Source organism: Gorilla gorilla, chromosome 13 (assembly GCF_029281585.2).
Source record: "Gorilla gorilla gorilla isolate KB3781 chromosome 13, NHGRI_mGorGor1-v2.1_pri, whole genome shotgun sequence".
Lineage (NCBI taxonomy): Eukaryota > Metazoa > Chordata > Mammalia > Primates > Hominidae > Gorilla > Gorilla gorilla.
The window spans coordinates 28,196,358-28,336,235 of record NC_073237.2 but is presented as its reverse complement, the minus strand read 5'-3'; the positions used below and the strand labels follow the sequence as shown (position 1 = coordinate 28,336,235).

At 45.3% G+C, this 139,878-nt stretch overlaps 6 protein-coding genes and 3 long non-coding RNA genes across 12 annotated transcripts in view; 3 read left to right on the top strand and 6 right to left on the bottom strand.

The window, feature by feature from the left end:
• Positions 1–9,664, top strand: part of IL11RA (interleukin 11 receptor subunit alpha) — an 11,206-nt gene extending 1,542 nt beyond the window's left edge. Inside the window, exons 1-13 of one of the 3 annotated variants that reach the window (XM_019033357.4) lie at positions 1–6; positions 2,982–3,081; positions 3,369–3,429; positions 4,503–4,672; positions 4,799–4,913; positions 5,067–5,099; positions 5,185–5,351; positions 6,284–6,447; positions 7,525–7,666; positions 8,040–8,159; positions 8,270–8,366; positions 8,620–8,702; positions 9,247–9,664. The exon at positions 1–6 is cut by the window's left edge and continues 147 nt beyond it. In XM_019033357.4, coding sequence (XP_018888902.4) covers positions 1–6; positions 2,982–3,081; positions 3,369–3,429; positions 4,503–4,672; positions 4,799–4,913; positions 5,067–5,099; positions 5,185–5,351; positions 6,284–6,447; positions 7,525–7,666; positions 8,040–8,159; positions 8,270–8,366; positions 8,620–8,702; positions 9,247–9,263 — 1,275 coding nt within the window. In that variant the 3' untranslated portion in view covers positions 9,264–9,664. The other 2 variants (XM_055351634.2, XM_055351635.2) reach the window with 2 other exon arrangements.
• On the bottom strand, positions 9,661–12,677 carry CCL27 (C-C motif chemokine ligand 27). The gene is made up of 3 exons (XM_055351639.2): positions 10,341–12,677; positions 10,061–10,193; positions 9,661–9,856 (listed from the first exon to the last, which is right to left on the bottom strand). The coding sequence occupies exons 1-3, from the start codon at positions 10,579–10,581 to the stop codon at positions 9,721–9,723; spliced, it is 510 nt and encodes a 169-aa protein (XP_055207614.1). The 5' UTR covers positions 10,582–12,677; the 3' UTR covers positions 9,661–9,720.
• Positions 12,678–12,802: 125 nt separating this feature from the next.
• LOC101132959 (uncharacterized) lies at positions 12,803–13,830 on the bottom strand. The gene is made up of 4 exons (XM_031014848.2): positions 13,759–13,830; positions 13,394–13,461; positions 13,090–13,149; positions 12,803–12,965 (listed from the first exon to the last, which is right to left on the bottom strand). Exons 2-4 carry the CDS (start codon positions 13,438–13,440, stop codon positions 12,809–12,811), a joined length of 264 nt encoding a protein of 87 aa, XP_030870708.2. The 5' UTR covers positions 13,441–13,461; positions 13,759–13,830; the 3' UTR covers positions 12,803–12,808.
• A 1,340-nt stretch (positions 13,831–15,170) lies between these two features.
• LOC109028320 (uncharacterized) lies at positions 15,171–16,291 on the bottom strand. The gene is made up of 2 exons (XR_002007332.4): positions 16,027–16,291; positions 15,171–15,572 (listed from the first exon to the last, which is right to left on the bottom strand). It is a non-coding gene; the product is annotated as an uncharacterized lncRNA (long non-coding RNA).
• A 12,101-nt stretch (positions 16,292–28,392) lies between these two features.
• LOC134756856 (uncharacterized) lies at positions 28,393–29,806 on the top strand. Its single transcript, XR_010130170.1, has 2 exons — positions 28,393–28,682; positions 29,632–29,806. It is a non-coding gene; the product is annotated as an uncharacterized lncRNA (long non-coding RNA).
• Positions 29,807–37,035: 7,229 nt separating this feature from the next.
• Positions 37,036–38,785, bottom strand: CCL19 (C-C motif chemokine ligand 19). Its single transcript, XM_004047972.4, has 4 exons — positions 38,555–38,785; positions 37,680–37,812; positions 37,400–37,493; positions 37,036–37,309 (listed from the first exon to the last, which is right to left on the bottom strand). Exons 1-4 carry the CDS (start codon positions 38,601–38,603, stop codon positions 37,289–37,291), a joined length of 297 nt encoding a protein of 98 aa, XP_004048020.1. The 5' UTR covers positions 38,604–38,785; the 3' UTR covers positions 37,036–37,288.
• A 10,113-nt stretch (positions 38,786–48,898) lies between these two features.
• LOC134756855 (uncharacterized) lies at positions 48,899–137,122 on the top strand. 2 transcript variants are annotated; one of them, XR_010130169.1, is made up of 4 exons: positions 48,914–49,004; positions 50,422–50,506; positions 116,495–116,616; positions 121,813–124,292. It is a non-coding gene; the product is annotated as an uncharacterized lncRNA (long non-coding RNA). The 2 variants fall into 2 exon arrangements; XR_010130168.1 differs by lacking the exons at positions 116,495–116,616; positions 121,813–124,292 and adding an exon at positions 134,698–137,122 and having other exon boundaries at positions 48,899–49,004.
• On the bottom strand, positions 56,470–57,845 carry CCL21 (C-C motif chemokine ligand 21). Its single transcript, XM_004047973.4, has 4 exons — positions 57,465–57,845; positions 57,242–57,362; positions 56,965–57,147; positions 56,470–56,892 (listed from the first exon to the last, which is right to left on the bottom strand). The coding sequence occupies exons 1-4, from the start codon at positions 57,529–57,531 to the stop codon at positions 56,859–56,861; spliced, it is 405 nt and encodes a 134-aa protein (XP_004048021.1). The 5' UTR covers positions 57,532–57,845; the 3' UTR covers positions 56,470–56,858.
• On the bottom strand, positions 69,812–76,669 carry LOC101133314 (protein SPATA31F1). The gene is made up of 4 exons (XM_031014847.3): positions 76,436–76,669; positions 75,761–75,806; positions 75,174–75,234; positions 69,812–74,140 (listed from the first exon to the last, which is right to left on the bottom strand). Exons 1-4 carry the CDS (start codon positions 76,577–76,579, stop codon positions 70,384–70,386), a joined length of 4,008 nt encoding a protein of 1,335 aa, XP_030870707.3. The 5' UTR covers positions 76,580–76,669; the 3' UTR covers positions 69,812–70,383.
• Positions 137,123–139,878: the final 2,756 nt, after the last annotated feature.

The window sequence follows — 139,878 nt, the reverse complement described above, 5'->3', positions numbered from 1 at the left end:
CGGAAGGTGAGGCCTGGTGTAGACGCCAAAGTCTTGTCAGGAGTGGGCGGGGCAGGGTGATGTATGATCTGAAAGGCCGGGAGTGACTAACGACTGTCAGTGTGTGTGTGCCTGTGAGGCTGTGTCTGTGTGACAGTATCATTGTGTGCGATTCTGAGTGTCACTTGGTGCAGCTGTCAGCTAATGTGACTGCGTGTGTCAGTGTGCATGGAGCTGGGGGTGCATGTGGCTGTGCAAGTGTGGGATTATGTGTGTATCTGTCAATGCACATTTTTGGTGGGACTGGGTTGTGTGTTTGTGTGAGAGGGACTGTGACCACATGAGGGAATGTGTTTTGGGAAGGTCTCTGTGGGGTTTGAGACCATGTCTGCCAGCGTGAGAGTGGGTGGCTGGCTTTGTGTGTGCCAATGTGTGACTTCAGCAGTAGCAGAGCAAAAGTGAGGTTTGTGACTATGTGTGTGTCCTGGGTCCTAACTTAAACCGTGTGGGAGTACAGCTGTATTCATGTATTGGGGGACCTACTTCAAGAGCCCATGGGACTGACCTTTCTCTTAAGTGTCCAGCATTGACAGACACACCCACAACACACGTGGCTTCCCCTCCTTCTTCCTCTGCTCAAGAATCCCCAGCATCAGGTCTACTGCTCCTTATTTTCTGTTTCCCTGCTTGGCTCAGTTTCCCTTACGTGCCGTTTTCTGTCCCTATTGCTGTCTTACTAGAGACACCTCTGTGTGTTTCTTCACAGCTTTGTTCCCCTGGTCTCTCTGTGTGGGTGCATTTCCAGTTTTGCCTTTCCTGCCTCTCTGTCTCTCTCTGTGCCCCTATGCCTGCCTTCCCTGCTGATCTTGATCTCTGGCTAGTTGGGGGCCTGTAACAGTGATGAGATGCGGGTCTGCCACGGCTAAGAGCTCCCTGAGAGAGGGGGCTTAGACCATGATGGAGAGTTGCTTTTAGGCGGTGCTGTGAGCCCTGGTAGGGGCTGTGTGCATGTGTGACTGCGTGAGTGTATGAATATGTGTAAGTGTGTCTGAGTCTGAGGTGGTGTGGCTGTGCCCGTGTGACTGTGAGTGACCACATGTGAGAGTGTATGAGTCTGAGGGTAACTGTGGGTCTTGTGTATCTGGCACCAAGGGACCAAAGGCATTTCCTGGTGCTGGGGCCCAAAGAATGGAGGGGGAGGTGAGAAATGGCTGGAACTTCCAGGGGAGGGGGAACTGGACTCTTTGGCCTCTCCTTATATCCCCCAACCTGGGGCCTCCCTTCCCCTGGAAGCACAGCCAGCTGTACCCTAAGGAAACATTTGGTGAGGAGTGAAAAGAGGGGGAGTTTGTATCTGATTTTTCATTTGATTGTGTCCACGTGTGTTCAAAGCCATGCCCTTTTGTTAACTGTGCCTCTTGAGTCTGTGTGTGAATGTGACTGTGTCTGGCTGTGTGAAAACACAGGGCATCTCTCACTGACAGGGACATAAGTATTAGCCACCCTCCTTTCCCTCTTGCTGGCCTTGGCTGTGTCTGTGGCTTCCTTTCCAGACTTGGGGGAGGCCTCTTCCCTTCCCAGGGCCTTGGGTGGGAGGGAAGGAGGGAGGAGGCAGGAGCAGGGAGGGGGCCTGGTTAGGGGCGGCGGAGCTCCAGGGCTTAGAGGGGGCGGGGCAGGGAAGGGGAAGGAGGGGATGGCTCTGGGGTCCCAGAACTGAGTGGAGTAGGAGACGGGGGCTGTAGCTGGTGAGAGGAAGTCCTGGAGGCCATGGACACTCTGCTGCTGGGATCACCGAGGTAGGGTGGGGCTAAGCAGGGTAAGTGTGGCTGGGTGGCCAGGGGTGAGCCAACTGGACACACTCAGACAGACACACAGACAGGTGGAGGCCCTGCTCTCCTGTACTCCTACTCCTGAAGGGTCCGTGCTCTTCCTCTTCTGGTCTTGTTCCCAGAGCCCTTTCCCCGCCTGCCCCTTCGTTCTCCATCCACTTCACCACTGCCTTCCTCCTTCTGCTCCCCCTTGTCCAGAATCTCTCTCTCCTAGCATCCCCCACCTGCCATATAGACACACTGTTAGCTTTTTGAGTTTCCGCTGACCCCAATCCAGTCTTTCCAACACTTCCCACACTGCCCCATCACCTCCTAGTCCTGATCTCTGAGTATCTCTTGGTGCTGTGGCCCCCATGCCTGTCCCTGCAGGCTCCCAGTTCCTCTCAGCCTCTCATCCCCTTCCCTCCCCTCCCCTCCCCGCCACCCTGTCTCCATTTCCATCTGCTGGCTCCTCGCCCACCCCCAGCCTCTGGCAGCAGCCAGGGCATCTGGATCTGCTTAACTACACGGCCCCAGCCTGCACCCTAGCCCCATCCAGCTTCACAGACTGGAGACCAACGAAGTGTCAAGAGCCAGGCCCAGCTGAGTGGCCCAAGTAGCCAGACCAAGGAGCCAGGTTCAGGCGAGAAGCCTGGCAGCCAGGGCAGGGGTGGGCCTCAGGGTGGGAGTGCAGGATGGGCTCAGATCCATGATGACACCCTTCCCCCAGGGCGATAAGGTCTGCCCAGGTTAATCAGAGGCAGTGATAAGCCCTGGACCAGGTGGGGGTAAATACCAGAATTCCCAACAGCTGGACTGGAGGGGTTAATGGGAGTGGCTGAGCTGGTGCCAGTGCTTGGTGCCAGGGGTGGGCGCCAAGGGCGGTGGAGGGGGAGTTGCTGGCACAGTCTGTTGCCTCCGGCTTTTGTTCTGGGCCCTAAGCCCAGGACTGAGATGGAGGGTGTGAGGGGGTGTGTGTGTCCGTGTGTGTGTGTGTATGCGCGCACATGCAAAGCACTGGGTATACAGTGGGAAAGGGGACCTCAGGTCAGTTCCCCCAGTGATTTCTAACAGCCTTACCCCACTTGGTGCACCAATTTTTCTCCTAGGAAGCCTCAGTTTTGGAAAGGAAGAGCCAGGCTTTAGCCTCCCATCTCAGGGGTCGGGGATTTCTGACTCTACCTCTCCCCACAGATGAGCAGCAGCTGCTCAGGGCTGAGCAGGGTCCTGGTGGCCGTGGCTACAGCCCTGGTGTCTGCCTCCTCCCCCTGCCCCCAGGCCTGGGGCCCCCCAGGTGAGAAGAACCCTGCTCTACAACCCCCCAACTCTGACTTGTGACTTGCCACCCTCACTGTGGCCCCTTCCCATGCCTAACTTGTGACACCACCCCTGCTCCTGTCATCCAACCTGGGTCCCCTCTCTACCCTGTTCTCTGACCTCTGTCTCCAGATTATAACATGATGCTTTGATCCAGTGAGCCCCCCACCACCCAGGTTTTAACAGTCTGCTTCTTATCTGTCATTCTCACAAAGTGGGGAGGGGGGTAAAGGAAGAGCCTTACCTCAGAAGTGCCCTCCACAGGGGTCCAGTATGGGCAGCCAGGCAGGTCCGTGAAGCTGTGTTGTCCTGGAGTGACTGCCGGGTAAGTGCCCCACCTGCCTGTTGGTCTGACACTCATGACCCTTTCTTGACTCTGCCTAGTCCTCATGTCCCGCCCCTCCCATCCTTGCCCGCTCTGTCCGTAATCCTCACCTCTCTATCTGTCCTAACCGTCTAACTATCCTTATTCAACAGAAAATTCAACTGGTATGTTTTGAGCACCTGCCAAGTGCCAGGTCTATTCTAGGCTCTGGGATACAGCAGTGCTAATGCCAGGCAAGGTGCCTGCCTTCAAAGAGCTTACATCTTAGTGGGGAAGACAATAAGCAAAGGAGAATCTTGCCAGATAGTAATACCTGCAGGGCAGAAAAACCAAAGAGAGGGATGTCGAAGAGGACAACTGTGTGGTTACTTTTTTTTTTTTTTTTTCCGAGAGTCTCACTCTGTTGCCCAGGCTGGAGTGCAGTGGTGCAATCTGGGCTCACTGCAACCTCTGCCTCCTGGGTTCAAGCAATTCTCCTGCCTCAGCCTCCCGAGTAGCTGGGATTACAGGCATGTGCCACCAGGCCCGGCTAATTTTTTTTTGTATTTTTAGTAGAGACGGGGTTTTACCATGTTGGTCAGGCTTCGAACTCCTGACTTCAAGTAATCCACCCGCCTCAGCCTCCCAAAGTGCTAGATTACAGGCGTGAGCCACCGTGCCTGGCCCGTGGTTACCTTTTAATTGGTAGTTAGGAAAGGTCTCTCTGAGGAGATGGTGTTGAAGCTGATTTCTGAAGGTCAGGAAGGAGGCAGCCATGCACACATTAAGGTATAAGCGCTCGTGACAGAGGGAACAGCTAGTGCAAAATGCCCTGAGGTGGGAATGAGCTCAATACCCCCGAGGAATAGAAAGAAGACCAATGTAGCTGGAGTTTTCAGTGGGTGAGGGGGAGAGAGATAGGAGCTGAAGAAGGAAAGGAAGGCAAGGGCTGGCTCACAAGGGGCTTTGAAAGCCAGTAAAAGGAATTTGGGTTCTATTGCAAATGCAGTTAGAAGCCAATGGAGAGCTGTGGCATGGTCTGACTTATGCTTGACATCTTGTCTTTGTCCACTGTCACCTCATCTCACTTCCAGGGACCCAGTGTCCTGGTTTCGGGACGGGGAGCCAAAGCTGCTCCAGGGACCTGACTCTGGGCTAGGGCATGAACTGGTCCTGGCCCAGGCAGACAGCACTGATGAGGGCACCTACATCTGCCGGACCCTGGATGGTGCACTTGGGGGCACAGTGACCCTGCAGCTGGGCTGTGAGTTGGGGAGGGTGGCACTGATGACACATAGGGATCCTGAGGGAGTATGGGACCTAAGTAAGCCCTCTGGGACCAGGAGGACCTGAGGACTGCTCAGTCTCCAGGTGTACCCTCTGCCTCTAGACCCTCCAGCCCGCCCTGTTGTCTCCTGCCAAGCAGCCGACTATGAGAACTTCTCTTGCACTTGGAGTCCCAGCCAGATCAGCGGTTTACCCACCCGCTACCTCACCTCCTACAGGTGTGTGTGTGATTGGGTGTGGATGCCTACACATTTGGGTATGCTGGTGCAATGTGGGTGTGGGAGGCAGGGAGGTAGTTTCTGAGGAAAGCCTCAGAGAGGGCAGAAGGCCCTCTTTTCCTTCCTGACTTCAGATGGCCCCCTCCCCACCAGGAAGAAGACAGTCCTAGGAGCTGATAGCCAGAGGTAGGACGTGAGGGAGCATGTGGGGGCTCCAGCTGGGTCCCACAGTAGGCATTTTCAAAGCCAAAGACCACGTCCTCCCTTCTAGGAGGAGTCCATCCACAGGGCCCTGGCCATGCCCACAGGATCCCCTAGGGGCTGCCCGCTGTGTTGTCCACGGGGCTGAGTTCTGGAGCCAGTACCGGATTAATGTGACTGAGGTGAACCCACTGGGTGCCAGCACACGCCTGCTGGATGTGAGCTTGCAGAGCATCTGTGAGTACCCACCCCAGACCTCCCCCAGACCCCCATCACAGAGACCCCAAATGGACTCAGATCTCTCCACTCCCACAGCTCCCAGTTTCCTCCCAACATAGACTCCATTTCACACAGAGAAGGCCCTGTGGAGCCTGAGAAGGCAAAGGGATCAGAGCCCAGGAGGCATGGTTATTTCAGCACATACTCTAGAGGCTGCTGCTGCTACCCACACTGCCTGATTGGCCGCCTAGCCTCAGAGCAGGCCCTGTACCGAATGCAGCCATATGTCATGTCCTCCCTTGCTGGCCCCTCCTTCCTTGACCTGTGCATGGGAGTGGGACACTAAAACTCTAGCTGGAATTTGGGCCAATTCATCTTCCTTGGATGAAAATAGGAATTGCTCTTTTATTCACTCAACAAGCACTTCAAAAGTCCACCCGCAGATCTCAGGTGGTTTCTTTTTTTCTTTCTCTTCCTTTTTTTGTTGAGATAGGGTCTCACTTTGTGCCTAGGCTGGATGAAGTTCAGTGGTGTGATCTTGGCTCACTGCAGCCTGCAACTCCTGGGCTCAAGCTATCCCCTCACCTCAGCCTCCCAAGTAGCTGGGATTACAGGCATGTGCCACCATGTCTGGTTAATTTTTAAAATTTTTTGTAGAGACAGGGTTTTGCTACGTTGCCCATGCTGGTCTCAAACTCGTGGCATCAAGTGATCCTCCCGCCTCAGTCTTCCAGAGTGCTGGGATTACAGTCATGAGCCACCACACCCGGCCTCAGCCCATTTCATAATACAGATGACCGGTCTGAGTCTAATGGATAATCAAGTTTAAGATTTCCCCTCCCCTCTCAGGAGTGTCTGGCTAAGGCTCCTTTAAACACACGCTTTGGGAAGTGGTGGGGAAGTGATGGAGACCCATAGCCTACCCTGACTTTGTGTCTTGATGCCCTTAGTGCGCCCTGACCCACCCCAGGGCCTGCGGGTAGAGTCGGTACCAGGTTACCCCCGACGCCTGCGAGCCAGCTGGACATACCCTGCCTCCTGGCCACGCCAGCCCCACTTCCTGCTCAAGTTCCGTTTGCAGTACCGTCCGGCGCAGCATCCAGCCTGGTCCACGGTGAGGCCTGGAGTGCATCCCAACCCACGGCTGTGGGTCCTGTCTCTGATTTCATGATCCTGGGTGTTCTTTATAGCTTTCCAGTGCTGGCAGGTCACTGAAGACCCAACACTTCCCTGTGGGCCAGGCTTTGTACTGGGTGCTGGGTTGCAGTGGTGACTGACAGACTGAATGTCTGTCCTATGGGGCTATAACTATGAGGTAAAGCACATCTGTGGGAAGATAGCAATGGCTTTTAAAAAAATAGCTTTTTTTTTTTTTGAGAGGGAGTCTCGCTCTGTCACCTAGGCTGGAGTGCAGTGGTGCGATCTCAGCTCACTGCAACCTCCACCTCCCGGGTTCAAGCAATTCTTCTGTCTCAGCCTCCCGAGTAGCTGGGACTACAGGTGCCCGCCGCCATGCCTGGCTAATTTTTGTATTTTTAGTAGAGATGGGGTTTCACCATATTGCCCAGGCTGGTCTTGAACTCATGACCTCACGATCTGCCCACCTCGGCCTCCCAAAGTGCTGGGATTACAGGTGTGAGCCACGGCGCCCGGCCTAAAAATAACTCTTAGGAAAAGGAGTGCCTTTCACCTAGAGGGACATTCTCCTACAAACACTCATATACCCAGCTGAGGATAGCAGTGAATTTGTGTCTCAGGAGATGTTAAAGATTGGCTGGTATCAGGACTAGGGAGCAGCAGCATCAGATAATAACTAACATTTACTTAGTGCTGCCTGCCTGTGGGGTACCTGGCTACACTTTTTGCATACATTGTTTTGTTTAGGTATATTCACCTCTATTTTACAAATGAAGAAACTGAGACACAGAGAGGCCCAAAGGGTCATTCAATATGTGGTTCACCAAAGATTTGAACCCAGGCTGCCTGATGCCACAGCCTCTCTAAGTAATCACTACTGCTGTCTTACAAACACTAGGTGTAGACTCAGCTCCACCAGACACCCAACATGAGACCTAGACAGCTCCACTAGGCTTTAGGATGAGACTAGGAGCAAGGGGTGCTCTTTGTAGATGGTGGCTGGGAAGGCCCTGCACTTACAAGCTGGGTAACAGTGAGTCATGTTTACCCCCAGGTGGAGCCAGCTGGACTGGAGGAGGTGATCACAGATGCTGTGGCTGGGCTGCCCCATGCTGTACGAGTCAGTGCCCGGGACTTTCTAGATGCTGGCACCTGGAGCACCTGGAGCCCGGAGGCCTGGGGAACTCCGAGCACTGGTGAGAGACAAAGCCAAAGAAAAGGGCAGAGGCCCCATCCCAAAGCATCTATCAGCTGAACCAGTTCCAAAAGACAGCCAGGTGGCACATGCCCTGCCCACACAGGCACGGCAATTGCTGTCCCAGACTTCAGACTTGTTTGCCTACAGCCCTGTCTTAGCTTAAGTCCTGCCCCTTGGCCTCCACCCCTGCAGTTACAGGCTCCACTTCTACAAGCTTGGAGCTTGCCATGCTCCCTAGGAGCTGGCCATGCCCTATCAGGCTCCTCCTCCTAGGTACCTTGACTTCCAACCTAGGCCTTGGCCTTGAGCACAGGACGTGACCCCCGTCCCCACCAGCATATGGACACTTATTGGGTCTTGCCTTCCCTTAGGGACCATACCAAAGGAGATACCAGCTTGGGGCCAGCTACACACGCAACCAGAGGTGGAGCCTCAGGTGGACAGCCCTGCTCCTCCAAGGTCCTCCCTCCAACCACACCCTCGGCTACTTGGTGAGCTTGGGCAGATGGGCAAGACTTGTAAAGGACTGAAAACCCCAGAGAAAAGGGGACACCGAGCTTGGTCAGGCTTGCTCTCAGTGACATGTGGCCCTCCCCCTCAGATCACAGGGACTCTGTGGAGCAGGTAGCTGTGCTGGCGTCTTTGGGAATCCTTTCTTTCCTGGGACTGGTGGCTGGGGCCCTGGCACTGGGGCTCTGGTAAGTGACTGCCATTGGTCCCTCAGCCTCTGATCCTCACACATGCTCCGATGCCCATAGACCACATTCATCTCCACCCTTCATGACTGCCTGCTGAACCTGTCTGATTCTGGAACTACCTCCCCATACCTCCATACCCCATGCCCCACTTGATTTTAACTGATTCCTCTCCTGACCCTTTACTAATAAACCCTTTGGCGGAGACTGAGATACCCCACATTGTTGGAGAGACAGCTGCCTTTCTATGCCCCAGGCTGAGGCTGAGACGGGGTGGGAAGGATGGATCCCCAAAGCCTGGGTTCTTGGCCTCAGTGATTCCAGTGGACAGGCGTCCAGGTGAGTAGGACATCCAGAAGATTTGGACTTGGAGATGTTTGCCCCTATTTTGAGTGTCCAGATTAAGAGCTGGCTGCCCTAGTCATTTTAAACATGCTGGGAATCCAAGTTGGGTCTCCTCATTTTAATGATGTCTAGGCTGAGGGCTGGGCCTTTCATTCTTGAGTCCCTGGGCTCAGAAGTGGGTCTCTTTCCCTCCTCTCAGGGTACTGAGGAAGGACCCCAGGTGGACTTCCCTTCAGGGTATTAGTATTAGTACTAATACTCTTCCAGGGTATTAGACTCAGAGCTGGATATTCATCCTTTTTTTTCAAGGTGTCTTGGATCAGTGCTAGGTCCCCTCCTTCATTCTTAATGTGCCTGGGCCCAGAGCTAGGTCCACTCCCGTATCTTCAGTGTGTTGAAGAGGCTCCCTCAGAGCTGGGCTCCTCTACTCATCTTCAGAGTGTTAAGCTTAGAACTGAGTCACCTCCCTCATTCTCAGGGTGTCTGGGCCAAGATCCGGTCTTACTGTCTCTCCTGATTTGCCTCCTGCTTCTTCTAGGAGCGCCAAACCTGTAGAGGACCCAGGAGGGCTTCGGCAGATTCCACCTATAATTCTGTCTTGCTGGTGTGGATGGATGGACAGATAGAAACCAGGCAGGACAGTAGATCCCTATGGTTGGGTCTCAGCTGGAAGTTCTGTTTGGAGCCCATTTCTGTGAGACCGTGTATTTCAAATTTGCAGCTGAAAGGTGCTTGTACCTCTGATTTCACCCCAGAGTTGGAGTTCTGCTCGAGGAACGTGTGTAATGTGTACATCTGTGTCCATGTGTGACCATGTGTCTGTGAGGCAGGGAACATGTATTCTCTGCATGCATGTATGTAGGTGCCTGGGGAGTGTGTGTGGGTCCTTGACTCTTGGCCTTTCCCCTTGCAGGGGTTGTGCAGGTGTGAATAAAGAGAATAAGGAAGTTCTTGGAGATTATACTCAGAGATTATTATCCAATGCTGCTTTATTATTTGGCTACTGGGGGCTTCAGCCCATTTTCCTTAGCATCCCAAAATTCAGCTTGGGCAGAGTCCCATGGAGCTTTCTCTCTTGGTGCTCAAACCACTGTGACAGGCTGGGGTTCTGGGGGTGGATGCAGATGCTGCGTTGAGCCAGGTGAAGCCTGGGTAGAGAAAGGTCCAAAGCTATGACCATAGCTTGGGGATGAGATTAGGGTCATCCCCAGTGACCCTAATTAGGGGTTAGGAGCAAGGACCAGATGAAAACCTGAGTTGGCAACAGAATTAGCAGTTAGGGCTGGGGTTGGGATCAGCATTAGGGGTTGGGACTGAGGTCAGAGTCAGGGGTATCAGGAGTGGGAGCTCACACGAAAGCCTGGAGGTGACAGTCCCCATCAGCCTCCTGCAGTTCCACCTGGATGACCTTCCTCAGTAGCTTGTCTGAGAGTGGCTTTCGGTAGAGCTGAGTACAGCAGGCAGTGCTGGGTGGCAGTAGGAATGCTAGGGGCAACAGGGCCATGTGTTCAGAGGGATCCTGACCAAGAACCTCTCTGCCAGACAGCTGGAGGTTAGGTTGGATTTCCTGGGTCTTTTCAACTTCATCCCATTCACCCAGACCCCCAGCTTTCTATACCCCCAAGTACTCACCTGCTGTAGGGTCTGGGCTCAGGAGCAATGACAGCAGCAGGAGGCTGCAGAAGGTTGGGGGCCCCTTCATGTTGCTCAGCCTAGACTCTTCCTTCTCTCTCTCTCCTCCTCCCCTACCTTTTATCTGGGTGCCTTTTACCTGGGGCACTAGGTGAGTCAGAGGCAGTTGGAGATGTACTGTGTAACCTGTGACACTCCTGGGCCCTAATTCTCGGCCTGTTGCCACAGACTCCTTCCTCATCTAGGATAGCCATTTCCCATGTGCTCCTAAGCTCTGGGCAGTGAAGCTGGGGGAAGGATTAGTGTGTGATGTAGGGACTGATGGAACAGTGAGTAAGGGCAGTCAAGCATCCACAGCAGCATCTAATGATAGACATTCACACTCAAATACGCATAGCCACACATTCAAAGTCACTCCTCAATCACTTGGTCAACCTCACAAAGTCATACTCATGATCAGACAACCATAGACAAAATTATATAGCCCCGGTTATACTCAAAGTCCCTCTCCCACCCAGTTGTTTTCACAGTCATCCAATCACAAGCAAATTCACACTAGCACACACAGATTCTGATAGGGGAGTTGTGGGTGGGGTGGGAGCAGAGGGCAGGCCAGCACCAACTTGCCTTCACCTTCTCCTCCCCACTTCCTGGCTTGGCCTGCCTGTCTTATCAGAAGAAACTGATGGGAATGGGTCCCTAGAGCAGGCCCTTCTGGCTGAGGAGGGTTCTTGGCTGAGGCCAGCCACATTCAGAGAAGCTGGGGGAAGGCCCTTTATGGTAATATTAAGGGTGTTTTGGAGATGCTGAGGTGGGGCAGCTTTCCCCAGGATGATGAGACAGGGAGGAAAGGTGGGGTAGATAAGGAGGGAAGATAAAAGCTCTTTGGTGCTAGGTTACTGTTGTCAAAACAGGTAAAAGGCCCAGTGAATCTTACCTTCCTGTTTTTATCTAGTCCTGTTCCAGGAATGCCAACCTCTTGCCAGCAGGGGCCTAGGGTCTCCAGATCCAGTCCCTGACTTGTTGAAGACATTGGACTCAAGCACTCAATTACATCTTTGTTTTACTCAAATTCCAGCCTCCTTCCTGGGCCTAGAGGAACATCCCCTCTCCCTACCCGGGTTCAGTCACACCCTCATGTCCAACTGCTATACCCCCTGCATCCCACCCTCCAGCTATAGCCGCTTCTCTCCTAATCCCATATCCAGCTGTCACTCCGTTCTTTACCCCCTCCCCGCAATGCAAAGCTCCTATTCATCTTTATCCAGTCCTTTCCAGGAAGCTGGGAGCTGCCTAGGATGGGGGTATGCTGCCAAGTTCAGTGCCCCTGGCTCCTTTAAGAATTTCCCACTCCTGGTCCAGGGATCTCAATCTGCAAGTCCTGCTCTATATTTGAAACATAAACCAAGTCATAACACAGTAATCCAGCCCTTATCTTGTTGCAGTCGTCTGCTGTAGGGTCAGCCACTCTCTAGGGAGTAGGCTTTCTCTTGGGATAGGGCTTAGGCCTTCCTCTTGTGTCCCAAGGCTTGTTGGGTGTAGCCACTGAGGAAATCCCAAGGAAATCTCCCAGGTTCCTCGGGCTTGTCATAGACCTTCGTCATCACTTGGCTGTGCGCTACATACTTTCTGGTCTTCCCTGGACTTGTCGGTCCAGAGGTCTTCGGAAGGCAGAAAACAAATGCTTTTGGGTGTGCACCCATCTCTCCCCTTTAAGACCAAGTCTTCTCCCCAGCCACAATCTGCTGTAGCTTTGGCCCCAGCCAGAAACTGGGCCGTCTCTTTCTTTAACTTAATTTTGTGGTGCCCTTTCTGGTGCTGGGTCCAGTCCCTAACTGAAGGCAGGCCCACATAGCAGTCCCAGATTCTCACCACTTGAGGAGTTAGTGGGTCCCAGGCTGATTGGGTGACAGAAGGGGGCGGCAGAGAGCAGTGGCCCTTGGACTCCCCTAGGGAGGGAGCAAGAACTTCTAGGTAGGCTGATGCCAAGGATCTCTAAACTTGGGATCAGACTGGAGGAGCCAAAAGTTGGGGTATGAACTGTAGGGAAGGTCACCAACCCAAGTCGCTCCTCTGTGGCAGGCAGCTTCTAGGAATCTCCCCCTCTTATCATATACAGCCTGCATCCTACACCTCTGCTTAAAATGTTTTAGATATACTCCCAGCAGAGAAGATTCTTCAGACAGCTGGCAAAGTCCTCACTCCGAGGAAGGGAGTAACAGGCAGGATTATTTAGTTCTCTTCATATAGGCGACTCACAGTATGGGTTTTTGGGGGTTGGGATTGGGGGAGACAGCCGTTGATAGTAACAGGAGGCCTGACACTGATGAGGGGCTTTGACGTGGAAGGGCACCCTTCCAGGGAGGGACGCCCTGTCAGTACGGAACAGAGCCCGCGTGGGGAGGGGCGCTCGGCTCGAATGGCGACAGCGGCGGCAGAGTCAGGAGGTCAGTACGGTGGGCTTCGGTTTAAATCTTTAATGCACTGGCTGGCTGGGCAGCGGCGGTGGGGCTGCGGCGGGGGAAGCCACGACCCGAGCGCTGGGGAGTAGGACCCAGGCCGCTGGACAGACAGCTCATCAGGCCTCGCAGAGGCTCCAGCTTCTGCTCCCCGGGGTGCGCCGAGCTGTGGGGCGACCCGACACTGGCATGAGGCGGGGCGGGAGCTACCGGATTCCCCCCCGATGGGTCCTCAGAGACTGAGTCCCGTCCATGCCCGGGGCGGGTCCGCGGTATCGCAGCCCCCTCACCTCCGCTCCCTCCGCCACATGCGAAGCCAGGGGAAGAAGTAGAAACAGCCCCAGTAGATCCTGCAGAGAGAGGGCAGAGCCGGGCGGGGCGGGGCGGGGCGGGGCGGGGAGGAGCTGACCCTACAGACTCCGCCCCGCGGTGCCTCGCCCTCGAGGAAGGCTCCGCCCCGCCTCTAAAAGCGGCTCCCTTCGCGCCCACGCCCCTGGGAGGCTCGCCCTGCCCACCCCTCGCCCCCGCAGAACTCCACCCTCCCCCACCCCGGAGCCGCCTGGTTCCTCCTCCGCAGAACCCGCCTCCACTCACTCCTCCTCCGCCTCCAGCGCCACCTCGTATCTCCTCATTCCCGACATTTCCTGGGCTCCGAACGTCTCCTGGAGAGCGGCATGATTGAATCAGGGATTCCCTAGCCCCAGGTCCCCTTCTCCGTCATTCTCAGGACGGGGCTGCCCAGTTCTCAGGTAATCTGAGGCTGATGCCCCCGGGAAGCCTCAGTTGCCACCACGGGACAGGGTGGGCTTGGAGATTTGGGAGGCACTGGAAGTTAAGGGGTGAGGAGGCCGGTCATCTCCGGGGCCTGGGGCATTTAGGGGGCCAGGGCGAGAGGTTTGGCGGTCATGGGGCTGGGAGATTTGGGGCCCTGGGTGAGGATTTTCAGGGGCTGGGGTCACCTGGAGGGGGGGCTGAGAGGGGTCAGCGCAGCCTAAACTCCCGCCCTCCCTGGCTCCACCCCGGAAACGGACCGTTACTATTACGTCACAGGGATGCCGTTGCGCACTAGGTTTGCCTGTCCCCCGGAAGGGGTGGGGTGTGCATGTCTCCCAGAGGGGGCGGAGTCGAAACGTCATCTTACGGGGTGAGGCCAGGGGCGGAGTCGGTTGATTAAGATGCGGGCAAAGGACCCTCTTTTATAGGTGTCAAGTCAGGTTTTGGAGCTACACCTTGGGGGGCCGAGGCTTCCGCAGCAGGCAGCAAGAAAAGAGAGTTGGGACTAAGTCCAGTACTGTTTTCCCAATCCCCACGTCTCCTCTACCCCTCCCTGGGCTTCTGCCCTGCCAAGTGCCTCTCTTGCCTGCCTTCCTCCCCTTGTATGACCCTGGGCTGAGGAGGAATAGGTCCTCAGATAGAGTCCAGTCTAGAAAAGGCCAGGCTACGGAAATACCTGGTTGAGTGGCCTCAGCTAAGTCACTGAATGGCCGGAGGGTCGTTGCCCTTCCTCTCTGGTCTGAGACCTATCTTCCTGTGATTTTTTTTTTTTTTCGCTACATTCATTCAATCAACAAATATTTGCTGAATGACCACCTGTGTGTCAGGCACTGTGCTGGGCATGGGGATGTAGTAGTAAAGAAGACAGGTGGCCGCGCACGGTGGCTCACGCCTTTAATCCCAGCACTTTGGGAGGCCGAGGTGGGCGGATCACGAATTCAGGAGTTCAAGACCAGCCTGGCCAAGATGGTGAAACCCCGTCTCTACTAAAAATACAAAAGTTAGCCGGGCGTGGTGGCAGGCGCCTGTAATCCCAGCTACTCGGGAGGCTGAGACAGAATTGCTTGAAACTGGGAGGCGGAGGTTGCTGTGAGCTGAGATCGCACCACTGCACTCCAGCCTGGGTGACAGAGTGAGACTCCGTCTCAAACAAAACAAAACAAAACAAAACAAAACAACCAACAAACAAGACAGGCACCTTGTCTGCCCTCTGAGAGGTAGGGGTAGACCTGGGAGGATCAAAAGAGAATAGTGAGATTCTTACTATAAATGGAGCAGGCTGGCTGGAAGAAGTAGAAGGTGTCAAGAAAGGGCAATCAACCCAGTGTGGGAGGTTGGAAATAGCTGCCCCAGACCTCTGACATCCCAGTCAAGGCCCAGTACTGAGCTGTAGTTGGTTTGAGTAAGGGGAAAGACAGTCTTGGGGCTGGGCTGACTGTATAGGAGGGAGTGACCAGAAATAAGTGGGGTGAAAGTTTCCTCTGGTTGAAATGTGAGGAATGGATACCCCTCTTCTCTCCCCCCATCCCACCCTCTTTCTCCCTCTCATTCTTGTCTTCCCTTGTCTGAGCCACATACAGATAGCAGACAGAGAGATCCATGGGTGCTAGGTGGTTTTATTGGAAGCACTGCAGTCTGGGAGTTCGGAAGCTATGCTTTCACCACGTTCACCCTTTCACTCACATTCACACTCATGTTGACACTCCAGGCCTGGCTGGGTCAGGTCTGGTGCCGAGGAACTAGAGGCCTGGTCTTCCCTTCTGGTCCTTGGTTCCTCAGGCCAGGGCTGTCTCTGGCACTCTCATGGGCTAACTGCTGTGGCTCTTGCTCTGGGAAAGGAAGGAGAGGAAGGGCCATGGGCTGTAATCTTAGACGGGGCTCAGAGGGGGCAGACAGGACTGGGGAGGGCCAGGCTTTCCTTGGCAGAGGTCTTCCGCAGTCTCCAGTTTGTGCAATCCATCCAGGGCTGGTCTAGAGGCTGCCTTTCAGTGTGGTGAATCTGGAGTCAGAGAGAATGGAGCCGTAGAACTCATCTTCCCGAAAGGCCCTGGTGTGAGGGGCAGATGCTGGGGACCAGATCTGGGAACCTGTTTTAGGGGCTTCCTTGTGGGAGGGATTGGGCAAGGAGAAGTGAAGGAAGTAACATGGTGAATGGAGACCTGGATGATGGAGGAAGTGATTGGGAGGGGAGGAGACTGGACATTCTCCACCCCGACTCATAGGACAAAGTGCCCTGCAGCCATCCCTGAAGAGGAGGTAGCAGAAGGCACCAAAAATGTTCCCAGGAATTGGGTGTTGATTTGCTAAGAGGCAGAGTCCCCAGAGTTGTTGGTATCACCCAGAGCTAGGGAGTGAGTATTAGCTTTAGGGCTCAAGATGGGAAGGCCATAGCCCTGACTGGAACTTGGGATATCTGTGTCCAGAGCTTTAGTGTTGCTCTCTACTCCACCCACATGCACTGTTCTCTTCTTCCTCTGAGAAGTCCAGGTTAGAGAGACAGAGCCTATAAAGAGAAGAGCAGCCAGAGGCTCCAGGACCCATCCAGGCACTGATACATACAGAAACAGCTGGGGTACAGGCACATCTACATCACACAGGTGCACACAAAGGGCATAGGCATACCCACACCACACAGGCACACACATAGACTGCAAAGGAATACACACAATGCACAGGTATACCCATGTCACACAGGACGTAAAGTCATCACAAGGGCACACCCATTTGGCATATGTACAGTCTCAGGTGCATATCAGTCTCAGGACCTGGATGTTGACATTGTGAAAGGAGAATAAATCTCAGAACCCCCAAATCATTAAACCAAGGGGAAAGTCAAGCTGGGAATTGTGTCAGGCAAACCTGCCTCTTGTTTTATTCCTAAAAGAGATAGCTACAAAGAAAAAGCTACATACCTCCCTCACAATTTGTCCACAGGGAAATTCCTTATGGGCCTCAAGATCTTTACCTTAAAACAGTTGTGTTGAATTTCACCCTGGCAATGTAAACTGATAGCTTATCTTCACAGGTGCAGGACAATAGACAGAACTCAAAGTCATCCCTCTGCTCACCTGAGACAAATGTGTATCTGATTGCTTCTTCTGCCCTATTGTTTATGCAAAAATGCAGATCCACTGAGCCAGACTAAGGCATCAGTGTGACTATTCCTTTACTCCCCACTCCATGTAAATTGTGTATTCAGTGAAAGGCTGATCAAAGACCCCCAAAAATGCAGCCTTTTGTCTCTTATCTACCTGTGACCTGGAAGCCCCCACTTCGAGTTGTCCCGCCTTTCCAGACTGAACCAGTGTACACCTTACACGTATTGATTGATGTCTCATGTCTCCCCAAAATGTATAAAACCAAGCTGTGCGCCGACCACCTTTAGCACGTGTTGTCAGAACCTCCTGAGGCTGTATCATGTCATGAGTGTGTGCTCAACCTTGGCAAAATAAACTTTCTAGATTGATTGAGACCCATCTCAGATACTTTTGGATTCACAACATGAACTCAGCTTCCTTTACAGACTCCCTGAGACCTGCACATTGATCCCTGCCATGCCCCTCACCTTACCGTTTAACCCCTGCCCCATTTTACTCACTCATGGCAAGAAAACCAATATGCTGAGAAGAGGAGTGTTGCCACACACACAAGAGGCCATGGAGGATGAGCAGAGATGGACAAATGAGGAGAGTCCCTGGGAGCAGCAGGTGTGCATGGGTGTGCAGGAGGCCTTCTGCTTGTGTGGAGTCTGTGAGACTGTGTGTGAGGTTGGATGGGGAGAGCAAGCAGGAGAGGGATCATGATCATGAGGGCGAGGGAGTCCTTGGAAGACTGAGGGTCCATGAGTGTGTGTGGATCTGTAGGAGGCTGTGGCTGTCTCCTATTTATGGCCCCTTAAAACTTTCATTTTCTATGTTCAGAAACTTCCTTCCCTAATGGTGTGTAATAAAGAATTTGACTGCCCTTTGTCCCTGGCTCCTGAGAGGGAGACTAAACCTTTGGAATTTCCCAAGTAATAGGAGTGTCTTTATTACTCATGAGCCCCTTGGAACACACCTGGGTTTATGCTAAGAGATGAGATGACTCAGGTTAGAGGTTGGTCACAGTAAAGACCAACCATGGGATTAGAGAGTTGAGACTCTGGGCCAGGCTGACCTCTGGGGAGGAAGGGGGCATTGCAGATTGAATTCAGGTATGTGGCCAGTAATTCAATTATGCTGATGTAAGGAAATCTCAAAAAAAAACTCTGGACACCAAAGCTCATAAAACTTTCTGGTTGATGAACACATTGATGTCCCAGGAGGCTGATGCACCTTATGTCTCCACAAGGAGAAACCACTGAGAGAAGTTCTGCATTTGAGACCCTCCTAGACTTCATCCTGTGTGTCTTTTCATTTGGCTGTTTCTGATTTATGCCCTTAATAAACTAATTAAACAGCACTTTCCTGAGTTCTGTGAGTCACTCTAGCAAATTATCAAAACTGACGGGTTTTGGGAACTTCTCAGACTTGTAGCCAGTTGGCCAGAAATGTGGGTGGCTTGGAGACCCTACTTGTGGCTGGTATCTAAACTGGGGACAGTCTTGTTGGGGACCTTTCCCTTAAACCTGTGGAATCTGGTGCTAACTCTACGTGGCTAGTGTCAGAAGTGAATTGCAGTCCATGAGTTGGTAGCAGAATACTTTCCCACTGGATAGCTCCCTATTGCCTCTCTCTCCCTTTTTGTGGAGGAAACTCTTTTCTCTTTCACAACTCTCCGCAGTAGACTGCACCTGTTTTTCACTTTTTGGCTTCAGCTCCGAGAATCTCAGCAATAAGCAGTTTGGACAAGGGGAGGAGAGTTTGCACTATTACCATTAGGGGAAGATTTGCAAGGTTTGTGATGTTGCTCCTTTGGAGGCATTTGAGCCGTCAGTCTCAAGGCTGGGAGTCAGGGTTTGGTTCAAGATTAGGGTCAGAGGTAGGAATGTGTCTCTTCCCTAGGTTCCTCACTGCCAGCTCTTCTCTGTAGTACTAAGATACCTGGGAGTAGGAGGAGTGGGAAAGATGGGACATAGCCACCCCTTAGATTCCCTGAGGGACAATCACAAGAGCAGCGTAAGGATGAGAAGGTCCCCTCCCAGATTCTCCAGACCTCCCTGGGCCCATCACAGTGCCTATATATCCACCATCTGAGATCCATTCCTCCCTTGGAAAGTGAAGCTAAAGGGAACATTCTTTGGAAGCAGGTTCAGCTCCCCTATCTCTCATCTCTGGACTCTAGGACTTCACCTTCCTGGCCCAGCCAGCACTGTCCCTCTCCCTTATTGACCCATTTTCCTATGCCCCAGAGCTGAGTTAGAATAGCTGGAGGAGAACTTGGCCTAGAACATGCCCATTCTCTACCGTGGCCTCCCTATCCTGGGAATTGAGAGGGATTTTTGAGGAGAGGGTTTGGTCTGCTCACAGAGTAACAGGAAAAGAAAGGAATGAGGGAGTCCTGAGAAGCAGGCTTACTGTGTACTGGTTGCCAATTTGTCTGAGTCCAGTGGGAGAACACATCCAACAAGTTATATGAAATGGATTTATTACTCTCAGGTAGGCAGCAAGGGAAACAGAATCCCAGGATTAATTGAGAGGCAGCCCCCAAGGCTCAGGAAAGCTGCCCAGGGCAGATGGTTTCATCTGCCTATGCTGCACTTGCACTGCAGCCAAGGACTCCAGAAAGCAGCCTGCCTTGGGTTTTATACCCCAGGGCAATGTGAATTCCTGGGCTAAAACATTGAAGGATATTGTTTCTGGGGTGGGACTAGAAGAGAGCCTGTTCCTTATCTGTTTCTGTCACCTCTTCCTAATCTCAAGATTTTGCATTCCAAGTGAGAAAGGGAGGAGAACTGGGTCAGTGTACGGTCACCCAGAGAACTGTTCTGCCAGACCCAAGAGATAGACCTCTCAGAAGACACTATTGTGGAGTGCTATTCTGTTTCCCATTCCAGATCTAGAGTATATAGTGGAGCAGATTTAATTGCCTGTATTTTTCTGCCCCATCCATCCATCCATCCATCCATTCATCCATCCATGTGTCTATATGTCCACTCATCTTTATCTCTTCATCAGCCCATTCTTCCTTCTTTCATCTTTCATTTATTTTTTCATATATTCATTGTGACCTGTTCATCTGTATGTTCAACCATTATTCATTTATTATTTCCCTTCATTTGTTTGTCTCTCAGTTATGGTAATAATTAACATTTATGATACTTAAGTGCCAGGCACCATGCAAAATGCTTTAAATTCATTGTCTCATGACAAATCTATGAAGTGGATTGCTGTGGGCTGTTTTTGTTCATGCAGACCACTTTTCTACTTTTCTATACCCCTTTTTGTGGTTCCTGTAGGAAACTCCTTTCCCACTTAACATGGTCTTGGTGGGGCTGTCAGCTACAGTGCTCTGATCAGAGTACCCCTTTTCCTGGCCACTGTGATAGACTGAAGAACTGAGTATGTATCACAAGTACAGTTAACCAGAGCTTTCTATGAGATTTGATGTTTGGATGCTAGGAGAAAGAGAGTCTCTTTTAGATTAATCAATATAAAAATTTAGGCTTGAGGCTTCTAGTGGCCATATTTCTTGCTACTAGAAGAGCACCTGTATCTTAGACCATTTTCTGTTGCTTAAAACAGAATACCTAAATCTGGGTAATTTATAAAGAAAAATAATTTATTTCTTACAGTTATGGAGGCTGAGAAGTCCAAGATTGAGGGGCCATACCTGGTGAGATCCTTCTTGCTGGTGGGGACTCTCTGCAGGGTCGTGAGGTGTGGCACAGGGCATCACATGGTGAGGGGGCTGAGTGTCCTAGCCCGTGTCTCTTCTTAGGAAGCCTCTAGTCCCACACTCATAATAACCCATTACTCCATGGATGGATTCATCCATTCATCAAGGCAAAGCCCTCATGACCCAATCACTACTTAAAGGCCCCACCTTTCAATATTGCTACATTTGGGATTAAATTTCTTTTATTTATTTTTAATTTGTTATATATTTTTAAGAGACGAAGTCTCACTCTGTCGCCCAGGCTGGAGTGCAGTGGCATGATCATGGCTCACTGCAGCCTTGAACTCCTGGTCTCAGCCAGTTCTTCTGCCTCAGCTTCCCAAGTAGCTGAGACTACAGCTACAGGTGTGCACCACCATGCCCAGCCAGGGATTAAATTTCAGCATGAGTTTTGGAGGGGACAAATATTCAAACCATAGCAACCTGTCTATGACAGGAATGAGATCCCTACACAAAAAGATTAGTCAGGGCATGGTGGCTCATGCCTGTAATCCCAGCACTTTGGAAGGCCAAGGCGGACAGATCACATGGGGTCAGAAGTTTGACACCAGCCTAGCCAACCTACTGAAATCCTGTCTCTACTAAAAATACAAAAATTAGCCAGTCGTGGTGGCATGTACCTGCAGTCCCAGCTACTCGAGAGATGAGGCAGGAGGATTCTCTAACCTGGGAGCAGGAGGTTGCAGTGAGCCGAGATCGTGCCACTGCACTCCGGTCCGGGCTACAGAGCGAGACTCTATTTCAAAAAAAAAAAAAAAAAAAGAGAGGAATTAAGGTAAGAGAAGGAGATAACAACATTTCAACCCCTGGATCTAGCCAGGGTTGCAGATAATCTTCTCCTTAATGAGAAGCTTTTTTGTTGTTGTTGTTTGTTTGTTTTTTTAAGATGGAGCCTCGCTCTGTTGCCTAGTCTGGAGTGCAGAGGTGGGATCTCGGCTCACTGCAACCTCCATCTCTTGGGCTCAAGTGATTCTCCCACCTCAGCCTCCTGAGAAGGTGGGTGCCACAGCCTGGCTAATTTTTTTTTTTTTTTTTTTTTTGAGACGGAGTCTTGTTCTGTCGCCCAGGCTGGAGTGCAGTGGTGTGATCTCGGCTCACTTCAAGCTCTGCCTCCCAGGTTCACGCCATTCTCCTGCCTCAGCCTCCAGAGTAGTTGGGACTACAGGCACCCGCTGCCACGCCTGGCTAATTTTTTGTATTTTTAGTAGAGACGGGGTTTCACCATGTTAGCCAGGATGGTCTTGATCTCCTGACCTTATGATCTGCCTGCCTCGGCCTCCCAGAGTGCTGGGATTACAGGTGTGAGCCACCGCACCCGGCCAGCCTGGCTAATTTTTGTAGAGACAGAATTTCCCCATGTTGCCCAGGCAGGTGTCAAAGTCCTGAGGTTAAGCAAGCCACCTGCCTCAGCCTCCCAAAGTGCTGGGATTACAGGCGTGAGCCACTGCATCTGGCCTCATACCTAGTTTTGATATAACAAATTTAACTTTTTGCTCAAGGTGCTTTGAATTGGGTTTTTGCCGTTTGCAACCAAAAAAGCCCTCAGTAAAAATGACTGTATTATCCCTATTATACAGATGGGGAAACTAAGACCCAGAAAGGTTAATTTTCCCAAGATTTTCCAGTTTATAATGAGTGGAACACTGGTATTTGGAGCAAAACTCTGCTTTATTACCTGTATGTGTCCATCTGCCCATCTATCCATCCATCCATCCCATCCATTTATTTCTCTGACCATCTTTCAATGCCAAGACACTGAAGACAATTAGTCTTGTTTCACTTGCCAACTTCAATTCTGAAGCTGAGTCTGGATCAGGGATTGGTAAACTTTGTGTAAATGTCCAGATAGTAAATATTTAAGATTCTGTGGGCCATACAGTCTTTGTAGCAACTACTCAGCTTTGCTGTTGCAGCACAAAAGCAGTCATAGATATATTTAAATGAATAAGCATGGCTGTATTCCAATAAAACTCTATTTACGGAAACAGGTGGCAGGCTGCTTTTGGCCCATGGGCCATAGTTTGCCAATCCTAGTCTGGATCAATGGGGAAGACATATTATGTTTTATTATTGGGAACATGAACAGGGAGTGCCCTTGTGTTTGTACTGTGATTATATGCTTAAACGATTGTAGTGTGTCCTTGGTGTATGTGAGTGATTGGCTGTGTGATTGATTATGTGTCTGTGTATGTATGTGTGTGGGTAGAGACGCGTAGGTGGGTAAGGGTGTCGGCAATTATGTGTTTGTGTATGGTGTTTTTGTTGTTGTTGTTGTTTTTGTTTTTTGAGACAGGGTCTCGCTCTGTCACTCAGGCTGGAATGCAGTGGCGTGATCTCGGCTCACTGTAACCACCACTGGGCTCAAGCTATCCTCCCACCTCCCAAGTAGCTGGGACTACAGGTGCGTGCCACCACACCCCACTAATTTTTTGTATTTTTAGTAGAGATGGGGTTTCACCGTGTTGCCCAGGCTGGTGTCAAACTCCTGGGCTCAAGTGATCCGCCTGCCTTGGCCTCCCGCAGTGCTAGGAGTATAGGTGTGAGCCACTGCGCTGGGCGGGTTTGTTTTCTGGCTGCTTTTTCAATCCATCTCTTTGTGGTTCTCAATCTGCAAGGGCCTGCAGGGGGCGTCCAGTGCCTAGGGAAAAGGGGCTCCTGGCCTGGACTCTCAACCTCATGGGGCCTGCAGAGGGCGTCTAGCATACGGGGAAAATGGAGTGTGTGGTTCCTGGCCTGTGGAAGTGGGGATCTGGCCTAAGTGGGCTGTCATGTCTTATTCCAGAAAGGGGCTGGAAATGAGCAAGAAACCAAATTACTCAACTTCTGAAAGTCCCTGATCCTGGGAAGGGGTCTGCTTCACTTCCTATCCTTTTGCAAATCCTCTATTCATGTCTGGAGGGTCTCAGTCCAGCTGGAGGGGCAGAGCTTGGCTCTGCAGTCCCAGAGTGTGGGTGGAACATTGCACAGAACTTCTGGAGGTGATGGGATATCAGGATAGGGGGAAGTCTTGAGCAATAGCATACACCCCTTCCCTGCGTCCTATCCCCTGGAGCTTGAAATAATGCCACTGCCAGGGTTTCCTCAATAGTTATCTCCTCTATTCCCTGCAATTTGGGTCACTCTGAACCTCAGGGTGCCTGGGCCTGGGCTGAGCTTGCTTGGGAGAAGCTCAGGAAACAAGGGCCCCTGGATGTAAAGCTGAGGGTGACCTCTGCTATGTGGTTGGAGATGGGGAGCCCTGGGGTGTCAGAGGGAAGTAGGGAGGGGAGGCTGCCTGAAGGAGAGAGTTTGCAAAAAGAACCTCAAAGATGGGTGGGAATGGAGAAAGGACATTCCAGACAGAATGAATAGCAAGCACAAAAGCTCAGAGGAGGGACATAAGAGTTTGTGATTAATCCCAATGTAGGTGGGGCGGGGAAAGGGCTAGTGGTGGGAGAGGCTATATGTGTGTGGGAGGTGGAGTGGGGGAGTTATTTCTGGTCATATATAATTTTGAAAAATTCCTGAGGAAGGAGCCATGGGGATGGCCAAGACCAGATGTTGCAACTGCCTTTAGGAAGGAGGCTGAAGTCAGGGCTGGGCTGTAGTAGCAGGGCTGAAGAAGTGGCGCAGATACCAGAGACATTAAAGAGGTAGAAGTTGGGCTGGGCATGGTGGCTCATGCCTGTAATCCCAGCACTTTGGAAGGCCAAGGCAGGTGGATCACTTGAGCCCAGGAGTTCAAGACCAGCCTAGGCACAATGGGGAAACCACATCTCTACAAAAAATACAAAACTTTGCTGGGCATGGTGGCGGGCACCTGTAGTCCCAGCTTCTCAGGAGGCTGAGGTGGAGGATCTCTTGAGCCTGGGAAGTTGAGGCTGAAGTGAGCCATGATTATGCCACTGCACTCCAGTCTGGGCAACAGAGTGAGACCCTGGAAGAGCCAGGGATGGTGTACAGATCTACTTCTGGGTTCCAGGCTGCAAAGCCAATTGCCTATTTGGGATTTCCTTGGCTTTCTTACAGATACTGGATTGGGCTGTTTTTGCATTGTTATAAAGAAATACCTGAAACTGGGTAATTTATAAGAAAAAAGGTTTAGTTGGCTCACAGTTCTGCAAGCAATACAGGAAGCATAACACTGGCATTTGCTTCTGAGGAGGACTCAGGAAGCTTACAATCATGGCAGAAGCTGAAGGGGGAGCAGGCGTCTTATATGGCAGGGGCAGGAGCAAGAGAGAAACAGAGGGAGATGCCACATGCTCTTAAACAGCTAGATCACATGAGAACTCACTCATTTTCAGGAGGACAGCACCAAGGGGGTGGTGCTAAGCCCTCCATGAGAAATCCATTCCCGTGATCCAATCACCTCCCGCCAGGCCCCATTTCCAATACTGGGGATGATGATTCAACATGACATTTGGGCAGGGACACATTTCCAAACTATATCAGATACCTTATTCCAAAACCAAACTCCTGATTCTCAACACCTCCCTCCTAGCTTGTCTTCTCCCCAGTTATCCATCTAAGAAAAGGAAGCCATCATCCCTCCAGGGGCTCAGGCCTGAAGCCTGGTGTCATCCCTGGTTTTTCCCTTGCCCTTATGCTTCAAATATAATCCATCAGCTCAGCCTCATGTTCTACTTATAAGTCCATATTGGATTCCTCTTCTCTATTCCAGCTGCCACCACCTAGGTTAGGCCAGCATCATCTCTTTCCTAGACTACTGGAAAAGCCCTCTGACTTCCCCATTCTTTGTACAATTCATTTTTCCAGACTGCTGATAGGGTCTTTGTAAACTGTTTTTTTTTTTTTTTTGAGACGGAGTCTCGCTCTGTCGCCCAGGCTGGAGTGCAGTGGCACGATCTCGGCTCACTGTAAGCTCCGCCTCCCTGGTTCACGCCATTCTCCTGCCTTAACCTCCCGAGTAGATGGGACTACAGGCGCCCGCCACCACGCCTGGCTAATTTTTTGTATTTTTAGTAGAGACGGGGTTTCACCGTGTTAGAAAGAGGATGTTCTTGATCTCCTGACCTCGTGATCCGCCCGCCTGGGCCTCCCAAAATGCTGGGATTACAGGCGTGAGCCACCGCGCCCAGCCAGTAAACTGTTAATGAGATCATTTTACTCCTCAGATTAAATCTTTCACAGCACTTATAGAACAAAATCCTCACTCCTTCTTGTGGCCTGCAAAGACTTGGATCCTATGATTCCAGCCTCTGTGTCCTACCTCTTCTTATGCCATCTCCTCCTCGTCCATTGTCCTCTGGCCACACTGGTCGTTCCTCCTTGAATGGCTGGCTTCTTCTCTTTTAGGTGTCCTGGTGGTTAATACTGAGTGTCAATTTGATTGGATTGAAGGATTCAAAGTATTGATCCTGGGTGTGTCTGTGAGGGTGTTGCCGAAGGAGATTAACATTTGAGTCAGTGGGCTGGGAAAGGCAGACCCACCCTTAATGTGAGTGGGCACAATATAATTGCTGCCGGCAATATATGCAGGCAGAAAAATGTGAAAAGAGAGACTGGCCTAGCCTCCCAGCCTACATCTTTCTCCCGTCCTGGATGTTTCCTGCCCTTGAATGTTGGACTCCAAGTTCTTCAGTTTTGGAACTTGGACTGTCTCTTCTTGCTCCTCAGCCTGCAGACGGCCTATTGTGGGACCTTGTGATCATGTGAGTTAATACTTAAGAAACTCCCCACCTTTATATATTTTCTTTCTTTCCTTCCTTCCTTCTTTCCTTCCTTCCTTCCTTTTTTTTTTTTTTGGAATGATGTTTTGCTCTTGTTGCCCAGGCTGGAGTGCAATGGCGCAGTATCGGCTCACTCTGCAACCTCTGCCTCCTGGGTTCAAGCGATTCTCCTGCCTCAGCCTCCTGAGTAGCTGGGATTACAGGTGCCTGCCACCACGCCTAGCTAATTTTTGTATATTTAGTAGAGACGGGGTTTCACCATGTTGACCAGGCTGGTCTTGAACTTCTGACCTCAAGTGATCTGCCCGCCTAGGCCTCCCAAAGTGCTGGGATTAAGAGCCATCATGCCTGGCTCTTTCTTTTTTTTTTTTTTTTTTTTTGAGACAGAGTCTTGCTCTGTCACCCAGGCTGGAGTGCAGTGACGCGATCTCGGCTCACTGCAACCTCTGCCTCCCGGGTTCAGGCAATTCTTCCACCTCAGCCTCCTGAGTCTCTGGGACTACAGGCATGGGCTACCATGCCCGGCTAATTTTTGTATTTTTAGTAGAGATGGGGTTTCACTATGTTGGCCAGCTGGTCTCGAACTCCTGACCTCAGGCGATCTGTCTGCCTTGGCCTCCCAAAGTGCTAGGATTACAGGCCTGAGCCATCACACCCGGCCCCTTTAGATATGTCTATTCCATTAGTTCTGTCCCTTTAGAGTTTAAACTAACACCTGTCTGGCTTGAACCCCCTTCCTGCATAAAAGTCCTACAGGCCAGATACTCACATTCCCAGCCTCTCTTGCATCTAAGAAAGTCTAACCAATCTGGATGTACCTTCTCAGGGCTGTGAATCAAGTATTAGTGATGCAAAGAAGCAAGGACCATGGGGAATCCATTTTGGTGGTGGCAGTAGAATTGGTGGCAGTGCCATTGTCTCTCACTTGGCCCTTTGACTCATCAGATCCAGTGGTGTTTGAGGTGTCTGTGGCCAATTACCATGCAGTATGAAGCCCAAGAGCAGGTTGCTCACATTTCCAGCATGCTTGCTCCTGGGTCATTGTCACCTTTCCCTTAGTCTGCACCTGCAGCCTCATGGAGAGTTCTTGATGACCGTTGACTCATAAGCCAATTTTTCAGCTGGGTACATATGATTCTGCACAATTTTCTGGAACTAGTTTAGAGTGGATCACTATAGCATTAAGGCCCCATTCAGGGTGATCCTGAAAGACAGTGGTGGGCGGATCACGAGGTCAGGAGATCGAGACCATCCTGGCCAACATGGTGAAACCACGTCTCTACTAAAAATACAAAAATTAGCTGGGTGTGGTGGCGCATGCCTGTAATTCCAGCTACTCAGGAGGCTGAGGCATGAGAATCACTTGAACCCAGGAGGCGGAGGTTGCAGTGAGCCGAGATCGTGGCACTGCACTCTAGCCTGGTGACAGAGCGAGACGCCTTCTCAAAAAACTTCCATATTGTGGAGAGGACCATGTGCCAGTGAATGGCAGGCAGTTCTAGGAGCTGGGAGCTTCAGTCCTACAAGCACAACTATCAAAAATAGCAGTGAGTTTGGAAGAGGGCTCTGAGCCTCAGATGAGATTGCAGTGCTGGATGACGTCTTGAGTTCATTTCTTTTATATTTTTAATTTTTATTTTTGCCTGACAGTCCAAATATGTTTGTATGACACCTTGAGTTCAGCCTAGTGAGGCCAAGATCAGAGGACCCAGTCAACCTAGACCGACACTGTTGGCTCACAGGAGCTGTGAGATAATAAATTTGAGTTATTTTAAGCTGCTAAATTTGTGGTGATTTATTTTACAGCAATAGAAAACCAATACAAGGCTGGGTGCAGTGGCTCATGCCTGTAATCTCAGCACTTTAGAGGACAAGGTGGGCAGATCACCTGAGGTCAGGAGTTTGAGACCAGCCTGGCCAACACGGTAAAACCCCATCTCTACTAAAAATACAAAAATTAGCCAAGCATGGTGGGGGGTGCCTGTAGTCCCAGCTACTCGGGAGGCTGAGGCAGGAGAATCACTTGAATCTGGGAGGCGGAGGTTGCAGTGAGCCGAGATCGCACCACTGCTCTCCAGCCTGGGCGACCGAGGGAGACCCTGTCTCAAAAAATAAAAAAATAAAAAATAAAGTAAGAAAACCAATACAAGAAGAGAATAATAAATGTCAGCTAAGTCCCAGAACCAGTTGCAGAACTACTGACTGTAACTTTTATCCATATTCCCTTCCATGTGAAATGTGTCTATTTTTCTGTTCTTTAACTGACTCCTCTTTTCTTTTATCCTACTTTATTGCATTCTTGAATGTAGGTTGTTGTGGTGGTATTACTACTACTCAGCAAGATTCTGGTTTTACTTCTCATCTTGGGAGTTACCACCAAGACGTTAGGTATGGCTGTGTGACCCACTTTGGCCAATGAAATGTGAACAGAAATGGCATATGTCATTTGTGGACAAAAACATTTAAGCAAGAATTTCCCTTGCTGTCTTCCTTGACTGGAGCGACCATGGAAGCCTGTGTTGAGATGAAGAAGCTGCCAAAAGATCAAAACACTTGAAAACTTGAGCAGCCACATGGACTACAGCTGTGCTGGAGACTTACCTGGACCCACAGCAGGCTTGGTACGCATGGGGAATAGAATTTTGTTGCATTACACTCCTCAGATTTGGATGTCGTTTGTTATTACAGCATTACCTAGCCTATTCTGACCAATCAGGTGTGTTGGTGGTGGTTACCAGGTGTTAGAAAATAGAGATGTAAGATTACAGTAAAACTGGAGGGGGAAAACATGTCACCCCAATATCTTGGATTTAGAATCAGATGTTGCTATGGAATGAATTGTGTCCCCCCCCAAATTCGTATGTTAAGTCCTAACCCTAAATGTGACTGTATCTGAAGATGGGGTCTTTAGGAGGTAATTAAGGTTAAATGAGGCCGGGTGTGGTGGCTCACACCTGTAATCCCAGCCCTTTGGGAGACCGAGGTGGGTGGATCACCTGAGGTCAGGAGTTCGAGACCAGCTTGGCCAACATGGTGAAGCCCTGTCTCTACCAAAAATACAAAAATTAGCTGGGTGTGGTGGTGTGTACCTGTAGTCCCAGCTACTTGGGAGGCTGAGGCAGGAGAAGTGCTTGAACCCAGGAGTTGGAGATTGCATTGAGCCAAAATCATGCCACTGTACTCCAGCCTGGGTGACAGAATGAGACTCCATCTCAAAAAAGACGAAGAAGAAAAAAAAAGGTTAAATGAGGTCATAATCTGATAGGAGTATAGACTTAGAAGAAGAGGAAGGGACCTCTCTTTGTCTCTCTCTGTCACATAGTAAGAAGGCGGCTGGCTGGTTGCAAGCCACAAAAAAAGCCCTCACCAGAAAGTGACTATCTTGGCACTTTTTTTTGAGTCAGGGTCTTGCTGTTGCCCAGGATGGAGTGCAGTGTCATGATTACGGCTCACTGCAGTCTCAACCTCCCAGGCTTGAGAGTTCCTCCCAGCTCAGCTTCCCAAGTAACTGGGACTACAGGCACCTGCCAGCACACCCGGCTAATTATTTCTATTTTTTTTTTTTTATAGAGACATTGCCCAGACTGGTCTCAAATTCCTGGGCTGAAATGATCCTCCTGCTTTGGCCTCCCAAAGTGCAGGGATTACAGTCATGAACCACTGAGCCTGGCCCATCTTGGCACTTTTGATCGTGGACTTCTAACCTTCAGAACTGTGAGAAAATAAATTTCTGTTGTTTAAGCTACACAGTCTATGGTATTTTGTTATGACAACCTGAACAGACTAAGATGGATGTGGTAATTTCTAAGGCTCTGAGTTGTCTGTCTTTGGGGAGGGGTGAATTTTTTTTGGCTGTATAAACAAAGGTGATATTATGTTAGGTGATACGCTCAATTTTCTAAGAAGTCTAGGGTTTGGGAAGAAGGATGTATGTTGATCTTGGATAGCCATAGTGTGGACTACAGAGATATTTATTATTATTATTTTCATTGCCCACAAAGTTAGCCCCTTTCTGTGTTTGAGAAATTTCCTATTATATTACTCTTGGTTACTGGTAGACTTTGCTTTCCATCATAGAATCCCCAAAAGTCACATACTAATTTTCCCAGCCCCCTCTGCACTAGGACTTGGACACATGACCTAGGCTTTGCTAATCATAGGACTGTGAATAGGAAACTAGTAGTGATGTGAAGGAGTGGGGTTATTAGAGAATCCATTTTTGGTGGTGGTAGCAGTGGTGGTGAAAGTGATGTCTATTTTACAGGGGCAGCTGTAGCTATGATTCCAGAGGTGGCATCTGGCAGGCTGACCACCTAACACTGGTGAGGCTTGGGGCAATAGTACAAATGGAGGCCCACTATCTAAATATTTAAAAGGTAAAAATCAAGCGAACAAGTTGTCAAATAAAAAATGTGTCTGTCTTCCTTACCTTGAAAAATATACTTTCTTTCTCTTTTTTTTTTTTTTTTTTTGAGATGGAGTTTTGCTCTGTTGCCCAGGCTGGAGTGCAAAGGCACGATCTCAGCTCACTGCAACCTTTGCCTCCTGGGTTCAAGAGATTCTCCTGCCTCAGCCTCCCAAGTAGCTGGGATTACAGGCATGCGCCACCATACCTGGCTAATTTTTGTATTTTTAGTAGAGAAAGGGTTTTGCCATGTTGGCCAAGCTGGTCTCGAACTCCTGACCTCAGGTGATCCACCCGCCTTGGCCTCCCAAAGTGCTGGGATTAAAGGCGTGAGCCACCATGCCTGGCCAAAATATATACTTTCAAAACAACTTGGAGGCTAGGTTCAAGTTGAGAATTCTTGAACTCCTTGGAGATCCATGATGGAATGAGGTGGTAAGGGGAGAGCCCATCACCAGCCCTCCACTTGTCCCTCTCCTCTTCCTATCCACAGTTCTATCCTGCACCATGAAGGGTCTCACGTGTCTGGGTGTAAACACTCCAGCCCCATACATACAAGCTCCTTCTACATTCCCTGCAAATAGCTACTTCTTGGCTACCCTCTGGACCTGGTAGTGTGTATATCAGTAACATAGTCTATCCTAGGAAGAACAAATCTGAGGAAGAGGCCCCTAATGATATTGGAAGCTACTTGGGGGCATTTGGGCAGGAAATTCTCTGTTTTTCAATTCCTGAAATATGGTCTAGAAGAAAAGAATGAGTTCTGGGGGGGTGCTCCCTTGGTCCTGTGGACTTTTTTTTCCTGTGTCCAGAGATATGATTAGAGGAGGGCCAGATCAGGGTCATCTAAAACATGGGATGCAGGGCAAGGGCCCCAGTTGTCTGGACATAAGCGTTGTCCTGGCCACTTGGCATCGCCTTTTGGTGGTGCCACCATGCTGTCTTGGAGGCCTATCTGGACCATCTGTACTGTACCGTATGCTCTGGGAGTGGTTCTGGCTGCCTAGGCTCACTTATTCTCGCTATTTTCTGCATCTTCCCAGGGTCTTTTTAATAAACTCCTTTTCTGTTGGAATCAGCCAGTGAGTTTCAGTGGCTTGCAAGTAAGAATCCTGATCAACACTTTTGTTTATTTGCCTTTTGTTTTTGGAGAGAGGGGGAAGCTTCATGAAGACCAAGACCATATCTATCTTGTTCACTATCGTATCACCAGCACCTAGGATAGTGCCTGGAATGAATAAGTGTTCTGGGTTGCAGACAGTGATGAGGCATCACTTTAGACATGAGGGGTTTTCCCAGGGCTGGAAACCTATGTGATGGCAGCGCTGAGACTCCTGGGGGCCTTACACTAACATTCAGAGTGATACTCTGGCACTCAGTGCTGCCATACCAGGAGCCATTTACGTAGACTACAGAGAGGATGGTGCCCCCTGGAGTTGTGCAGTGCTGCTGTCCTGCCTGACAGGTTTAAGTATTCCTGACAGTGGTAGGGTTTCCTGAGAGGAATGGTGGCTTGATAGTAATGGGGGGACCTTGACATTAATGGGTGTCCTGTCAGCAATGAGGACATAATAGGCATTGGGACATCCTGTCAGGGATGGGGGTTCCTCAACTGATGAGCACTTTGCAGTGTTGAGGCCCTGACAGAAGGGCTGGCTTCCTCTTGGGAGAGGACCCTTGAAATGATGGTTTGGCAGGAATGAGGTCGACGTGGTGATTGGGGTTTGGATTGTGTTAGGCTCAGATTTCCAGGGACTGGGATTCTGAGATCAAAAGCCCTAGGAGATCTGGTTGTCCCAGAATGGTAGTGTTCCTGTGGCTGGGGTGAAAGCTTTCCCACCTCTGCCAGGTTGGAGCCGAGGGCGGCTCACATCTTCTGCATCCCCCTGGAGCCACGCGGAAGACCCAAAGGCCCTAGAAGTAGGGTGGGGAGGCCTGATTCCCTCATCTACCCTGATCCTTAGAGGTTCTGTCCTTGCTGTTTTCCTCCAACCCTGCCCTGCCTGCCCCGGCCCCTTGGGAGATGGAAGTGTCCCTCAGAAATGGGCCTTTTGAGAGTAGATGCTGCCTTGCTGCCCGCAGATGCTTTGCTCTTCAGAGGTCCTCTGCCACCTGCCGATCAGACGCCTGGCCCCACTCCTTTCCAGGAGCCCTGCCTGTCACAAGGTTCGTTGTCCTGCCTCTACCCCTACCCTCCAGATCCCCAGCACTCTTCCTACATTCCTCATTTCCTTTCAATATCACCAGGTCCTGGCATCTGATACTCCCCTGGGAATAGGAGTAGGGTGGGCATTGCTGTAGCCCAATCCCCTTCTCTACTCCTCTGTTGTTGGGAAAACTGCGGCCTGAGTAAACTCCCTCTTTGAGGCTCTGGGGAAGCTGATGCTCCTTCTACTGCAGAGGTCCAGGAAGCTGGAAGCCCTCTAGGGTGTGTCTTTGTGTCTGGGTTCAAGTGTTAGGACCCCACCTTTGGCCACCAGCTTCCTCTCTTGTTTTTTCCCCAGCTCTTTCCAGCAAGCTGAGCTTTTCTACCCCAACTAGACTTCCCAGCCCCCAGCCCTCAGTCCAAGTGCTGCCCATCAGTCAGGCTTAGACTGCAATCCCAGCTTTGCCACTCACCAGTTGAGTTGACTTGGGAGGTCATTCTCCTCTGTGCTTCAAATTCCTTATACATAGAATGGTACTAATGATACCTCATGGGATCGTTTGAGGGTGCAGTGATGTAGTGCCAAGAAAGGACTCAGCTTGGAGACTCGCATGTGGCCAGCACCCAAAAGTAGTGGCTTTCCCTATTTCCATGGGCTGCTTCTCCACATCTGGCCTTGCTGTACTGTTCTCCATTTGTAATTAGGAGATAGGTCAACTCAGAGAAGTGGTATGTGTAATAGTTCAGAGTAGATATTCTGGAGCCAAACTGCCTAGACAGGAACACCAGCTCTGCCTTTTTTCTAGTTGTCTATCCTGGGCAGGCGACTTAACCTCTGTACCTCAGTTTTCTCAGCTGCAACATAAGAATGGTAATAGCACTTAAAGCAGTGCCCAGTACCTGGTAAGCATCAGTGGTGAATTAGCTAATACTCAGAGCCATGTCCTTCCATGTGGACAAAGTCTCAGGGATCACCTAGGAAGTTATCTGACTGGAGAAATGCCTGCTGATTCCTGCAGAGGGGCACTTGGAGGAAATTTCCCAATTAGGAGTCCTGAGCCTTCATGAAACTGTTATATCTAAGGTTTTCTGGTGGTTTCTGAGTTTCCCGTAGCCTAGAAGGAGGGGGTGACATGGAGCTTGCCTGCCGAGAAGTTGAATATGAGATGATCAAAACATGATCAAAACCGTATGAAGCTGGCTCTGAACAAACGCTCAACCACACAACAGAGATAGCCCCAGCTGTCTTGAGAACTGGATGTGCTCCTGGTGGGGGGCGGGGCATGGTGGGAAAAGGCCATGTTCAGTTCCATTTTTGTTAATCATATGTGTATTGGGGCTTATTTCATGCCAGACCCTGGCAGAGCAATGTTAGCAATGGAGTTGGATGAGGCCCAACCTCTCCCTTGGGAGCTCCCTCAACAAATAGGAAAGGGAGCTTTTCATCCCCCAAAGGCTAAGAGCAAACTGAGCAGGGATGTCAGATACTTTTAGGGAGATATTGGCTGCTGAGATATTGGCCTTTAGGATGGGAGGTATCACCCAGCTGCAGGCCTTGAACCTGTAACAGATGCCATGTGCGCTAGAGAAGAAGGTGTCTATCTAGAGGCAGGCAACAAGGCCTCCACATCCTAACTGGGAAGCTAGGAGTCCACACCACTCCTCAGAGATCTAACAATCTCTGGTGGGCTCCTGGCCCACCAGAACTCCGGATAAATGAAAATGCAACAATTGTCAGTGACTCACCGTGAAACAGGAAGCAGATGTTGATTAAATGTAGTCACAGTGCTGAGAATGTTAGAGTGGGGCAGGATGCTCAGTTGCTCCAATTGCTCAGATTGCTGGGCAATTGTACCTGGCAGGGAGATAAGGGGGTAAGACCCAGTGCCCAGGATGGGTTGGTATGGTTGGGGGGTGGGAAAAAGAGGAAGGCAGAAAGCTAGGATGGAAAGCATTGGCTGTAGAAGGGGTGGGGAGGGTTGCATGCCAGCTCCCCTGGGACTCTGGTGTCCACCCCTTCAAATTTCCTCCAAGTTCTTCATTTCCCAGGCTTCCAGGGTCAATTGAATCCAAGGCACTTCACTAGCTCCTAGATTATTTTCTCTTTTTATGAGCCTCAGCATCTCCTTTGATCTCAGAGGGTGGCCCCAGGGAGAGTTTTGTGGATGTGCAAGACTTTGTGGGGTGTCTATGCAAATGCTGGCGGTTTAGCATGAGAACCAAAGATTCAGGAGCCAAGTCTTTGTTTGGAAGGAGTCTCAAAAATCAAGCTCCTCTCTCCCATCTGACAAATGGGGAAACTGGATCTCGGGGTGCAGAGTGGAAAAGGAACTTGCCCAGAGTCACACAATGAGTGGGGCAGAGACAGGATCATGGGACTCTGGCCCGGGCAGTGAATTCAGGATTTGCTCTGTACCTCCTGGCAGCAGTGTCATGGAGGTAGCATCTAGGGGCCCCTATCCTGGTAGCATCTTCTTCAAGGTTCCCACTCTCACCTGCCCTGCTCCGTCTGTGTGTTCCTCTGATAGTCCAGAAAGATCACTTTTGTTGCTTCTGTGGCAGGCTGACTTCCTCTAAATGTCACTGGCACTGAGAAGGATTTCAGGCAATGTGCTACCCTCCCATGTGTGTTTGTCCTCTGAGACACCAGCCTGCTGGGATGTGGGGCACGGGGTCCACAGCTGGGAGACCTAGAACGCCATGGCTGGCTGGCTTGGTGGATGGATGAAAGAACGGCTGGGTGGGAAGTGGGTGAGTGGACAGTTGGCTGGATGGAGGTCTGATGAATGCAGAAACAGCTGAATGAATGGATGCATGGATGCATGAATGGATGGGTTATTGCAGCTTTTCTTGAAAACTATCCCTATCTCTCCCACCCACCTGGTATCCCAGGTGATTCTGAGACCTGGGATACCCAAGGTTTTGAGCACCTGCATCTGGGAGCAGAGGAGAGGAAGAGGATGTCATGCTCTCAGTGAGGAGGGGCTTTCACAACTCCCTCACCATTTCTCCCTTTTCAAGGCCTGCCCAGGCCTGGTTTTGTTGCTGGCTGATGTATACCTGATATAATGACAGCTCTCTTCCCAGGCAAGGGTGCTCAATCTGGCCTCCTTGCTGTCATCTGACCCCAGTGGCACAGACTTGTCACTCCCAGCTGGAGAGGCCCTTAGAGAACACCGTCTGGAGGCTAGCCTGCTTCCCCAGGAGACTTCTCAAGTACGAGGCACTCACTCTGTACAGAGAAGCCCTGTGGGATGCTCCAAGAATCACACGGCTCTCATCTCCCAGAGCTGAGATTCCTTTCTGGTCTCATCTGGGGAGATGTCTCTGGTCTCAGTGTTGCCTTTGAGCCCTGGAGCCCATGTAGACTGTAGGGGTGGTGGTAGGGCTCCTCTATGTGGAATCTCCTGTGCTTCCCTGGCTATTCCTTCTTCCACCCAGTGGGCCTCTCTCCTGTCTCTGACCTCTGACTCCCAGGTCTGTCTGTCAGTGTCCCTGAGAGGCATGGCCCCAGGATTGCAAAGATGGGGCTGGACCTTGCTCAGTTTGGCTGAGAGAGGAAGGCTGGCCTGGAGGTCAGATTCTGTATGGACAGAATGAACAGATGGACCCTCAGCCCTGGCTGCTGAGCCTTTCCTCACATATTTATTCATTCTCTAAACAAATATTTACTGAGGGACTGCCTTGTGCCAAGCAGCATGCTGGACACCAGAAAAACAGTGGAACCCAAAATAGATGTGATCCCAGTCCAAGAACATGGACAAATTTGGGCAAACCAGCAACTATAAGTCAGGGTGATGAATGCTGTGAGGGGCCACTGCAGGAGGCTACCTAACCCAGCCTGGGGTCAGGGAAGGCTTCCTGGAGGAAGAGGCATCTGGACCCAGATGGGAAGCCAGGTGGGCAGAAGAGAGAGAAGAGTGTGCCAGACCACGGGAAGGGCATGGGTGGATGGGTATTTTCCCCCAGGCAGTAGAGCTGGGCCCTTTGCCCCACTCCACCTCCCCCAGCCGTGAGAGCTGGTTCCCCACAACTCCCTTCCCCCCAGTGACACTGGATTCCTCAGACACCTGGATGCTTGAACACCTGCCTTGGAGAGCAAAGAGTGGGAGGCATGAGACGCTGGCTCATTCAGGGAACTGACCCAAGCTTAGTGTCGCTGAACTATGGAAAGCAATGAGGCTGATCCTGAGAGCATCAGGTTGTTAAGTGGAGGTGAGCAAGGAGACCCCCTAGGCCACAGAAGAGAAAATAGATCCTGCCATTCCACCTCCCCCTTCCTATTCCTGTCCACCTGGCTAGACAGCAAATGGACAGCAGACAGATCTATGGGTGCCAGGTGCCTTTTTTTTTTTTTTTTTTTTTAAGGCTAGTTAAGCAGTGGGAGTGGAGAAAGAACAAAGAAATCTGTAACAGGTTGTGATCAATTAGTTGTAAACACCAGGTGGCTTTATTGGTAGCATTGCAATCTGGGGGTGGAGCAGCTTTACTCTGACCACACTCACCCTCTCGCTCACACTCACACTCACACACACCCCAGGCCCTGTCCTGGCTGGTCAGGTCTGGTGCAGAGGAGCTGGAAGCCTGGTCCTTCCTTCTGGTCCTCGGTTCCCCAGGTTAGGTAATAATTCACAATGCTTCACTTGGACTCCGGGCTCCCTCTGCACTGTCATAGGTTAACTGCTGCGGCGCTTCATCTAGAGGAGGAAGGAGAGGAAGGATCATGGGCTGGAATCTTAGACAGGAGCTCAGAGGGAGGAGACAGGGCCAGGGAGGGCCAGGCTTGCCTTGGCTGAGGTCCTCTGCAGTCTCTGGATGATGCGTTCTACCCAGGGCTGGTCTGGGGGTGCACAGAGCTGGCGGCCCCTCAGTGTGGTGAACCTGGGGTGAGAGGCCGGAGAGAATGTAGCCCCAGAATCCAGCATGCCTGGGGACCATGTCTGGGAACCTGTTTCAGGGATTTCCTTGAAGGGGTTGGGCTTGGCATGGAGAAGGGGAATAAGAAGGTGGGAGTCTCAACAGGGGCTAAAACGGGAGATGAGGCTAGACACCCTCCCCACAACTCACACTACAGCAGGCACCCTGCAGCCATCCTTGATGAGAAGGTAGTGGAAGTTCCTCACGATGTACCCCGGGATGGGTTTCTGGGTCACAGACAGGCAGCAGTCTTCAGCATCATTGGTGCCACTCAGAGTTGGGGCTGGGATGGGGAAAGAAGGTGACAGGACACAGGGACCCTTGAGGGTGGAATGGCCATGGCCCTAGCTCGGATTGAGGACACCTGTGTGTGTGTGTGTGTGTGTGTGTGTGTGTGTGTGTGTCTGGTGGGGTGGGGGAGGAGTTAGACCTGGTATTCAGCCATTATGCACCAATATGGCTCTGGCTCTACTGGTTGCTAAATATATTGTCATACTTCTAAACTGTTTTGTAAATAACCACTGCCCTGAGCCCCACAAATGACTTCCTGCTGCCCTGATCACCCCAACCTCTCTCCCAGGACAATCCAGCAAGTAAAGAGTTAATGCAGGTCACAGTGTGGGAGGGGCGTGGGGTGGGGTAGGCTGGTGTTAGGAGCCTTATTAATTGCTAAAATTTTTGAATATCAGCCTTGGCTTAGTGTCTGCCATTCTCCCTACCTTAAGCAAATCTCCTTCTGCCTGGGAAACAGAGGCAGCAGGAAATAGAGCTTGCAGAGACAGCCACAGCCATAGGCCCCAGGATGTGCTAAGAGACACACCCGCATTGGGATTCAGGGGAACAGGGACACCCACACTTACAGGCACACATGCAGGGACCTGCCAGGCTCACCGAAACATACAGACCTAAGCATTTGCCTGAACTCATCATGTCCCTTACGTCCAGTGCCAAGCAATCTGAGATCTAGACATTACCCACTGCCAGCCCCCCACTGCCCCTGACCCTGACTCTCCCTTCAGCCTTACCTGGGGAAGTCCAGAGAACCAGCAGGCTGAGGGCCAGTAGCAGGGCCATGGAGGGTGAACAGAGGCAGGCCAACGGTGAATGTGTGAGCGCCAGCTGTCTGGGTGTGTGCAGGATCTGTGTGAGGCTGCAGGGCGACTGGGATGCAGGGGTGAAATGCAAGGTGTAAGTGATGTGAGGCTGGGAATGTGAGCCCTGCAGCTGACTCCTATTTATGGCCAGAGCTTCACTTTCTCTGCCTGAAATTCCCCTTCATGTCCCATTCTGTGATTCCCCTGTTGCCCCCCTCTTTCTGGCAGAATCGCACCCTGCCCCCCTTCTTCCCCCTGCGGTTGCCCTTTCCTTCTGCTTTCCTTGGCTCCTGCTCTGAGAACTTAAGTCTGCAGTCTGGCCCAGTAAAGGGGGCTGTGCACTGTTTCTCCAGAGAGAGGGATTGCCCTGTCATCCCATTGATGGCATTTGCATCATCAACCATGAAGCTGGGGTTCAGAAGTGATGGTCAAAGGTGGGGGCCACAGTGAGGAACTGTGCTCCCTTCCTTAGGTTTATCCCTTGTCCTCACTGGTGCTTCTTTCTTGGGCTGGTGGTGAAGAAGGCTCCCTGGCACCCTCAGGACAACCATGAGATCCTGGGGTGGCCACCAAGGTCATCACTGTGCCTGCCCACTATGTGGGAACCAGTCCTTCCCTTGGGGCAAGCAGAGCTGAAAGGCCAGGTACCTTGGGAGGTGGCCCAGGACCCCATCCCACATCTCAGGCCTCTGGGGCTCAGCAAACCCTCCCCTTCCTCTATTTACTGTTTTCCTATGTCCAACACCTGGGTCAAAGGAACAGCTGGAGGGAGCCTGGCTTGGAATAGCCCCCTTCATTTTCCCCCTTTTCTCAGTCCTGGGAACCAAGAGGGGATTTCTAAGGAGAGGGGCTGGCCAGCTCATATTCAGACAAATCTTAAAATTTCAAGGAATCGGCCGATGGGGGAGGGGACAAGTGACTTCCCATCCTTATGAGAAAGGTCAGAAGAGAAGGCCTCGAAAGAGAAACTAAATGTGAAATGCCCAGTCACCCGTCGTCACCCAAACCCTAGACCCTCTTTTGGATGGAGAGAGGGAGGGGGAATATTTCCCTCTTAAATTTCTGACTTAGCTTCTTTCCATTCATTAATCATAATAATAGTAATGGTATTTTTGATTGTTTACTATGTGCTAGGCTCTATGTCAAGGACTTTACCACTATTACCTTGCTTAACTTTCCCAAAACAATACCATTGATGTAGTTTTTCTTATTTTCACATTATTATTCTTATTTTACACATAAGGAACATGAGGCTCAGAGCACAAAGCCACACAGCTAGTAAGTACTGGAGCATGATTTGGACCCAGGTGTGCTCTAGGGTTTGCAGTCTTTACCTCCACCCCACACCGCCTGTCTGCCACTTGGTCATGGCACAGCACGGGTAGTCACGGTGCAGAGGAGGGAGACTCTGCAGACAGAGCGCCTAGCTTGGGATTCAGATTCCACCACTTACTAACTGTGACAAGGTGAAAATTCTCCAGTGTCTGTGTCTTAATGTCCTTATTTGTAAAATGGGAATGGTAGAAGATCTACTTCTTAGGATTAAATGAGGAACCCTGAGTAAAGCCCTTAGCTTAGAGGCTGACACACAATAGGCTCTGTTAGCCATTGTTCTTCTTTTGTCCTTTTTTTTTTTGAGACTGAGTCTCACTCTGTCACCCAGGCTGGAGTACAATGGCACGATCTTGGCTCGGAGCAACCTCCACCTCCTGGGCTCAAGGGATTCTCCTGCCTCAGCCTCCTGAGTAGCTGGGATTACAGGCACCCACCATCATGCCCGGCTAAATTTGGTATTTTTAGTAGAGGTGAGGTTTCACCTTGTTGGCTAGGCTGGTTTCGAACTCCTGGTTTCGAACTCCTGACCTCAAATGATCTGCTTGCCTCCGCTTCCCAAAGTGTTGGGATTACAGGCGTGAGCCACCATGCCTGGCCTTCTGTCCTTTTATTCAGGTATCTGTTCATTAATTCATCCATCCACCCCTCTTTCCATCGATCTATCCATTCTTCTGTCCATGGTGGTTCTGGTTATTCTGTTTGCCCCAGCCTATCCATTCTCCACTCTTCACGGCCCTGCTCTGCTCCCTGGAAGGCTGACCTCTGCAGATAGCATTACTCAGGGTCACCTGCTTTCTGGCTTCTGTTTGGGGCTGGCCCATGGGAAGCAGCAACAGATCAGTGGTGGAAGGAGAGAGGGGTATTAATTCCCCAAATCCTTCATCTTGCTGCAGTTCTGGCAGTGAATAATTTCCCCTGTGGCAGTTGTTTTCAAAGAGTAGCCTTTGGGCGGCAGCAGCAGCATCACTTGGGAGCTTGTTAGAAACACGAATTCTTAGATTTTACTTCCCACTTACCACATCTGAGACTCTGAGGATGGGGTCCAGCAAACTGCATTTTCACATACCCTCCAGGTGACTCTGATATGTGCTAAAGTTTGAGATCCAAACGAGCCTCAGGGATACCATCAAATGTACCTCATCACAGGAGTCTCAGGAGGAGAATAGAGAGAACAGGGCATTAAAAAAATTGAAGAAATAATGACAAAACATCTGAAATCTGATGAAAAGTATGAATATACATATCCAAGAAGTTCATTACGCCTGGCCTGCTATGTTGTTATGTTTATCAGAGATCTTTGTTTCTTTGTGTGGCTGTAAGTTATTACTTTTTGTCCTTTTGTTTCATTCTGAAGGTCTCCCTTTAGCATTTCTTTGTTTGTTTTTTGTTTTTTCTTTCTCCCTTTAGCTTTTCTTATGGGCAGGTGTACTATTAATGAACTTCCTAAGTTTTGTTTATCTAGAACAGGAGTTTGAGACAAGCCTGGCCAACATGGTGAAACCCCTTCTGAACTCCTGACTACTCAGCTACTCAGGAGGGCTGAGGCAGGAGAATCCCAAGGCTCACCTTGGCCTCCCAAAGTGGTCTACAGATTGAGGCCCACTGGTCTACAGTGATCCTTTTGGGTTGCCTCCCTTCCACGGGTCTATCTCTATTCTTTTTTTTTTTTTTTTTTTTTGATACAGTCTCAATATGTCACCCAGGCTCTAGTGCAGTGGCACAATCTCAGCTAACTGCAGCCTCTGCCTCCCATGTTCAAGTAATTCTCCTGCCTCAGCCACCCGAGTAGCTGGGATTAGAGGCATGCGCCACCACGCTTGGCTAATTTTTTTTTTTTTTGAGATGGAGTTTTACCCTTGTCACCCAGGCTGGAGTGCAATGGCACAATCTCAGCTCACTGCAACCTCCGCCTCCTGGGTTCAAGCAATTCTCCTGCCTCAGCCTCCTGAGTAGCTGGGATTACAGGGACCTGCCACCACACCCAGCTAAGTTTTTTGTATTTTTAGTAGAGATGGGGTTTCATCATGTTGGCCAGGCTGGTCTTGAACTCCTGACCTCAGGTGATCCACCTGCTTTGGCCTCCCAAAGTGCAGGGATTACAGGCGTGAGCCACCATGCCCGGCCTAATTTTTGTATTTTTAATACAGACGAGATTTCACCATGTTGGCCAGTCTGGTCTCAAATTCCTGACCTCAGGTGATCCACCTGCCCCGGCCTCCCAAAGTGCTGGGATGACAGGCTTTGGAAACACTGTTCCCTCCCCTTGCCCCTTCAAGCCTTTGTATGGTAATGGTTTCTCACCATTGCTAGACCCCAACTGCCTATCATCCCATGTTAGTTCCTTAATCCTGACCTAATCTCTTAAATTGTCCGTTTATTAAAATCTTTCCAGTTAAATCTTTTTTGAGTGTATGTGATATTGTGAAATATATATCTGGTCTTCATCTTCCTTTTCTGACATATAGCTCCTAAAATCCTTGGAATCTTGGGAGAGATTGTGTCTTTTGTATGCTAATAAGATAACTGGTGGCTGGGGGCCTCTAGACAGCCTCTGGATGGGAGCTAGTCAGCAGAAGAACCAGCCATGTGGTTAGAGAGTTGGAACATTCTCTAACATTCTGTAGTGGTGGGGAGTCCCACCCACTCCCCACCTCTGGGTAGGGGAAGAGGGGTTGAAACTTGAGTTGATAAACCAATGGCTGATGATGTAATCAATTATACCTAGGTACTGATACTTCCATTAAAAACCCGAAAGGACTAAGTTGGGGTGGGGGCTTCTGGATAGCTGAAAACATGGAGGTTCTGGAGGAGGGTGCCCAGAGAGGGCATGGAAGCTCCACACCTTTTTTTCCCCATACCTCACTCTATGCATCCCTTTCATCTGGCTGTTTATCTGTCCTTTGTAATATCCTTTATAATAAATGGGTAAGCATAAGCAAGTGTTTCCCTGACTTCTGTGAGCCGCTGTAGCAAATTAATTGAACCCCAGGTGGGTTGTGGAAACCCTTATTTATAGCTGGTCAGTCAGAAGCATAGGCCACACTCTGTGCTTGCAATTGGTATCTGAAGTAGGGGGGCAGTCTTGTGGAACTGAACCCTCAACTTGTGGGATCTGATGCTACCTCCAGGTAAATGATGTCAGAATTGAATTGAATTAGGGGACACCCATCTGGTGTCCACTGAGGAACTCTCTGCCAGATAATTTCTTGGTGGGGAGAAATCCCCACACACTTAGGGGTAACCAGAGGTCACAGAAGTATTGAGTTGTGAGAGGAAGTAGAGAGTAGGGAAACATGGTTTTCCCTGTATCCTTGGAGTGTGCTATCTGTTTCCTGCCAGGGTCCTCACTGATATAATTGGCAGTACCAGGACATAGATTCCCAAAATGGGATTCTAGGATTGGCTTGCCCTTGATGAGGGCATGGATGGTCTCTGTGATTGGGAAAAGAAGACACAAGTAATCTGGAGCACGTAGAAGCATCACAGTCACTTAGACTATCACTCGTGAGGCATGGATGAAATGTTGGAAGTCAAGACTTTAGGAGATAAAGTACCTGAAGCACTTACTTACTATGGCCACAAATGATGATTGAAAATGGTGATTACTATATTGTTACTATAGTACTATATTGAGGCCAGAACCTCACTGGCCATTTCTGATTGTGCTAGTAAAATTCCAATAAAAAAGATAAGGTTAGGCCAGGCACAGTGGCTCACGCCTGTAATCTCAACATTTTGGGAGGCTGAGGGGGGCAGATCACTTGAGGTCAGGAGTTTGAGACCAGCTTGACCAACATGGCGAAACCCTGTCTCTACCAAAAATACAAAAATTAGCCAGGCACGCTGGCGAGTGCCTGTAATCCCAGCTACTCAGGGGGCTGAGGCAGGAGAATCTCTTTAACCCGGGAGACAGAAGTTGCAGTGTGCAGAGATCATGCCATTGCACTCCAGGCTGGCGACAGAGCAAGACTCCATCTCAAAAAAAAAAAAAAAAAGTTTAGACCAGGAACTTCTAACTCAAATGGAAGTCTTAAGGAATGTTTACTGTATGTGGCCACATGACAGATATGGCTGAGGATCAGATCCAAGACCCGAGTGTCTTGGATTCATGTCTGAGTGATGATGCCCTTATCCTGGAATAAAGGCACTGTTGGGAAGGCATAGGACGCTGAAACTTGGAATGGTGACATTTGAGCAGAGATGAACAAAGCTGAGAACTTTGGACCTTCAAATCCCCCTGAATCTTCCTTGGTGGCAGAAGATAATTCCCCCTTCCCCTGTAAACCATGAAGGATCCAACCTTCCCTTCCATTAGATAATAACTCTCTGGCAAAGGGCATGCCTTTTTCCCTCAGGACTCACCCTGACCAGCCCTCAGAGTCTCCAGGCCCATAGCAAGTTTAATCCTAACATTGTCTGGACAGGAAAGTACAGGATATGCTCCAAGAGCAAGAGTGTAGGTGCTGGGAAATTTGCAGGAACTTGTCAACTTGTCCTGGGAGAATTCCAGGAACCAGTGAGGACAAATTTATTGATATAGGTGTTCTCATGTAGGATTTGGGTATCATTGTGTTATTATTAGCTGAGCACCTGGGAGTTGTGTTAATATTCTGTTGGGTTGATTCCTGGAAGCCTGGATTTGACAGTGGCCTGTGATCAGTGAGGCTGAGGTGCTAGAACCTTGCTGGCCTGTTGTAGAACTCCTCAAACTTTAATGTGTGCATGATTCACCTAAGAGAATCTTATTAAACTGTAGATTCTATTCAGTAGGTCTGTAGTGAAGCCCAGGATGTTTCATGTTTCACATTCACAATTTTTTTTTTTTTTTTGAGGTGGAGTCTTGCTCTGTCACCCAGGCTGGAGTGCAATGGCACAATCTCTGCTCACTGCAACCTCCACCTCCTGGGTTCAAGCGATTCTCTTGCCTCAGCCTCCCAAGTAGCTGGGATTATAGGCACACACCATCATGCCCAGCTGACTTTTGTATTTTTAGTAGAGATGGGGTTTCATCATGTTGGCCAGGCTGGTCTTGAACTCCTGACCTCAGACGATCCACCTGCCTCGGCCTCCCAAAGTGCTGGGATTACAGGCCTGAGCCACCACGCCCAGCCTTCACATTTCACAAACTTTTAAATGATGCTGATGCTGTGGTCCTTGGACTATACCTTGAATAGTAAAGTAGAGGAAGAGGTTCAAAGGTTAGAAATAAATGTTGAAATTACCTATTTTGTACACCTCCGAAAGGCCCAGAAAGATTCTTCTTCAAGGCACAAGAACACATTAGTGAGGGGAACGCCAACTCTTTGAAAAGCACTGTGTGGCTTCTTTAATAGGCTAGACATGAGGTTGTGAGATGCTCTCTTGGGACTGGGCAGCCTTATTTCAAGGTGAATGATGGAATTCTTGCGTGGTAGAGGACAGATGTTACCACCTAACCATGAGTGATAAGGTGAGTGAAATTACTATGAAATCTGTAGGGATGAATGGTAATCATGTGCTTTGCCCCATAGGAATATGCGGTGGTAGCTAATTAATCATGGTGTTCCTAGTAATGAAATAGATGGACAGCTTAGTAATGTTCTACTCGACCCATACAAGTGGAAAAATTCTAGACCTTGTAAACAGAAACTTGATTTTCAGGTTATATTAAGGATTTACAGTCTTACCCAGTTTCTAGACTTAAGCCGGTTTCCCAGAACTGAATCCTCTTGATTGGGTGGGGGGCTGGGGGATCCTGGATCTCTTTCACAGGCGGATTCTATAAATCTTCCTCCTAGTCAGTGTTTTTCAAGATGTGGTGAAATTTCCAGGCTATGGAGATGGGGACGAGCTGAAAAATAGTCATCTAGGGCATAACGTTCAAGAGCATTTTGGGTTTTAGAGGCAATATATACTGTATTTATATGTACTACTGCAAAATGTACTGCAAAATGTACTACTGCAAAATGGCTGGATTATTGCATAAAGGCTCATAAAGATGACAGGTTTTTTTTTTTCTTTTTTGAGACGGAGTTTCACTCTTGTTTGCCCAGGCTGGAGTGCAATCACGCGATCTCGGCCCCCAGGTTCAAGTGGTTCTCCTGCCTCAGCCTCCTGAGTAGCTAGGACTGCGGGCATGCACCACCACACCTGGCTAATTTTGTCTTTTTAGTAGAGATGGGGTTTCTTCATGTTGGTTAGGCTGGTCTTGAACTCCCGACCTCAGGTGATACACCTGCCTCGGCCTCCCAAAGTGCTGGGATTACAGGCATGAGCCACCATGCCCAGCCAAAGCCGATAGTTTTGAATGAGGTCCAGGCTCCGGGGAAAGTTGCCCTGCTGCTCTGGCTGAATGACCCACAAATCCAGTGAACTTCATGTCGTCTGTGGCAGATAAGGGTGTGCGGTAGGAGCCCTAGTAGGAGAGTTAAAGCAAAGAATCTTAGTGTAGTGGAGTAAGGCCATGCTTCTTCTGCTAACAGTTCTTTTCTATTTGAAAAGCAGCTCTTGATAGGCCTTGGGGCCCTGGTCTAAAACTCAGATTATAGTTCATCCAGTGACAACGTGACCTAAGGGTGCTATCTAAGCAAATCATATAGTTGGATGTGCACAGCAGCATTCATTATGAAATGAATTGTGTATATGAGACCAGACCTTAGAGGTTTCAGAAGGTATGAATAAAAGCAGGGCCAGATGGCTTGGACTCCTACTTGTGCTGTTTTCTGCTTCTTCCTCTGATCACACTTACAGCTTCATGGAGATGTTCTCTAAAAACAGTTAACAGAGGATCTGTAAGGTATGCTGGCATTAGCTGGAAGAGACAGCTGATTACAGCCCCAACCAGGGATGGTCCTGAAATACAGTGGTTAAGGGAAGTCCTCTCAGTGGGCAGAATTTGGGGCAGTACATTTAGCGTACACTTTGCCTAGAAGAAGAGATGGTCTGAGGTTTGGAGCTATACTAATTCATGTGCAGTGGCTGCCTACAACAACCCTGCTCTCACCTCTGTAAGTGGTCCCTTCACTAAATTCTTTTCCATTAACCCTTTTTGAGCATGCCGTTTGTTTCCTGCCAAGATCCTAAATGACACAATCGTATAGTGCAAAGCTGGCGGAGAGGTTTTAATTCAATTTCAATACCATCTGCCTGGAGTGCCTGTTGGGAAGGACCCTGAGAATCAGCAGGAAAGGGTGAAATAATGAAATAACAATAAACAAGGCATCTGTTACACATTCATTCAATAAATATTTATTGAGGGCCTCCTATGTGCCAGACACCGTTCTTGGCACTGAGATACAGCAGTAAGCACAACAGATACGCGTTCCTGCTCTTGCAGAGTTGTTATGCTAATGAAAGAGACAGACAATAAGCAAACAAGAAAAATCTATACTATCTCAGATGGCAATAAGTGCTATGAAGAAAAATAAAGAAGGCAAGAGGGATAGGGAGTATTGAGGGAGGGTGTTATTTTAAATAAGGCAGTCAGGAAAACCTTTACTAATAACATTTGAGCAGAGAGCTGACCTGACAAAGGTGAGGGAGAAATCCATGCAGAGGTCTGTGGGAAGATGTTCTGGGTAGAGAAAACAGCAAGGGCAAAGAGGCAAGAGTGTATCTGAGGAATAGCAAGGAGGCCAAAAGGGGAGGGTGGTAGGAGATATACAATCAGATAATAACAGGGGCCAGATAACACAGGGTTTTGTAGGCCATTGTTATATTCCGCGGAGTGAGATGGGGAGCTATTGGAAGGTATTGAACAAGTATGATCTGACATAAACTCTCTCTAGCTGTTGAATGGAGAGTAGATCAAACTGGTGCAAGAATGGAAGCAGGGAGACCAGGGTGGAGGCCGTTGCAACAATCCAGGGAGGAGATGATGGTGCATGGAGTTGGTGAGAAGTGCTCAGATTCTGGAAACAAAGTAGAGCCAATAGACTTTGCTGAGGGGTTCAGCATAGGATATGAGAGAAAGAAGAGGAGAGAATACTGCAAAGTTTTTGACTTGAGAAACTTGGATATAATTTTAGTTAACAAGATGAGGATGATTGAAGAGGAGTGGGTTTGTGGGGAGATCAGGACCCTGGTACAGACTTAAGTTGAAGCTGCATGTTGGGCATATTAATGGAAATGTTAAGTAGGTAGCTGGGATGAGTCTGGAGTTCAGGGAAGAGATTCTAGCTGAAGACACAAATTTGGGATTAAATGGATGGTATTTAAAGGTAGGAGACAATGAGGTCACCAAGAGAGTGAGTGTAGATAGAAGAGGTCCAAGTTCTAAGTCCTGGACCTCTCCAACATGAACAGATCAGGAAGAGAAACAGGAATCAGGGAAGGAGGTGGCAGTCAGGGTGTTCCGAAGGTACCCACTATCATGGCAAAAAGGGAAAGGACACAGGCCCGGTGGGTGAAGTGTTTAAGGCACCTACCCACAGCTGTTGGTTTAGATAATCCAATGGGGGTGGGGGACTGGAGGTCAGGGAGGTGTTTGAAACAGTTTCTGACCACAGGTACAGAGGCATCAGCGCTACGTGCTTCGCCTTGTTCACCCTCTTCCCAGCCAAGTCGTTTATACAGGGTTCTTGGTTCAGCCTGAGCCCTGGGAATCTTGTTCCAGCTCAGGGCAGATCAACCCACTCAGCCCAGCCTAGCCTCATCCTTTTTCAAGGAGCCTGTCCAACTTTCGTGCTCCAGGTCTGGCCAAATCCCCGCCCCAGGGGTAGGAGATCCTGAATGCGCGCGTACTAGCCATTGGGGCAGGGGAGTCAACCAAGGTCGTGGTGGGGGTCGGGGTGGGTGAATGACTGTAGGGAGAGGACCCTGACTAGATGGTTAGTGTATGTCGCATGCATGAATGTGCGTATCCCGAACTGTGTCTGTGGGGCTCTGGGCGACCGGGGTATGTGTGCGGATGTGTGTCCGCGCCCGTGAGCGTGCCCATGCATCTCCCCTCCTGGGCCTGCAGGGGGCGCCCCGAGCCTGGGAAGGGAGGCTCTGGAGTGGGGCGCGGCTGCGGCAGAGGGGTGGGCGCATGCGGCTGTGACCCTGCGAGCTCCTCAGAGAGGCTGCGGTGAGCGGATGTCCGAAGTCCCTGGGCCTGGAACAGCCTCTGGCGCCCTCCCGGCTCCCTGGCCCCGCCGTCCCTGGGGTCCCCGCGCGCGGGCCGGGCGTATGGAGGGGAGGCTCGGGCTGTGGGTGGTGCCCGCGCATCCGATGACCTGGGCCGACAGTTACCCCGGGCCAGGACACCCCCGTCCGGCCAAACCCCCGCCACCCAGGCCCCCGAGCCTCGGGGGTCCTCTGCGGGGCCGGCCCAGCCCGGTGGCCGGGGGAAGGCCCGTGTTTGTCGGCGAATATGAAGCATTTATCTTTCCCTCCCACGCCCCAAATAATCCCGATTTACCCAGAGCCCAAGGTGCCCAATGTTGAAGTTTTGAAATAATTACTGTTTGGCTTAAAGGCTGAAGGAGGGTTCACATCACCTCTGGCACTTCGCTCGCACCCGATAGATATCTTACACCACTCATTACGGGGCCAACGCTAAGAAAGGTTTCCTCACTCCACGGAAATATATTGAGATGCTAACCGTGTGCGAGGCGCGAGGCTGGGGCTGGAGGATGAAGGGCTATAGCCTGACATGGGCGGAAAAGGAACTTGTCTTGCCCATAAGTGGACACAGGGAAACGCGCAACCTTTGGCCTAGAATGAGACACATGTGAGAACAAATCGTAAAAATAATTGAAAACAAATTGGTCCTAGAAAGATGAAGGAAATGAGAATGGAAAATTCAACCCCCACTCCTGTTTTCCTGTAGCAGACAGAGGACTGCTGCCTCCTGGTGGCCGGGCGGGGCAGTGAGCGCCTCCCAGCAGGCGGAGGCTCACACAGCGCAGGGGATACTCCGAGCAGAAGCTGGCGCTGGCTGCTTAGGCCTTCACAAGTGGTGTTCAATTATTCTCTTAATATTGGATTGAAATTTATTGTTACCACAACCCATGATTCTAAAGCAAAAGTCTCAAAGAATATGGTAACAGACTTTCTCTGGGGTGTTTTAGTTTGCTGCCTACTGAGAAATGGTTGTCTTGAAGAAAACAGAGCTTTCAGCTTCTTGACATAGCAATAGACGTAGGTCACCAAGATCACAAGGTCATACAATTCCCCTTAAAGTAGGCACTACTAGAAGAATTACAAATATAGGCCTGGCACAGTGGCTCTTGCCTGTAATCCCAACACTTTGGGAGGATGAGGCTGGAGGACCCCTTGAGGCCAAGAGTTGGAGACTGCAGTGAGCTATTACTGCACCACTGCACTCCAGCCTGAGCGACAGAGTAAGACCCTGTCTCAAAAAAAGAATTACAAATATAGGCGTTAGGAAAAAAGAGAGTTGGCAATTTCAGCATCCACAAAAATGGTAATCCAGCCCAAGACTGATGGCAAAGGATAGAAACGTTGACGACTTTAACAAAACAGCATTATTTTGTCCCCAGATACAAGGAGAAGTAATGCCTGGATGTGAGAAAGAAAAAGAACTTCACAAAGGATACCAGCTGAAGCTTAAGACATATTTTACAGGTAAGTGATTATAGCTGGGAAACAAATTAACGTCACCTTTCATAGACAACAAGTGACAGACCCCACCCCTCTGACTCCCACTAGGTCATTTGGCATGGTAGAGGATACCTAGTGTGTTGTTCTGGTAGCCCCATAATTTAAATTTTTTTTTTTTTTTGAGACGGAGTCTTGCTCTGTTGCCCAGGCTGGAGCACAATGGTGTGACCTCGGCTCACAGCAACCTCCTGGGTTCAAGCAATTCTCCTGCCTCAGCCTCCCGAATAGCTGGGATTACAAGCACCCACCACCATGCCTGGCTAATTTCTGTATTTTTAGTACAGACGGAGTTTCACCATGTTGGCCAGGCTGGTTTCGAACACCTGACCTCAGGTGATCCACCCGCCTCGGCCTCCCAAAGTGCTGGGATTACAGGCATGAGCCACTGCCCCCAGCCCATTATTTTTAATTTTTAAAAGAAAGGTATCAAAAGAAAGAACCCGACAGTTGTTGGTAATCACAGCCCTCTAAAAGGATATCATTAATAAGTAGGAATTGTGGCCAGCCAAAGTGTGGCCCAAGTATCCTGAAGGGAGGGGTTCTTAAGAAATCTGATTGCTTACTCTTTAAGAGTTTTTTTGTAGGCTACTTTGCCTGTGGAGTAACCATTCTTTTATTCCTCTACTTTCTTAATAAACTTGCTTTCACTTAAAAAAAAGTTTCTTGTAATAAAATGTAGAGACAGGGCCTTGCCATGTTGTTCAGTCTGATCTCAAACTCTTGGGCTTAAGCCGTTCTCCTACCTCTGCCTCCCAAAGTGCTGAGATTACAGGTGTGTGCCACCGCACCTGGCCAACTGCTTACTTTGGAATTGGTTTCAGGTTTATAGGACTAACTGAGGCTTGTTTGTTTTTCACTGCAGCCTCAAACTCCTGAGTTCAAGAGATCCCCCCACCTCAGCCTCCCAAAGTGCTGGGATTACAGGCATGAGCCACGGCTCCTGGCCTGAGATCTATTAGCTCTAATTTTTTGTTTTTTAAAGGTGGGGTATTGCTCCACTATGATCAGCTATGGCGTGATCATAGCTCACTGCAGCCTCGAACTCCTAGGCAATTAAGTGATCCTCCCACCTCAGCCTCCAAGTCGCTAGGACAATAGGCCTATGCCACCGTGCCTGGCTAATTTTTTCTTTTTTTTTGTAGAGACAGGGGTCTTGCTTCGTTGCCCAGGCTGGTCTCAAACTCCTGGCTTCAAGCCATCTGCCCGCGTCAGCCTCCCAAAGTGCTGGGATTATAGGCGTGAGCTGCCATGCCCAGCTAGCTCTAATTCTTTACTAGTCCCACCTATCCTCTATATCTGTATCAAAGAAGCCCTTAAAATATTGACAAGGAAGGAGTGAACCGGGAGAAACAGGAGGAGATTCTGAGGCAACACTGACAAGTGGGAGTCAGCCCATGATTTCATTAGTGTGTGTGTGTGTATGTTATCATTTCGTGGAAGAGATAGTGGTGAAATTATTTAAAAACATGGTATGGCCAGGCACAGTGGCTCACGCCTGTAATCCCAGCACTTTGGGAGGCCAAGGTGGGAGGATCCCTTGAGCTCAGGAGTTTTAAGACCAGCCTGGGCAACATAGTGAGACCTCATCTCTACAAAAAATGAACAAAATTAGCTGGGCGTGGTGGTGTGTGTCTGTAGTCCTGCCTACTCAGGAGGCTGAGGTGGGAGGATTGCTTGAGCCCAGGAGGTTGAGGCTGCAGTGAGCTGAGATTGCGCCACTCACTTCAGCCTGGGTGACAGAGCAAGACCCTATCTCAAAAAAGGAGCAAATAAAAACAACAAAAATACATGGTATTAGTAATTTTCTGGATGACACTGAGGAGGACTCATTGTTAGAAAATAGTGATAACTCACTTTTAAAGCAATAAAGTGCTTCTGTGGTTCTGTGATAAAGAAAAGTCAGGATTCCAGGGATTAAAATGAGTTTTCATGCTTAAGGAATGAAGATTTTGTAGATTTTAGAGATAATTCATCTTTAGGATTTTTTTCTTTTGCATCTCTAGTAGAAGTCATTGTTTCCCTGTTGGATGCTGGCATATGAATATTCAGTAAATATGAATTTTTACTGTATTCACGAATAAGACATTAGAAATCCTTCATATTTATAATTTGATTTTATGCTTTGTATCTATTTTTATTGAAATATTTACGTGTCTCAGCAGTAGGCTTTTGGAAAGTTACCTTTATCTCCTCTCCCGTTTGGGCTCTTGTGGGTTTATGCCTTTATTTTATTTTTAAAATTAATTTATTTACTTTGAGACAGGGTCTCTCACTTTTTAGCCCAGGCTATATGGCTCCCAGGCTCAAGTGGTCCTCCCACCTCAGCCTCCTGAGTAGCTGGGACCATAGGCACATGCCACTACACCAGCTACTTTTTTTATTTTTTGTACAGACGAGGTCTCATTGTGTTGCCCAGGTTGGTCTCAGACTCCTGAGCTGAAGTGAGCGTCTTGGCCTCCGAAAGTGTTGGGATTACAGGCGTAAGCCACTGCTCCTGGCCTTGGTTTATGCCTTTACACGCATACATGCACCAAAAAAATTTACTGTAGTTTTAGTCGGGGCTCAGTGAGAAGTGGAAATAAAGGCATGTAATTAATTTTCCATCCCTACCCTGAACTCCGATTTGTTTTTACATTTAATGGTGTTGATCTTTAATGATTTACGTTTTATGGTTTTATGACTTGTTTAAGAAACTCTTTTTGGCCAAGCAGAGTGGCTCATGGCTGTAATCCCAGCACTTTGGGAGGCTGAGGCGGGTGGAGCGCTTGAGCCCAGGAGTTCAAGACCAGCTTGGGCAACATAGTGAGACCTGGTCTCCATTTTATTAAAAAAAAAAAAGTTATTTTATACCTCGAAGTTATAAACACATTCACCTATATTTTCTTCTACGTATATCTTAAACATTATGTTTTGAATTCGTCTCATATGATGAAGAATTTGAAAGGCAATGTCAAGATAGAGGTATTTTAAAAAGGGAAGGGCATTAGAACCTTTAAGAAAAACAAAAAGATGAGTGACAAAGGAAAAGTGCACTACTTTTGTCTGCAGAGAACATTTATATAGTCAAAATAATGTAATATGTGATAATACATATTATGTAATAGTAATCCACAATAATATAAACTGTAATTATGATCTAAATATGATAATATAATCATGATCTAAATATCATGGTATGACTATAGAGGATGCAGTGACAGGAGAGGAGAGTTGGCAAGAGAGTTAAATCTTCACTTTTTATAGTAGGAAGTCATCTGGTAATGTTTAAAATAGGTAAATCAAGAAACAGAGGTATAGGCAAAGTACTTAGACATATGGCACTAAGAAATAGCATAAGAGTTAAAGTTGTAGGAAATGATGTTATTCAGAATAAACCTTTTGGTACTTTTGGATATATTTTTTAACTGTGAGTGTGTATTATGTGATTTTTTAAAATTATGCATCAAGAGAATAAGAGAGAAAAGAGAAAGAACAGGACAATGTTGTCAAAGATGAAGGCAGACAAGGAGAGTGGCCAGTCATGATCTGATGGAATAAATAATATATTGCATGCTTACTCAGAGCAGGGCTTGAGGCAAATACCAGGCATGCAGGTGTGGCAGGAGAATTTAGTGAAATAGAGAGTTTTGTTTTTTCTGCCTATGTTTTTCTTTTCACTATAGAGTAGGCAAGAGTTTTGGCAGGGCTGGGAGTGATGTCCTGATGTCAAAGGGAGCCTGATGTCAAAGGCCTTTTGTAAATGTCTTACACCAGGGGAAAATGCCAGGCATAGAGGCTCACACCTGTAATCCCAGCAACTTGGAGCCTGAGGCAGGAGGATCCCTTGAGCCCAGGAGTTTGAGGTTACAGTGAGCTATGATCCTACCTTTGCACTCCAGCCTGGACTACAAAGCAAGCCTTAAAAAAAAAGAGTCTTAAAAAAAAAAAAAGTAAACTTGTAAACTTGGGGAAGAGGTTATGCCCTGGAGGGGCTGAGGAGAGGGAGACAATTCTTTAGGACTGCGAAGGGATTAATGTGTACATCCAGCCAGAGTGGGCACTGGGCTCTAATTTCTGTCTGTGATGGGGCAAGTGACAGGACTGTTGAGTAGATGGCTTCGGGGGTATCTGGGGAGGTCAAGTCCAAGCCCAGAGGCTGTCATATCTGAATTCTTATGTCTCAAATGTGGAGTCTAGGACTTGAAGAGATATACCTGCCGGAACCACAGGGGTCAGAACACTCACTGGCAAGACTGATGTCCAATGATAGGATGGTGTAGGAGGCAGGTAGGAGGCCTCCCTTGGGCCTTGAGGTTTCTGTGACCTTTGCATAACCCTTGGCAGGTGGGATCCCACAAGAGTGCCTGATGTTGAATTTCTCATCAGCACTCTAGTGCAGTAGCTTGGAGTAGGAATTAAGTTCATTTAAGGAACATTTCAAAAGTAGTATTTCTTGCATATCTGAGTTTCTAGATTAATTTCACACCTGCTGCCCTAGGACAGGTAGGGGAGAGGCCCTGTCTTCACCTGCTGCAAGAGGAGCAGACAAGCCAATACTTGAGGATGTTAGGATAGGTGGTAAGTGCTGTGGCATACTCAGGCTCCTACGGAAGGAAAAGGTGATGGAGCAGCCACTTCTAGCTTCTGAGGTTCCTACCTTTCTTCTTCTTCTTCTTTTTTCTTTTCCTGAAATGGAGTCTTGCTCTTGTCGCCCAGACTGGAGTGCAATGGCACGATCGATCTCACCTCACTGCAACCTCCGCCTCCTGGGTTCAAGTGATTCTCCTTCCTCAGCCTCCCAAGTAGCTGGGATTACAGGCACCCGCCACAATGCCCTGCTAATTTTTGTATTTTTAGTAGAGACGGGGTTTCACCATGTTGGCCAGGCTGGTCTCGAACTCCTGACCTCATGATCCGCCTGCCTTGGCCTCCCAAGGTGCTGGGATTACAGGCGTGAGCCACCGTGCCCGGCATTGAGGTTCCTACCTTTCTTGCCCTTCCCCAGGATCTGTTCCCTTCTTTCTCACATTGCCTGGCCCAATCTGATGGCTTCTACTTTCCCTGCCTGGAGGTGAGTGGGAGAATAGAAGGGTCTTCACTCTGGGGAGGAAGAGGTAGAGGAGAGCCATCTGAGGCCTTCCAGGAGAGGAGACTGATTCACACCTGAATCCTGGGGTTCTGAAAACCTGCCCCAGGAGACTTATTCCTTGACTTCAAAGGGTTTAAGGGGCTAAAGTAGTCTGGATCCCAGCCAGGAAAGAAAGGAGGGAAAAAAAAGGGAGGAGGTTTTTCCATCTGGAAGGAGGCTGAGCGAGTCCAGGGGCCCAGATAGGAATAGAAGGAGAGCACAACAGCCCCATTAAACAAAGAGGAGAGGTCGAGGCCCGAGCTTCACTGAATAGGGCTGAAGCAAGTCCCCTTGGGTCTTTGCCTCCCAGGGGCTCTCTCGGGGCTGGAACTGTGCTAGGGCAGGTTTCAATATAACTTGTGTTTGTCTGTGTTATAGATGGGCCCAAGCCACAGCTTCCCTCCTAGGGACCCTTCCAAAGAAACACTTGGAGGGTCTCATTGAATAGTTCCCAGGGAAAGGAGAGGAAGCCTCTGGGATATCTGGGGAAAGGTCTGAAGGTCATGGAAAAGATCCGAAGGTCACTCCTAGAGTTAGTGCAGGACAGAATCAGGGTCTCAGAGGTCTGCAGAGCTGTTGGAGGTGTGTGCTCCATGTCCACCATCTCTCCATTGGCAGGATGCCTCAGAAGACTGGGTCCTACCCTGTCCTTCAGCCTCCCTTTAACTGCTCAGGGGTGCAGGCACCTGAGAGGCAAGGAAGCTCTTGGGGTAGATGGGAACATAGCATTTGTCAGCCTGAGCTTTTGGCTCAGAGTGTGTGACCCCACCCTGTAGGAACTTTGGCATCTCGGTGGACATAAACACATGGGAACAGTTACTTGGGTGGGAAGACAGAACAGCTTTTTATTCAGTTAGGTATAAATCATATTTACAAGGAAGAGGTGGGGTGCACTGGGGAGCCTTATCAGGTCCAGGGTCCTGATGATTCTCCTTCGAGGGGACAGTCCTGCTGCCTCCTCTCATGCTCCCTGGGAGACTCTCCCTCCTCGGTCTCTCTGGACCTGGCCTGCTGTGGGCAGCTCAGCCATGCAGGGTAGAGCTGGGAATGCAGATGGGGTGGTTAAAGCAGGAGAAAGAGTGTGGCAAGGCCAGCATGGGGTGGCTGCTCCAGGGCCCCTGAGCATAGCCTCCTTCTTGCATCTTGGGTTCAGGCTTCAAGCCCTGGTGAGGCTGGTGGGGTCTCCAGGGCTCCAGGCTGCTCACTGGGCTATGGCCCTTTAGGGGTCTGTGACCGCTCAGTCCTGTGAGGGCAGAAGAGGGGTGTGAGGGGCTGACTGAGGCTCCCCTTTACCCACATCCCTCAGATTCCTCACCTCTTGCAGCCTTTGGAGCCCTTTCCCTTCTTGGCAGTCTTGGAGGCCCCCCTGTCCTTCCTGCAGCCCTGGGCTGGTTTCTGTGGGGATGGTGTCTTGTCCAGATGCTGCATCAGCTGCTGCACCCAGAGCTCCTTTGGGTCTGCACATAGCTCTGCCTGAGAGCGCTTGCGGGGCAAGAACCTGCGGGTGGGGGCTAGTAAGCCTTCTTAGTCTTGCCCACCATGCCCTCCCCACCCCGTCACCAGCCTGTACCCACCCCTTTGTGTCCACTCACAGGATAGCTGGGATGGAGCAGCCTAAGCTTGGTTCCTGCTTCCGGTAGCTGCGGACAACCTTGGCGGGAATCTTCCTTTGGCTGTACTTGAGGCAACAGTCCTGAGCCCCTCCATCACTGCCTGCAGGGTGGGATTCACAGGGAGCCAGGGGCTGCTGGCAAGCTCCTACCCAGGCCACTTGATCCCCTTAGCCCCATGCAAGGCCCCTCCCTGCCTTGGTACCTTGGGTCCTGGGGATGCCAAAGGCCAGAACCAGGATAAGGAGGCTCAGAGCCAGTGACTGAGCCATGTCTGTGGTAGAGGGTGAGTAAGAGGCCAGAGCTGAGGGTGAGGTGGGCAGCTGCAAGTTGGGGGTCTGTGCGTGGGCTGGGATTGGCCTGCTATTTATGTAGCTAGACACTTTCACTTCCCTTAACTTATCCCCACTCCTTTTCCTTCCTGAAAGCTGGATTTGCTGGCACCCAGCCCCACTTATCTCAAACTAAATGGACAGTCCTCAGCTGCCAAATTTTATGTCCTCATTAGTTGAATATGTCTGGGCCTGAGCCTTCCTTCTATTCCCAGCTACTGCTTTCATGCAGGCCTCACTGCCTCTCCCCTGGAACACCATGACTGGTGAGGTCATGGTCATAGTGAGGTCATAGTGAGGAGTCACTATGCTCCAGGATCCATACCCTTCCCCTCCTTCCAGCAAATCTGATTATTAAATTGTAAGAGTTCTTTTTTTTTTTTTTTTTTTTTTTGAGACAGGGTCTAACTCTGTCACCCAGGCTGGAGTGCGGTGGTTGATCTTGGCTCACTGAAATCTCCGCCTCCTGGGCTCGAGTTATCCTCCCACCTCAACCTCCCCAGGAGCTGGGACTACAGGCAAGCACCACTGCGCCTGGCTGATTTTTCTATTTTTTTTTGTAGAGACGAGGTTTCACGATGTCTAGCCCAGGCTAGTCTTGAGCTCCTGGGCTCAAACGATCTGCCTGCTTCAGCCTCTTGAGGAGCTGGGACCACAGGCACATGCCACTACATCCGGCTACTGTTTTAATTTTTCATTTTTCATTTTTATTTTTTCTAGAGATGAGGTCTTGCTATGTTGCCCAGTCTGGTCTTGAACTCCCGGGCTCAAGCGATCCTCCTGCCTTGGCCTCCCAAAGTGCTGGAATTATAGGTATGAGCGACTGCACCTGGTCTGTAGCATAACCATTTTGATTCCCCTTTGCTTTCCTTTTCTATATATTTTGTAGTTATTTTCCTAATGGATACCTTGGAGATTATAATTAACATTCTAAACTGATAACAACCTAGTATGAATAATACCAACTCAGTTTCAATAGCATATAAACATTTTGCTCGTATACATTTTAGTCCCTTCTTTATATTGTTATTGTCACAGATTACATCTTTATACATTGTGTTCCCATTGACATAGATTTATAATTATTGTTTAATGCATTTTCCTTTTAAATTATATAGAAAAAAGTGGAGCTACAAACTAAAAATACAATACTAGCTTTTATCTTTTTTTTTTTTTTTTTGACACAGGGTCTCGCTTTGTCACCCAGGTTGGAGTGCGGTGGCACAATCTCAGCTCACAGCAGCCTTGACCTCCTGGGCTCAAGTGATCCTTCCACCTCAGTCTCCTGAGTAGTGGGGCCACCATGCCTGGCTAATTTTTGTATTTTTTGTAGACACAAGGTCTCACTATGTTGCCCAGGCTAGTCTTGAACGCTTGACCTCAAGCGATTCACCCACCTTGGCCTCCCAAAGTAATGGGATTACAAGTGTGAACCAGCACACCTGGCAATGTTGTTACTTTTTTTTTTTTTTTTGAGACAGAGTCTCACTCTTTTGCTCAGACTGGAGTGCAGTGGCGCGATCTTGGCTCACTGCAACCTCCACCCTCCAGGTTCAAGCCATTCTCCTGCCTCAGCCTCCCGAGTAACTGGGATTATGGGCACCTGCCACCACATCCAGCTAATTTTTCTATTTTTTGTAGAGATGGGGTTTCACCATGTTGGCCTGGCTGGTCTCAAACTCCTGACCTCAAATGATCCGCTCACCTTGGCCTCCCAAAGTGCTGGGATTACAGACATGAGCCACTGTGCCCGGCCTGCTATGTTGTTATGTTTATCAGAGATCTTTGTTTCTTTGTGTGGCTGTGAGTTATTATTTTTTGTCCTTTTGTTTCATTCTGAAGGTCTTCCTTTAGCATTTCTTTGTTTGTTTGTTTGTTTTTTCTTTCTCCCGTTAGCTTTTCTTGTGGGCAGGTCTACTATTAATGAACTTCCTAAGTTTTGTTTATCTGGAAATGTCTTATTTCTCCTTAATTCTTGCAGCATAGTTTTGCTGGATATATAGAATTCTTGTTTGACTTTTTTTTTTCTTCAGTCTTTAAATATATCCCCCATTGTCTTTTGGCCTCCCACGGTTTCTGAAATCAGCTGGTAATCTTATTGAGAATCTCTTGTACATAATGAGTTACTTCTCTCTTGCTGCTTTTAAAATCTTTGGGTTTCAACAATTTGACTATAATTTGTCTTGGTGTGGATCTCTGAGTTTATCCTTCTTACAGTTTGTGAACTTCTTGGGTATGTATATTCATGCTTTTCATCAGATTTCAGATGTTTTGTCATTATTTCTTCAATCTTTTTAATGCCCTGTTCCCTCTATTCTCCTCCTGAGACTCCTGTGATGAGGTACATTTGATGGTATCCCTGAGGCTTGTTTATTTTTCTTCTCATACTTGATAATTTTAATTGTCTTATCATCAAGAATACTGATCCTTTTTTTTCTGCTTAAATCAGTTGTTGATTGCCCCTAGTGAATTGTACATTTCAGTTATTGTATTTTTGCTTCCAGAATTTCTGCTTGAGTCCTTTTTTTCTTTTTACTAATTTCCATATCTTTATTGATAGTTTCATTTTGTTCATACACCATTTTTCAGATTTCCCTTAACTCTTTGCCCATGGTTTCCTTCAGCTCTTTGAGCATATTTAAGACAGTTATTTTTTTTTTCCAAAAAGGCCATTATTTCCCAATTTAATTTGAGGTCATAATAAAACAAGCAACAAAACAGTATTTGAGATTTCAGCTTCTCACCCTTATCATCAAACCTCCCATCATCAATATTTATTGAGCATTTACAGTAAGACAGTTAAAGTCTTCATCTGCTATGTCCAATATCTGGGCTTCCTCAGGGATAGTCTCTGTCAAATTCCTTTCTTCCTGTGAATGGGCCATACTTTCCTGTTTCTTTGTATTAGTAATTTTTTGTTGATAACTGGGCATTCTGAATATTACAGTGTGGTATCTCTAGAAATTCAATTTTTTCACTCCTTAGGGATTGCTGATATACACTTGTTGAGAACTCTGCCATCAATTTGTGGTGACTTTTTCAAACTGTTTTTTTGCAAAGTGTGTATTCTTTGTTTTGTGGGGTTACTGAAATTTCTGTTTATGACCTGACAAAGGGTTCTCTTCCTTCCCCGCAAAAAGGTTCTGTCCCTTTAAATCTTCTGATATATGTGGCTCAGGAAGATCCTGCAGCCCAAGAGGGCTGAAACCAAGCAAGCCTGTCCCTTAGGGAACCAGAAGACAAACCCAAATGCAAAACCCCTCATTTTTGGAGGACAGGGTTCCCCCTGCCCACTTGGTGACCACCCAGCTACTTCAGGAATGTGGGCTGCTATCCCCACTGTGTTGGTTGGTAGCTAGTGCATGCATTATGCTCTCTTCTGAAAGACCAGCAACCTCTCCCTTCATCAAGTACCACCCCCCCTCTTGTTATAAGTGTCCAATCGGGCTCCAGACTTCTGAAAGAGTCGATTCCAATTGCTCTTTCCACCTCAATAGTTGCTTTGGTGGAGGGACCAACCCCTATAACTTCTTACTCTGCCATTTTGTATGATGTTTTTTCTGTAGTTTAATTTTTAACATTTTAAAATATTTTATCCATTTGGAGTTTATTATGGTATATGATGTGTGGGGATTATTGGGTCATAACTTAGAATCTATATTTAAAACTGGATTGGGACCTTAGAGTTGTAATCCTCACGTCAGAGCTGGAGAATCCATCTGGTTTCCAGAGTGCTAACTCAGCAGCAAGCTCCTTACATCTTGTTTTTTGAAGGATGGCTTATGACAGGATAGGGAAACCATAGGAAGAGGAGGAAACGAGTGTCAGGAGAGATGTAGTCAGGACAGCCATGGCCAGAGACAGAAATATTGGGTTGCTCTTGGGGACGGATGGGATGCAGAAGGCATGGGGTTGAAGATGGAGGCACTGTTGGGAGGGGATAAAGAGGTGGTGTTTCATTCCAAGGTCCACAGAGTAGAGGGGCTGGAATTTGGTGGCCTAGAGGAGAAATAATTGAGCTCTTGAGTCTGAGGTTTTCAGACTCAAGAGACCTTAAGGCTGAGACCTTAAGCAGGGCAGGGAGTGACTCTGTTGGCAAGAAGCTGGCGTTCCTGGAACAAGACTAGGCAAAAACAAGGAGATAAGATTTCTTGGATCTTTTACCTGGTCTAGAGGCAGATCCTGGCACCAGAAAGTTTTAAATTCCCAGCTCCCTGGTTTCCCCACCTGCCTACATGGGAGTGACTAAGAAAGTAGTGAGCAGCCTGTCTCTGAAGAATTCTCAGACAGGTAGAATAGCATGGGCTTGGAAGGGGGCATGCAGATAATTCCGAAGTCATATTATATTAGTTTGCTTCCAAACTTGGCTGCACTTCAGAATCACCTGGGTGACTTTTTAAAAACACAGAATTAGAAGCAACACGCCAGACCGCCTTAAATAGAATCTCAGAATAGAGCCAACGAATGTGTATTTTTACCAAGTTCTGCAGGTAATTCTAAGCATTTGGTGGGGTGGGGCTGGGAGAGCCACTTGGGCCTATTCTGCTCCCCATCCCACACTCTAGATTGACACAGAGCCGGTGAAAGGGAACAAAGTTGGTCTGGGGAAAGGAAAGCTGGAGTGATGCCCCCCCTACCTCCCCTGGAGGAGGAGACTTTCTGGCCTGGCACAGATTGTAGAAAAAAAGGGGAGATGGCAGGGAAGAGGAGGGGGCCGTACCTTTTTCTTTCCTAAAAGCTTAGGCTTGCTTTCTCTCCAAGATACCTGCCTGTCTCCCTTACCCTTATTCATGCCATCAAGGAAGCTTCTTGTTGTGTCAGATGGTGTGCACAACCCCCTAGGTCCCATCTCTGCCTGGTCTTCCTAGATGCAGGAATCTAGGTTGATTAGGCATCAACCCTAAGCCCCTGCCTGTGAACTTGAGCCTGCAGTGGTAGAGCAGTCTCAGGGAGATGTTCCATCCTGGAGATATTGAGGTCTGTCTGCTTGGTGCTGGAGCTTAGAATCAAGGTTAGGAGCCCTAAGGGAAATGAAGGAAGCAGTAGGGGCTTTTCTGGAGGTGGAAACCTGGCTGGACAAAATCCAGCGCAGAAAACAGCTGCCCTGAGAGTGAGGATGGGATAGCGAGTCCCTACCCCATCTCCAGTCTGTGAGTGGACCTGGTGGCAGGGGTGGTGAGAGGGAGGCACTGAAGCAGGGTAGAAGAGAGTGAGGAGCTCAGATGATGAGAGAGCCATTACCCTTTTCTGGGACCCCAAGTCTTCTGAGCCATTCCTCTGCCCTCAGCTGCTGGCCTGGGCTCATTTTACCTCACAGCCCCACTTGAACTGTAAGCTGGGTTTGGGGATTTGGAGCCTGCAGCTTTGACCCAAGCTCCTCTCAGTCCTCAGACCAGGCTGGATGCAGAGCTTGGGGAAGGGGACACAAAGACTCAGATGGCTGCACATCCGAGATGTGGGTCTCCACCTACAGTTCCAGTCCTCTGGGTGAAGATGTTGGCTTGGTGAGCTCCTGAGAGAAACTGGCTACTTTGTGACAACCTCTGGGATGGCCTAGGTGCAGAGGAGTGCTTCACTGGTACCTGGGGTGAAGGATAAAGGAGGTACACATGGCTGATTTCACCCGTGATGATGAATTCACCAGACTGAGATCCTGGGAGGGGGAGAGGAAGTGTGCTTATTCACACCTACCTCAGCAGGCCCACTACCTCTCTAGGACGGGCACCTGGAGTAGACCTCCTAGGTGTGGGTGTTGCAAGAGTCTGGAAATCCCCTAATTGGAAAGGGCCACATTCCCTTCAGTCTCAGTGCCGTTTGCTCTTGCCTGGTGGGGTTTCCAGGGCAGCAGATGCTCCCAGCTTGGCAGGCAAGAGCCAGGGAGGGGTATGGCGGGAATTTCAGCTCAAGGGCTAGGCAAGTCCTGGAATAGGATTGGGGTGGGCTGGGGCCCATGGGCCTGTATATCCAACAAGGGTCAAAGGGCCTGGGTGCGTTGCTGCTCCTGGGTTCTCAGCGGAGCATTGAGCCCTCTAGAAATAAGATGCCCTGTGGACTGTGCAGCCGTTACTGAAGGAGCTACTCAGTTTCTCGGAGTCATAAGTGTGAAAAGTGTGTGTGTCTAGTGTAGTTGCATGCATTCATCAATGTGTAGCTCTACCAAGGGTTAGGGTTAGAGTTAGGATTATGCTTGGAACAGCATTGATGTTGTGGTTCCAAATTGGATAGGGCTGGAATCATGGTGATGTTAAAGTAGGATTTGGAATTGGGTTTGCGGTTCCTGTTGATATTGGGTTTGTGGTTCCTGTTGATAGAAATAGGCGTATCTTAGATGAGGATTGTGTTAGGGTTGGAGTAGGGCACTGCTTGCATTTAGGATTTGGATTGAGAGTGAGGAGATCTTAACCTAAATCCTAAGTGATCTTAATCCAAGGAGATAAATTTTGTGTTGGAGGTTGCTTTTAAGTTTTCTCTCTCTCCTTTTTTGTTTGTTTTGTTTTGCTTTGTTTTGTTTTGTTTTGTTGAGACAGGGTCTCACTCTTGTCACCCAGGCTGGAGTGCAGTGGTGCAATCTCAGTTCACAGCAACCTCAGCTTCCCAGACTCAAGCTATTCTCTAGCCTCAGCCTCCTGAGTAGCTGGGACTACTGATGTGACCCACCATGCCCAGTTGTTTTATTTTATTTTATTTTTGTACTTTTTTTTGTAGAAAGGGGGTTTCACCATATTGCCCAGGCTGGTCTCCAACTCTTGAGCTCAAAGCGATCTGCCCACAGCCTTCCAAAGTACTGGGATTACAGGTGTGAGTCACTGCACCCGGCCTGGTTTTAAGCTTTCAAGCTAGTCTGGAGAGGGACTTACGCTTCTGCATAACGTGTGGTATTGATCTGATGTAGATGACAAGTTGTTGGCTGTTTTCCAGGACCTCCACAGGTGAGGGGCACAGAGTGGCCCCTGCAGCTATGATCCAGCTAGAGGAGGGAGGCATTCAGCTCCTGGGGAGAGGGCAGATCAGTTTTCTATCTCAAACTTATTTGGCCATGTAAACATTTTTGGATCACACCCACCAGCATTATCTGTCTGGGTACAGTTGTTCCCAGAGTCTTATTTGAAAAACTATGGTTTAGAGTTTTCTTTGGGAATGGGGTTGGAGTTGGGTTTAGAGGTGTGGTCAATAAGGTTGGGATTGTGGTTAACATGAAGTTTAGGCTAGAGCTACATATGAGATCATGTTTTGTGTAAGGGTTTTCTAACTGGGGAACCAGGACCTGGTTCTTCATGGTTTCCTGAGGATAATGTGGACTAAGTGTGTCTACGTGGTTTATTCTTCCCCTGTGTCTGCTATGTCAAAGAGTCTGAGAGTCAGGACCCTTCAAGGATGGAGCCAGCAGTAAATTGGGGGCCCTTGGGGAGATGGGTGTGTAGGTGAAGGATGAGGCTGCTGAAGAGGGCAGTGGGCTCTCTTCCTGACCCTGACATTCTTTAAGAGCACACAGCCACATTGTTGAGACCAGAGGTATGCATGTGAATCCAAAGCTATCCTATTAAAGGATGAGCAATAGGACAGAAACGACAAACCAGAATTTAAAGGAGAGATGAACCTGGTCTGAGGTGGCCTAGAGGATTTATGGAGGAGAGGGTCTTTGCAGGATGGATTTGGACTGCATTTATATCTGTGGGTCTGTGAGATGGGTTCTGTGTGCAAACCTGTCTTTGTGTCTGCATGTGTGTTTGTGCCCGTGTCTGCTCAGGCATGTCTGATGCAGGGTGTTCATGGGTCCATGTGAGTTTGTCTTCCTTGACATGTTTGTACTTACTCTGAACTAGTTTCTGAGTGGCACGGTTGACTTTTGTCTTTTTCTGTATGTACCTGTGTGGTGGGATGTCTGTGTCCATGTGTCTTTGACTGTGTGTATGTGATTCTTCCCTGGCCCCTTACTGTATCTTCCACCTCCCCTGACATACCCCAGCTGCTAGTACTATTTACCGCAAGGAGGGCTTCCCTTCCCGCCGTCTGGATTCCCATGGGTCAGTCTGCCTGCCCAGGGACCTGCCCCTGTGGCCTTTGTAGCAGGCCTGACCTTGGAAGTGACACATTCTGGAAATCCCCTAATATGCTACTTGCCTAGCCACTAGCTGAGTGTTTATAGTGGAGGAGAGGGACAAGGCAGGAAAGGGGGGCAGTTGGCAGCACTCACCCCTCCTTCTGGAAACTGGATCTCACTGGCCCCTTCCCAGGCCCCCCTCTCCCTCCCCATGCTCTCTCAGGGTCCTGGCCTCACTGTCTCTGGGCCTGAGAATGCACAGACCTCTGCAAGACTGGTCAGCCCTGTGAGGCATCTGGTCCTTTGTGTCCCCAAGCACTTTACATGCCTGCTTTGTGCTTACCTCTCATATTCCCACCTGAGCTCAAAGAAGTCCTTCCTTCTCTTCTGTCCCTGCAGAGGACACAGAGGCCATTCTGGCCCTTCCATCTATGGCAGGCCTGGCCTAGACCATGGGCTCCAGAGGCCAGTTAGAGTATTCAGCCCTGGTTAGCTGGTTAAGCAGCAGAGGCCCAGCCACCTCCCACATGGTGCAGGAAGCAGTGTCTCCATGGAGTCTATACCTGTGTTCATCCTGTGTGCCTTGCCTTCCCTGCCTGGGCTGCAGTGAGCAGGTACAGAAGTGAAGCAGCCATGGCCCCTGCCCTCAACAACTCAGTGTTGAACACAAGTGATGTTGTGGAGAAGCCACCCTCCTCCCACTGCTGGTGGTCGGTTTCCTGAAATTCCCTCCAGCCAATTCTGAAGTGCCCTTCTGGAAAGCCCAAGAGAAGAGCTCTAGAAGGTCGGGGCCATTCACCATGACATGATGTTACCTGAGTGTGCCAGAGGTGAACCCAAAGATCCCAAGCAAGCACTGATGTATTCCTAGCATCTACCCCCAAACCTGAAGTAGTAAATTTTCTTTTTTCTTTTTTGAGATGGAGTCTGCCTCTGTCACCCAGGCTGGAGTGCAGTGGCACGATCTTGATCTTGGGTCACTGCAACTTCTGCCTCCTGGATTCAAGTGATTTTCCTCCTTCAGCCTCCTGAGAAGCTGGGATTACAGGTGCACACTACCATGCCCGGCTAATTTTTGTAGTTTTAATAGAGACAGGGGTTTCACTACGTTGGCCAGATTGGTCTTGAACTTCTGACCTCAAGTGATCCACCCGCCTCGGCCTCCCATAGTGTTGGGATTATAGGCGGGAGCCACAGCGCCTGGCCTGAAGTAGTAAATTCTTGAGTTTGTAATCTACATGTGAATTTTGCTTCTTGCCTCTCTTCACCCTGGGGAAGATAGAAGGTGGGGTTGTGCTGGGGTTATGGGATGGGATGAGCAAAGCTTCATCTGCCATCAGCATCCTGCATGAATCATAGGCTCTGACCCTGACTTTGCTTAGCTCTCAACTTTGCTGAGAACTCAGAATCCTGAAGGTATCAGTTCCAGCTCATCTTTGCCCCCAGTTCTATGTCATGGGACTTTAGTTAGCAGCATGAGCCCATGCTGGCCTCAGGCAGGTGGGAGCCTGTAGGGAACCATGGGAGGGACCTGCTCCACCCTAAACCAGGATGTATGCACGCTAACCCCTGGCTTCCTACCTGATGCTGCTGTGACCCTCCTGAGTCAATTCCCTTCATTCTGGGCCTCCCTCTATTCTAGCTGTGTGGCTGCCTGCCCCACTCCCACCAGGCAGGGAGGATGTGCCTGTCACAAGACCTCCTTTGATCTTTGGGGATGCTTTAGGAAAACATCTGTTGAATGTTGGTTCAGCAGGTTTGGGCCTTGTGCCTGTCTGCCCTGGGGACCATGTATGGGCTGGGCCCCCATCCCTTAGGCACAGAATCAGCATTCAGAGCAGGGACATATCCATGTTTCTTCCCATCCTGGCTCTTCTGTATCCAAGCAGTGAACACACTGTGCTAAATGCTGGGGTCCCATCAGAGGAAGCAAGTCCTGCCACCTCCTCCTCCTCATGATGGGATGGTGAGTGATCCTGGGTTTCCTTAGGAACCAGGGGCATCCCACTGTCCCTCAAAACATGTCATAAAGAAGTCACAGCACTTCCTGCCCTTTTTCCAGCTCTTGGCTCCTCTGTGGTAGGTCAGAAGGGGAATGCAGAGGTGCCACGTCCTGAGGGATAATAGCTGTCCAAAATCGATGTCCCTTCCATCTTCTCAGGGCAGCTTCTTTGTCTTCCTACTTCCCAATCCTCTCATCCCACCCATATAACCTCCCTGGTCCCTCACCTCACTGAGCACTAGGATGCCATCTCTGCCCTGTTTCTCCATCTCCGGCCTCATGCTCTTGTGCAGTCTCCATGCATTTAGAGCTTTCTCTGTGAGCTCTCCTGCTGGTACAGTGTTCTAAGAGCACCTGCTGCACAGATATCAGCAGCAGCTTTGATCACCTTTTCACCCACCTATGTACTCACAACCAACTGCTTGGGACCTAACAGAAACTTTCCATGGTAACTTCCAGAATCTTTCTCCACCTCCAGCTTTCCCGCTTTGGTTCTCCATACGGTTCCCCCTTCCCACAGACATGGTCCCTTCCCAGGTCCTCACTCATCCCTCTGGGTCTTTGTCCACACTCCCTTATATGTGGAGGACTCCTTTCTTCTAATCCATGAAGTCCTCCCTCATTAACTCTACCTTCTCTCTACCACCAGTGAAGTTCTGTATTTTTAGCCAAAGCCAGCCTGTCAACTTGGGGACTTGCTCCCATTCCTTCGCTTCTGAACCACAACATTGTTCCAGCAGTTCTCCCCTTGAGCTCCTGCGTCATTAATTTATCCATCTCAACTGGATGTTTTCCATTATCATCCACCATGCTATGTCTCCAGTCTTTTTTGAAAAGCCATTTTGGGTTCTAATGCCTCACATTTCTGTATCTTTATTTGAACAGACCTCTTTGAGGAGTTTATATTACCCTTTCTAACACTAATTGCTGTCTTTCCATTCTCTCTGTCTCGATGGAGTTTTGCTCTTGTCGCCCAGGCTGGAATGCAATGGCACAGTCTGGGCTCACTGCAACCTCCACCTCCTGGGTTCAAGTGATTCTCCTCAGCCTCCTGAGTAGCTGGGATTACAGGTGCACGCCACCACGCCCAGATAATTTTTGTATTTTTACTAGAGACAGAATTTCACCATGTTGGCCAGGCTGGTCTCGAACTCTTGACCTCAGGAGATCCACCCGCCTCGGCCTCCCAAAGTGCCGGGATTACAGGTGTGAGCCACTGTGCCCAGCTGTCCACTCTCTGTTGAATCCACTCCAGTCACACCTTCATCTCCATCATTCACCTGAGGCTGCTCCTGTTAAGGTCATGAATGATCTCTGTGTGGCTAAATCTAACATTCCTCATCTTAGTTGGCTGACTGGCAACTTTTCATGCAGTTGATCTCTCCTTGAAAAACTTTTTTGTTTGGCTTCTAGTATTCCACACTCATCTTGTTTTCCTTCCATCTCACTGGCCACTGCTTGTCAGTTTCCTCTGTTTACTAGTCCCTCCTCTACTTTCCAGTTTCTTAACATAGAAGAGTCTCAGGGCCCACTCCTTAGATGTCTCCATTTACACTTAGTTGTTTGGTGTGTTATCCAGTTGCATGGTTTTTTCTCTCTCACTCTGTCTGTATTATCTGAAGCCAGGACCCTCCCTGAGGACCATCAGGCTTCTGTGTTGAGGATAAACTGTTGGTTGAATGGTCTCAGGATGAAATGGGGAGATTAGTTATGATGCTACTGGAGTGATGGTAGCAGTAGAGAGGGTGAGAAGTGGGCATTTTCTCGATGCATGCTTGAAGGTAGAGATAACAGGATTTACTGTGGGTTAGGAAAAAAATCAAGGATAACACCATTGTTTTTGTCCTAAATAACTGGAAAGATGGAGCTGCCATTCACTGAAGTGAGAAATATCGTGAATACAGTGGGTTTGGTATGTGTGACTGAGTGGTGGTGAAGGGTAGAAAACCACTTCGTTTATTTTTGTATGGTTTGAGATGAATATTGGACTTCTAAGTTTATAATTTGACTGGACAATTTGGGAGTAATAGACTGTCGACCCCATGGGATCATGAGCTCCACTGGGTCAAGGCCTATGTCATGTTCATTGATGTGTTTTGCAGAGTTCTTGGCACGTAATAAACACTCAAATATTTTATTGTTGAAAACAAGATGCTTCTCAAAGTAATTTTTATTGTGGGTTCCTCCTCACCAGCTGATTGCTTCCTCCTGTGGCACTACCACACACCTCATAGCCCCATTACAATGATCAATGCTTTGTCTGTCTCCACAGCCCTGACTTTGGATTCAACTAATGTAAGGTCTTACTATGCATTAGCCACTCTCCTAGGCCCTGGAGTTATGGGACAGTGGAAAATATTCTGGTGGGATGGATGGTAAATGTTCAGAAATCAAGCATGACCTTTAACTTCAGTGCACTCTAGATAAAAGCTTTTCTTCTTTGATGTGGAATGGTGACCCATCTGAAAGGTAAGTTAAAGCTCCTTCCCTAGACAGGAAGGACTTTTTAGCCTCCCTCACACCTTCCCTTAACACAATACAGCAGAGACAAGGAGCAGACAGACAATGTATTGCTGAGAAATATAGAGTGTATTTCTAGTGGCATCTGTCCCACCTGCACATTTATGGAAATGACAATACTGGTCCTCTGGAGGGCTGCAGCAGGTGGGGAGCCTATAAACTCTTTTTCATGGCTCTGTGTGTTCTCCTTGAGTGGACCAATGTTTCTATCTGAGGTGAGGGTCAGGAGCTAGGTTGGGTGCCCTGGTTTGGTGGCACAAGCCTCTCGAGGACAGTGACGAGGGCAGTGGCGGGGGTAGCCCAGGGCTGAGGCAGAGCCAGGGTGTCTGGAGTGCAGCCGGAGCTTATCGTCTAGGGATTGGGGACCATCCAAGAAGGCTGGGCCCACCAGCTTCTGAGCAGGACGAGATTGGGCCTCGGAGCAACCTGTCGGCTTCTCCGTCTTACTTCTCCCCACAGGGCTCTTGGCTGGAGCCAGGCTCTTTGCAACATTTTCTTTTCTGGTTTTGGCCACCTTCGCAGCGGCTGAGAACATGGAGTCCTCATGCCCTTTGCCTTTTGTCTTGGGGTTAATATGCTGCAGAAAACATTTAATTTTATTTCTGAAGCTAGACTCTGGAAGGCTGGGCTTCTTTTGAGCATGGGCTGGCATCACCAGCCCATGCAAAACCTGGCCTTGCAAAGTTTGGCCCTGCAAAGGCTTAGCCTGAGTTGGTTGGCTCAGGAAAGGCTGACCCTGTGAAGCCTGGGGCACCACAGTCTGGGCATTCTCAGGAATTGTCGCTGGTTCAAGGATGACAGTTAGCTTGGTTTGACTGTCTTGCAGGTCCTTCTCAGACTCTTTCTCCCCAGGGACTCGTGGAGGTAGCTGTGGGAGCTTAAGCTGAGGGTGATGCTGGGGGCTGTGTTGACAGGGATCAGCAAGATGAAAGCTACGGCTCCATCGCCAGGACCCTTGGGGTGTCTTGTTTGGAAGCATCCCTGCTGGCCTCTGGTCTTCAGCAGGGCGTCTCTCTTCTCTGGTTGAGGAGCACCCAAACCCCGCATCCCCTTCTCTGTGTTCCCTGGATGCTTTGGTTTCCTCTGGGTCCTCTCTGTTTCCTGCTAGCATGGGGACATGGGCTGGGTCCTTGCTCTTGCCAGGGCTTTGGGGCACAGGGCCCCAGGGTTCCTCCAGGCTGGGTTTGTTCACATTGGCCTCTACCTGAACACAAAGCATGTGGGCCTCTGTCATGTCCCCACTGGGTTGTGAGATCTTGGAGACCGAGTGGGCAGAACCCTGGGGTACTGCTTTGGAATTGGATTGCTTTTGGTTCTGCTGCACTGCCTTCAAGTCATTGGCCAGCTGTTCTTTAAGGTGAACCCCTTCTGGATTAGGGGCAGGAAGAGTGTCTGGTGGGATGGGCAGTTCCTGGAGCAATGTCTCCCCTTGGTGGTTTAGACTTTCAAGAGACTTCTGTGTGGATATGTTCTCTGGTGCTGCAGCAGTTTGTTCCCTGGACTTCCTTGCCCTAATGGGAATTCCCCATTGTATCTCTAGGACCTTTTTTCTCAGGTGGAAATTTAGTTTGGTCAAGATATGTGTCTGGAGTGAGTGGGGGCTAGTAGGATGCGTCTGGCTTTCTAGAGGCAGCGTCTCCATTGTTCCTTTTACTGGCACTGCAGGCTGGAACTCTTTTGCAACGTCTGTACAACTCTCCTTGTTGCCTTGAGGGCATGGCCCAAGACTTATACACTGTTCTTCAAATGAAACCATCTGAATCAGAGGCTCTGCTGGGATTTCCACAGGACTAGGCACCATCTCTGTGATGACAGATTGGCTAGTGACTGCCGGGGCCAGGGCCCTGGGGAGCGCCACATAATACAGAGCAGGCAGCCCCGACAGGAAGGCCAGATGCTTGTGCCGTAAAGTTGTCTCCAGTTTCTCAATGGCTTCCACAGACAAGACTTGGAGCAGCTTAGGGTGTTCAGTGACAGTACCTGGTAAAGCCTGTTGCTGCTGATCAAGGGCCGTTGGCATCCAGGGCATAACTTTGTGATGCAGGTCTGGGTCACTTGCTGTCTGCAGTACCAGGAACTGGCTTTCTGGAATGCAGGTTAAAGGAGCCACTGCCAGGACCCCAGAAATTCTGCAGTCCCAGGACCTGTGTACACAGGCGGGGATCTTGCCCTGGTGGATTTGTCCACATTTGGAGTCGATGTGGTTCTGCAGTATTGCCTTGACCTGAGTTAACAAGTGTGGCATGGGGATGGACACTGGGGCCGCAATGGGTGGCAGCACATCGCAAGCCCCGTTGGCCTCTAGGGCTACAGGCTGGGGGATGCTCACGTTGGCTAGGGCTGTGCTGCTGCAGGACACAGTCTGCTGGTCAGTGGAGGTAAGGAGCAACTGGATGGACTGCTGGATCTTCTGAGGCAGGCCCCAGCGATGGTGAATCAACTGTTTCTGGATGTGGAATTCCAGCAGCTTCCAGGCATGCTCCGGGAAGAAGAGTAGTTCCCTGGTGAGCACTGAGATGGACTTCCCTGTCTGGGAAGCTGTCGTGGTCTCAGGAGACTGAGCTTTGCCACAGGGCTCATGCTGCATGAGGCACTGGGTGTGCTGAGACCTCTGGAGGGCAGCTGGCCAGCCCCACTGAAGCTGGAGTTGCCTCTGTAGCAGGTGCCACTCCAAGGCTTCATACTCGGCCAGAGTCAGAAATGGGACATTGATCTGAGCTCGTTGATGGTCAGATGGAGACACCCAATTTGGGGAAAGTGGGGAAGAGGGTGGGGCTGACTGGGGTGAAGTTTTAGGGAGCAGTTGGGGGAAGGAGAGCTCATTGAAGAGAAAAGGATCCTTCAAGGGGGGCTTGGGCACATTTTCAATCTTGGGAAGGCCTTGAGATCCCATGAAAGTGGCAACCAGGGACTCACTATGCAGAGAAGGGAGCCCACAGAATAGCTGGCTGTATTTCTGCTGGAGATCACTCCCTGAGTCATTATCTTGTCCCCCAGACTGTGGATGGGGGCCACTTAGGGCTTTAAGGGCTGGAGAGGGCAAGGCTAGAGCCATAGGGTTTGGACTTTGCTGACAGTGGTGTCTTTGTTCTGGGTTCATATTGGACCATTCAGAAACCCAGAAGGTCTGGATGGGCTGGCCAGACACACATGAACACCAGGTCTGGAGGGAAATGGTCTCAAATCTATGAAGAGAGACCTGAGGAGTATTCTTCAGGTTGAAAGAAACTGGCTGGTCATTTCCAGGTTGGTAATACAATGGTGGGTTTGGCATAAGCTGCCTCAGGGACTCCTCCACACGTCTTGGGAGCCCCCACCTCTGGAAATGCATCCATTTTTTAACATGTACCTCAAGAAGCCTCAGCACTTCAGGACTGAGAAATGGCAGGTGGGCAGGGAGGACCATATGCAAGGCCATCGGATGCATCCGGTTCAGGGTTTCTGGGTTCAGGGACAGCAAGGAGACCTGGGAATTCAAGTGATGCTGGCCTTGGTTTCCCTGGACAAGGCTGGGGTTGCTCTGCATCATCTCCTCCTGGTTCAGTGGAGCCCTTGGCTTCTCAAGCCTTGAAGAAGCTATGGTGTTTGGGCCCCGGAGCACATCTGGCACTTGAAATTCCTGCCCTAGCTGGAGGTGATCAGCCCAGTAATCTTGTATGCCATCTGCGTACGTTGACTGGGCAGCTGACTGGGTTAAAGATTTCTGATCTGTTAATTGTGACAGTGTTGGGGTTACAGATGACAGTGAAAGCTCTCTGGTGTGCCAGGAACGAAACTCCAGACTCTGATCTAAAGACATACTAGACGTAGACAGCATCTCTAGGCAAGGGGAGCCCTGCAATGGCTCCGATAAAGTCAGGGAGATCTGGTTGTTCTCACCCACCAGCAATTGCTGAATCTCCAGAGCCACAGAATTGCAGATTTGGCAGCAGGGATCTGCACACAGGATTCGCCGCACACTTCCCTCCAGAGGAAGCCAGCCCTGGCTAGGAAGGGAAACACGGCAAAATTAACGATGGAGTGACATGTGCCTTCTTGGAAGAGTGTGGGCTGGAGTGGGCACTCTCCTTTCCCAGTCCTGAAAACCCTGGGGCCTATACCATCTTGTTGTCTACCTGTCTGCTTTCCTTGCTAAGAAAATGCCATTTGGCAAGGTGTGGTGGGCTGGGCTGATGGTCTGGAGCTTGTTGGGCAAGGCCTCAGACAACCCATGGGAGGGCATGGCCCTCAGAGAGGGCTGGGAGTTGGAGTCAGTTCTCTGTTGACCTTGTTGAAAAGCTGAACTAGGAGAATGGAGCCAGGCAGTTAGCTGATGGGGCATCACCAGGAACATCACCAGTTAGAACCCAGACCAGTCTTATTTGAGGCTAAGAAATCCAAAGCCTGTATTCAGTACTTCCAAGCTGTAGAAAATGAGGTCCTTGTGGGACTTCTGCATTCTGGGGTATTTGGTACCCCTAATGTTATACCCAGCATCTCTTCGGAACCAGTCCTGTTCTCTAGAGCTCTTAAGGAGAGGATAATATAATAGACTCCTGTCTAAGGAGTGTCCCAAGTACTGGCCTCACTGAAGACAGAACCGGAGGAGGTCATGTCAGCAGAGTCTAGCCAGAGTCAGGTATTTTCCCTTGAAAGAGTATAGCTTTATTCCCTTGAAAGAGTATAAAGAGAATAAGACAAGGATGACTTCTTTATTCAAAACCCATTCTCTTAACTGGGTAACTTATCTCATGGCTGAGTGCAGCTCCATGTAATATGTTTTATGAATTATACACTAGTAAAATCCTGAATCGTAGAACTGCTGTTACCCTAGCACAGAACTGAACTGGGCGGCTCATCTCTCCTGAGACATGTGAACCCCACTCTTCCCTGGCAACCCTCTCAACCAGTGTCCCTGCTTCCACTGTGTATGTCTCCCTCCCAGCCATTATCTTTCTCCTTAGTCCTGCCCCAGGCCAAGCCAAGAAATCATCATAGGCCAGGCTGGTTGTTGATAGAGTGCAAAGAGCAATAGATCACCTTTTAATGACGGAGAGCAGCTTCTGTGGCTTCTCAGCTTCTTCCCGGGAATGTCTCCTAGCTGAGGAACAGGGAGACAGTGTTATATGGCATGGGATAATTTCATAGGCATCCTACAGGAAGCTGAATAGTAAGGTCTTTGACTCTCATCAAGAGAAGACTACAATCCTGAAAAGTCCGTACTCTAAGGCATGTCTGAGTACAGCATCGCTGTAACACAATGTCCCATATCTAATTTCATTTGATTTTTACAACCACAATGTGATTGAGGCAAGATTGTCAGTGTTTTGCTCATTTTGTGGCTAAGAATGAGAGATGAAATGACTTCCACAGGGTCATAAAACTAGTAAGTCATACAATTAAGAACATCTGCTCTACTTTCTTAATTCTTCATTTCCAGGGCATTGAGGTACAGGATTTTGGAACATTCTCAAGTTATGATTTCCCACCCACGGAAATTTCAGTCTGGGGAACTGGAGTCTTCAGTGGCAGAGCACCTGGCTCTTGGCTCCAGAGGTCACAGAGGGACAGGATTCATGGGAAACACCCACAGTGGAAGGGAGTCAGAGGAGAGATTGGGACTTTACCTGTTGATGCTGCATCTCTAGCTCTTTGCCTGACTTTTTGGTGACACTTAGAAGACAAAAACATCAGAATGTGAAGCTGGGACACCATTTTCTTTCTCATGTCCAAAATGAGACAAAACTTACATACATTTTCCACTCGCTTTCTATATATCTATCTGTATTTTATACACTCTCCTGGACTTCCTTTGCCTATTCCACCTTTTTACCCCATTTTCCTTCTCTGCTTATTTTGGATTCACTTGGAGGCTTTTCCAAATTCTATACCTCCCATCTGATTCACAGAGAAGTCCTGCTGGATGCTGAGGATGACACAGGAGGAAAAGCAGAACAGACGAAAGGGTAAATGGTTCTAACAACCAAAGGACTTCTGCTTACAAAGCCCACCAACCAGAAAAATCCCCCATATTCAGAGATCTTCCGAGATCCAGCAAGATAGACTTCATATTATCTAGTTCTCAATCCAAGCCAAATAGAGAGGTTCTTGGCTTTTCAATCAGAGTATGTTGCGGGAAGGGCCTGGTAAGGAATTATAGTCTCTGAGAAGAAAAGTATTACACAAAGGTAACTGAAAGTATGCTATAAAAATTCTGGGGTGGGGATTATAAGGGAGCACGCTAAGAACTTATAGGCTTCTTATCTGAGGCTTAATTAGTTCAGTTGGGATCACAGCCCTACCCGGCAGCAGCTCCTTTTAGGTTCTGAACTCAATTCATGGTGGCTCCTTTTCACTTGCCAGATAATTACAATAACGATGAAGATGGAGCCATAGATGTATAAGGGATATCCAACTTCCCACAGAACAAAAGTAGGGCTCAACATGGCCTAAACTTCATTAGCATGAGATCAGCCATCCCTCTATCTCGGAATTCAGGGTTCTGGTGCCTAATGACTCCCAGTGCTAGGCCTTGTCATGTCCACCTCACAGAGGATGGAACTAGGCCACCAGACTGCATCACAAAGCCCTCCTGTTTCATAAGGTACATGTAGTAGGGAAGCTCATGTGGTGATTCAATCTGTAGATGAGGGTGTTTTGAGCCTGGGACTGAAGGTGCCACAAGCAGTGTCTATTTCCTAGTCTGTCTTCACTTTCCACTCCCTATACCAGCCTGATGTCTCGGCTCTCTCCTTCACAACTGTATGGTCACCTGTCCTCAGAAAACTGAGTGCTTTGGCACAGGGGGCACCTTATGAGAAGGGGTGGTTAGGCCGGAGGAACCTCCACTAACTCTCGCACTAGTTTTGGTAATATACCTGAGAAACACACATGAATTTAGGGAGGGCGGAGTCTGGTTATGGCTTGGAAATGGAGATCTTTGATGTTTTAGGCAATGGGTGATTGGTAACAGAGGTGCAGGAAGGGGACCGTGGCTGATATGGTAGGGTGGTAGGGAGAGGCCAAGGTGGTTGTACGTATCTGGTCTTGTGGCCTCAAGCTTGCAGATGGGTTGGGAGAGACTGTAAATGCTACCTTCCATGGAGGCACATTCATGCTCAGGGAGATGAATGCCTGCAGGGATGGGTTAGTGGCTGCTTCTGACTGTGGGTCACAAGTGACTAGTTGCTGTTCATGGTTGGATGTATGCTGTTTGCCTGAGGATGTTTTTTTTGTTTGTTTGTTTATTTTTCTCAAATCTGGATTTTGTAAATTTTTAGGCAGGGCATGTGTTTTCCAATTCAGCTTCAGGACCCATTACTTCCATAGCCAGACTATTGATTTACCTGCCTAGCTTTTGTAGATATTGTGATATGCCACCAACACCTCAGTATTCCTGAATTTCCTTGAGAGCGTTCTGCTCTGGTAATGGTGGTCTCAGGCCAAGAAACCTTTGGGCTGAAAATCTCTGAAGAGGCTTTGGTCCTTCCTCAGTATCCAGCCCACCCAGCAGATGTGGTAAGCACCCAATATGTGCTCAGCCCTAAGCTGGGGAGTGTTGAGGATACAAAAACATTTGAGCCGCATTGGCTTTCTGCTTTCAAGATACTTAAAAATGTAGTTTCAAAGACAAGACGAATTCATACAAAGCAAGAACCAACAATCACTACAAATAGACTTATATACTCATTCGTAAGGCTCTGGCCACAAACATTCCATTTCAGAAAAGAGAAATCATAGTGAGGATCATGGTCATCAGAGAGGGCTCCTGGGTAGTCGAAGTTAAGTTTAACAGTGCAGGTTGTGGGTAAAAGGACTCTTCCTGGTGGGAGAAAAACTTACCGGCTCATGCTGAAACTAGGGAATGGGCCATGGAGTTCATTTGGCAATAAGAAATGCAGTGTATCTCTAGCAGAATATAGAAGGGTGGACTGGAGAACAATTGTGAGAAAGATTGGAGGATCAGGATAGAGGCCTCTTGATGGAGGGAGGGCCTTTGTATCTATTTTATTTCAATCCCTAAGACTATTTTTTTTAAAGTAAGCGTACTTACACATGGCAGAAAATTTAAAAGGCAGAAGTGTATAGCTGTCTCTCTCTCATCCCTGTCTCCTCCTATTTTTCTTCCTCATGTATCTCTCTTTTAAAAAATGTTTTATTTTTATTTTGTATGGGTACATAGTAGGTGTATATATTTATGGGGTACATGAGATATTTTGATACAGGCATACAATGCATAATAATCACATCAGGGTAAATGGGGTATCCATCACCTCAAGCATTTATCGTTTCTTTGTGTTACAAACATTCCAATTATACTTCTAGTTATTTGAAAATGTACAATAAATTATCGACTGTAACCACCCTGTTGTGCTATCAAATACTAGGTCTTATTTATTCTATCTAATTATATTTTTTGTATACATTAACCATCTGCCCTTCTCTCACCCAAACCCCCACACCTCACCCCGCTACCTTTCCCAGCCTCTGGTAACCATCATTCTGTTCTCTATCTCCATGAGTTCAATTGTTTTAATTTTTAGCTCCCACAAATGAGTGAGAACATGCAAAATTATTTTGCCATGCCTGGCTTATTTCACTTAATGTAATGTTCTTCAGTTCCATTCATGTTGTTGCAAATGACGGGACCGCATTCTTTTTTTATGGCTGAATAGCACTCCATTGTGTATATGTACCACATTTTCTTTATCCATTCGTCTGTTGATGGACATTTAGTTTGCTTCCAAATCTTGGCTATTGTGTAAATATAGGAGTGCAGATATCTCTTCAATATACTGATTTCCTTTCTTTTGGTTATTGGTTATATACCTAGCAGTGGTATTGCTGGATCATATAGTAGTTGTATTTTTAGGTTTTTTTTTTTTTGGACAGGTTTTTGCTCTGTTACCCAGGCTGGAGTGCAGTGGCGTGATCATGGCTCACTGGAGCCTCAACCTCCTGGACTCAAGCAATCCTCCTGCCTCAGCCTTCCAGGTAGCTGGGACCACAGACATGCACCACCACACTCAGCTAATTTTTGGATTTTTTTTTTGTAGAGATGAGGTCTCACTTTATTGCCCGTGTTGGTCTTGAACTGGTAGGCTCAGGTGATCCTCCCACCTCCGCCTCCTAAAGTGTTGGGATTACAGGCGTGAGCCTATTTTTAGTTTTTTTGGGGAACCTCCATACTGGTCTCCATAGTAGCTGTACTAATTTACATTCCCACCATCAGTGTACAAGGGTTCTCTTTTTCTCCACATCTTTGCCAGCATTCATTATTACCTGTCTTTTGGATAAAAGCCATTTTAACTGGGGTGAGATGATATCTCAGTGTAGTTTTGATTTGCATTTCTCTGATGATCACTGACATTGAGCACCTTTTCAGAGACCTGTTCGCAATTTGTATATCTTCTTTTGAGAAATGTCTTCTTTTGACAAAAGATCTTTTGTCCATTTTTCAATAGGATTATTAGATTTTTTTTTCTAATGAGTTGTTTGAGCTCCTTATATGTTCTGGTTATCAATCCCTTGTCCAGATGAATAGTTTGTAAATATATTTTCTCCCATTCTGGGCTTGTCTCTTCACTTTGCTGATTGTTTCCTTTGCTGTGCAGAAGCTTTTTAACTTGATGTGAGCCCATTTGTCCACTTTTGCTGCTTTGGCTGTCTGTGCTTATGGGGTATTGCTCCACAAAGAAATCTTTGCCCCTAGACCAGTGTCCTGGAGAGTTTCCTCAATACTCGTGTATCTTTCAGAATTAATTTAGCATGGGAAGCATAAATAAATTGATATATTTTCTTCATAAATGGAAACATGCTAGATACTGTTTTCCCTTTTCTTCTACTTTTAATTATTATGAACATATCTTCTGTATATAATTTTCTTTAATGTTTGTACAGTCTTCTTTGGTAAGACTATAACATGACTTATTTTCAATCCTATATCCGTGGATATTTCTTTAAAGTTTTTTTGTTCTACCAAATAACACTGACATGAACCTCATGTGTATAAGTTCTTGTACACTGGTATGAGTATATAACTAGGAGAAATTCCTAAGAGTTGAATTAATGGGTCAAAAGGTGTGTGTATTTTAAATGTTGATATTGCATAATTGCCTACCAATTGTATGAATTTGCACTCTCACCAAAACTCTGTAAGGGTGCCTCTCTTCCTATGCTTGTTGACTCAATATTATCAAATTTTTGATCTTTGTCGATATGAGAAGTGCAAATTTGTATTTTATATATTTATAAATGTGTTTCAATGTATGATAATCACCTTTTTGCTTCTTTTCTGTGAAATATCTCTTCCTATTCTTAGCTCACAGATTATTGGGCAAAAATCACTTATTGATGTATAAGTGTTTTTTAATATTAAGAAATTACATATGTATCAGAAATACTTTTTCTCAGTTTGTCATTTGATATTTATGATGAGTTTTTGCCTCACGTAAATTTTTGGATTTTATGTAGTTGAATTTATTAGTCTTTTATTTTATGGCTTCTGTGGGTCTTTTTTTTTTTTTTGAGACAGAGTCTCACTGTGTTGCCATGATGCTGGATTTCAGTGGTGCCATTATGGCTCACTGCAACCTTGATCTCTTGGGCTCAAGCGATCTTCCCACCTCAGCCTCCCCAGTAGCTGGGATCACAGGCATGTGCCACCATACCTGGCTAATTTTTATTTTTATTTTGTAGAGATGGGGGGTCTCCTGTGTTGTCCAGGATGGTTTTGAACCCCTAGTCTCATGCAATCCTCCTGCCTCGGCCCTCCAAATTGCTGCGATTACAGGCATGTACTACTGTGCCCGGCCATGGCTTCTGTGTTTTAAGTCACACTTAGAAAGGTTTTTCTCTTCCTGAAGTTATAAAAAAGTTCCAATTCTTCAGGTACTCATGGTTTCGTTATTTTTGATAAATGAATGAAGCTAGAACCTGTATTAGTTAAGAATTACACTGAGGTACATCTAACAGAGATTCAACTACAAAATAGGGTTTCTCGGGCTTCTGGATTCCTGAGAAAGGAAAGTTGGAAGTAGCATTACTTTCACTCTTACAACAAAAGAAATCACACATACAAGAAGAAAAGAAATCACAAGACACTCTGTAAATTCACAACTTTTCTTGAATTTGTCAGCAAGCTGAAGTTCTAGGTCAACTCAATTAACCTTAATCTAAGGAAAGACATCTTGAAGGAGATGTAGCACAGGTGCACTTGCTTATTTGGAGCCAACTCCCCCACTCCCCTCCCATCAAGCTTGTAAGAATACAGATAAAAGTTTTAATGAATTGCTAAAGGCCAACTGTAGCCCAGCGTGAGAATACAGAAATGCTGGGACTTACAAGTACAGGGAGAATTCACACTCACTTGCAGGGTCCTTTCCACGAACCTTAGTGTGTATTCACAAGAAAGACTGGGGGTAGTGTGAGAGTCCTGAAAAAATATCACTCGTGGTACAGGCCTGGGGAAAAGGAAGAGCAGCTGCTGAGGGGAAAGGCACCAAGCCCTTCCCAGATTCTTCTCCCTTCTCTTCCCTATGGAAACAAAAGCCTTAAGTTGCTAGATGAAGAGCAGTAAGTCCTGTCGTCAGGCCGTAAATCACGTATAGGTGAAGACCCATTGCAGCTGGAAAAAGGGAAAAGAAAAAAATCCTCTACCTTTGTAGGCCCCAGACCATCAGAAGTATTCCAGCTGCGGGTGGCATAGGATCAGGGAGAAGGCCCTGTCCTGAGACTCAGGGGCACAGCGCCTGTCTAAAACTGAAGCTGAATCGGAAAAACAGAATCTCCCCACCCTGACCAACCAGGCTAATAAGCATTAAGTAACAACTGCAGTCTACTGCTGAAATACCATCAAGAGCATGGAGGATGACATTGAGCAAACCTCTGGCAAACCAGCCTCAACCATAAACACAAAGTAATATTAGAGAAACCTGGAGCCTGTTATGTACTGACAGTAACATAGCAAGAACAAAACCCAAACACAGCTCAGCTCCTGACTAGACTGAATCAATCTCCCATACTAGAGTCCTAGCAGAAGGAAAGGGGTGATCATTTTCAGGTATAAAAATGATTTAACTCAGTCTACTCTCTTACAATAGATGTCCAGCTTTCTTTTCTTTTTTTTTTTTTTTTTTTTTGAGACGGAGTCTCACTTTGTCGCCAGGGCTGGAGTGCAATGGTTCAATCTCAGCTCACTGCAACCTCCGCCTCCTGGGTTCAAGCGATTCTCCTGCCTCAGCCTCCCAAGTAGCTGGGATTACAGGCGCCCGCCACTATGCCCAGCTAATTTTTTGTATTTTTAGTAGAGATGGGGTTTCACCATATTGGCCAGGCAGGTCTTGAACTCCTGACTTTGTGATTCGCCCACCTTGGCCTCCCAAAGTGCTGGAATTACAAGCGTGAGCCACCGCACCCGGCCCAGATATCCAGCTTTCAACAAAATATTATTATAAGGCATATGAAGAAGCAAGAGAAAATCACCATACTATAAAGTGACAAAGCAGGCCGGGCGCGGTGGCTCACGCCTGTAATCCTGGCACTTTGGGAGGCCTTGGCGGGTGGATCATGAGGTCAGGAGTTCAAGACCAGCCTGGCCAATATGGTGAAACCCTGTCTCTACCAAAAATACAAAAATTAGCTGGGCGCGGTGGCAGATGCCTGTAATCCCAGCTACTCAGGAGGCTGAGACAGGAGAATCGCTTGAATCTGGGTAGTGGAGGTTGCAGTGAGCCAAGATTGTGCCATTGCACTCCAGCCTGGGTGAAAGAGTAAGAGACTCCCTCTAAAAAAAAAAAAAAGAGAGAGACAAAGCAATTAACATAACCAGACTTAGATATATGATACATATATTGGAATTATCAGAAAGAGAAACTTAAGGAACTATGTTTAATATGTTAAAGGATCTAGTGGAAATGGTAGACAGCCTTCCTGATCAGATGGGTAATTTCATCAGAGAGATGGCAACTCTAAGAAATAATAAAATGGAAATTCTGGAAATAGTAAGTATAGTTACACAGATAAAGGTTGCTTTTGTCAGGCTCACCAGTAGTAGTTTTTTTCCTCCACAGTGGAGGAAAAAATAAGTGAACCTGAAGATAATTCCATAGAAATTATCCGACATGAAACAGAAAGAAAAAAGTGAAAAAAGCAAAACAATACCAGAACAGAGCATCCAAGAGCTGTGGCACAATATTAAACAAACACACGTATATGCAATTGACATCCCAGGAGAAAAGAAAGATGATGGAACAGAAGAAATATTTGAAGAAATAATGGCCAGGGGTTTTTCAAAAAAGAAAAACAACTCTTTTTTTGAGACAGGGTCTCATTCTCACCCAGACTGGAGTGCAGTGGCACAATGATGGCTCACTGTAGCCTCGACCTCTCAGCCTCAAGAGACCCTCCCATCTCAGCCTCCTGAGTAGCTGGGACTATAAGCATGCACCATGTCACCCAGTTAATTTTTTATTTTTTGGAGGGATAGGGGTCTCCCTGTGTTGCCCAGGCTGGTCTTGAATTCCTGGGCTCAAGTGATCCTCCCACCTTGGCCTCCCAGAGTGTTAGGATTACAGGCATAAGCCAACATGCCTGGCTGAAATTTTCAAAACTAATGATAAATACCAAGCTAAAAATCCAAGAAGCTCAGAGAATACTAACCAGGGTAAACATTTAAGAACAGACCTAGACATGTATTATTTGAACTGCTGACAAAGGAAGACAAAGATGCTAAAGGCAGCTTGAGAAAAAAGGAAACATTATATAAAGAGTAACAAAGATAAGAATTATAGTAGACTTCTGATCAAATCTATGTAAGCTAGAAGACAGTGGAGTGGCATCTTTAAAGCACTGGAAAAAAATGTGTCAGCATGGAATTCTATACCACGCAAATGATATATTTCAAAAATGAGAGAGAGATAAATATGTTTTTCAGGCCACTAGGGTTTCTCTTCTTCAAAAAGTTGGCTGCCAATCATTGATTCTCTCACTTCTTCCTAGCTAACTGAACCTGTATTTTAAAAATTAAGGTAAAATTTTCATGTCATAAATTCACCATTGAACTATTTTAAAGTGTGTAATTCAGCAGGTTTTAGTACATTCACAACATTGTGCAATCATCACCACTAATTCTAGAACATTTTCATCACTCTCAAAGAGAAACCCTGTATTTATTAGGCATTCACCTACTATTCTACCTTCCCCCTAGTCCCCAGCAACCATGAATCTGCTTTCTGTCTCTATGGAATTTCCTATTCTGAACATTTCATATAAATGGAATCAGAATATGTGACCTTTTGCACCTGACTTCTTTCGCTTAACACAATGTTTTTAAGGTTCACCCGTGTTGTGGAACCTATTACTACTTTATTTCTTTTTATGGCTGAAGAATAATCAATTATATGGACATACCACATTTTGTTTATCCATTCATCATTTGATTGACATTTGGGTTATTTCCAGTTTTTGGCTACCATGAATAATGCTGCTATGCACATTTGCATACAAGGTTTTGTTCCTGTTTTCAGTTCTCTTGGATATATACATAGGAGTAGAATTGCTGGGTCATGTGGTAATTCTATGTTTAACTTTTTGAGGACCTATCAAACTGTTTTCCATAGTAACTGCACCATTTTACATTTTCACCAACAATGTATGACGAACCCTAATTTTTAGTTAGAGCTGCAGAACCCTGAGAACACTGCGATTCCCAGTTCCCCAGGATGAATTGTGATTTCTAAAAGCCAATTGAGGGATATTATATTTTCCAAAAATTGCCATGATATTTATAGTCCGACATGCTTTTACTGTAACTTGTCACTTCATCATCATGAGATGGTGTCTGTTTCCTCTCCTCTTGACACTGAACAGATCTTTGTGACTGATTTAACAAATAGAAGATAGTGTAAGCGTTGTTGTGTCATAAAAGGCAATATGGCTTTTGTCTAGCTTTTTTTTTTCCTCAGGATACGTGCCCTTGAATCCCTGAGTAGCCATATAGGAAGTCCAGAAGATTATGCAGAGAGACTACATAGAAATAGAGTGAGGTGTTCAAGGACCCCCAGTTGTTACAGCCTCAGCTATTTATCTTCTCAACCCAGGCATCAGATATGTGAATAAGTGAGTCTTCAGATGATCCAGCACCAGCATTATCTGACTGCCACTGTGGCCAGATCCCAAACAAGACTGCCTAGCTGATCCCAGTCAGTCCCACAAACAGAGATAATAATATTGTAATTGTTTTTTAAGCCACTCACTTGGGGGTTATTTATTAATCAACAATAGATATCAAAGCAATTGGTCCCCTTTGTCAGATTCCCAATTTTTAGACTTTTTAAAATTTTTTTTTATTTTTATTGAGACAGAGTCTCGCTCTGTCGCCCAGGCTGGAGTGCAGTGGTGCAATCTCAGCTCACTGCAATCTCTGCCTCCCGGGTTCGAGCGATTCTCCTGGCTCAGCCTCCTGAGTAGCTGGGATTACAGGCACCTGCCACCATGCCCAGCTAATTGTATTTTTAGTAGAGATGGGGTTTCACTGTGTTAGCCAGGATGGTCTTGATCTCCTGACCTCATGATCCGCCCGCCTCGGCCTCCCAAAGTGCTGGGATTACAGGTGTAAGCCACCACGCCCTGCCTAGACTTCTTTACATCTAAGGATGGACATGGGACCCAGTTCTGACTAAGAACATACGGGGGAATTTTCTGGGAGGACTTCTGGGAAGGAGTTTCTTTCTGATATAAGAGACGGGTTATAGGAGGACTTGCTTACAGCTCCCCAGCTTATGCTCCCTTGCTTCCTGCCCTTCGGTAAGAAGTATGGACATCATGCTTATACCTAGAGCAGCCATTTGTGGTCCTGAGGTGATGGGCCAGAGGTTAAAACATCAGTATCTGAGGATGATGGAGAAGAACGGACAGTGTTAGGATATCCAATGACATTAATCTCTAAAGGAACCCTGGAACCTCCTGAGTTTGAGTACTGTTTCCGAACCAGAACACTTCTATTTCCTCTACCTACTTTTCATTTTCATGTACCATGATTCTGGGTTATAGCTGTTTCCTAGTTTCATTCAAGTTGCAGTTTTCTATTTTTCTTGTTGTTTTGAGGTGATTTTCTAGAGAAGGAGTAAGAAACCTATTTATTCATGATCTTGAAACTGATCAACTTTATTCATAGTAAGAAAGTTCAAGTTAAAACGATCTCATTTTCATTTCAGGTTGACAAAAATAATATTTGATTATACAATATGTTAGGAGAGGTATGGGAAAGAGACACACCTATATAATGCTGGTTGGAACATAAATTGGAACAAACGTTTGGAGTGCCATTTAGGGGTACTTATAGAAATGTGAAATGCACATAGCCTTTGATCCAGCAGTTCCCCTTCTGGGAATTTACCTAATAGATAAACTCATATATTTGCACAAAGACATATGAAAGGATATTCACTGCATCATTATGTGTCCAGAATTGGTGGGTTCTTGGTCTCACTGACTTCAAGAATGAAGCCGTGGAGGCTCATGGTGAGTGTTACAGCTCTTAAGGTGGCGCGTCTGGAGTTTGTTCCTTCTGATGTTCGGATGTGTTCGGAGTTTCTTCCTTCCAGTGGGTTCGTGGTCTCGCTGGCTCAGGAGTGAAGCTGCAGACCTTGGCGGTGAGTGTTACAGCTCATAAAGGCAGTGTGCACCCAAAGAGTGAGCAGCAGCAAGAGTTATTGCAAAGAGCAAAAGAATAAAGCTTCCACACTGTGGAAGGATACCCCAGCGGGTTGCTGCTGCTGGCTGGGGCAGCCTGCTTTTATTCTCTTATCTGGCCCCACCCACATCCTGCTGATTGGTAGAGCCAAGTGGTCTGTTTTGACAGGGCGCTGATTGGTGCGTTTACAATCCCTGAGCTAGACACAAAGGTTCTCCACCTCCCCACCAGAGTAGCTAGATATAGTGTCCACACAAAGGTTCTCCAAGTCCCCACCAGAGTAGCTAGATACAGAGTGTCAATTGGTGCATTCACAAACCCTGAGCTAGACACAGGGTGCTGATTGGTGTGTTTACAAACCTTGAACTAGATACAGAGTGCCGATTGGTGTATTAACAATCCCTGAGCTAGACATAAAGGTTCTCCATGTCCCCACCAGACTCAGGAGCCCAGCTGGCTTCACCCAGTGGATCCTGCACCGGGGCTGCGGGTGGAGCTGTCTGCCGGTCCCCGCAGACTGCGCCCGCACTCCTCAGCCGTTGGGTGGTCAATGGGACTGGGCGCCGTGGAACAGGGGGTGGCACTAGTCAGGGAGGCTTGGGCGGCCCAGGAGCCCACGGAGGGGGTGGGAGGCTCAGGCATGGCTGGTTGCAGGTCCCGAGCCCTGCCCGGCGGGAAGGCAGCTAAGGCCCGGCGAGAAATCGAGCGCAGCGCTGGTGGGCCGGCACTGCTGGGGGACCCAGTACACCCTCCACAGCCGCTGGCCTGGGTGCTAAGCCCCTCATTGCCCGGGGCCGGCAGGGCCAGCCGGCTGCTCCGAGTGCGGGGCCTGCCAAGCCCACGCCCACCTGGAACTCCAGCTGGCCCGCAAGCGCCGCGCGCAGCCCCGGTTCCTGCTGGCGCCTCTCCCTCCACACCTCCCTGCAAGCTGAGGGAGCTGGCTCCGGCCTTGGTCAGCCCAGAAAGGGGTTCCCACAGTGCAGTGGTGGGCTGAAGGGCTCCTCAATTCTTTAGAATAGTGAAGCAGTGGAAACAACCTAAGCGTGAGGCTCATTAAATAAATTATTATATATCCTCACAATGGAATATTATGCTACCATTAAAAAGGATGAGGTAGATACATATGGTCTCGTATGTAGGTGAAACAAGTGTATATAGTGTCCTCTCTTTCTCTCTCTCTCTTTTTTTTTGGTGATGGAGTTCCACTCTTGTCGCCCAGATTGGAGTGCAATGGTGTGATCTCAGCTCACTGCAACTTCTGCCTCCCAGGTTCAAGCAATTCTCCTGCTTCAGCCTCCCGAGTAGCTGGAATTACAGGTTTGTGCCACCGTGCCCGGCTAATTTTTGTATTATTAGTAGAGACGGGGTTTCACCATGTTGGCTAGGCTGGTCTTGAACTCCTGACCTCAGGTGATCCACCTGCCTCGGCCTCCCAAAGTGTTGGGATTACAGGCATGAGCCACTGCGCCTGGCCTGTGTCCTCTCATTTTTGTAAAAAAAGTTTAGAAACACATACACACACACACACACACACACACACACACACACACGTATATATATGGATCATTAAGGGCTATCTTAAAGGCTGGCTACTAGACAGGTAGATGAGTTTTCTATTTTCCACTTCTAACAGATTGTTACAAGGCAGTATTTCTTTTCTTTTCTTTTCTTTTCTTTTTTGAGACGGAGTTTCACTCTTGTTGCCCAGGCTGGAGTGCAACGCTATGATCTTGGCTCACCGCAACCTCCACCTCCCAGGTTCAAGTGATTCTCCTGCCTCAGCCTCCCGAGTAGCTGGGATTACAGGCATGTGCCACCACACCCAGCTAATTTTGTATTTTTAGTAGAGACGGGGTTTCTCCATGTTGGTCAGGTTGGCCTCGAACTCCCGACCTCAGGTGATCCACCTGCCTTGGCCTCCCAAAGTGCTGGGATTATAGGCATGAGCCACCGCGCCTGGCCTGGTAGTATTTCTCTATCGCCTGTCCAGCGATGTTCTGCATGGCCAAGTGACGGCTGGGCTGGCTGTGTAATGTACTACCTTCTATTTGCTTTCCATCCTTTCCTGTCTCATGTCCCTTTTCCTTGACTGTCCTTGTGAAGAATTAGCACTTAAGCTTTGCCTGGCCTCTGTTTTCTAAGCAGATGGAACTAAGACAAACAGTGCAGCTTAAGTATTTCATCATACTAGTTTTAAATGGGGGGGTGGGGAGAGAACAGGAAGTGCTCTCAGGATATGCGATTCTCAGTGTGTTCCATATCAATGTACTTGTCGAGAAAACTCTTGAAAGTACAGAGAGAATAGAAGTCATGGTATAAAAGATCTGCCAGTGAGCACTGAACCTTTGGAGATTCCTTTTCCATTTAATTTGTTTCTCTTCAAAATCACGATTGAAATGCCCAAGAGAATATAAAAATAGAACATCTGTATCTGTATTAGAAGGACATTTATATTTTGTGAAATATCAGCAAGATACAGTGCAAATATGCCCAGATTGAAGGGAATATTAATCAGCTTTTAATTTCAGGAATGTAGAAGAAAAACTCACTTGGAAAATAAGTAGATTAAAGTCTCCCAAAGAGGTCCCCTCACAAACTCAAGTTCAGAGGAGCAGAGCTGGGAGTGAGAGTGGGCTGTGGGATAGCATGGGGAGGGGACCAATGACCTTGGACTCTGACCATGGCCCAGTCTTGGAGCAGCTCTCTCCTTGCTCACTCTCAGCATTTCCTCAGAGTAGATACCTCTGGGCACTACTACAGTACCATCGCTGCAGGCCCCCCTACAAAGAACTGTGCCTCAACTAACTTACGGTTGTCACACCATCACAGAAAAAAAGCAACTGCCAGCTACGTCACCAAATGTGGTGTACCTACTCTTTTTTAAAATTTATTTTTATTTTTTATTTTTTTTATAGAGACAGGGTCTCTCTATGTTGCCCAGGCTGGTCTCAAACTCCCTGACTCAAGAGATCCTCCTGCCTCGGCCTCCCAAAGTGCTGGGATTACAGGTGTGAGCCACAATGCTCGGCTTCTTTTTTTCTTTTTTTAAACAGGGTGAAAAATTATGCACTTTATTTATACAACTTTGCATTAAACACTTGCATTTTAAAATAGTCACACTTTAACAAGACAATTACCTATAATAAAGTCATGCTTCATGAACATGTAGTATAGTTCAGGTATTGAACTGCTTGTTTTTGTAAATAAAGTTTTATTGGAACACAGTCATGCCCATTTGTTGATGTATTGTCTGTGGCTGCTTTCTCACTGCAGTGGCAGAGTTGGGTATTTGGAACAGATGCCTGCCAGTCTAAAATATTTAGTATTTCACAATGTGGCTTGCAACAACACTGTAGTTAAAAGCAGCCTGTGATAAATAGTTTCAGTAACAGTATATTCTCTCACTTGAACATTTTCCCCAAGCCCTAGTACAAGCATGTCCTATAGGCTCAAAGACCTTTTATCTCTAGATATAAATGCTGTATAAAGGCTTTTCCTTTATAAAAAATCATGTCTTTTAGAAACATTTTAATCCTAACCTACCTGATACGTGGTGTTACATACAATTTGACAAAGTAGTAAACTCTATAAAGCACCTTTAGGTGAGGACCAGTTTTCTACTGAAAGGGGACACAATTTAATACAGAATGAGAAAATTTGGACTTCAAGCACAGAAAGGGTTAAGCCCTCTAGAGCGTCTTCTTCCATTTCAGAGGATTATTTACAACCATAGTAAACCCTAAAGTTCATATTCACTTTTCCAGATAACTGCAGAAAGGACCATTTTAGGCTATTTATTTCTAATTCACCTACATCTATCTCTTGGAAATATGAGGACCAATAATTGTTTTAACTACATGGGCTTTTGGGAAGAACTCACGATATTAGCCATCATTATAATTTCAGGGAGCATGACTCCAATATCCTAGGAGTGTCACTTTTATATTTACAGCTCTTCTTGAGTTTGTGCGAAAAATTTACATTCCCATGTGGGTCCTATATAGGTGTCTAATAACCATACCATTTTCTCCTTTTGGAGATGGTTGGTCCCTTTCCCACCCTTTCCCTATGTCTTAGTCTGTTTTTGCTGCTCTAACAGAATACTTGAGACTGGATAATTTATCATGAACAGAGATTTATTCAGTTCGCAGTTCTGGAGGCTGGGAAGCCCAAGCACATGACGCTGGGATCTTGTGAGTCGTCCCATGGTGGAAGGCAGAAGGCAGAAGTGAGTGCATGAGACAAAGGGAGGCACTAGGGGCTGAAATCACTTTATAACAACTTACTCTCATGGTAACTAACCTGCTCCTGTGATAACGGCATTAATCCTTTCATGAGGGCTCTGCTCTTGTGACCTAATTACCTTTTATTAGGCCTCATCTCTTAATACCTTTGCACTGGAGATCAGGTTTCCAACACATGAACTTTGGGAGGCACATTCAAACCATAGCACCCTGTTTCTCCTGAGCAATTGTAATTCCAAGCTGGCAAAAGTACTCAAGATTAGGGGCTGAAGATAACGATGGACCATGGGTGGTGGTCAGTGGGGAACAAAGCTCAATTGGATATCATCAGTGGCTTCACTGGAGAATAAATAGGCTTGGAATTTTGAAGAACCAATAAACTGCTTATATGTAAGAGTGAGAAAGATGTAATGCACAAAAACCATAGAGCTGTAAGTTCAAATTTGGGGTAAAAACTATAACAAAATTGGCTTGCTTATGGCCAACTACAAAGTAGGTTGCAACCTGGCTCAGTGCTGCATACTCAGAAGGTTCCTAGTAATTGCTTTCTGATGAGGAGGTGAATCACCACAGAACAGTGGTTTTCAACCTTGTTCATTTGTCACTAAATATCGTGCCGAAATATTTTAATGTTTTATATGATGAAAGAATAAAGGCAACTTAAATTTATCTCTATAATATGCTACTTTTACTTTCATTCTGCAGTGCTTTGCTGAGGGAGAGAAAGGGGTAGAGTTACAGCACATATGCTGGAAACTGTGCACTGGGTAACACTGGGCACTTGAATATCATTTCCCAAATGTGTCAGGGTGTAAAAAAGCTTGGGAGCTGCTGCTCTAAAGAATAGGTCTTGCCAAAATCAGGTAATCTTTAATACAGAAACATTCCAACTGGATGGAGGTGGAGATATCACCTGTCATGACTTGGCAAGATTAAAAAAAAAAATCCACTAAACTTAAAGTATAATAAAAAAAAAAAAAAGAAAAAAAAAATCCAGGTCCGTGACATACTCATTAATCATCTGCTCCACCAGCCAGACAGGTGTTGAACAGGAAGCCAGGGGTTAGTTACAGCTTGACAGGAATATTTTAGCACAGAATCAGAAGAGACAATATCATTTCCCAACTAGAAGGCTTGGGCAGAAGCTGCTATCCTTGCTGGGATGGATGCTAAAGGAGTGCAGGGGTGTACTGAGTACACAGGAGCAGAGGAGGGATTAGAGCAAGGAGCAGCCAGCTGGCAGACTATCCTCCATGACTCAGAGCAGAGAGGTCAGGAAGGAGCTGAAGTAGGCTGACTACTAAGTCCCCACAGCTGGAGTGTTGTTAATTCTGATCAGCCTCCTGATTCTTGCTGCTCCATACTGGCTTCTTGGATCCACAGCTATACCGGCCAAGCTTGGTGAGCCATGGTCAAGAGGACCAACAGAGTGGGCTACTCAATTTTCCATCCATCAATCAGCTTCACTTTATAGGCTAGCTGCTTCACTGGAGTGTGAGAAGTAGCTGTAGGTACTCTCGTAGGAGAATGAAAAAAGCGGTGGGGAAAGAATTTACTAGCTTTTCAAGAAGAAATGATATTTACAATAAGAGGTAGGTAGGTAAAATACTGACGGGAATAATGTTAAAGGAAAAAAACCAGCATGTGAAATTATTTGAGCACTAAGAGTATATAACCATGCAAAAATGTGTCCATGAGAAAAAAGACCAGAAATACCCCATACTGATAGCATTATTTATTATGGGGGATAAAGTTGTGGGTATATTTTTCCATTTCCCATTCAGAATTCTGAAAATGGAAAAATATACCCACAACTTTACCCCCCTAACAAATAATGAAGATGCACTGTACTTCTATAGTTTAAAAAAGCATTTCAAAAGTAAACAATTAGGGCGCTTTCAATCCAATGATAGATTAAGTTGATTCAGACCATTTCTCCTGCCAAGAACAACTAGAAAATAGTGACAAAATATTTTTAAATAATGTTGAAAGGCATTGTAAAACCCCAACAAAAGTTTGATAAAACTATCAAAAATTACTTTAAAAACTTTGGTAAAACTACCAAAGCACTGAGGAATTATGGGGTCAAGATTCAAGTGAGAGGGAAAGCTTACTGAAGTGAGCCTGACATTTGGGGCTGTTCTTCCTCTTAAGGTCAATGACAAGGGCTAACAGGCCGAAAAACTGAGCAGAAAATTTGAAAGATTTATAGGTTAAAGGGAACAAAACTTGGAATTTGCTTGATAAGAAGGAGGGGTTCTGGTAAAAACCACAGGCTTTTGGTCAATCCTGAAGAGCTGTACCATAGCAGTAAGTATGAACTGGAAATAGATAAGCTGTCACAGGGATTGAATCTACTTTGAATCCTCTCAGTCTCTGATTGAACTATGGTGATCTGGAATTGCCAGTGCCTCTAGCTTAGCTACCAGCCATGAGATACCAAAGCCTGACAACTATAGTAAGAGAAAGGAAAAGTACAAGCTAGTTTCATTTATGAACACAGATATTAGCAACCTAAACAAAAGATTACCAAACTAAATCCACATATAAAATCAGCAATACACTATGAGTGAATTGGGTTTATTTCAGGAGTACAAAGCAAGTGTAAGATTGAAAGAGCAATCACTGCAATTCACATTAAGAGAATTAGGAATAAAAATTATATGATCATATTGATGTAGAAAAATATTTTGATAATATTAAACATTCATTCATTAGGAAAACTTCTCTCAAACAAGGAAAGGATGAAATCTGATAAAGAATACTAAGCAAACATTAAAAACTGTGAGTCAGTCTCCTTTCCTTGCTCAATAAAGCCATTTTGGCAGCTTGGGAGGCATGCCCTGCTCCCAGAGACCTCAATTATGTAAGTAATAAACCTTTTTATACCCTCTTATTGTGTGTGGCATCATCAGTCTTGATATTCAAACCAGATTTTGGGTGTGGGCCCATCCTGTTGCTTTAGGATGGTCAAACAAATCATAAAGCTTCTAGAATGTAACATAGAAGACTATCTTCATTACCTTGAGGTTAGGAAAAATTTCTTAAAAAGGACACAAAAAGCACTAATCATAAAGAAAGATTGACACACTGGACTACATTAAAATCAAGATCTTTTATTTTCAAAAGATGCCTTTAAGAGAGTATAAAGGTAAGTACAGAAGGGGAAAAATATATATACAAAATGTTTAGCCAACAAGGCAGTTGTATTCAGAATATATAAAGTTCTGCAGGACATAGTGGCACACACCTACAATCCCAGTGCTTTGGGAGACTGTGGGTTGGGGGGTGGGGGTTGTTTGAGGCCAGGAGTTCAAGACCAGCCTGGGCAACACAGCAAGACCCTGTCTCTACAAAAAAATTAAAAAGTTAGCAGGGCAGAGTGGCCTGTGCCTATAGTTTTAGCCACTTGGGAGGCTGAAGTGCATGGATCGCTTGAGCCCAGGAGCTCAAGGCTGCATTGAGCTATGATTACACCACTGCACTCCAGCCTGGGTGGTAGAGCAAGACCTTGTTTCTTAAAAAGAAAAAAAAGTTCTACAAATCAACAAGAAACAGACAGACAACCCAACAGACAAATGAGCAAGGGACCAGAACAAGCGTTTTACAGGAAAAGATAACTATTAATAAATTGCTAACAAATGAAAAGGTTTGCAAACTCACTTGAAATCTCAGAAATATAAATAAAGCCACAATGAGTTACTAATATAGGCCTACCAGAGAATATAAAATTTAAAAAATTGACAATGCCAAGAGATGATGAGGATCTGGAGCAACTGAAACTCCCAAACACAGCTGGTGGCAGTGTAAATTGCTACAACCACTATAGAAAACTGTTTGGCAGGATCTGGTAAAGCTGAATATGTGCATTTCCTGATGACCCAGAAATTCTACTCCTAGATTTGTACTCAAGAGAAACACACACATGTTCACCAAAAGACATATATTTGAAAGTTCAAAGTGGCGTCATTTATAACAATCTCAAACCAGAAGCAAAAAAAAAACTGTACATCAGCAGTAGAATGGATAAGTAGATTGTGACATATTCATATAATGAAATGCTAAACAACAATGAAAATGAATGAATTACTCCTATACATAACTGCACAAACATAATGTTGAATAAAATAGTATATACTATATAATTCCATTTACAGTTCAAAAATAAGGATGTTAAAAGGATAGAAATTACCTTTGGGGAGAAGGGAGGGTAGGAGGTGATTAGGAGGGGATACAATAGAGTTTTGAGGTGCTAGTAACATTATATTTCTCAAATATCATGGAAGTGGATAATTTGGTGTGGTCTCTTTGTGCTAATTCATCAAGATGTACACTTGAGATTTGTATATTTTTCTGTATGTATGTTATACTTGGATATGGTTTGGATCTGTGTTCCCACCCAAATCTCATGTTCAATTATAGTCTCCAGTGTTAGAAGTGGGGCCTGGTGGGAGGTGATTGGATCATGGGGGCAGATTTCTCATGAACGGTTTAGTGTCATCCCCTTGGTACTGTCCTCACAATAGTGAGTGAGTTCTCATGAGATCAGGTCTGACCCAGCACAGTCCCAGTTGTGGTGGCCACAGGCTTGCTTGTTTCACCAGACCCGCAGCCTCAGATGGCTCAGCACAGAGAGACTCTGTTTGGGAGAAAGTAAGGGAAGAGAACAAGAGTTTCTGCCTGGTAATCCAGATAATTCTTCTGGATCTTAGCCATAGAGTTACCAAGGTGGTTGGGGCATCCCTTAATGCAGATATGGCTACAGCGATCAAAAACATAGTATCACAACACCCAAATCCCTTTGAATAATTAGAAAGTCTTCCCAAGAAGGATGGGTATGAACAAGCCCAAACTGAGAAGACTACAATAAATACCTAACTCTTCAATGCCTAATGCACTGGTGAACATTTGCAACCATCAAGACCATCCAGGAAAACATGACCTCACCAAATGAATGAAATAAGTCACCAGGGACCAATCCCAGAGAGACAGAAGTATGTGACTTTTCAGACAGAGAATTCAAAATAGCTGTTTTGAGGAAACTCAAAGAAATTCAATATAACACAGAGAAAAAATTCAGAATTCTATCAGATAAATGTAACAAAGAAATTGGTATAATTAAAAAGAATCAAGTAGACATTCTCAAGTTGAAAAACGCAATTGACATACTGAGGAATGCATCTGTCTCTTAATTGTAGAATTGATCAAGCAGAAGAAAGAATTAGTGAGCTTAAAAACAGGCTACTTAAAAATACATAACCAGGGGAGACAAAAGAAAAAAGAATGAAAAACAATGAAGCATGCCTACAAGATCTAGAAAATACCCTCAAAAGGGCAAATCTAAGGGTTATTGGTCTGAAAGAGGTGATAGAGAGATACATATAGAAGTTTCTTCAAAGGCATAGTAACAAAGAACTCCCCAAACCTAGAGAAAGACATCAATATTCAAGTACAAGAAAGTTATAGAATACCAAGCAAATTTAACCCAAAGAAGACTACCTCAAGGCATTTAATAATCAAACTCCTTAAAGTCAAGGACATATAAAGGATCAAGCCAGGTGTGGTGGCTCACACCTCTAATCTGAGCACCTTGAAAGGCCAAGGTGGGAGGATTGCTTGAGGTCAGGAGTTCAAGACCAGCCTGGGCAACACAGCGAGACCCTGTCTCAATTTTTTTTTTCTGTTCAGTTCTCTTGTTATTCATTCCTTTTTTTTTTTTAAATTTTACTTTAAGTTCTGGGATACATGTGCAGAATGTGCAGGTTTGTTACATAGGTATACATGTGCCATGGTGGCTTGCTGCACCTATCAACCTGTTATCTAGGTTTTAAGCCCCACATGCATTAGGTATTTGTCCTAATGCTCTCCCTCCCCTTGCCCCCCATCCCCCACTGTCTCAACTTTTAAAATAAAAAGGAAAGGATCCTAAAACACCAAGAGAAAAGAAACAACATGTAATGGAGCTCCAATATGTTTGGCTGCAGACTTTTCAGTGGAAACCTTACAGGGCAGGAGAGAGTAATATGACATATTTGAAGTGCTGAAGGAAAAAAACTTTTACCCTAGAATAGTATATCTAGCAAAAATATCCTTCACACATGAAGGAGAATTAAACACTTTCCCAGGCAAACAAAAGCTGAGGAATTTCATCAATACCAGACCTGTCCTACAAGAAATGCTTCAGTCTAAAAGAAAAGAACATTAATGAGCAGCAAGAAATGATCCGAATGTACAAAACTTACTGGTAATTGTAACTACACAGAAAAACACAGATGAAACAATCAAAAATAATAACTCCAACAACTTTTCAAGACATAGTACAGTAAGAAATAGAAACAACAACAAAGTTAAAAAGCAGGGTATTGGTGGATCACTTGAGGCCAAGAGTTTGAGACCAGACTGGCCAACATGGTGAAACCCTGTCTCCACTAAAAATACAAAAATTGACTGGCTGGTGCATGCGTGTAGTCCCAGCTACTTAGGAGGGTGTCGCATGAGAATTGCTTGAACCCAGGAGGCAGAGGTTGCAGTGAGCCAAGACCAAGCCACTGCACTCCAGTCTGGGTGACAGAACGAGACTCTAGCTCAAAAATAAATAAATAAATAAATAAATAAATAAATAAATAAATAAATAAATAAATAAGTGGGGGTATGAAGTTAAAATGTAGAGTTTTTATTAGTTTTCCCTTTGCATGTTTATTAGTTTACTTATGCAATCAGTGTTATAATCAGTTTAAAATAATGGGTTATAAGATATTATTTGCAAGTCTCACAGTAACTTAAAATCAGAAAAACATACAATAGATACACAAAAAACAGGAAGCAAGAAATTAAAACATACAACCAGAGGAAATCATTTTCCATAAGAGGAAGACAGAAAGAAGGGAAAAAAGGAAGACAATACCACAAAACAACCAGAAAACAAATTTTTTAAAAATGACAGGAGTAAGTCTTTATTATGGACTTAGTATTTTATTATGTTATTATCCATAATAACATTGAATGTGAATGGATTAAACTCTTCAATCAAAAGACATGGAGTGGCTGAATCAATAAAAAAACAAGACCCAGTGATTTGTTGCCTACAAAAATACACACTTCACCTATAAAGACACATATGGGCTGAAAATAAATGGATGGGAAAAGATACTCCATGCAAATGGAAACCAAAAAAGAGCAGGAGTTGGCTGGGTGCAGTGGCTCAAGCCTGTAATCCCAGCACTTTGGGAGGCCGAGGAGGGTGGATCACCTGAGGTCATGAGTTCAAGACTAGCCTGGCCAACATGGTGAAACCCCACCTCTACTAAAAATACAAAAATTAGCCAGGCATGGTGGCAGGTGCCTATAATCCCAGATACTTGGGAGGTTGAGGCAGGAGAATCACTTGAACGCAGGAGGTGGAGGTTGCAGTGAGAAGAGATTGTGCCATTGCACTCCAGCCTGGGCAACAAGAGCAAAACTCTGTCTCAAAAAAAAAAATAAAAGAGTAGGAGTAGCTATCCTTATATCAGACAAAATAGATTTGAAGACAAAAACTGTAAAAAGAGACAAAGAAGTTCATTATATAATAATGAAGCGGCCAATTCAGCAAGAGATATGGCAATTGTAAATATATATTCACCCAATACTGGGGCACCCAGATATATAAACAAATATTATTAGAGCTAAAGAGAGAGATAGATCCCAGTATAATAATAGCTGGAGACTTTAACACCCCACTTTCAGCATTAAACAAATCATCCAGACGGAAAATCAACAAAGAAAAATCAGACTTAATATGCACTATAGACCAAATGGACCTAATGGATATTTATAGAACATTTTACCCACTGGCTGCAGAAGATACATTCTTCTCCTCAGCACATGGATCATTCTCAAGGATAGATCATTTGTTAGGCCATAAAACAAGTCTTAAAACTTAAAAAAATTGAAATAACATCAAGTATCTTCTCTGAGCACAATGGAATAAAACTAGAACTCAATAACAAGAGAAAATTTGGAAATTATACAAACAGATGGAAATTAAATAATATGTTCCTAAATGACCAGTGTGTCAATGAAAAAAATAACAAGGAAATTATTATAAAATTTGAAACAAATGATAATGGAAACACAACATACCAAAGCCTATAGGATACAGTGAAAGCAATACTAACGGGGAAGTTTATAGCTGCCTACATCAAAAAAGTAGAAAAATTTCAGATAACCTAATGATGTGTCTTAAAGAACCATAAAAGCGAAACAAAACAAAACCCAAAGTTAGTAGAAGAAAAGAAATAATAGAGTTCAGAGCAGAAATAAGTGAAATTGAAATGTAAAAAATACATAAGATCAATGAAATAAAAAGCTGCCTTTTTGAAAAGATAAACAAAATTGACAAACCTTTAGCCAGGCTAAGAAAAAAGAGAGAAGACTCACATAAAATCAGAGATGAAAAAGGAGACATTTCAACCAACACCACAGAAATTCAAAAGATCATTAGAGGCTACTAGGGGCAACTATATGCCAATAAATTGGAAAACCTAGGAGAAATGGATAAATTCCTAGACATAAACAACTTACCAACACTGAATCATGAAGAAATCCAAAACCTGAACAGTTCAGTAACAAGTAATGAGATCAAAGCCATAATAAAAGCCTCCCAGCAAAGAAAAGCCCAGGACCTGATAGCGTCACTGCTGAATTTTACCAAACATTTAAAGAAGAACTAACACCAATCCTACTCAAACTATTCTGAAAAATAGAGGAGGAGGGAATACTTCCAAAGTCATTCTACAAGGGCAGTGTTACCCCGACACCAAAACCAGACAAAGACACATCAAAAACAGAAAACCACAGGCCAGTGTTCCTGATGAACATTACCGGAAATGTCATTAACAAAATACTAGCAAACCAAATTCAACAATGCATTGAAAAGATCATTCATCATGAACAAGTAGAATTTATCCCAGGGATACAAGGATGGTTCAACATATGCAAATCAATCAATGTGATATATCATATCAACAGAATGAAGGACCAAATCATGTGATCATTTCAATTATTAATGAATAAGCATTTGATAAAATTTAACATCCCTTCATGATAAAAACCCTCAAAATACTGCATATAGAAGGAACATGCCTCAGCATAATAAACGCCATGTACAACAAAACCACAGCTAGTATCATACTGAATGGGGAAAAACAAAAAGCCTTTCCTCTAGATCTGGAACATGACAAAGATGCCTGTTTTCACCATTGTACTGGAAGTCCTAGCTACAGCAACCAGGTAAGAGTAAGAAACAAACGGCAAAAACATCAAATTATCCTTGTTTGCAGATGATATGATTCTATATTTGGAAAAACCTAGAAACTTCACCAAAAAACTGTTAGAGCTGATAAACAAATTTAGTAGTGGTAGGATACAAAATCAACATATGAAAATCAGTAGCAATTCTATATGTAATAACAATCTGAAAAAGAAATAAAAAAAGTAATCCCACTGATAACAGCTACAAGTAAAATTAAATACCTAGGAATTAACCAGACAAGCGAAAGATCTCTATGATAAAAATTATGAAACATTGATGAAAGAAATTGAAGAGGACACAAAAAATAAAAAGATATTCCATGCTCATGTATCGAAAGGCTCCATGTTGTTAAAATGTCTATACTACCCAAAGCAATCTACAGAATCAACATAATACCTATCAAAACACCGATGACATTCTTCACAGAAATAGAAAAAACAATCCTAAAATGTATATGGAACTACAGAAGAAACAGAATAGCCAAAGCTATCCTGAGCAAAAGAACAAAACTAGAGGAATCACATTACCTGACTTCAAATTATACTACAGAGGTACAGTAACCAAAACAGCATGGTACTGGCATAAAAACAGACACATGGATCAATGGAACAGAATAAACTCAGAAACAAATCCGTGCATCTACAGTGAACTCATTTTTGACACAGGTGCCAAGAAAATATGTTGGAGAAAGGACAGTCTCTTCAATAAATGCTGCTGGGAAAACTGGAAATCCATATGCAGAAGAATGAAACTAGATCCATATCTCTCACCATATACAAAAGTCAATCGATTGGGTCTAGTTTTTAAATTTTGATTTCAAAATGTATTAAAGACTTAAATATAAGACCTCAAACCATGAAACTACATTGGGGAAACTCCCCAGGACATTGGACTGGCCAAAAATATATGGAGTAATACTCTACAAGTACAGTCAACCAAAGCAAAAAAAGATAAATGGGATCACACTAAGTTAAAAAGCTTCCGCACGCAAAGGAAACAATCAACAAAGTGAAGAGACAACCCGCAAATGGAAAAAATGTTTACAAACGATCTCTCTGACAAGAAATTAATATTTGCAAACTATTCATCTGACAAGAGCTCTGGAATATATTAGGAGCACTCTATAGGAAACAAATCAAATAATCTGATTTATAAATGGGCAAAATACCTGAACTGATATTTGTCAAAAGAAGACATACCAATGGCAAACAGGTCTAAGAAAAGGTGCTCAACATAAGTGATCATCAGATAAATGAAAACCTATCTGAATGAAAATGAAAATGAAAATGAAAATCACTACAATGAGTTATCGTCTTGCCCCAGTTAAAATAGTTTTTATCCAAAAGACAGGCAATAAAAATAGCTGGCAAGGATGTGGAGAAAAAGGAACCCTTGTACACTGTTGAGGGAATGTAGATTAGTAAACCATTATGGAGAATAGTTTGGAGGTTTCTCAAAAAACTAAAAATAGAACTACCATATGACCCAGCAATCCCACTCCTAGATATATAGCTAAAAGAAAAGAAGTCAGTATATCAAAGAGGTACCTGTACTCCCGTTTATTGCAGCGCTATTCACAATAGCCAAGATTTGGTACCAACCTAAGTGTCCATCAGCAGATGACTTGATAAAGCAAATATGGTACATACACACAACAGAGTACTAATCATCCATAAAAAACGATGAGGTTCTGTCATTTGCAACAACATGGTTGTAACTGGAAGTCATTATGTTAAGTGAAATAAGCCATGCATAGAAATACAAACTTTGTATGTTCTCACTCATTTGTGGGAGCTAAAAATGAAAACAATTGAACTCATGGAGAGAGAGAGAGTAGGATAATGGTTACCAGAGGCTGGGAGGGGTAGTTGGAGGGTTGGGGGGAAGTAGGATTGGTTAATAGGTAAAAAAATAGAAGGAATGAATAAAATCTAGTATTCGATAGCACTTCAGAGTGACTATAGTCAATAATAGTTTAATTGTATATTTAAAAGTAACTTAAAAAGCATAACTGGATTGTTTGTAAGACAAAGGATAAATGCTTGAAGTGATGGATACCCCATTTATCCTGATGTGATTATTACACATTGTATGCCTGTATAAAAATATCTCATATATTCCATAAATATATACACTTACAATGTACCCACAAAAATAAAAAATGAAGAATTCCCTTCTCTCTGCATCCTCATCAGCATTAATTTTTTTCTTTTTGATAAAAGGCATTCTAACTGGGGTGAGATGATACCTCATTTTGGTTTTGATTTGCATTTCTCTGACAGTGATGTTGAGCATTTTTTTGTATATTTGTTGTATATTTTTTGTATATTTGAGACATGTCTGTTCAGATCATTTGCTCATTTTTAACTGGATTGTTGTTGCTTGCTGTTGAGATGTTTGAGTTCCTTGTATGTTGTTTTTAATTTTAATTATTATTATTAATATTTTAATTTTATTATTTTTAGAGACAGGGTCTTGCTCTGTTGCCCAAGCTGGAGTGTGGTAGAGCAATCATAGCTCACTCTAACCTTGAACTCCTGGACTCAAGCAATCTTCCTGCCTCAGCCACCCAATAGCAGCTGGGATTGCAGGTGTGTGCCATTGTGCTCAGCCTGTATAATCTGGATATAAATCACCTGTTAGATGAATAGTTTGTTAATATTTTTACCCATTCTGTTGGTTGTCTATTCACTCTGTTGATTATTTCCTTGCTGTGCAGAAGCTTTTCAGTTTGGTATAATCTCATTTGTTTATTTTTGCTCTTGTTGCCTGTGCTTTTGAGGTCTTATTCATAAAACGTATTACCAGACCAATGTCCTGAAGCATTTCTCTTATGTTTTTTTCTGGTAGTTTTAAAGTTTTGGGTCTTACACTTCACCCTGTAATTAATTTTGAGTTGATCTCTTTCTCGAAGTTTCGCTCTTGTTGCCCAGGCTGGAGGGCAGTGGCATGATCTCAGCTCACTGCAACCTCTGCCTCCCGGGTTCAAGTGATTCTTGTGCCTCAGCCTCCTGAGTAGCTGGGATGATAGCAGTGCACCACCACGCCTGGCTAATTTTGTATTTTTAGTAGAGATGGGGGTTTGCCGTGTTGGTCAGGCTGGTCCCGAACTCCCGACCTCAGGTGATCCAACCACCTTGGCCTCCCGAAGTGCTGGGATTACAGGTGTGAGCCACTGTGCCTGGCCCGATTTTTTTGTATGGTGAGTATTCATTCTTCTGCATATGGATATTGTATTTTGCCACTTAAGAAGAGAGTGTTTTTCCCCCAGAGTATGTTCCTGGTGCTTTTGTTGAAAATCAGTTGGCTGTAAATTCATGGATTTATTTCTTGGTTCTCTAGTCTGTTCCATTGGTCTATGTGTCACCTTTATGGTAGTGCCATGCTGTTTTGCCTACTAGAGCTTTGTAGTATATTTTGAAGTCAAGCAGTGTGATGCCTCCAGCTTTGTTCTTTTTGTTCAGGATTGACTTTGGCTGTTTGAGGTCTTCTATGGTTGCATATAAATTTTAAGGGTTTTTTTTCTATTTCTGTGAAGAATGTCATTGGTATTTTCATAGGGATTGCATTGACTCTGTAGATCACTCTGGGTACAATGGTCATTTTAAGAATATTGGCCGGGCGCGGTGGCTCACGCCTGTAATCCCAGCACTTTGGGAGGCCGAGGCGGGCGGATCACGAGGTCAGGAGATCGAGACCATCCTGGCTAACACGGTGAAACCCCGTCTCTACTAAAAATACAAAAAATTAGCCGGGCGTGGTAGTGGGCGCCTGTAGTCCCAGCTACTAGGGAGGCTGAGGCAGGAGAATGGCGTGAACCCGGGAGGTGGAGTTTGCAGTGAGCCGAGATCGCGCCACTGCACTCCAGCCTGGGCGACAAAGCAAGACTCCGTCTCAAAAAAAAAAAAAAAAAAAAAAAAAGAATATTAATTCATCCAGTCTGTGAGCATGGAATGTCTTCTTATTTGCTTTTATCCTCTTCAGATTCCTTCATCAGTGTTTTTCTTTTCTTTTTTTTTTTGACATGGAGTCTTGCTCTATCACCCAGGCTGCAGTGCAGTGGCGTGACTTGGCTCACTGCAACCTCGACCCCCAGGTTCAAGCAATTCTCCTGCCTCAGCTTCCTGAGTAGCTGGGATTACAGGCACCCGCCACCACACTTAGGCACTTTTTGTGTTTTTAGCAGAGACAGCGTTTCACCATGTTGGCCAGGCTGGTCTCGAACTCCTGACCTCATGAGCCACCCACTTCGGTCTCCCAAAGTGCTGGGATTACAGGCGTGAGCCACTGCACCCTGCCCATCAGTGTTTTTCATAGATCCTACACTTCTTTGGTTAAATTTATTTCTAGTTTTTTTTTTTTTTTTGTAGCTTTTGTAAATGGGATTGCTTTCCTGATTTCTTTTTTTTTTTTTTTTGATACGGAGTCTCGCTCTGTCGCCCAGGCTGGAGTGCAGTGGCGCGATCTCGGCTCACTGTAAGCTCCGCCTCCCGGGTTCACGCCATTCTCCTGCCTCAGCCTCCCGCGTAGCTGGGACTACAGGCGCCCGCCACCACGCCCGGCTAATTTTTTGTATTTTTTAGTAGAGACGGGGTTTCACTGTGTTAGCCAGGATGGTCTCGATCTCCTGACCTCGTGATCCGCCCGCCTCGGCCTCCCAAAGTGCTGGGATTACAGGCGTGAGCCACCGCGCGCGGCCTCCTGATTTCTTTTTCAGCTAGTTTGGTGTTCACATATAGAAATGCTACTGATTTTGTATGTTGATTTTGTATCCTGCAACTTTGCTGAATGTGTTTATCATCTCTAAAATTTTTGGCAGGGTATAGTTTGGGGTTTTCTGTGTATAATATGTCATGTGCAAACAGTGATAATCTCCTTTGGAGATTTCATATTTGCTTGCTTTTTCATGTTTGATGTGTCCCTATGTTGAGTTCTATGAATCTGGTGGAACAGTCACCTTTTCTCATTTTATGGGTTAGATTTCATAGGGAAAGGCTTATTCATATGGATGGGTCTTGGGGTGTTGGTTTGGTGAAGTGTATTGGCTTTGGTTCTAGGTGGATGCAAAAGTGTAGTCTCTATATAGTTTCGTCAGTTGTAATCCATGCTAGTGATGTTTGCATGTGTCTCAGTGGGCTAGGCTGTAATAGTTTATGGAAGTGGTGGTGCTCCTTTGCTGGGGGTAAACTTGCTGAGCTGTTTCTCAGGTTAGTGGTGCATATATATGCACATGGTGTGTTGGCCAGTTTGGGGTCTGGCTTGCTGGGGTTAGGGCCATAGGGCTATTACTCTGGTTAGGAGAACATGTGTGGTTGCTCAGTCTGCCTTGGGGTGTACCTGGCAGGGGTGGTCCATGGGCTATTTCTCAGGACTGGGACATAGCCATATTGTTTCTTAGCTGGTTTTGGTGTATGTCTGCTGAGGGCAGCCCACAGGGCTATTTCTCAGGTCCAAGATGACATCGCAAGTCTGCTTGGCTGGCTTGGGGATATGTTTGCTGAGTCTCCCATGGGGCTATTCATCAGGCCAGGAGCATAGGCACAAGGCTGCTCAGCTGGCCTGGGTGCATCTTTGCCAAGAGTAGCCCTGCAGGGATGTTTCTCAGACCTTGATAGCAGGCATGGAGCCTTGGGCAGGAACAGGGTAACGGACATGGGGCCTGTTTCTCAGGCTCTGGGTGTGGACGTGTAGCTACTCCACCAGCCTGGGGGCATATCAGTTGTTTGGTGGTTTGCGGACATCTCCTGCTTGGGGCAGGACACACAGTGGCTTGGCTAGCTTAAGGGCGGGTTCACCAGCTTAGGAGTGGGTTTGCCCTGGGTGAACTGGCAGACTGTTCCTCTGGCTGGAAGTATAGGCAGCAGGGGTTGCTTTCCCTGCTGTGCAGGACCCAAGTCACAGCTGATCCTGGTCCCAGGTTCCATGCACCTGGGATTGCGGCATTCAGCAACCCTTGTGGGCTTGACATAATGAAGATGGAGCCACAGTGCTAGGGAGGTGCAGTGGCTACTGGCCCCCAGAGCAGGGTACACTTCAGAGGTGGCTTTTGTCTCAAGATGGCACCACGCTGCAGCAGCTTGGCTCACAGGGGATTGGCGGGGGATAGGCAGTACACATCTTGCTCTTCTAATGCAGGGCAATGTAGCTGTATGAATATTAGGCAGCTCTCTATACTGGGCTCAGGACTTGTGAGGACTGTGGGATTCTCCTGTAGTAAGGACTGTGGGTGTTTGCAGTGGCAGCGGACACTGGCGAGGATCTTCTGCTTACGTTTTCCCCACAAAGGTAAGTCCTACCTGATTCTAGGCTAATCCAATCTGGCGAGGGAGGTGGGGCTTCAGAGGCTGGGTGCCTCCTCACTGCTCCCGTCACCACAGGCACATCTCCACTCCCCCACTGCACTTCACCGCTCTCCCCTCAATACTCCAGTCAAATCTTAGCTGTTTATTCATTGCCTTGTTCCTTTTTGTAGTGGACACAAATGCCAGGTGTTTCTAATCAGCCATCTTGCTGCTGTCACTGAGCTGCCCTGTAAGTATTATTAGGCCTAAAACATGCTGCCTTGATATCTTAGAACCTTAAAGGACTCCAAAGGCCTAACCATGAGTTCACCAGCTCTGCCCAGTTATGTTCACCCCCACTCACTAGTTTCTCTATCAGCTGGACCAGCTGTACCCAATCCATAGAATTATTCAAACAAGCCAATCACATCCTCCCTGAGGCACCAACACCTCATCATGTTATTATAAAACCTGTCTCCTATGGCCCCTGTTTTTTCACTCTACTTCTGAGTGCAACCTCATGCGGCCCTGCATAGTGTGCGGAGTCCTCCTTCTGTGAGTGGTGAATGTACATGTGAGTAGTAAAATGCTGTCAATCTCTTCTGTCCAGTGTTGGGTGTAGGGTGTTCAGCCATCCCCAGAATCCTAAAGTGGGACCCTCTTCCTTGCCAATAAGTTGAAAAAGAGGTGAGCAGAGCACCATATTACCCATCCAAACAGCTCCGGCTCCCTGCAGCTGCTGCTGCCCTCTATGTGGCTGTAACAGTTCTATCACCCGCTAGCCTGACCTCTTGCCCCCAGCAGAATCACCATGTTCTGCAAATCCTGCACCTGCTCCTGCCGGTGCACTACTTACCTCACAGATAACCCACAACCACTGCCCTCCCACCAAATCATTAAAACCATCTGCTGCAAACTCCTCTCCAGCAACTTGCCTGGCCTTTGCTCCTCTGCCTCAGAGCTCAGCCAAGGGCTGAGCCAAAAATAGTCTCATGTCTTTTTGCAGGGTAGGCCGTTAGCATAGGTTTATTTACTGGTTTGGGACTCATTGATGAAGGGTGCTTGTGCGGACAGGACAGTGGGATCAGTGTCTTCCTGAACAAGGGCGCATTCATGTAATGATCACAGCTAAGCCTGGCATTTCTCACGATGGGGCATGGATCATCACATTTGCCCTTACTGCCTCGTGGTTGAGAGCGAACAGCAAACGAGGGAGATGAAGTACACGAAAAGCCTCTGTGGACACTGGAGGGCTGCACAACTATCAAGGATTCTTCTTCATTTGTTTCTAGAAAACTTGCTTTAAGCCAGACCCTGCTTTCATTATAATGCTGCAGAGCCACAATGATGGCAATAGAATTTCTTCAAGGAACTGTTCATGGCTACCAATTCATACGTACCCATGGGTCCTATCGCCTTGTAAAGAAACATGTGACTGACATGCCACTGGTGTGAGACTTGTCCCTCCACACAAGCCTTATGAAAGAGCTTTGCTGTGTCTCATACTCAGAAAATACTAGTGAACATCTCAAATATACCAAGGTGCCGGGGACAGAGGTGCATAGTTGCTGCGACTCAGCGGCAACACTTTTACAGGTGAGCACCTTTGTTAATGCCCAAGAGCTAGAATTTCCAAGAAGTTGGGCAGGCAGCCCCAGAGTAGTGTCAGGCAGCAAAACCACCGGAGCTCACACAGCCGGTTACCGACCGGTGCAGAAGCGTGGCGAGTAGCGGTAGATGGCAGCCAGAGACACTAGAGGGCAGCACGCCCCCACCCAATACTCCTAGTCCTGCGACGTCTCGGCCCCGCCAGGGGTCCTGGGCCAAACGCGGGGGCTCACGCCTGAAAGCCTAACACTTTGTGAGGCCGAGGTGGGAGACGTGATTCAGCCCAGAAGGTCAAGACTAGCCTGGGCAACATGGCGAAAACTGGTCTTTACAAAAATTACAAAAATCAGCCGGGTGTAGTGGCGAGCGCCTGTAGTCCCAGCTACACAGGAGGCTGAGGTGGGAGGATTGCTTCAGCCCAGGAGGTAGAGGCTGCAGTGAGCCGTGATCGCGCCACTGCACTCCAGCCTGGGTGACAGAGTGAAACTCCTTGTCAAAAAAAAAAAAAAAAAAAAAAGTAATCTGCTCCAGTGGTTCTCAATCCTGCCCTTACGTCAGAATCTCTGGGAGGCTTGTTAAAAACAGGACTAGCTGTAGAATATGTGGTGCTTGTAAAATGAAAATGTAGGCCTTTTGTTCAAAAAGTAGGGAAAAAATGCCATTAAGAGTATTAAAATATAATTCTTTTCCCTTTTTACTTTGGTCTCTCTCCTCTCTCAACTTCTGATGTTTTTTGTTATTTAATGTTGTTCTAAATAAAGGAAAATTGAAACTTTAAATAATCGGCATGAATTTTACTATTCATCTTTATATTGCACATTGTCAGTTTCTTTTTAATAGATGGGGTATGATTTATTCATTCATCCAACAAATTTTGAGCCCTTCTGTATGCCAGACACTATTCTTGATACTAGGAGTACAGAAAAGAACATACTGATATAGAGCTTACATTATAGAAAGAGAGCAGATGATAAATAAATGGATAAATACCGTAGTGTCAGGGAGTGATAAATGCTATGAAGAAAGATGAAGTACCTTCTCAAATCTCTGAGACTTGGTAAGGGGAAAAAGATGTAGAACATATATGGGACACTTACTAGAATTTTTTAAAGACTTTGTGGTTGGTTGCTATTAGAGACTGGTGGTCAGGGTATGGCATGGTAGGGAGAGAGCCCTACTCATACTCTTTTGTGCTGTTTGATTTTTTTTAATTTTATTATTATTATACGTTAAGTTTTAGGGTACATGTGCACAATGTGCAGGTTAGTTACATATGTATACATGTGCCATGCTGGTGCGCTGCACCCGTTAACTCGTCATTTAGCATTAGGTATATCTCCTAATGCTATCCCTCTCCCCTCCCCCTACCCCACAACAGTCCTCAGAGTGTGATGCTCCCCTTCCTGTGTCCATGTGATCTCATTGTTCAATTCCCACCTATGAGTGAGAATATGTGGTGTTTGGTTTTTTGTTCTTGCGATAGTTTACTGAGAATGATGATTTCCAATTTCATCCATGTCTCTACAAAGGACATGAACTCATCATTTTTTATGGCTGCATAGTATTCCATGGTGTATATGTGCCACATTTTCTTAATCCAGTCTATCATTGTTGGACATTTGGGTTGGTTCCGAGTCTTTGCTATTGTGAATAGTGCCGCAATAAACATACGTGTGCATGTGTCTTTATAGCAGCATGATTTATAGTCCTTTGGGTATATACCCAGTAATGGGATGGCTGGGTCAAATGGTATTTCTAGTTCTAGATCCCTGAGGAATCACCACACTGACTTCCACAATGGTTGAACTAGTTTACAGTCCCACCAACAGTGTAAAAGTGTTCCTATTTCTCCACATCCTCTCCAGCACCTGTTGTTTCCTGACTTTTTAATGATTGCCATTCTAACTGGTGTGAGATGGTATCTCGTGGTTTTGATTTGCATTTCTGTGATGGTCAGTGATGGTGAGCATTTTTTCATGTGTTTTTTGGATGCATAAATGTCTTCTTTTGAGAAGTGTCTGTTCATGTCCTTCACCCACTTTTTGATGGGGTTGTTTGTTTTTTTTCTTGTAAATTTGTTTGAGTTCATTGTAAATTCTGGATATTAGCCCTTTGTCAGATGAGTAGGTTGCAAAAATTTTCTCCCATTTTGTAGGTTGCCTGTTCACTCTGATGGTAGTTTCTTTTGCTGTGCAGAAGCTCTTTAGTTTAATTAGATCCCATTTGTCAATTTTGGCTTTTGTTGCCATTGCTTTTGGTGTTTTAGACATGAAGTCCTTGCCCATGCCTATGTCTTGAATGGTACTGCCTAGGTTTTCTTCTAGGGTTTTTATGGTTTTAGGTCTAACATGTAAGTCTTTAATCCATCTCGAATTAATTTTGGTATAAGGTGTAAGGAAGGGATCCAGTTTCAGCTTTCTACATATGGCTAGCCAGTTTTCCTAGCACCATTTATTAAATAGGGAATCCTTTCCCCATTGCTTGTTTTTCTCAGGTTTGTCAAAGATCAGGTAGTTGTAGATATGCGGCATTATTTCTGAGGGCTCTGTTCTGTTCCATTGATCTATATCTCTGTTTTGGTACCAGTACCATGCTGTTTTGCTTACTGTAGCCTTGTAGTATAGTTTGAAGTCAGGTAGTGTGATGCCTCCAGCTTTGTTCTTTTGGCTTAGGATTGACTTGGCGATGCGGGCTCTTTTTTGGTTCCACATGAACTTTAAAGTAGTTTTTTCCAATTCTGTGAAGAAAGTCATTGGTAGCTTGATGGGGATGGCATTGAATCTATGAATTACCTTGGGCAGTATGGCCATTTTCACGATATTGATTCTTCCTACCCGTGAGCATGGAATGTTCTTCCATTTGTTTGTATCCCCTTTTATTTCATTGAGCAGTGGTTTGTAGTTCTCCTTGAAGAGGTCCTTCACGTCCCTTGTAAGTTAGATTCCTAGGTATTTCATTCTCTTTGAAGCAATTGTGAATGGGAGTTAACTCATGGTTTGGCTCTCTGTTTGTCTGTTATTAGTGTACAAGAATGCTTGTGATTTTTGTACATTGATTTTGTATCGTGAGACATTGCTGAAGTTGCTTATCAGCTTAAGGAGATTTTGGGCTGAGACAATGGGGTTTTCTAGATATACAATCATGTCATCTGCAAACAGGGACAATTTGACTTCCTCTTTTCCTAATTGAATACCCTTTATTTCCTTCTCCTGCCTAATTGCCCTGGCCAGCACTTCCAACACTATGTTGAATAGGAATGGTGAGAGAGGGCATCCCTGTCTTGTGCCAGTTTTCAAAGGGAATGCTTCCAGTTTTTGCCCATTCAGTATGATATTGGCTGTGGGTTTGTCATAGATAGCTCTTATTATTTTGAGATACGTCCCATCAATACCTAATTTATTGAGAGTTTTTAGCACGAAGGGTTGTTGAATTTTGTCAAAGGCCTTTTCTGCATCTATTGAGATAATCATGTGGTTTTTGTCGTTGGTTCTGTTTATCTGCTGGATTACATTTATTGATTTGCATATATTGAACCAGCCTTGCATCCCAGGGATGAAGCCCACTTGATCATGGTGGATAAGCTTTTTGATGTGCTGCTGGATTCGGTTTGCCAGTATTTTATTGAGGATTTTTGCATCAATGTTCATCAAGGATATTGGTCTAAAATTCTCTTTTTTGGTTGTGTCTCTGCCCGGCTTTGGTATCAGGATGATGCTGGCCTCATAAAATGAATTAGGGAGGATTCCCTCTTTTTCCATTGATTGGAATAGTTTCAGAAGGAATGGTACCAGTTCCTCCTTGTACCTCTGGTAGAATTCGGCTGTGAATCCATCTGGTCCTGGACTCTTTTTGGTTGGTAAACTATTGATTATTGCCACAATTTCAGAGCCTGTTATTGCTCTATTCAGAGAGTCAACTTCTTCCTGGTTTAGCCTTGGGAGGGTGTATGTGTCGAGGAATTTATTCATTTCTTCTAGATTTTCTAGTTTATTTGCATAGAGGTGTTTGTAGTATTCTCTGATGGTAGTTTGTATTTCTGTGGGATCAGTGGTGATATCGCCTTTATCATTTTTTATTGCGTGTATTTGATTCTTCTCTCTTTTCTTCTTTATTAGTCTTGCTAGCGGTCTATCAGTTTTGTTGATCCTTTCAAAAAACCAGCTCCTGGATTCATTAATTTTTTGAAGGGTTTTTTGTGTCTCTATTTCCTTCAGTTCTGCTCTGATTTTCATTATTTCTTGCCTTCTGCTAGCTTTTGAATGTGTTTGCTCTTGCTTTTCTAGTTCTTTTAATTGTGATGTTAGGGTGTCCATTTTGGATCTTTCCTGCTATCTCTTGTGGGCATTTAGTGCTATAAATTTCCCTCTACACACTGCTTTAAATGTGTCCCAGAGATTCTGGTATGTTGTGTCTTTGTTCTCGTTGGTTTCAAAGAACATCTTTATTTCTGCCTTCATTTCGTTATGTACCCAGTAGTCATTCAGGAGCAGGTTGTTCAGTTCCCATGTAGTTGAGCAGTTTTGAGTGAGTTTCTTAATCGTGAGTTCTAGTTTGATTGCACTGTGGTCTGAGAGACAGTTTGTTATAATTTCTGTTCTTTTACATTTGCTGAGGAGAGCTTTACTTCCAAGTATGTGGTCAATTTTGGAATAGGTGTGGTGTGATGTTGAAAAAAATGTATATTCTGTTGATTTGGTGTGGAGAGTTCTGTAGATGTCTATTAGGTCCGCTTGGTGCAGAGCTGAGTTCAATTCCTGGACATCCTTGTTAACTTTCTGTCCCGTTGATCTGTCTAATGTTGACAGTGGGGTGTTAAAGTCTCCCATTATTATTGTGTGGGAGTCTAAGTCTCTTTGTAGGTCACTCAGGACTTGCTTTATGAATCTGGGTGCTCCTGTATTGGGTGCATGTATATTTAGGATAGTTAGCTCTTCTTGTTGAATTGATCCCTTTCCCATTATGTAATGGTCTTCTTTGTCTCTTTGGATCTTTGTTGGTTTAAAGTCTGTTTTATCAGAGACTAGGATTGCAACCCCTGCCTTTTTTTGTTTTCCATCTGCTTGGTAGATCTTCCTCCATCCTTTTATTTTGAGCCTATATGTGTCTCTGCATGTGAGATGGGTTTCCTGAATACAGCACACTGATGGGTCTTGACTCTTTATCCAATTTGCCAGTCTGTGTCTTTTAATTGGAGCATTTAGTCCATTTACATTTAAAGTTAATATTGTTATGTGTGAATTTGAACCTGTTGTTATGATGTTAGCTGGTTATTTTGCTCGTTAGTTGATGCAGTTTCTTCCTAGCATCGATGGTCTTTACAATTTGGCATGATTTTGCAGTGGCTGGTACCGGTTGTTCCTTTCCATGTTTAGTGCTTCCTTCAGGAGCTCTTTTAGGGCAGGCCTGGTGGTGACAAAATCTCTCAGCATTTGCTTGTCTGTAAAGTATTTTATTTCTTCTTCACTTATGAAGCTTAGTTTGGCTGGATATGAAATTCTGGGTTGAAAATTCTTTTCTTTAAGCATGTTGAATATTGGCCCCCACTCTCTTCTGGCTTGTAGAGTTTCTGCTGAGAGATCCACTGTTAGTCTGATGGGCTTCCCTTTGTGGGTAACCCGACCTTTCTCTCTGGCTGCCCTTAACATTTTTTCCTTCATTTCAACTTTGGTGAATCTGACAATTATATGTCTTAGAGTTGCTCTTCTTGAAGAGTATCTTTGTGGCGTTCTCTGTATTTCCTGAATCTGAATGTTGGCCTGCCTTGCTAGATTGGGGAAGTTCTGGATAATATCTTGCAGAGTGTTTTCCAACTTGGTTCCATTCTCCGCATCACTTTCAGGTACACCAATCAGACATAGATTTGGTCTTTTCACATAGTCCCATATTTCTTGGAGGCCTTATTCGTTTCTTTTTATTCTTTTTTCTCTAAACTTCCCTTCTCACTTCATTTCATTCATTTCATCTTCCATCACTGATACCTTTTCTTCCAGTTGGTCTCATCGGCTCCTGAGGCTTCTGCATTCTTCACGTAGTTCTCGAGCCTTGGCTTTCAGTTCCATCAGCTCCTTTAAGCACTTCTCTGTATTGGTTATTCTAGTTATACATTCGTCTAAATTTTTTTCAAAGTTTTCAACTTCTTTGCCTTTGGTTTGAATTTCCTTCTGTAGCTCGGAGTAGTTTGATCGTCTGAAGCCTTCTTCTCTCAACTTGTCAAAGTCATTCTCCATCCAGCTTTGTTCCGTTGCTGGTGAGGAGCTGCATTCCTTTGGAGGAGGAGAGGTGCTCTGCTTTTTAGAGTTTCCAGTTTTTCTGCTGTTTTTTTCCCCATCTTTGCGGTTTTATCTACTTTTGGTCTTTGATGATGGTGATGTACAGATGGGTTTTCGGTGTGGATGTCCTTGCTGTTCGTTAGTTTTCCTTCTAACAGACAGGACCCTCAGCTGCAGGTCTGTTGGAGTTTGCTAGAGGTCCACTCCAGACCCTGTTTGCCTGTGTATCAGCAGCGGTGGCTGCAGATCAGTGGATTTTCGTGAACCGCGAATGCTGCTGTCTGATCGTTCCTCTGGAAGTTTTGTCTCAGAGGAGTACCTGGCCATGTGAGGTGTCAGTCTGCCCCTACTGGGGGGTGTCTCCCAGTTAGGCTGCTCGGGGGTCAGGGGTCAGGGACCCACTTGAGGAGGCAGTCTGCCCGTTCTCAGATCTCCAGCTGCATGCTGGGAGAACAACTGCTGTCTTCAAAGCTGTCAGACAAGGACATTTAAGTCTGCAGAGGTTACTGCTAACTTTTTGTTTGTCTGTGCCCTTCCCCAAGAGGTGGAGCCTACAGAGGCAGGCGGGCCTCCTTGAGCTGTGGTGGGCTCCACCCAGTTCGAGCTTCCCGGCTGCTTTGTTTACCTAAGCAAGCCTGGGCAATGGCGGGCGCCCCTCCCCCAGCCTCGCTGCTGCCTTGCAGTTTGATCTCAGACTGCTGTGCTAGCAATCAGCGAGACTCCGTGGGCGTAGGACCCTCCAAGCCATGTGCGGGATATAATCTCCTGGTGTGCCATTTTTTAAGCCCGTCGGAAAGGCACAGTATTAGGGTGGGAGTGACCCGAATTTCCAGGTGCCGTCTGTCACCCCTTTCTTTGACTCAGAAAGGGAACTCCCTGACCCCTTGCGCTTCCCGAGTGAGGCAATACCTCGCCCTGCTTTGGCTAGCGCACAGTGCACTGCACCCACTGTCCTGCGCCCACTGTCTGGCACTCCCTAGTGAGATGAACCCGGTACCTCAGATGGAAATGCAGAAATCACCCGTCTTCTGCGTCGCTCACGCTGGGAGCTGTAGACCAGAGCTGTTCCTATTCGGCCATCTTGGCTGCCCCCATTGTTAGTTTTAAATGTAAATATCAGAGCACTTCACTTTCATGCGGTATCACTAACATTACAGAATTCATATTCTGGATGCATGCACATCTACCGACACTATGGAAGTCAGTGGCTTCCATAACATGCTTACCTTGTACTCACTTTGAGTCTTGCTGAACTCAGACATTGGTCCACCAGAATTCTGTGTTCATGGGGCATTGCAAATGCTATATTTGAATGGTGACAGACATATTGCATCTATCTCCTCTGCTCATGCGCATACTACATTATTTCACTGGACATGGCTACAAATGACAAGTTCAAAGACAAAATTAGACTCTGCACTCCCAGAGCTCATTCTCTTTCAGAGGTTATGGGCAATGGGAAACACATTCAGAGATATTGTAGGGCTATCCCATGCAAGCTGTTTAAGAAGCTTGAATCTGGATCCGGCCAAAACCACAGACTACGGCTCAAATATGGGCCTCAGCAAGACCAGAGTCCTTCTTTTCTGGGAAGTTACAGCAAAGGGCACCTTATGCTATTCTGGGGTGTATGCAACTAGCATGGTAGTTGAGTGGTTTCTTTGGAATTAGACCTAGATTTGAATCTTACTTTTACAACTTTTTTGTGACCTTGGGCAATTTTTTTCCCTTTCTGCATTTCAGACTTTTTAAAAAATCTGTAAAATGGAGCCAATAGTAATATCAACTTCACAGAATGCTTGTAGGATTAAATGGGATGTTGTAAATTAAGTTTAGCACTGTGCCTGGCGTACGTTGGTGGCTATAATAGAAGAAAAGCTATGACAAAACACAAACCTAAGGAACACTCTCACTAAAGACTTCTTCTGGCCCCGCTACCTGCTTATCTTGCTCTTCATTGCCTTTGTTTGGTAGAGAGTGGAGTGAGCAACACAACTGGAAAACAGGAAGACATTGAAAGCATTAAAAAATGGTAAAATGAAAGTAAAACCGTCACTATTGGAACGTGGTATGACTGTATTCCTGAAAAACCCAAGGTAATCAACTAAAATTTACTACTACTAGTAGGTGGGGGAGAGAGAGAGAGAGGGAGAGAGAGAGAGAATTCAGTCAGGTAGCAGAATATAAAAATTAATTTGCAGAAATAAAAGACTTTTGTGTATACAAATGACAATTAGAAGATATATTGGAGGAGAAGATCCCCTTTACAATAGCAACACAAGGAATAAATACCCAGAAACAAAATATGTAAAACCTTTTTGAGAAAAAAGGTAAATCATTTTCAAATGTATAAATGCAATCCTTTCTTTGGAGACAGAATCTTGCTCTGTCACCCAGGCTGGAGTGCAGTGGCGCAGTCTTGGTTCACTGCAACTTCGCCTCCCAGGTTCAAGTGATTTTCCTGCCTCAGCCTCCCTAGTAGCTGGGATTACAGGCACCCAACACCACACCTGGCTAATTTTTGTATTTTTACAAAATACAAAATAGGGTTTCACCATGTTGGCCAGGCTGGTCTTGAACTCCTGACCTCAGGTGATCCGCCTGCCTCGGCCTCCCAAAGTGCTGGGATTACAGGCATGAGCCACCATGCCTGGCCATAAATGCAATCTTGAACAAATAGATATACCATATTCTCAGGGATAGAAAGACTCAACAATTCTTCCCAAGGTAATTTATAAACTAATGTGATCCCAACAAAAATGCCAATAGATTTCTCTGGTTAGGGGGCCCAATTAGACAAGCTGATTCTAAATTTATGATTGAAGGTAAGCAAAAATATCCAGGAAAACTCTTAAAAGAAAGGACTATGATAGCACTGAGATTAGTGCTGTCAGTTAATAAGAGACTATATAGTCTTAATAATTAAAACAGTATGGTACTTATGCATAAACTGACAGACAAACAGAGCAGAACAAAATATCCAGGAATAGAGCATGTATGTGTTAGTATACGAGAGAGGTAGCATCTCAAATCAGTAGAATAAACATGTATCTTTTGAATAAGTGGTTTTAGGACAACTGGCTAGCCTTCTTGAAAAAGATAGGCAAATTCATAGGTTGTATCATATACTTGGGTTAACTTCAAATTAATACAGGATTTAATTTGAAAAAATCATATATAAATAGTGCATACATGAAAATAGTAGAAGAATACATGGAATGATTCTTTTAGAACCTTATTGAGAGGAAAGACTTTCTAGTTAAGACAATGAAACCATAAAATAAAGGATTAATTTATTCTACTACATAGAATAAATATAGTGTGTTTTGCATAGTATAACACACTATAAGCAAAGCCAAAAGACAAACTACAACCTGAAAAAGTTGCAAACCTTATTAGACAAAACACTGATTTGCCTTATATGTAAAGAGTACCCAATGATCCAACAGAAAAATTGGGAAATGACATAAACAGTCCACAGAAAAAGAAATACTAATGACCCCTAAAGACATGAAAAGATGGTAAAACTTATAAGATAGATGCAAATTAAAATCACACCTTTTTTTCTCACAGCAGATTGACAAAATTCAAAAGTTTCATGGCACACTCTTTTGGCAAGATGAGGAGCTACTGCAATCTCACACTTTGTTGGTGAGAGTGCAAAATAGTACAATTCCTGTGGAGAAAAATTTTAGAAGTATTATTATTAATTTCAAATATATTTTCCTTTTGACCCAATAATACCAATTCTGATAATTATTCTCACATTTAAGTCTGTCTTGACAACAGCTTTTCAGAGGACCCAAATTAACACATACCCTTTGTGTGTGAAAGGTGGGAAAAATAAGAATATATTCATATTTGCCTATATTTATACAAAAAAACACCAGAAAAATATAGAAGAAAAGAAGATAGGGGAAGCAATAGAAGCGGGATGGTGGTATGGGTTAGGTGGAGAAAGGGAAGAGGGCAACACTTTTGAAACCGTGTGAGTGTATTATCTATGCAAAAAAAAATTAAAGTCTCTTAAGGTAACTCTTGGAGAAAGATTTTTAAAATTTATTGTGGCCGGGCATGGTGGCTCATACCTATAATCCCAGCACTTTGGGAGGCTGAGGTGGGTGTATTACTTGAGGTCAGGAGTTAGAGACCGGCCTGACCAACATGGTGAAACCCCGTCTCTACTAAAAATACAAAATTAGCCAACCATTGTGGCGCATGCCTGTAATCCCAGCTACTCGGGAGGCTGAGGCAGGAGAATCACTTGAAACCAGGAGGCAGAGGTTGCAGTGAGCCGAGATTGAGCCATTGCACTCCAGTGTGGGTGACAAGAGCAAAACTTTGTCTCAAAGTAAATAAATAAATAAATAAATAAATAAATATCTATTGTGAAATACAGTCATGTGTCACTTAGTGACAAGGATACATTCTGACAAATGAGTCACTGGACAATTTCATTGTTGTGCCAGCATCATAGACTGTATTTACACAAACCTAGATGGTATAGCCTACTACATGCTGAGGCTATATATTGTGTAGTCTATTGCTACTAGGCTATAAATCTATACAGCATGTTACTGTACTGAACACTGTAGGCACTTGTAACAAAATGGTAAGTATTTGTATGCCTGAACATAGAAAAGGTACAGAAAAAAAATACAGTTTAATCTTACGAGACCACCATTGTGTATGCAGTCCATCATTAACCAAAAAGTTATTATGTGGTACATGACTACAATTATAGACTCATGGAAAATTACAAAGATAGTACAGAGAGGACATATATGCCTTTTGCTTGGGTTTTCCCCAATGGTTACATTTTATATAACTGTAGTAAAATAATCAGAACCAGGAAATTTACATTTATATAATGTATGTGATAACTTTATGCCATTTTATCACATGTGTAGATGTGTGTAACCACCACTGCTATCAAGGTACAGAACTATTCCATCATTATAAATAATCAGGAGAAAGATTTTGATTGTACATACTAGAGAGAAAGCTAACAGCTGTGGTGTTAGGAATTTAGGTCTGAACCAGGGCTCAAACCCAGAATGATTTGTTTTAAAGAAAACATTTTGTGGTGCATTTCTCCAAGGTAAGGTTGCGGAGGCTTCAGTCAAATAGATCAATAAAATGTCCCTGTCCCCATCCTCATTTTGAGATTGGCTGAGACATGCTAGGATTTAAGATTAAAAGCTGTGTTTTATTATGGAAATTCATCAAGATAATAGCCGTTAAATAACACCAGGTGCTAAATATTAAGAAAGCTAATTTGAAAGCTGATTCTTAATTCTGAACATTAAATCAGCCTTACAAAGGTTTCAGCTCAGGTTTCAGCTGAGGTTTCAGCTCAGATTTCAGTATCTTTATGCCGTAAGAACAAGTTATAATGAATTAAATTAAACTCCCCAAGAGACTGATTCCTAGGATCAGTCAACAATGCATAAGAGCCTTGCTGATGGGAATGTGAATTGTAAAAACTCTTCTGGAGGGAAATTTCCTTAGAGATATCAAAGGCTTTAAAATATGCCAATTTTCAGACTTAATAATTTCACTTTTTGAAATTTTTCCTAAGGAAATAATTGTGTGTATAAAAATTGATTACCTAGTATGTTCATCAAATGATTTATGAGAAGAAAACTGGAAACAACCTACGTGACTGGTTTGAACCTAAAAGGCTAAGGACTTGCAGAGAGGAAGGTCGGACAAAAATCTTTTATGGAGTAATAGTTAGCTATGTGTATTCATACAAGATATATAAAAAATGATTAAGGAAGAATGAATAAAAATGATTTAAAAATGACGAAGTAGGTAAATAAGTAGGAAAATAAAAATGGAAAATATTCTTTCTATACATGAATACACATTTAATCTCAAAATTCTATTTACAATTACACATTAAAAAGGAATCCTCACTGAACTAAATTTAGTAAGTGGATGATGGAGTGTGGAGCCAGGTTTCTTACGACTGGAGTGGGAATTTGCAGATGAGCAGGGGAGGAGGCTAGCATGATCCATGTACTAGTGGATTACAGTTGGCAATACCAGTATAACCTCATGTTTAGCTTAATATAGATACATATGGTTACAAATAGAAATATGTAGAAATATTTACAAATATGTGTATATATACCGGTTGGTATACATACCTATTTCCTTGCTCTGTCCGCTGAGAGGATCTAAAAGACCAGGAGCACCAGTAGCAATGAGCATATCTAGCTCTCAGAGTTCTGTTTTTTTTTTTTTTTTTTTTTTGAGATGGAATTTTGCTCTTGTTGCCCAGGCTGGAGTGCAACGGCGCGATCTCGGCTGACCGCAACCTCCGCCTCGTGGGTTCAAGTGATTCTCCTGCCTCAGCCTCCCAAATAGCTGGGACTACAGGCATGCGACACCATGCCCAGCTAGTTTTGTATTTTTAGTAGAGACGGGGTTTCTCCATGTTGGTCAGGCTGGTCTCGAACTCACAACCTCAGGTGATCCGCCCATCTTGGCCTCCCAAAGTGCTGGGATTACAGGCATGAGCCACCGTGCCCGGCCCACAGTTTGGTTTTTAATACCATCCTCCAATAAAACGAAGCAGGGCTTCTTAGAGAAATGGCTGATTTTAGGACTGGGTCAGAAAACATGCAAGATGAGCTTGAAGCATCTTCTAGTGCCAGAAAGAAACAAGTGCTAAAAAAAAAAAAATTGGTGGAGATGTCAAAGGAATTCAGAAGTCAACTGCAAGAGTTCCCAATGACTAAGCCTGGAATAATTTGAGAAACAAAATAAACAAAGCAATGTTGGATTACCATCCAAAGGATAAAACAAATATCACAAGTCTACACTGATATAAATAAATGATTGAATAAACAAATAAACGGGGAGAATAAATAAGTAAACGGGAGAGAAGAGTGTGTACCCTTGATATGATGTGATGAAAATGGCATTTTAGATTTGTAGTCTTTCTCCCCAGAACCCATAACCCCAGTCTAATTATGAGAAAAACATCAAACAAATTCCAGTAGAGGAGCCTCCTACAAAATATTTGACCAATATTTCTCAAAACTGTCAAGGTCATAAAAAACAAGGAACATCTGATAAACTGTCACAGGCAAGAGGAACCTGAGGATTTATGACAACTAAATGTAATGTGGGGTCCTGGATGGGATCCAGGGATGGAAAATAGCATTGGGTAAAAACTAAGGAAATCTGAGTAAAATGTGGACTTAATGAATAATGATGTATCAATATTAGTATATTGATGGTAGCAAATGTACTATACTAATGTAAGATGTCATCAACAGGTGACTACATGCAAAAATGCAGCTGGACCTTTACCTTATACTATACACAGAAATTAACTCAAAATGAGTCAGAGACCTAAATGTAGAGCTAAATAAGACTCTTGGCAGAAAACATCAGGGAAAAATTTTATGGCATTGGATTTGGCAATGATTTCTTGGCTATGACACCAAAAGCACAGATGATACCAAAAGATAAAGATGTAACTTAAACTTCATCAAAATCAAACTTTTGTGCATCGAAAGACACTATCAACAGAGTGAAAAGTCAACCCACAGAATGGGATAAAATACTTGCAAATCATATATCTGATGAGGGATTGCTATCCAGAATATATGAAGAACTCCTACAACACAGCAACAACAACAACAAAAAACAAACAATCCAATGTGAACATGGGAAAAAGACTTGAGAAGGCATTTCTTTAAAGAAGATATAGAAATAAGCCAAACCGGCCGGGTGTGGTGGTTTACGCCTGCAATCCCAGTACTTTGGAAGGCCGAGGTGGGTGGATCACCTGAGGTCAGGAGTTGGAGACCAGCCTGGCCAACATGGTGAAACCCTGTCTCCACTAAAAATACAAAAAAATTACTGGGAGCGGTGGCGGGCACCAGTAATTCCAACTATTCTGGAGACTGAGACAGGAGAATCGCTTGAACCTGGGAAGCAGAGGTTGCTGTGAGCGGAGATCGTGCCACTGCACTCCAGCCTAGGCAACAAGAGTGAGACTCCATCTCACACATACACAAAAAAAAAGCCAAACCACACTGAAAGATGTTTGATATCAGGAATTAATAGGGAAATTATGCAAATCCAAACAACAGTGATTTGTACTTCACACCCACTAGGATGGCTAATATTAATAATAATAATAATTGTTGGTGAGGATGTGCAGAAATTGGAACCCTGGTGCACTGCATCTGGAAATGTAAAATGTTACAGTTGTTGGGGGAAACAGTATGGCAGTTCCTCAAAAAATTAAAGGATTACCATATGATCCAGCAATTCTACTTTTGGGAATATATCAAGAATAATTGAAAATGGGAACTTGAAGAAATATTCGTACACCCATTTGTAGCAGTATTGTTTACAATAACCAAAAGGTGGAAACAATCCAAATATTCTTCAGCAGATGAAGAGATAAACAATATATATAATAGAATATTATTCAGCCTTAAAGAGGGATGAAATTCTAATACATGCTACAACATGGATGAACCTTGAAGATTTTATACTAAGTGATATAAGGATACAAAAGGACAGATATTATATGATTCCACTTATGTAAGGTACCTAGAATAGTCAAATTCATAGAGACAGAAAGAATACTTGTTAGCAGGGACTGGAAAAAGGGAGTAATGGAGAGTGATTGTTTAATGTGTACAGAGTTCCAGTTGGGATAATGAAAATTTCTGGATATGGATGGTGGTGATGGTTGTACAGCAGTGGGAATGCACTTAATGCCAGTGAACTGTACACTCAACAATGATTAAAATGGCAAATTTTATGTTTTGTATATTTTACTACAATAAAAATATATATGCAATTGGGTGTGAGGTACATGGAAACTGTACTATCTTCTCATTTTTTCAGTAAATCTAAAAACGTTCTAAAACTAAAATCTATTTAAAAAAAATTAATCCTTGTTTCCCAAAGGGTTAAACATAGGTACCACAGGACTCAGCAATTCCATTCCTAGATATTTGTCCAAGAGAAATGAAAACATATGTCCACACAAAAATTTGTACACAAATACTCACGACAGCATTATTTATAATAGCCTCCAAATGAAACCAACCTAAATGCCCAGCACTGAATATCCATTCTTTGTTGTATATCCATATATGGAAATATTATTTGGCAATAAAAAGGAATGAAGTAGTTATATATGTTGCCACGTGGATGAACCTTGAAAAGATGCAAAGTAAAAAGAGCCAGTCAGAGAAGACCACATACTGTATGATTCCACTTATATAAAATGTCCAGAATAGGCAAATCTGTGGAGATAGAAAATAGATTAGTGGCTGCCAGAGGCTGGTTGAAGGAAATTTGAGGAGTGATTGCCAACGGGAATCACTGGAGTTTCTCTTAGAGGGATGAAAATATTCTAAAATAATTTTGGTGATGGTTGCAAAATTCTGAACATACTAAAAATCATAGAATTGTATATTTTAACTGTACTCTTAAAACTTACTTTTAGGATGGAAATTCCACAACTGGAGAAGTAATCCAAGATTACATGCCACTGTTTCCACCTAGAACCTTGCTCTGGAACCCCAATAATTTATAAATTTCGCTGCTTTATGGTGTCCCATATGTCATGAAGGCTTTGCTCATTCTATTATATCCTTTTATTTATCTGACTGGATTATTTCAAAATAGTTATCTTCAAATTTAGAGATTCTTTCTTTGTTTGGCCTAGTCTATTGTTAAGGTGTTTGAATGTATTTTGCATTTCATTAAATAAATTATTGAGTTCCAGAATTTTTGTTGGTTCTCGTTTATATTTATCTATCTCTTTAGCAAATTTCTCATTCATATCCTGAATTGTTTTCTGATTTCTCTGTATTGGTTTTCAGAATTCTCTTGTATCTCACTGAGCTTCATCTAAATCAATAATTTGAATTATTTTTCTGAGATCTTGTGAATTTCTTTTTAATCATGACCTGTTGCTGGTGAATTATTGAATTCCTTTGGAGGTGTAATATTTCCTTGTTTTTTCATGTTTTCTGTGTCCTTACATCGATGTCTGCACAATTGGGACAACACAATTGGTCCCTCTTCCAATTATTTGAATTTACTTTCATAGGGGAGGACTTTTTCCTGAAGATGTATCTAAGGTGTTGGTTTGATGACACACTATGGCTTGATTCTGGGTGCATGCAGTAGCATAGTCTTTGCATGATTTATTTGGCTGTAAACAGCATCAGTGGTGTCTGTAATTTCCTCAGTGGCTTAGGATGCAGTTATTAGAGGAGGCAGTGAAGATTTTCTGGGGATGGGGATGCCAGGTAAGGCAGTCTTTGGGCCCCATTGGTGGCAGCAGTAGCTGAGTGTGTCTGTTCTTGGGCCCCAGGGTAGTATATGCTTGTACTGGTTTTAGGGGGTCCAGGTGGGCTGATTCTTGGGCCTCTATGTGTCTTACTCAGATGTCAGTAGTGGCAGCAGTAGGCTGGGTGGGTGGGGAGGTTCTCAGGACCCTGGGAAGCCAGCATGGTGAGGGTGATGGCAGTGGCGCGATGACTCTCTGGGCCCTGATTGGTGTGTGCTGGCATTGATAGTGAATGTGATGGTCTGGGCAGGCCAGTCTCTAGGCCCACAGGTAGCCTAGGAGGAATGTTCAGATGCCAATGGTGGTGGATTGGGCTGGGAGATCCCTTAGCCCCCAGATTGCGGCTAGGGCGAGGGCAGTGAAGTTGGGCAATGGCCGTACTGACGCACTACTACTAGGGAGGGTGGTGCTGCCCTCAGTGGTGGCAGCCTAGGCCAGTGGGTGGAAAATGTGCATGCCTCTCACATTTCAATTCTGGTGGTACTTGTGCCTCAGCCCTTGCTGCAGTAGCAAAGTAGTGCTTTGCTCATGCCTCAGTCCCAATGGAAGTATCTCAGCCCTCAGCCTGGGATGTGGTAGCCCATGGTAGCTGGTGCCTGATTCCTGGGGACAGAAGCCCATGCTTCTCTTGTTCCTCAGCCCCAGCGCTGCTGAGCTCCAGGACAGTGTACTGTCTTTTGAGGGTGAGGCAATTTTCTGTAGCTGTTTAGGTCTCAGGGACCCAATGTTAGCTCCCTCCCTGGAGCAGTGTCATTTCACAATCTCCTGTCAGCTTCCTACTTTAGTTTCAGGGCCCACAAGGGTCATGGGACTCTCCAGTGGCTAGCATTGCAGAAGTCTGTGGTGGTAATGTGGATTGCTGAGGGTCTCTCACTTACCCTTTCCCCACATTGGTTTCTAGCTAATTCTGGCCAAGCGGGCTGCCATGCTTTGTTTTTCTTCCTTGCTTTAGGTATTACCTGTCACTTTTCTACTGGATTCCAGTGTTCTGTCTTGGATGATCTATTCAAAGTGTGATTATCTACTCACTATTTTGGTTCTTCTTAGTGGATAAGGTGAGTGTGAAATGTCTCTCATCAGCCACAGTAAGGAGGAACAGAAGAATAAGAAAGATATGAGACACGTACAAAACAAAAAGCGTAATGGCAGACATAAATCTAACCATATCAATAATAACATAAAAGTAAATAGATTAAATAATTCAATCAAAAGGCATAAATTGTCAGATTGGGTTACAAAAATGAGATCCTGCCTCATGATGTCTAAGGGAGATGTATTATAGACAAAGGTACAAATAGGTTGAAATAAAAGGATAGCATAAGGTGTACCATGCAACTAGCAACCATAGGAGAGCTAGAGTGGGTTATACTGGTCTCAGACAAAATAGACTTTAAGACAAAAATGCCATTAGGTATAATGGTCATTTTTATAATGACAAAAGGGTCAATCCCTCAGGAAGATGTAACACATATAAATGTATGCATATTTATACAGAGTCCCAAAATACATGAAGAAAAACTAACAGAACTGAAGGGAGAAATAGACATTTCAACAATAACTGTTAAAGACATCACCTACTTTGAATAATGGATAGAAAAGCTAGAGATAAAATTAACAAGGATACAGAAGACATAAACAACATTATAAATCAACTAGACCTAAGAGACATCTATAGAATACCCCACCCAACAGCAGCAGAATACACATTCTTTCCCAGTGCACATGGAACAGTCTCCAGGAAAGACCATTTGCTAGGCCATAAAAAAAGACTCAATAAAATTAAAATGATCAAAATCACACAAAATATATTCTCTGATTACAATGGAATGACATTAGAAACCAATATCAGAAGGAAATTTGGAAAATTCACAAACATGTAGATTAAACAACATACTGCTAAATAAACAGTGAGTTAAAGTAAAATCATAAGGGAAATTACAAAATACTTTGAGGTAAAGATAACTACCAAAACGTATGGAAAGCAGCAAAAGCAGTGCTGAAAGGGAGTTATAGTGATAAACATCTATATTAAAAGAGAAAAAAGATCTCAAATCCATAATTTTCCACCCTGTGAAACTGGAAAAAGAAGAGCAAACTAAATTCAAGGCAAGCAGAAGGAAGAAAATAATAAAGATTAGAGCAGCAAGAAATGAAAGAGAAAATAAAATAATAGAGAAAAATCAACAAACTCAAAACTTGGTTCTTTGAAATGATTAAATTAGTAATTAAGAAGCTTCCTGCAAAGAAAATCTATGTTTTCTTTAACTTTCCTATGTGTTTCTACGTTGAGGATCAGAAGACTTAATATTGTGAAGACGGCAATGCTCCCTATATTAATCTACATATTCAACACAATCCTTATCAAAATTTCAGTTGAATTTGTTGGAGAAATTGACAGGCTAATCCTAAAATTTAGATGAAATTTTAAGAGACCCCCTAATGGCCAAAACAATCTTGAAAAAGAAGAACAAAGTTGGAGGAATCACACTTCACAATTTCAATACTTACTACAATTCTACAGAAATCAAAATATTGTTTTACTGGCATAGTAGACATATAGACAAATGGGAGAGAATTGAGAGCCCACAACTAAACTCTCACATATATGGTCAATTGTTTTGTTTTGTTTTGTTTTGAGATGGAGTTTCACTCTTGTCGCCCAGGCTGGAGTGCAATGGCGCGATCTTGGCTCACTGCAACTTTTACCTCCTAAGCTCAAGCGATTCTCCTGCCTCAGCTTCCTGAGTAGCTGGGAGTACAGGCACCTGCCAACACGCCCTGCTAATTTTTGTATTTTTAGTAGAGATGGGGTTTCACCATGTTGGTCAGGCTGGTCTCGAACTCCTGACCTCAGGTGATCCACCTGTCTCAGCCTCCCAAAGTGCTGAGATTACAGGCGTGAGCCACTGTGCCCAGCTGGTCAGTTGATTTTTGATGAGGGCCCCAAGACCACTCAAGGACAGTCTTTCGACAAATAGTTCTGGGAAAACTGGATCTCCATAGGCAAAAGAATGAAGTTGGACCCTTACCTTACACGCTGTACAAAAAGTAACTCAAAATGGATCAAAAACCTAAATTTAAAAGCTAAAACTATAAAACTCTTAGAAGAAAATATGGGGAGAAATCTTCATAGCCTTAGATTTGGCAATGTTTTCTTTTCTTTTCTCTTCTTTCTTTTTTTTCTTGTTTTTCTTTTCTTTTTTTTTTTTTTGAGACAGAGTCTTACTCTGTTGCCCAGGCGGGAGTGCAGTGGTGTGATCATGGCTCACTGCAGCCTCCCCCTCCTGGGCTCAAGTGATCTTCCCGCCTCAGCCTCCCGAGTACAGGAGCACACCACCACACCCGGTTAATTTTTGTATTTTGTAGAGAAGGGGTTTCACCATGTTGCCCAGGCTGGTTTTGAACTCCTGGGCTCAAGCAATCTGCCTGCTTCAGCCTCCCAAACTGTTGGGATTATAAGCGTGAGCCACTGCGCCTAGCTGGCAATAGTTTCTTAAATATTACACCAAAAGCACAATAAACGAAGAAAAATAGGTAAATTTGATGTCATAAAAATGATAACATTTTGTGCATCAAAGGACAGCATCAAGGGAGTGAAAATCATTTGACAAAAGCCCAGCATTCAGAACATATAAATAAATCCTACGACTCAACTACAATGGCAAAATAAACCCCAACTTTTAAAATGGGCAAAGGATTTGAATAGACATTTTTCCAAAGAAGATATACAAATGGCCAGCAAGCACATGAAAAGATGCTCGACATCATCATTAGTCATTAGGGAGATGCAAGTCAAAACCACAATAAGGTACCCCTTTCACAATGAGATACCACTATCACATATACTAGAATGTCTATAATAAAACAACAACAGAAAATAACAATTATTAATGAGGATGTGGAGAAACTAGAACCTTTGCGCATTGCCAGTGGGAACGTAAAATAGTGCTGCTGCTGCTGTGTAAAGCAGTTTGGCAATTTTTCTGAAAGTTAAACATTGAATTACTATATTCCACTCCTAGGTAAATACCCAAACTAACCGAAAACAGGAATTCAAACAGATATTTGTGCATAAATGTTTATAACAGCATAATTCAACAATAACCAGAAGATAGAAACACCCCAAGGTCCGTTAACAGATGAATAAGTAAACGACATGTGGTATATAGATATAATAAAATATCCAATCATAAAAAATGAAGTTCTGAACCTTGAAAACATTACACTAAGTGAAATAAGTCAAACAAAAAGGACAAATATTATATGATTTCATTTGAATGAAGTACCTGTAATAGGCAAATTCATAGAGACAGAAAGTAGAATAGATAAACTAATGGTTTGGAGGCAAGGAGAGTGGGGAATTATTGCTTAAAGGAAACAGAGTTTTTGTTTGGGTTGGTGAAAAAGTCTTGGAAATAGATAATGTGATGGTTGTACAACATTGTGAATGTAACTAACATTACCGAATTATACACTTAAAAATGGTTAAAATGGCACATTTTATGTTATCTATCATCACCACAACTTAAAATAATGAATAATATAGCAAAACCCCTTGAATTGTACACTTTAAATGGCTGAAGTTATGGTATGTGGATTATATCTCAGTAAGGCTGTTAGGGAAAAAAAAAAAAAGCATTGTAGGAAGTAGTTGGGAAATGTGTTAGTTCAACCCCATCATTTTCTGTAGGGGGAGAAAGCAGCAACAATGCATGTGCCAGTGAATTCCACTCTTGCAATCAATAGGTTGGTAAGTACAGCAGTTATCTGCAAAACTCTGTATTATTTCTATTATTAATGTGACATTTCCCAGGCACAGTAAGAATAGAAGGGCTGAAATTACATTCATTGTCCCCACATGGGAGAGAAGAACCTCCTGAAATCATGGGTTCTAGGCAAAATGTCCAAATCTCCACCTCATAATGGGACAGGAAGCACGGTACATGAGCTAGCTCTGGAATGTGAGATTCTTTCCTGAAGAAGGAGGAAGGATGAAACTGAGGGAGTAGATGAAGTCCTCCAACTTGCACGAGAGCTGGGTTACAAAACTCACTGAAGTGCTCAGTGGCTAATTATTAGTGGAGATCACAGAGGCAGTTAGCAAATCAGTGGAAGGTCACAGGTCAGAGGCCTGAAAATGAGAGCAAGACTCAGTGATTTTGGGGTAAGTAGGGTAGAGGAGGGACAGGGGAGGATTTCTCAGCAGTTTCCTATAATAATAACCACTTGCGGTTTGTTTTCTGGTAGACACACATCTCTCAACAATTCATTAGTTCACTCCATCCACAGCTCCTCTATTCTCTAGCAGTTTGCCTCCCTCACCCCACCAAATCCCATACCCCGCTTATGAAAAGTTGAGGATTATTTCTTGGACTGATTCAAGGTCACAGAGATATTTGAATGCCATATGGCTAAAAATACAGATCCAATCTGCCTTCCAGTCCAGTGACTCGTCCTGTCACTAGAGGTAGAGAGCAAGAGCATGAAGTGGAAGTACTAGACTTCCAACAGCGATATAGACTACTCCAATCCCTGAGGCAGAGGTAAGGGTCTGACTTAGAGAGGCATTTATGAATTCATGGGAAGTAGCTCTTCTTCCATGTTTGGAAGAGCTTCCCAAACATGCCAAGTCTTATGCAAAACAAACTTGAGAAAGCTCCACACCCAACCTACTGTTTGATTGGGAGAGGCCTACATAGCAGTGGTAGGGTTTGGGGATGGGGTAGGATGAGGGATGGATCCCTGCTCCAAACCTATACCTTTAAGCTAGTCTGACTTATCCAAGCACCAGGCATCAGAAAAGCCTCAATTACTTGAAATCCAATCCCAGAAAACATCCATCTAAGCCCTTCCTGATTTAGCTGCAAACTGTGTTCATCTAGGTTGCGTTTTGTTTCTGACCTGTTTCTGACCTATCTCTTTTCTTATTTGTAGCATTGCTCCTGCCTCCAGAATTCCCAATTGATCCTCATTTTTCAGCTTGACTCTCAGCTTTGCTTAAGAATTCTGTTTAAACTCACTTTGGATCTTCCTGCTTCTTGCTGCCCCATCCCAGTTCAGTCCTTAGAACTTAAATCCTGACAGTGATATACTTGGCTGATGCTTCAATCAGGACCACCAGGTTTAGTCATAAGCGTGAAAGGAAGCAAGTTACACTGCTCCATCTTATCCACATGGATTTCATGAAAGGGCCCGATAACTTATTAAAATCCATCCTCTCTTCTCCGGACTCTTAATATTGAGAACTGAAACCATTTACTCCTACACAGCTTACTATCTACGTTAACATGACTTTAATTTCAATTGTCTTCACATCCCAAGACTTTGTGCTCCTGGCTTCAAAACGACCTCCTCTTTTCTTTTTTCACCAATCCTAATATTCTATCATAGCCCTTACCCTATCCTAATTAAGCCCTCTGTATTGCGCTCACCCCTGCTCTGACAGACCTGCCTTAAACTAGACTTCAAAATCTGAATAAATCAAATCTTGTTCATTCTCCTCCAAGAAACTATCATATTATGTCTCCCTTATCACTGTAAGAAATAAAATAATCTTTTTCTTATCAATAAGTTGTTCTGGTAATATGTAGGGACTTGGAATTTGATCAGTTTCCTGATATTATTTCCTACAGATTACAGAAAATGTAATACTGCATTGGGAGGGCAGTGACTTAATAACCTCAAGCTTCCCTTATAAAGAATATCAAATAAAGTGAATAGCAGTTTCTGGAATACAACCTGAACTCCAGTTTAACTTTTTAATTGATGTATAATGTTGCCTTTCCTGTTCTAGCCCATTTGTAATTTTTAGGTATCATTAAAACTTTTCTTAGACCAGTAAAACTCTCCATCTACTTGCTGAAATTTCTGCTGTATATTTTTTAGCATAGACTTTGAGATAGTTTTTAAACACTGCCTCCAAGAAGCCAGCAGCTAGTGGGTTTGACAGCTATTTCCTCTGTGCTCGAGTCAGTGCCAGAGTAGCTTCTGTAGGTAATCTCCCTGCATGGCTGGCTGGCAATATCATTTTGATATAAGATATTCTCTAAGGAAGAGTTTCCATAAATAGGCTTGCTGCTAGAGCTGGTGGAGGCGTCTTGCCTAGTAATTAAGTTTTCTTGTACAAGGAGTTATGTGGTTTTGTATGTGCACAAGTGAAAGTGCATAAGACATGCGTGGGCAGGTATGCATTCAACTTGTTAGTGATGTTCTCAACTAGGAGTTCATGCTTCAGGGAGTAGGAAATGATTGCTTATTCTACCATTTCAGAATTTGCATAATATATCTGGGGAAAATATTTTAAAATGTACTATGACCTTTTTATCTTGTAAGGAGTGAAGGAAATCCTTATCCTATTCCAATTTGAATTATGTTCAGCCTCAAACAGGACCATAAGATGGTATGGTAGGTGCAGGGAGATAGCACTGTTAACACATAGTTCACATGCATAGTCTGAAAGTGTCTGTTTTCTGACCTTTAATTTTCCGTGACCAGGACAGTATTATACACAGCTATTTCTTAACATAAACTTATCTGACGACTTCCACTGTCCTGCTTTTGTGCTCCAGATCTTTAACAGGAGGCAAAGAAGACAAACATGATGAGACCAAACGAATGCTGTCCAACTTTTCAGTGATTATTAAGTGCAAATATCCTCCTTGTAAGACATACATTTTCTTAGTTTGAAGATAGTGAAAGGATTAAGACCAATTTTGTAGACATATGAGAATACTAGAAATTGAATTACACCAAGAATCGTTTATATTGAGTCAACCAGTTTTTTCTAATGTGGTCTTCTGTACAATTTAGCTAAAACATTTCAGCTGTTTCACAGGTGTTTGGCTTTAATTTAATTTTGAAATGTGTTTTAGCTTTTAAAAATGTGAATACACAGCAGCACACAAACTTAAATGTGTCCTCTACTATCTTAGTCTGCTTGCGTTCCTGTAACAAGATGCCACAGACTGGGTAATTTATAAATAATAGAGATGTATTTCTTACAGTTCTGAAGGCTGGGAGATCTAAAATCAAGGTGCTGGCAGGTTTGGTGTCTGTTTGGCGGTGTTTGTTGTTTGCTGTTCTTTCTGTATCTAAGATGGCATCTTGCTGTGTGCTCCAGAAGGGACAAATGCTGTGTCCTCACATAGGGGAAGGCAGATGAATAAAAAGAGACAAACTCTCTCTGAAGGCTCTTCTGTAAGGGCATTAATCCGTTCATGAGGGAGAGCCTTCATGACTTAATCACTTCCCAAAGGGTCCGAAACTCTTAATACCACCATAACAGGGATTAAGTTGCAACACATGAATTTTGGAGGGGAACCATTCAAACCATAGCATCTACCAATTTTTTAAAACACATTTTAGACTACCAAAGTATTAATTTTTATACAACTTGGAATAGATGTTCTCCTCTGAAGTCTCTGTGTAACTGAAGAATAACCTAAGAATGCAAGGCTGTAAGGGAATAAATTTGTGTTTTTCCAAGCCACTAAGTTTGTGGTAATTAGTTTCAATAGGTACAGGAACTAATACACACCCCCGTACCAAGAATGGAGCTTCTAGGCTTATAGTCTGCCACCAAGTTCTTAGGGTGTCAGGTCACCATCCTCCCTACCTGAAGATTTTTATTGCATCCTTCCACCTTTATACTTTAGCCTTTAATAAAATGTGCTTCCTTTTACTTTGTCTTCCTTTCTGGAGAGGGTTTCCCTTTTATCATGTTTCTTTCTAAAGAGACATTCATCATTCCCATTTCCTGGGACTACATTGGTGGAATGGCTGCAGGGGAACATAATTAGATATTGGAAACATAATTGTGTATGAGATATCAAGGAAAAATACAGATCTGCATAGTGTTACAATGTTAAAATTACTAGCTTAATTTCTGTCCTCACACAAGATACGAGCTCTAAGAATTCTGGGATTCCCATGCCCATTTTCTTTACTGCCATATCTCCAACCTCTAGCACAGGGCCTGTTATCCAATACATAATTGCTAGAAAGTCAAGGAATAAGATGATCAAACCAATGGGTGATGAATGATTGGCACTGGGGTCCTTTGGAGGACTTTGAGCAGAGGATTGAAGCAGTAAGATTTGCAGGTTATTAAATGTCTTCAAGCTATCACCGTCACCATAAGGAGAGGTCTGTATTATCCAAAATTATATTTATTAAATTAATTATCAAGTACACATACTACAGAGGAAGAATTCTCTACTATAAATATTCAAATCCATGAACAGTCTCCTGAGAAGAGCTAAGGAAGCTTCACAAAGTTTAAACTGCCTTCATTCCCCCAACTATATCCCCTCTTTATTTTCTTCTCCAGGACACTGGGGCCCTTTAGTTAGCTGAACTAGCTAGCCATAGGGACTCTTTCAGAGCATTTCAGCTGAGATTTGAGTAGCCAGCCCACTCTGCTGTGATATTTGCATTTCATACTAAATTGGTCTATAACATTATAAATTTCACACTCCTACATTTCTGTTATAACATCATAATCATAAAAATGACATTTTGGTCTTCTCTTTTGCAAGTGAAATGAACATTTCCACATATAAATAGAGGAGAAAACTTGTCGGTCATTTTCCTAAAATGTTGAGGGCTTGATGCAAGCCTGAGGTTTAATTTCTCAGTGTCTGGGAGGAGCCACTGGTTTGTGCAGGTTTCTCAGTGTACCTAAGAGCTGCTGAGACTCATGCTTCAGGTCTCTTGGATCAGGGGATAACCCGTTGACTCGTTTTTTGGTAAAACAGAGGGAACCTGAGATCAGACACACCATTTGGTGTTTTATTTCCTGAAACGGTTTACCATCTCTTGTTCCTTACCCTTACAGGATTTCCGACAGAAGGCCAGAGTGCTGAAGCCTCTTCACTGAAGGAGGCACCCAGAATCCTGTGGGCCTAGTGTGTGAAATAAAGAGAGTGCAGGACTTTGTGGCCAGCGCTCACCTCCAGAGCAAAATCAAGAGATACGTCAGGAAAGGGGCTGGAAGGAAGCAAAGGGGACCCAAATGCATTTTCACAAAAATCAGGGACATTTATACCCGGTATTTATGAAGATTTCTAATAATGGTATGATAGTTATTCTTATCTTATGGAGTTTAGCCATCAGGGAACTCATGTTTGAGCAGGACAAAGAAACTAATAAATTTTTCAAACAAGATCAGGGACATGGAGAGGAGCTGGCCTAGTTGACCTTGTTGGCATCTTTAAACATTTTTTAATTTTTAAAATTAAAAAAAAAAAGATTCATAAACCTGTTCAGTGTCAGAAGGGTGAGAACTAGATTGGGAAACTGCATCCCAATTTGAGATGTATCTAGGTAAGAAGCCAGCCTGGGAAGATATTGGTGGAAGCTGGAAACGAGGGCAGGAAGCCAAACCCTCAGCCTATAGAACATAAAATTAACTTTTTCAGGGTTATCTTGAAAGGACTAAGGTTTCCATCTCATTCCATCCTAAGAGAAAGAAAAGTGTAAGTCTTTATGTTATGAAGGTAAGGGCAGCTATTTCTTCAGACATTGATTGAGGCTGTAGAAAAGCCAGTGATCTGCTCCACCCCAGACCAACTGAATTGAACATCTGCAAGATGGGGCCCAGAAATATGATTTAATGTGTGATTCTCAGGGATGCAATAGGGGTTGAGAAGCATTTGCCTTAGTCATGTGCCTTACCCTTTCCTTCCATTTACTCCTCAACCCACTCTTCCAGAAGCGATGGCTCTCATAAGGTTCAAAAATGACTTCTGTGCCAAGCAATCCAATAACAATGTTCCCCCTTGGTAATATTCCACCTGTTTACCATTTCCTCCCTTAGTTTAGATAATTTCTTTATTGTTTTCTGTAAAATTATACATACTTATTACAAAAATTAATAATAGAATATAGACTTGAATAATGTAACAAGAAAATCACCCCAAATCCCATCACTCAGAAGCAACTGTTTTGTTTTTTTGAGACAGGGTCTCCCTCTGTTGCCCAGGCTGGAGTGCAGTGGTGTGATCATGGCTCACTGCAGCCTTGGTTTCCCAGGCTCAAGCAATCCTCCTGCCGCAGCCTCCTGAGTAGCTGGGACTACAGGTGTGCACCACTGAGCCTGGCTAATTTTTTATTTTTATTTTTAGTAGAGACAAGGTCTTGCTATGTTGCCCAGTCTGGTCTTGAACTCCTAAGCTCAAGTGATCCTTCCATCTCAGCCTCCCAAGGTGCTGGGATTATAGGTGTGAGTCACTGCACCCAGCCAGCAGTAACTGTTTTTAACATTTGCAAAATCCACGACTCTCAAACAAAATTGGGCACGAGGGCCTGCAGAAGTACAGAGACCTTTCAAAATAGAACTCCCTGTACTCTCCTACACAGGAAGGGAAAACCTCCCTCTGAGCTACAGTAATGCTGGTGAAATACCAGCTTTATGAATTGTCTTCTTTTCAAGGATACTAGGATTTGTTCTTAAAAAGGCCGGCCAAGATACCAAATACACATGGCCATTGTATTTACTGATAGCAAAAGAAGCCAACATCCAAGCACCCACACAAGCTTCCCCTACTACTAGCTTCAGTTAGTATAGTTTAGCAGTGTGCTCCCATTGTTAGAGTAGGCAGATAGCCAGACATGAGCAGGAGGGTGAGCCCCTGAGGAAAGGGAGGTCTAGAAAATCTCACACCCCAGAGAACACCCCAAACATGCATACTAGGTATGAGCAGAGAGGAGGGGAAATAGCTATGCGGAAAGGAACACCCTGAAATGCTCCCTTAAGATGCCCAGTAATCGCTCACTCTGCAGTTAACCTGTCAGAATGTAGCTAGCTACATGCTGATAAGGAGGGGAAGAGAGCAAGGGGAAAAGTCCTAAGATATACGCAGGTGCATTAAGTATAGATGTGACCACTCTACAACATTTCTGAGGTGGCAGTAATGAGCGATGCAGGTGAAATTCATATCCAACACCGGGCCCACGCACGCAGACCAACTAACAGTAAGGGAGGCTCCCACGGGCCTGGATGGGAGCTAGGTGGGGATAAAGGCAGGGACTTAAGGCAGAAGTGGAAAAACTAGACAGAGAAAAAAGGTAGAGACTTAAGACAGAGGTGGGAACTTCAAACTCTGATACCGTGAAAACCTAATGCAGAACTCTCGGGGCTGCTGCTGCTGGCTCATTCTCTGTCAGCAGCCCCCTTTGCCTCATCTTTAAGAGTGTACTGACTCTCCAAATATACTCTCTGCTCTCTATTTTCCTTCAATAAATTCTTCTTTTTGGCTAAAGTTTCTCTTGGCTGATTCTTTCTTCCAAAGGACCGAGGACTCTGCATTTCCCCATAACACCATCATGTAAACACTGGGGCTAATGCCCCATCCCTTTAACATGAGCAATAGAGGGAGGAGCTACAGAAGCCCATCTTGGCTGGGCTTTGATGTTTAAGGCAGGGAATCTTGAAGTTGGAGTGGGCCAGTGTCAGGAGTTTGGTCTTCACACTGGAGGAACTCATAGGATGGTATGAGTTCCTATGGCATGGAACTCCTGTGTGGAGAGACTGTAGGAAAATGATGACTCTGTTATTGCATGCTGGGTTTCTTATGTGTGAAGTAAACAAAATTAAATGGAACTGTCAAACTAAATAACAGAAGCTCTCTAAAAGAAAATATCTATTTAGGAATAGGACACTGCAATAGGCATATGCGTGCCATAGTCAACTATGAGCATATTCTGGGAGGTAATGAAAGACAAGGATTTTGCTGTTTGTTTTTGTTTGGTTTTGTGACAGACAGGGTCTCACTCTACTGCCCAGGCTGGAATGCAGTGGTACCATCATAACTCACTGCAGCCTCAAACTCCTGGGCTCAAGTGATCCTCCAATCTCAGCCTCCTGAATAGCTGGGACTACAGGCATGCGCCACCATGCCTGGCTAATTTTAATTTTTTTTTGTAGAGTCAGGGTCTCACTATATTGCCCGGGCTGATCTCGAGCTCCTAGCCTCAGGCGATCCTCCACCTTCACCTCCCAAAGCACTGGAATTACAGGTGTGAGCCACTGCACCCAGCCAAGACAAGAGTTTTTAAATGAAAAATCAGGAGGATTACATAATTGTTTTGGGATAATTATCCTTAGCTGGAAAGATCAATAACAAGAGTGACGCCAGTCTGAGGTTGAACAGGCAGTTATTAGGCAGATGTCCTCACAGAAGCATTTCTCATGTAAGGTTGGGATGGCCTTTGTGCAAGGCTGCAGTTTCTGCAGAATCTTTTGTGATTGTTTTTGTCATCAGGCATTTATGCAAGAAAGTTTTCTCTTCATAGCCTTCTCTGGCTCTATTTGTTAGAATGTGTTTTTTTTTTTTAAACAAAAATGACTCCATTTTGATTCTGACAACTTTCACAAAACAATGCATATAAGTACTTAGCAATGTAAGACACATAGTAAGAGCTGATTAAATGTAGCCATCATGACATCCGACATATTTACTTTCTACCAGAGGCTGCTCTGGGTGTTGGAGACATGGCAATGAACAAAACAAAATCCTTGCCCTCCTAGATCTTATATTTTAGTAAATGGAGACAGAAAATAAACAAACATAGTACGATATAATATGTCAGACTCTGATAAAAATATAAAATAGAGTAAGTGAAGAATGAAGAGATTGCTGTTTAAGGAGTGGTCAGGGAAGGTCCGTCTGAGGAGGTGATATTTCAGCAGAGACCTAAGTGGAGTGAGGGAGAGAGCAATGCCAGTACCTTGGGCGAAAGAAGAGCAGAGGCTATAGCAATTGCAAAGGCCCCAAGAGGGGCAGGAATAGCAAGCAGGCCAGTGTGACTGGACTGATAATGTCATTAAGAAAGGAGAAAGCTGTAAGAGATGATTTTGCAGTTCCTTAGGGCTAGATAACGTAGGGGCTTGTAGGCCAAGTTTAAACTTGGGGTTGACTTTGAATTTCATTCTAAGTACGACGTAAAACCACTAGACGGTTGAGCCAGGATGTAACATGATCATATTTATGTTTTAAAAGAACCACCCTAAATGCTCTTTGAGAACTGACTATAGGAGTAGAAGTGAAAGCAGGACAATCAGTGCATAGATTCATGAAAGCAATTGCAGAAGGCTTGGACTAAGGTGTTTGCAAGATAGTCGGCAAGAAGTGACAAGCTGACAGAATTCACTGATGGAATAGAACTGGTGTATAAGAGAAAAGAGGGTCAACGATGGCACCAGGGATTTTGGCCTGAGTAACTGGGTGAAAGGAGATGTCATTTACTGAGATGGGGGACACTGCAGAGGAGCAGAAGCATTCAGTTTTAGAGATATTAAATTTGAGATATCTAGCTGACATCCAAATGGAAATATTGATTAAGTAGTTGCATATATTACTATTGAATACAAAGCGGAGGCTGGGTCTGAAGGTAAAAATTCAAGTTATCAGAATATAATAGTATTGAAAGTCATGGGAATAGATCAGATCATGTAGGGTGTGAATATAGATTTAAAAAAAAAAAAGAAAAGAGGACTGTGGCCAGAGTCCTGGGCACTCCAACATTCAGAGATCTGAAAGATAAGAAGGAGCAGTTGATAGAGAAAGAAAATCAGGATAATATGGTGCCTCAGAAGCCTTGTTAAGAATGTTTTTAGGGAAAGAGTGAGTGATCAAACTATGTTAATGCTGCTCAGAGCATGTAAGATGTAGACTGAATTGAATGTTGCATTTTACAACCTGAATGCCATTTGGTGGGCCACCCAAGAGCATTCTAGGTGGAATAGTAGGAATCAATATCTTCGAGTTCAAGAGAGAATGGGAAGAGAGACAATGGAGACAGGTAGCATAGTTAAGAGTTTTGCTCTTTCTAAAGATAGATAGAGCCACACACTAAGAGGGACTGTAGAATAAAGGAAGCACTTTTGTGTTCTTTATTTAAGAAGGCATTTTACAGCATGTTTGTGTGCTGAGGGAATATTGGAATGATCTAGCAGAGATTAAGATGATGAGGAGATTATTTTCAGTTAAATAATGATGTGACCTATCATTGAAGG

What these genes read in the sequence shown, in the direction of transcription:
- CCL27 (XM_055351639.2), bottom strand. Translation starts at nt 10,581, where the DNA reads ATGAGGAAGGAGTCTGTGGCAACAGGCCGAGAATTAGGGCCCAGGAGT. An exon ending in GAGCCCAGACCCTACAGCAG is followed by an intron (nt 10,194 to 10,340) that starts GTGAGTACTTGG and finishes TGTTGCCCCTAG; the next exon opens with CATTCCTACTGCCACCCAGC. An exon ending in TGTCACCTCCAGGCTTTCGT is followed by an intron (nt 9,857 to 10,060) that starts GTGAGCTCCCAC and finishes TTCTCTACCCAG; the next exon opens with GCTTCACCTGGCTCAACGCA.
- LOC101132959 (XM_031014848.2), bottom strand. Translation starts at nt 13,440, where the DNA reads ATGTCGGGAATGAGGAGATACGAGGTGGCGCTGGAGGCGGAGGAGGA. An exon ending in GCGCTGGAGGCGGAGGAGGA is followed by an intron (nt 13,150 to 13,393) that starts GTGAGTGGAGGC and finishes CTCTCTCTGCAG; the next exon opens with GATCTACTGGGGCTGTTTCT. An exon ending in ATGTGGCGGAGGGAGCGGAG is followed by an intron (nt 12,966 to 13,089) that starts GTGAGGGGGCTG and finishes GTCGCCCCACAG; the next exon opens with CTCGGCGCACCCCGGGGAGC.
- CCL19 (XM_004047972.4), bottom strand. Translation starts at nt 38,603, where the DNA reads ATGGCCCTGCTACTGGCCCTCAGCCTGCTGGTTCTCTGGACTTCCCCA. An exon ending in TGCAGGGTGCCTGCTGTAGT is followed by an intron (nt 37,494 to 37,679) that starts GTGAGTTGTGGG and finishes CTCTCACCCCAG; the next exon opens with GTTCACCACACTGAGGGGCC. An exon ending in TGCAGAGGACCTCAGCCAAG is followed by an intron (nt 37,310 to 37,399) that starts GCAAGCCTGGCC and finishes TTCCTCCTCTAG; the next exon opens with ATGAAGCGCCGCAGCAGTTA.
- CCL21 (XM_004047973.4), bottom strand. Translation starts at nt 57,531, where the DNA reads ATGGCTCAGTCACTGGCTCTGAGCCTCCTTATCCTGGTTCTGGCCTTT. An exon ending in TGGCATCCCCAGGACCCAAG is followed by an intron (nt 57,363 to 57,464) that starts GTACCAAGGCAG and finishes CCCACCCTGCAG; the next exon opens with GCAGTGATGGAGGGGCTCAG. An exon ending in TGCTCCATCCCAGCTATCCT is followed by an intron (nt 57,148 to 57,241) that starts GTGAGTGGACAC and finishes CCCCACCCGCAG; the next exon opens with GTTCTTGCCCCGCAAGCGCT.
- LOC101133314 (XM_031014847.3), bottom strand. Translation starts at nt 76,579, where the DNA reads ATGTTGAGCCCTACTTTTGTTCTGTGGGAAGTTGGATATCCCTTATAC. An exon ending in CTAAAAGGAGCTGCTGCCGG is followed by an intron (nt 75,807 to 76,435) that starts GTAGGGCTGTGA and finishes TTGTCTTCTAAG; the next exon opens with TGTCACCAAAAAGTCAGGCA. An exon ending in TAGAGATGCAGCATCAACAG is followed by an intron (nt 75,235 to 75,760) that starts GTAAAGTCCCAA and finishes CCTGTTCCTCAG; the next exon opens with CTAGGAGACATTCCCGGGAA.